General features: G+C 42.8%; 1 protein-coding gene, 1 long non-coding RNA gene and 2 other non-coding genes across 17 annotated transcripts; 3 read left to right on the top strand and 1 right to left on the bottom strand.

The window, feature by feature from the left end:
* Positions 1 to 5,392: 5,392 nt before the first annotated feature.
* On the bottom strand, positions 5,393 to 19,069 carry LOC144381660 (uncharacterized). Of its 7 annotated transcripts, none has more exons than XR_013447396.1 (4): positions 18,964 to 19,069; positions 10,302 to 10,402; positions 6,417 to 6,528; positions 5,393 to 5,572 (listed from the first exon to the last, which is right to left on the bottom strand). It is a non-coding gene; the product is annotated as an uncharacterized LOC144381660 (long non-coding RNA). The 7 variants fall into 7 exon arrangements; XR_013447392.1 differs by lacking the exons at positions 6,417 to 6,528; positions 18,964 to 19,069 and adding exons at positions 6,586 to 6,605; positions 11,920 to 12,043 and having other exon boundaries at positions 10,311 to 10,402; XR_013447391.1 differs by lacking the exons at positions 6,417 to 6,528; positions 18,964 to 19,069 and adding exons at positions 6,586 to 6,605; positions 11,102 to 11,669 and having other exon boundaries at positions 10,311 to 10,402.
* LOC118539852 (protein FAM124B) lies at positions 10,652 to 58,596 on the top strand. 8 transcript variants are annotated; one of them, XR_013447389.1, is made up of 3 exons: positions 10,652 to 10,743; positions 13,507 to 13,635; positions 20,854 to 21,999. XR_013447389.1 is itself a non-coding variant. In XM_036098718.2 (2 exons), exons 1-2 carry the CDS (start codon positions 40,627 to 40,629, stop codon positions 56,045 to 56,047), a joined length of 1,380 nt encoding a protein of 459 aa, XP_035954611.1. In that variant the 5' UTR covers positions 40,323 to 40,626; the 3' UTR covers positions 56,048 to 58,596. The 8 variants fall into 8 exon arrangements, 1 of the variants encoding a protein (XP_035954611.1); XR_013447390.1 differs by lacking the exons at positions 10,652 to 10,743; positions 20,854 to 21,999 and adding exons at positions 10,922 to 11,069; positions 55,400 to 55,466; XR_013447387.1 differs by lacking the exon at positions 10,652 to 10,743 and adding an exon at positions 10,925 to 11,040.
* A 26,534-nt stretch (positions 58,597 to 85,130) lies between these two features.
* LOC118539858 (U12 minor spliceosomal RNA) lies at positions 85,131 to 85,280 on the top strand. The gene has a single exon (XR_004919365.1). It is a non-coding gene; the product is annotated as a U12 minor spliceosomal RNA (small nuclear RNA).
* Positions 85,281 to 98,649: 13,369 nt separating this feature from the next.
* TRNAF-GAA (transfer RNA phenylalanine (anticodon GAA)) lies at positions 98,650 to 98,722 on the top strand. The gene has a single exon. It is a non-coding gene; the product is annotated as a tRNA-Phe (tRNA).
* Positions 98,723 to 127,025: the final 28,303 nt, after the last annotated feature.

The raw sequence follows: 127,025 nt of genomic DNA, 5'->3' as shown, positions 1-127,025 counted from the left end.
ATTTTCCAAAATAGATACAAAGTATAGTTTGCCTGCAAAGGAAAGAGAATCAGACTCGCATCAGAATTCTCACTTGCAATACCAAATGCCAGATGCAGCACAGAGCAACGTTGGAAGCGTTTTCTGAGAGCTCCATATCTGACAACCGATCGGCCCTCGTCCCTTCCAGCTGAGCTCAGCAATCCACCCCCAGCCTGCCCCTTGTCTGCTCCTTCTCAGCTCTGCACCCCCCACCCCTTGACGTGTGAACAGGGGTGAAGGCCACAGATTTAGACCCTCCTGTTGTGTAACCACATGGCCATCCCTCCCTAGAGCAGAGCCACTCTGCACCTCAGTCAGGCTTCTTCTATGGCCCTGGGGGCGGGGGTGGCGGGGGGAGAGGCCCCATCATCATCTTAGCATGATTCCCTCACCAAGCCAAGGCTCCAAGCAAAATCAGACACCCATTTGACTCCCTCCTCCTATGTCCCAATCCCCCCTGGCCTCTTTGTCTCGCTTTTCCAACTGTTCCCCCCTGCCCCAGGACCAGAACAGACAAACTCCTCTTTCACTTCCTCTGCTTAACATCAGCCACCTTGCTGGTTCCAATTTCTTGGCTAATCCCTCCTGGTGGACAAAACTATTTTCTATGAACTTTGGGAGAATTACTGCTTTGTGGTCCCAGTCTAGCATTTGATATATCAAGTAGAAGCAAAGGAATTTAGACACGTCTTTGTTTTCAACAGACTTTCAAGCATATTTGCCTATTGTCTTCTTGCAAAATGCCATTTAAATGTCAGAAACTGAAAACTCTTTGTTCATCATTACATTTCTTCTCCACAAATGAATCTTAATAATTCTCATTTTCCAACATCTCTTGGTGGCAGATGAACACCTTGGGCTTACATGTGCGGAAAGGCAGAAGACAAAGCAGGTACGTATTTTTAAAAACATTATCTCCATTATGCTACATAAACTTTACAGTTAAACTTACAGAATTTTCATAAGGGAGTTATGAAGTTTAAAGGCAAAAAATAATTTTCTTAAATAGGAGAAGCATAACATAAAAATAATTTTAGTAAAATTTTATAGTTCTACTTTCTCTCATGTTCAGTGAAGCAAGGTTAAGCATTAATAAGTAAAAAGCTAACAAAATTAATCCCATTTGGAAACTTAAGACTGCTCTTCTAAATAAGTCCTGTCAGTAAGAAAATCAAAATTGAAATTACAAGCTCCTTAAAATCGAACAGCAATGGGAATATTAGATATTAACAACTACAGAATTTGGCCACAGTCATACACTGAAGAAAATTCAGGATTCAATGCCTCTATTATTTAATAAGAGACAAAGCATTCAATTCAAGCTCATAATAAAAATAACCAGAAAACAAATCAAAAGGAAAGGAAAGAAAATAATAAATATAAAACTAGAAATTAATTGATAAACAAACCGAAGTAGAAGTAATGGATAAAATGAAGAGTTTGACCTTTGGTGGGAGTGAGTGGGTTAATGACAGATATGTTTTTAGCAAAACAAACCGGTTCTCAGGTTCATCTGAAAGAATAAATGAAGACCACCATTAAAGATACCAGATTGGACACACATATCTAACGTCCACTCCCTCCTGAAATCCTACAAAAATGAGAGTAAAGGTGTTTTTCTTTGTTTGATTTTTGCAGAGTTCCTCAAGACCAGAGGGCAGAAAAAGCAATAGCCAATGTTAGGATCGCAAAGCAGATGGATAATGGCAGCTGACTGAGCAGCTCCTCGAAATCCTAACCTGGCAGAGGAGAAAATCAAGAAGCAATCTGATTTACACTACAAACCTCTCAAAGTCTGAGGAACTGGACATATCAGGAACCTATAAAAGTGGATGAAAAAGTGAAGCTAAAAGCCAGAGAGAATTGGTTCCTAGTCTGTTTAAGAAATTAGAACTCCAATATGCCCTCCCCAGTCTCCACAGAGCCTTTTTACTGCTTTCTCCCCGCCCCACCCCCACCCCCAAACTGGACTAGAGTTGTTTGTTTTCCTGCAGAGAACAAAACAGAAGGTACCAGAACAAGTTGAATGTGGGGATATTTTGCTGAGAAGAGGGGAGGTAAATGCAAGTTGACACAACGGGTATGAGACTTTCAGCTTTCTTCTCCAGATGAGCAGCCAGAATGCTGGCAGCCAGACAGACATTCTGAAGGCAAGATAGACCGGACTCCTCCAGGCAGGGAAATGTACCGACCAAGAGAAGAGACAAAGATATTGATGTCAGGGAGTTTCCTAAAGAAATGGTCAGAGTTTCTCAAAGTGAAGACCATGGTTGACAAGTCTCACACAGGCATTCAGAGCTTCCAATCTGCTTTTTGATTTCATATTCTAACAGCCAAAGAGCAAAGTATATAATATTAGAAACCAAGACAAACAGGAAAAAGCTACTTGGAAGGCCCAGGGAAAAGATAATTTCAAAAGAGCCATCAGTATCTTCAGAGGGCTAAGAGAAGATGCAGTGTTAACAGAGTAAGAACAGGTTGCTCTAAGAAAAAGAGCATTTAGAGAGTAAAGAGGATTTCTTAGAAATTAAAAATACCATCACCGAGTTGAAAGACCCAATGGAAGAAGGATTGGAAGATACAGTGGAGGAAATTTACCAGGAAATAGGGAGAAAACAGGAGAGAGAGATGATATGTAGACTGGTCCAGGAAGGGGATCTAAACAAGAGGAGTTCCAGAATGCGAGGCAGAAACGAACAAAGACAAGGGAAGACTATCAAAGAAATAATTCAGAGAAACTTTCCTACCACTGAATGATACAAGTTTTCAGATGGGATGGCCTTAACCAATTGCTCAAAATAGAGCCTACCCAAAATACATAATCATGAAATGAAATTTCAGAATGCTGGGAATGAAGAAAAGAGCATACAAGTCTCCAGTCAAAGACAGAAAGGTTTCACACAGAGATCAAACATGAGGATGAATAGTATTTCTGAACAGTAGCATTGAAAGATAGAACACAATGAAGAAGTACGTTCCGAATTGACAGAAGAAAGACTGTTTCCCAATAAATATGAGAAAAGTTGCTCAATATCAGTAATTAAAAAAGAAAAATTAGGGGCGCCTGGGTGGCTCAGTGGTTGGGCATCTGCCTTCGGCTCAGGTCATGATCCCAGGGTCCTGGGATCGAGCCCTGCACTGAGCCCTGCATCAGGATCCCTGCTCAGCAGGAAGCCCGCTTCTCCCTCTCACACTCCCCCTTGCTTGTGTTCCCTCTCTCTGTGTCAAATAAATAAATAAAATCTTAAAAAAAAAAAAAGAAAAATTAAAACAGCAATGCCTTTTGTTCATTTTTTAAAAATCCTGTTCCTGTTCAGTGTTGCTACAGATAATAGGAAAACAGACACAATGTGCGGTTGTCTGGAACAACTGAAATACCCCAGGGTCCACATTCACCTGTTGGAAGGACCAAAGGTCACTCTGGTGTCAAATTGTCTCATTCTGGATCTGGTATTGGATGTGGGAGCTAGAAAATCCAACAGTCATTTAATTAGTTCACCATTCACCCTCACAAACTTGATGTATTTAATATTTTTGACGTCCCAAGGATTATGCCCAGGCTTGTGATGATGTGATGATAAGACTCAATCTTACCCTCAAGAAGATCTTGAGGTTCCTGTGAGTTCGGGCTTCACTTACATGATCTGTAAGATGAAGGCATTGGGGCTTTAGAGAATTAGTTGGTTTCTAGAGTGTCTTATGGCCCTACAATATGACATTCTTCAATAGCTAATGTATGTTTTGTGAGCACTACGGCACCTAGCAAACTTTGCATTACTGTAGGGTGAGGATGCCACGTGTATAGTAGTCTTAGTCATAGTCAGTAGGCTCCAGGTGGTGCAGTGGACTTCAAGTGATTCATGATATCCCATCTCTCTCTACTTTTCCAACAGAAGGTCGGCCTTGCTGAGCCTTCTGTGATTGGGAAATACTCTACGGAGAGAAAGTTTGTGTCAAAATTCTGGCATCCATTGTTTGAGGAAAAAAAGTAGTCTTCCCTAAAGTCCATATAATATTGACCTCCAAAGTATCATGGGGTATATCCAATGAGAATTCCAGAATCAGGTAATTCCTGTATCTCATTACCTATTCTCAATCCAATGGAAATATACCAAGGAGGTGGCTGGGTGGCTCAGTCGGTTAGGCGTCTGCCTTTGTTTCAAGTCATGATCTCAGGGTCCTGGGATCCGGCCTAGTGCAGCTCCCCACTCAATGGGAGGTCTGCTTATCCCTCTCCCTGTGCCCCTCCCCTAGTTGTGCTCTCTCAGGCACACACGTGCTCTCTCTCAAATAAATAAATAAAATCTTAAAAAAAATAAATATACCAAGGAAAATGAATGGTAAACTTTTTTCATAAGTTCAGAAATGTTCCTTATTGGCATATTTTTGAAAGAGATTCTAGCATTCAGGCTAAAATATTTCTGGTAATTAAATAAATGAAAAAAATCCGCTAGGTCTTTTAATAAATGACAAGGCTATAAATGAAAACCTATTTAAGAGAATTTTAAGTGGCATTTTAAAAATTGCAAACATTATATTTAAAAAATCCAAAACTTGGTAAAACTGAAGATTTTGAAATTTATGTTTTATATTTTCATAATTTTGGTTATGGAATAAGCACATCATTTAAAAAATATAGAAACAGGAAAGGTGTTGTCTTATTTGGGGAAAGAATATTCCTTTCAGCAGTGTTTCTCAGAGTTTCTCGGAATTACCTGTGATGCTTGCTAAAAAGCCCTGCTCCCTAGACTTCTCCTCATATGACCGAATCAGAATCTCTGCAGGGTGGGGCTGGGGATTTTCACTTTTAACAATAGCCACAAGGTTTTCTACTGTACACAAAAATGTGAAGCCACCTTCTTAAAACACCATGGGTGTCTGGCATTTGTACATATTAGAGTTTGTATGTCCATGTCTTTTTTTTTAAAATGGAGATACTTTTGAATCACTGTATAAAATTTGCGTATTTTATTTTACATTTAATAATTTCTCTTAGGCAATTATTTTAAGCCATCAAAAATATCTGCATGTATTTGCATATATGTGTATGTATATGTGCATGTGTATATTTTTATGTCTGTACGTGTGTGTATAAGTATATACTATACAAATATACACACACACCACACACACACACACCAAACTATTTGTGAAATTTCTTATTCTGCCATAAAATTTTGTTGGGAGCTTGAGTGGCTGTGAGTGAGACTCTCAACAGAGAGCAATGGCATATCAAGGGAAGAGCGTGTGAGGCAAGGATCAGAACCAAGAGCCCCATCTTGGCTGGCACTGAGGACTGAACTGGGGATTTGCCCTAGGGGATTTGCACTCCCTTTTTTCACACTCATATGAAGCATGGGGAAGGCTCAGGTTGAGAATATGAAACCCTTTATGAGAGTAGCAGGCAGATTTTCTCGAATGGCACAGTGAATATCAGAAATATGGTGGTTAAGACAGAGGGAATCCTGGTGGGGCCTGGCGCGCTGAAAATCTGTGATTTAACATTGTAGATAAGAAGCCACTGACGTTTTGAGGAGGTACATGACAGATCCTGGAAAAGAATTGGATAAGTAAGTTGAAATCAATAAGAAAAAAACAATAGAATTAAAATTAATCAAAAAAAATATTCTTTTTTTTTCAAAATATTCTTTATAGAAATGTAATTTGGATTTTTCCAAAGTATTTGGATAAAGTATTTGGTTCTAGAACATCACAACTCTTGCCACTCTTACATGATTCACTCTTATTCTCTCTAATTATGCTCTCCAGTTAAAAATGTAGCAACTTGAGACTAGTTTCTGATTTTAAATTCTTAAGCTTCAAGTTGACTGCATAAAAAAGCAGAAAAATTTAAATTTGTATAACATTTAATGTTTTAAAATAACAAGTTTCTCTGTACAGTGTCTCAACTAATATATGCACACATGGTTTTTACTTAAACACAGAAATGAACATGAAATTCACTTAAAGAGGAATATTCTTCCTCATTGGGTCTTGTCAACAAATGTCTAACTTGATTTAACATAAATAGCCCATTGTAGCATTGTTGAGTACTTGCTGCATTTTTGGGAAGTAAGAGTGGAGCATGGGAAGAGCATTTGTTATTAATTTATAAACCAAGTTTTAATGTGATTTCCCCCAAGACAGAGGCTTAACCTGTGCTAACTTAAATATGGAAGGTTGGGCCATACTGATTGGCCCAATCAAGCTCTCACTCTGAGTTTCTTTCGTGAGTGTGTGTGTGTGTGTGTATGTGTGTGTGTTACCAACATTTTTTAAAAATTGAGTTTATATGCCTTTGGTGGAGCCTGAATTTTCCAGTTTTACTGTATTTTGGCACCATGATCTATCGTCATATATAGGGTTACTTGATACATTTATATAACATGACTGACCTCTGAAGGTGTTTGAGTTTGTGACTCCTGAAATAAGATCTATTCCAGCTCCAAAAATTGTAGTAAATAGGCACTTGCTGAATCCACCAGGGGTCAGCACACAGCATTATCACTCCAATATCAGTATGAGTTAAACCAAAAAAAAAAAAAAGTTAGAAAAGCCAAATACCTTTTGAAACTTGCATATGCCTATAAGAAAAAACAAAAAACAGAAAGAAAAGAAAAAAATTCTTTTCAGTCAATTTGCTGTAATTGCTTGCTTTTTTTTTTTTTTTTATTATTTATTTGACAGAGAGACACAGCGAGAGAGGGAACACAAGCAGGGGGAGTGGGAGAGGGAGAAGCAGGCTCCCCACAGAGCAGGGAGCCCGATGTGGGACTCGATCCCAGGACCCTGGGATCATGACCTGAGCCGAAGGCAGTCGCTTAACCAACTGAGCCACCCAGGCGCCCTGTAATTGCTTGCTTTGAACTGCTTTGATCCTTCCCTCTGAAGACCAGGAACTCAGTAGCCATTAACTGATTTCTAGTCAAGATAACTCCATAAATTAACCTCTTAACTCATCCCCTTTGCTCCAAACCCATAGCAAAGACAGGCCATAAAAAAAAAAAAAAAAAAAAAACCATTAAGATGGATCAAAAACAAAATACATTATTTCATGGACCAGAAATGGATCAGAAATGCAATGCTATGAATAGAGTGAAAACCACACAAAGACCCTCACTGAAATAATTATTACAGAATATACTTCATTCAGTAGGAAGAAAAAGGAGCCTAGAGGAAAAGTATGGAATACAAAAAATGGGGGAAGCAGGGAAATTGATAAATTGTAAGCAAATGTTTATTAACTGTAAAAAAATTCTTAAGTTTTGTTCGTTTTGTTTCAAAAATGAAAAATTAATATTCTAGATAACAATAATTGAAGAGAAAATGTCCAAGACAGTTAAAATGTGCTAAAGGCTTTTTTGGTGTTGCTTTTCAGAAAAAAAAACAATTACTGAGCATTTCAGATTATTTAGAAAAATGTATGGTCTAATATGTATGTTAAAAAAAATAAAGATAAGCGGTCAAAAAATGAAAACACCATCACTACTTTCCTAATCATTAAGGGGGGGCGAGTATAGAAAGCTTTCCTGGTTCAAGAGAATGCAGGAAAGGGGGGAAGAAAAGAAACAAAGACAAAGGACAGTGAACAGAAAATCAAAAACCAAGAGATAAGTAATTTTAAATCAATCAATAATCCAAAAATTTGAACCTGGAATAAATTCACTGTAAAAAATAAGAGATTACATGATGAAATTAGAACGTAAAAATCTAGTCATAGTCTTATAGAATATACGCACAAAATAAAACCACCCAGATAAGCTAAAACTAAAGAGGTGGAAAAACTTGACCCATACAAATAATAAAAAGAATAACCCTGGGGTGCCTGGCTGGCTCAGTTGGTGGATCATGAGACCGTTGATTTGGGGTTTTAAGTTCGAGCCCCATGATGGGTGTAGAGATTACTTAAAAATTAAATCTTAAAAAAAAAATAACCCCAGGAATGGCAGTAATCAATTTCATACAAAATATAAATTATGGCAAATTATATGGATAAAGAAGGAAAGAACTCAGTAATAAAAGGAATATATGGTACTTATATATACCTTAAAAATAGCTTTGAAATCCAGGAGGCAAAAATTAATTGAAATAAGGAAAGTGGAAAAACCTATCATCATATTGGAGGATTTTAGCACATTCCTACAAGATACTGATTGGTTACATTTTTTTTAAGTGTCAGGATGTAGAAATAAAGAATAAATTAAGTTTGATATAACAGATTATCTTCAAAAATATCTTCAACAATTGATAATACAATAGGTAGTAAAGTCTAAACAAATTTTTTAAAAATATATAACACAGTCCACATTCAATCTCTGGCTACACTGAAATTAGACGAGAGCTCACAAATAAAAGATAGCAAAAATAAATAAGTAATAAATAGAAGTACAAATAAATCATGTGCACTCACATTTGGAAGCTCTAGAATGCTCTCCTGAATAATTTGTGAATTAATTTAAAAATAGGTCATAATGAAAACTGTAGCATATTTAAAACCAGAATGATAATAAATTTGCTATGTATCAAAATCGGTAGGATGCTGCAAAAACAGGTATTAGGAACACATTTTGTAGCCGTATGTTAAATGTGTGTTTTGGAGAAGAAATTTTGAAAACAAATGAGTAAAGCCCTCATCTCAAGAAGTTGGCAAAAGAACAGTAAATATAAAGAGAGTAGAAGGCAGGAATTTTAAAGAACAGGAGCAGAAAGTAATAAGGTATAAAAGAAAGAAATGATATCAAAATCAAAGCCTAGTTTTTTCACTAAATTAAGACAATAGAAAATGATAAAAGAGTAAAAGCATACACACACATAGACAGAAACACTGTTAGGAATAATAAAAAAAGAAGGACAGAGCTGTAGTTTCACTGGGAATTTTGAAAACCACACGTGAACATTTAAAACTTTGATAAAATATTTTCTTCTCTAAAAAAAATATAAATTTCAAAAACTGACCCAAGAAGACATGAGCCAATAGCTATGTCAGAAATTAAGTTAGTAATCAAAAGATTCTCCTGGCACTCTCTTTTACCCTTTCAAAAAAAACCCCACCAGGCCAGATGATTTTCCATAGGCGGGAGGAGTCTTACCAAACTTTCAAGGAGCATTTATTCTATCTTAAACTATTTCAGAAAGAGAGGGACAGAGACAGAGAAACAGAGAGAAGCTAGCCAACTAATTTTATGAGGCTAATATAACCTTGGTTGCAAGACAGGATAAGGATAGTACAAGAAAAAAAAGTCATAAGCAAATTACATGTATGATTTGGATGCAAAAATCCTAATTAAAATACTAGCCAACCAAATTCAGAATTATATATATCTAAGAGGCCAAAGTAGAAACTTGAATGCTTTTTTTGACCTGGCCTCAGAAGTCACACAGGGCAGTTTTCTCTTGGTTTTGCATGCCAGCCCTGATTTAATGCAAGAGATGCTTGCACCAGGGGTCTAACTTCTCCATTACAGCAGGAAGCAAGAACCACTGGGGACCACCTTGGGGGCTGGCTGCCACAACCAAGTCCAGTCCCCCCATAAGACTTTAAAGGGCTGCATAGTGTATTAGCGTCTCTAAGGAGTGCCACTGTAAACTGTTTAATTTTTTTAAGTCCAGTATTTGTTTAATCCACATCTGTTTGACCATTGGAACCCTTTTATTCACCTAACACCTACTAATTCCTGCACAGTACACTTTGGAAAAAGCTGCTTTCGGCTGTTTAGTTAAAGGGAGTATCATGAGAGGACACTCTGTAAAAACTTGTGAACTTTTTGAGTGTTCCACATATAATAGAACCTCTAATTTGTTTCTTAAGGCTTATTCGTGAAAGCCCAACCGTTAAGTGATCTGGCTTCCCTTTCTGTTCAGGTTGTAAGTCGTTCATCTCTTTTAAAGCCAACCCTGGGTAAGATTCTCTAGCCTCCAGGTCTAGAGGGAGTGCTGGGGGGTGGGAGGAAGCCTTACCAGAGGCTTCTGGAACTGGGTGGGAAGTAGAGTCAGAAACTGCTAGGATCCCATGATTCCAACTTCATTAATGCCTTTGGGTTCTCCCTTCCCATCCTCCTCTCTTGCATCTGCTTTAAATGTATCAACACTTCGAAGGACAAGCTGGGTGGTCCTCCCTTTACCACATGATGTCACTCTAAGAAAATTAATAACCCCCAGTGAGGCTGGCCGTGCCTTTCATATGTGTAGCATACCTAAGACTTATCCTCATGAAACAAGTAACCCCTAAAGTTAGCTCTCTCCAATTCAGTGCACATTGGACTTGAGATCATCTCAGGAACCACACCTACCGGGCTCTGACTGAGACCCAACCCCTCCTGGAAAGATTGCCGGCATGAGGGCGAGAACAGCCGAAGGTTTAGGGGATATCTCTGGGTCCAACCTGCAAGACAGCATACGGAAGGAAGGCCTGAAACCCGAAACTTCTAAAATGGATTTTTTAATATTGTCATGATTAAAAAAATAAAATAACTTTTTTGGAATAATTTTTCTCTTGGAAAACCCTAGCCTGCCTCAACTGCTAAGGGAAAACAATGGGAATGCTGGTGTCTGCCCAGTACCTGGGTGGGAAGAGGAGCCTGACACGATGGTATCTGCGGGACAGACTCTAAGGAGGGAAGGAGGAAGGAGCCCAGCCTCACCAGAACAAGTGTGCAACTCGGGCGGGTCCCTGCGGCGCTCTGAGAGTTCGTGCTGTGTGCCCTGAAGCTAGCCCGCCGCAATGTCCTTACCGGCTACGGAGGCTCGGGGAGGAAGGGGAGAAAGGGAAAAAACGAAACTGGAGCTCTTTAATGTGGCATTGGCTTTCGTGTTTGGGGGGGGGGGGGGAGGCGGTGAACTGCCGGAGAGTTCAGGGGAGGGGGCTCGCAGCGAGGCGGGCAGCGACGCCGGGTACTCCCCGTGCTACTCGCGGGCTGCGGGGTCGCCCTGAAGCCTGCGGTACTCGCGCTCGCGGCCGGCGGAGGCGGGGACAAGAAGTCCGAAAGGCAGGCACCGGAGCGGGACCCGAGGGCTTCGGGGGTAATTGTGCCGGCTACCAGGAGCCACAGGTTGTTGTGCAGGAGAGGGGAAGGGATGATACCTGCGGTTAGTAAGAAATTCATCATTATAAAAAGGAGAAGAGCGGGCCTACTGAACAGGCTAAACTCCAAATGGACGGAGAGCTGGTGTCGCCCTTCGGGCTCCGCGCCTCCAGGAAGCCCTCCGAGATGGAGCCCCTTCGCCACGGGCTGATCCGGGCCTGGGTGAATCGGGTGCCCAGGCGGCCTCGGCTCAGCGGGGCCCCGGCTCTCGGTCTTGCTCGGGGCGGGGTCTCGGCAGCCTCGGGAGGTGACCGCGAACGGGCGCTGGGACCTGGGCGCGGCGCGGCGGCGCGGTGCCAGTGCGGGGGGCACCGGGCGGCACGGCCCGAGGGGCCGAGGACAGCGCCGAGCGACCGCGGCCGCCGCCCCAGCGGAGCCGGCCTAGGGGCGCACCCCGCCGGTCCTGTGCGGGGGCCCGGGCGGGGACGCGGAGGGCACGGCCGGAGCTGGCCGGGGCGGGCAGCCGGAACCTGGTCCCGCCTTGCAGCGCCCCCGCCGCGCCGCCAGTTCCCCGTCGGGGCGTCGGGGCGTCGGGACGCGCGTCCGCGGGAGAGGCGGGCTGGAGACGGGCTGGGGCGACTGGACCCCCCGCGTGCGGGATGCCGGCGCGTCCGCGCCTTTGTCCTTCTCTGTCGCTGGCGCTGCATCCGGGATCTCGGGCTTTGTCTCACCGCCCATGTTATTCTGGTTTCTGAATCCCGACGCCCTGTCTTTGGCGCCCCTGATACCCATCTCGCCCCAGCCTGCCCCGTCTTTCACCGCCCAAGGCGGCCACTTTGCGCCTTACGCGGACACAGAGCCCAGCCCCCGCCCTGACCTCTCTGCACAACCGTCATGAAAAGATCCAGCAGCAGAGTTAGACGCCAGGTTCTCTAAGTGGTTCTCAAACTGGGTCCCTGAGCCCCATCCGTCTTCTTTGGACTGGAGTTTGTACAAAGCCATTCTTTGGCCCATCCCTATTTTTTCCCCTTGCAGTTACGACTTTTCTCTGAAAAGCTTTTTCCTTCTTTCCTCTCTTTGTACCAAAAGGTGAGTGGTGATGTCAGCTCTCTTGGAGAGTAAAAGTTAAAGAGGCAGCGAGGGTGGGTGGCTGGGGTGAAGGCCTCAGGCATCTGAACAAAGGGCCTGTGGCGGCAGGTGCAGCACCCGGGCTGGAATAGAACCTGCCTCTGGAGTGACTGCAGTACAAGGGTGGTGCTTCTCCCCTTCCCTTTCTGACTGGGCTTGTTCAGGTTTTCTTTATCCAGGCCACATTGCTACAGCTTACTTATGTAATGCTGAGGCAATGAAAAGAAAAAACCAAATGGTGACTTTGCCATTTGCTGCCCAGAGTAACACTTCAGAGAATCCAGGCTGAAGGTAGAGGCCCCCGATGCCCACCATGACTTTTGGGTAAGAAGTAAACTGTAGGAGTGAGGAATGCTCATCCTTCGAATCTTGACACTAATCAACAACGATTAAGTTCAAATGAGCTGGGGAATGTCAAGTGCAGCAGGCCCTTGACAAGCAAACATAATGCGGAAGTGTCATTATGTCACAGCCTGAAGCTGGAGATTATTGGGCAAAAGAAAAAGAGAAATAAGGAGGGGGGGGTACTCAAAAGCATCAAGAGTTGAACCCAGAAGTGAAGAAAGGCAATTTGGGGTAAACCTAATTCAAGAATTATTGCTTCAATGGCTTGGGTAGTTCTTTACAAGCTAAAGATCGGAAATGTTTGTGGCTTTAATACTGAAACATACAAAAATATTTTCTAGACTGAGGATATTGATACTCTTTCTTCTCTGGGCTACAGCCTTGCAGGAGAACATGACAGTTGGGGTTAAAAAAAAACCCCACTTTGAATCCTAATCATGCCTTTCCAAGCTGCGTGGGAAGCAGGGAGAGTATTGACCTCACAGAGCCTCTGCTTTTGGTCTGCTAAATAGGATTGTGTGAGAATTAAAGGAGACACAGGGCCCATGCACACCTGGCGGGTGCTATTAATACATAGGATTGTTACTAAAATTAGTCTTCATCACAATAAACTATTTTTGTAGAAATCGTGCTGTGGCTTTAATAGGCACCCAATAAATAATAATAAAAAAATAAATGAATGACCCTAATTCATAAGTACTACCATGTCTTATGTTTAGTCCCAGACTTCCTGTTTTATCCTCAAGATAATAGTACACAGACTAATATATTGGCATTTTCTTAGTTTTGACTTGTTCTATTGAAGAACAATAGAAAAGTTTACAGACCACGGCGTAAACAAGCTGGCGACTCCGTCATCAAACATATAGTAAACTAACCCAAACAAAAGAATGAGAAGGGGGCATAGTCAGGACTGGGCAAGAGCCACAGCTGCTCCTGCGAAGTCTGTTTTGATTTAGAGTGCTTCCCAATTTTTCTTGTCATTCTCAAGGTCAGCGTCGAGCCTTCCTAGGATGCAAAAGTGCTTTGGAATGTTAGAAAGAAGCGGAGGATATTCTTCCAGTCCCTGGAAACCCCACCTCCCAGGGGGTGTTGAAGGGGAAGAGAGAATAATTAAATAGTAAGTAAATTAATATTGCTCTCATTCTGCTTGCAGGGGTCAGATGGCGGGATTTACATTACAAAGGTTTCATTTCCATTATAAAGAAGCCCGTTAGGTATTTTATAACCAAATCCTCTTAGGCAAAGACTCGTAAAGACTTGCCTTGACTAAATGTTCTTTACAAAGCATCCCAGTTCCACATAAAACGAAGTGAACGGTGATAGGGTGGATGCTGTTTTGGAGTGAAATCTCCAAGGATTTGGTGGCTGAGGGGGAGGCACGTGGAGAGGGTTGTGCTATGAGTGACAGCAGTGACTTCTCTATTTAGGAGACTGCTCCCATAGAGCTGGCCGATGGAAGGGTCTGCACTGGGGATCAAAGTCAGCTCCCAAGCCCAAAGTGGGCAGGGGGGAAAGGAACGGGTGGCTGGGAAGGAAACTTCAAGCCTTGGACAGGATTTTGGTGTAATGCAAGGAGCAAAAGCTGGGGGAAGAAAGACGGGGGTCCAAAGGGAGTCAGTGTGTCTTCGGGGGCAGCGGCAGAATTTCCAGCGTGGGGGGCGATTTGGGGCAGCCACCTCTTTCGACACCTAAGGGGATTTGTCTGGAAGATCTCTGCGGGGCAAATGCTGATTTGACTTAGACTGCACATTCATTTGGAGTCGGCTGGTCTGGATGAAAGAGATGGGAGTAACCGACGCACTATCCCTCTCAACCACTGCTTGTGCTCTTTATGTAGTTTTGATTGCCAAAAAAAAAGGTTATTGCAAAAATGGGGTTTTATGGCAAAGATATTAGGGAAATGAGGGCCCCTGGTTACCTCCCACAGAAACCCAGCAGCTTTCATGGGGACCATAAAAGAATTAAGGTCGCTGGCAGAGAACAAAAAGACCCAGGAACCAGGTTTCCGCAGGAATCTTGTGTTATCTGCCATTGTGGGGACTTGGGGTCTTTTTGCTCTGTTCCCATGATGGCTGCTCACCAAGGCCATCCATCTTCTTTCTGGGGTCTCCTTGACATCCACTGTCTGTCCCTGCGTTGCCCATTTACACCTCCCTAGAAAGAATACCCAACTGGTCCAATGTAGTCTCCGTGAGGCCAGGAGAGGAGCTTTGCTCCTCAAAAGTGGCAGGAGAGGGAGTCACTCTGGAAGAACTGTCTGGGGCTGCTTCTCCAAGCGGGTGTCTCTAGGAGATACCTCCATAGAAGGGGCTGTGATCTCCCAGGACATTCGCTGTTTTCTACTCCGGGTGCCCTCAGATCAGGAGCATGAGGCATGCTCACATTACCTTCGTCTCAGGACTCACCGAATAGGTGGCCAGGAAAAGGGCCTCAGAGGGTGTGTGAAACAAACTCTTCTTCAAGAACAATCTCCCTTTACCGCATCACTGGTGAGTCACTCAGTCTCTGACAATGACAGGAGCAGCCTCCACTCCTACGGAGTGCTCGGGACCCGCAGGTGCTGGGACAGTGCTGAGCACTTGCCCGCTCGCAGAAACACGCGTATTCACTGCACCTCACCGGTACGAGCAGGCGGGAGCCCTTCGCAGAACCGGCCACACTTTACGGATGAATCACCTATTTTCTAGGTAACAGGCTACTCCAAAACTTAGTGGAATTAATCATCATTGTATTTGTTCAGATCTTGTGGGCTAGAGATTGAAGTGTGGTTCAGCAGCCAGCATCTCTCTGCTCTGTGATGTTAGGGGCCTCAGCTGAGTGGCTGGGAGGGCCGTGACTGGCCGGGAATCTCTCTTCTTACGATGCTGGGGCCGCTCACCTGTGGCTGGAAAATCCAAGATGGCCTTACTCACTCGTCTAGGGCCTCGGTGTGGGATGTTGGCCAGGGGACTTGGGTTCCCCTTTGGGTGGGCGCCCTCTGTTTCTCTCTCTCTCTCTCTCTCTGGCCTCATCATTCAGTAGCCTCGCCTGACCTTCTGTACATGGCGGCTGGCTTCTAAAAGGGCAAATGTGCAAGCTGCAAAGCCTCCTAAGGGAGAGGCTTGAAAGTCACATAATACCAACCTGTGCAGCATCCGTCGGGCAAAACAAGTCACAGAGACAGCCCAGATGCAAGGAGAGGGAGATGAGGCTGCCTGTGCATGGTGGTGGTGGGGGGGGAATGTTGGTGGCCATCTTTGTAGATCGTTATTTTTCCTTTTCAAGGATTAGCTGATGATAGTTTAGACCGAAGAGCTCAGGAGAAAAGGACTTACACACTTTTCTGCTGTAAAGTGGTTCAGGCTGGGGTGGTCACTGGAAAGAAGAGAATGTCACAAAGATTCTCCGTGAAAGCCCTTCGAAGACCCTCTGTCCATAGATCCATCTCACATAAAAATGGTGATGTTCACAACACCAGTTATTTTTCTTCTTATCTCTCACCCTTTCAATAATATACCCCATTCCAACTATTTACCTTTTTTCTACCTGGATTCAGTTGATGATCTATCATCCAAAAAAAAAATTTCACAGAGTTAATGCCTTTCTCATTTTTGTAGAGTATTTCTCATTTTTGAGAAGCATCTGGAAAGTCTTGAGCCACTGGAATGCTTAGCAGTGGGCTCCTGGAGCTTGCGATTTTCTGGTTAACTGAATATTTAGCTCTAGTCATTTCAGCTCCTGTTGGGAGATCTTAGAAAATGTATTAATTTAATTTACCGCCTTTGTAACTAGCATATGAAACACATTTGAATTTTTGGCTCACAAGGGAAAACCTCTAGGCCCAGAGTCAGCTTTCTGATCCTTGTTTTCTGAGCTGCTGTAGCAGGATCAAGTGGCTAAGCTGGATATGGAGTTCCAACGAAGTGACTGCTGACCAAGGTTGATTGTTTTAGTATAACTTTCTGCTTCCTCAAAAAAATTAAAGACAACCCCTCTTTTCAAAAAATGCTACCTATGTGGAGATTTTTACCATAAACTTAAACAGCCACTTTTTCAACCAGATGAAGGGGAACTCTTTTGTTATTTAATCATGGAGAGTGTTACTCTTGATTCTTCTGGCTCTTCAAGAGGAAATCAGTAATTAGTAAAGGATCGTGTACGTCAGCATGGGACCCAGTTCTTCCTAAGAGGAAGGCCTGAACAATAGGGGATGTGATGTTTCATTGGACTATTCTTGTAGAAATCAGACATGTCCATCCAGACATATTCTTTTTTGGACTTTGATTTCTGTTAGACCTTTGACCCCTCACACACAGTTCCCAGTCACACTCTTAATGGTCTCTGCAAGATAAGATTTTGCATTTAAACTATGAAAGTGGTTCTAGGGCTGGCTGATATTTGTATTTGATTGAAAAAAGCTTAACTTGGAAGAAGAGTTATTTGATTTTGATTTTATAAAGGAGCCTCTCCCAACCTAATGACATCATTTGTCTAATCAAGGATGGTTGAGAGAATAAAGACTCCATGGGCAGTTTCCAGCTTCAGGATGTAATGAGGAAGTATGATGAATAGAGATGGTCTGTAGTTATAAAGGTTAGAATTCTGTGTTAAAACAATACATATATATAATGGATGTTTTGAAAGCAGCTCTGTTGCTTTCTTTGCACTTGCCCTTCAAAGTTCCTCTATCTGTTTTTCATTTATTTATGTATTCACCAACGTTTGAAAAACCTAGCAGGTGTCAGGCACTGGGGTTCTAAAGACGAACAGAGCTCTGACCCTGCCCCCTGGGGACGGATGCGTAAGGGAAGTGCCAAGTGCTGTCATATGGACGTGGGCATGGATAAGCCTGGGGAGGTCAGGGAAGGCTTCTCAGGGAAGAGATGCTAAGGCTGAAACTCTAAGCGAGCTCGGGAATTCACCAGGTACAACGCGAGGGTTGGAGGTTGTTTAAGATGGCCCTTACAGGTGAAGGGGCAGGAAGGGGGCAGCTTGAGGAGGAAGCTGCTGGGGGCCCTTCCCTTTGGGAAGAGTAACAGCCTCAGTGCAGAGGCTGTTAGGGACGGGCTTGTGCAGCCCCATGGGGCCAAGCCCAGGAGTTGGGGCTCTCTCCTGCAGGGTAGACAGTGGGAACCCTGAAAGAGTGTAAGTCTCTGTGAAGGAAAAGTGAAGAGCGGGTACAGGTGGGAGAGGGTAGAGGCGAAGCAGAGGCAAATAATACAGTGGCCAGAAGCTGGTTAAGACTCTCTAGGTTCTACCTGCTCTTTCTTACTAGCCGTGTGCACCTGCAACACGTTACTTGACCTCTGTATTTCCATTTTGCTCATCTGAAAATGAGGATAATTGCAGAGCCTACCTTGTCACATTATTGGGATGCCTAAGTGATTAAAGCTATGTAGAGCATTTAGAACAGTGACCAGCCCGTCATAATAAACAGTAGTTGTTATTAGTAGTGGTCAGCGATGTGATCAAATATGGACCCAGAAAGCTTGCTTTGGTGGCATGGTAGAGGGAGGAGCTGATGGGAAGGTGTTTGAAATTCACCAGAGGAGAGACCAGCAGTGAAATCAATCAGAGGACTGATTCACAAGATAATGCGAAATAAATCCTTCAGTACTGGGCAACTGGTAGGACATGCAGGGGATGGGGCGAAGGGCTGCTGGCTTGGGAGTCTGACTGAGGGGTGAGGTGCTCATAACAAGGATAGGAGGCAGGGAGGAGGGGACTGGGGACAGGTTTGACATGCTGTGTTTGAGGTGCTTGTGCGGCATCAGAGTAGGGTACTTGGCTGAATGTATGGATCAGGACCAGGAATCTGGATTTGGGACTCATCATGATATAGGCAGTAGGAGAAGCCATGGTGTGGGTGAGCAGGCCCCAGCCACGTGTTCAGGGAGAGAGAGAAAGGGACACAGGACGGAGACCTGAGCAGGACCCTGTGGAGACCTGGGTCTGGAGCACTCTAGACATTTCTCTTCCAGGGTGCTGGTAATGTTTTAATGAGTCTGAAGTTAATGAGTCTGACCCATTAGGAAGCCAGCACGTCGGAGGGGCAGTGGCTCCTGGGGACTGTGAGGAAGGAAGAAAGACCTCAGAGGTGACCGGAAGGGCTGGTCAAGGATGAAAATCAGTTTTGAGAAGTTAGCAGAGGACCACCCCCTCCCCCCGCCCACCGTGTCCATGTTCCCAGGCAGAAGGGGGCAATGGCGGGATGGTAACTGATTGGCAGTGTTGGACGGATGAGGATGAGTAGCAGAGGACGGTGGTGCTGGTGGGGACTAGGTCCAGGCTGGAGTGCAGCTGTTTCTGAAGAGAACTGCTCTTTCTGAGCATTTACTATGCACGCTACGTTGTGCGAAGCCTCTCGGGTGCGTGTTTATCCTCATGGCAACCTTCAGCAGTGGGTGCTGGTGTCATCTGCATCTCACCGAGTGAGAAACAGTTTTAAGGAGATTAAGTTGTTTACCTAGGGTCACGCTGTAGTAAATGGCGGTGACGGTCTGGGAAGAACCCACATGTGTCTGCCTCCCGAGGCTGCAGGTGTTCTCGGAGCCTAGCGGTCAAGGCTTCATCATCAGGAAACAGATGGTGCCTTCAAAGTGGGTGAGTGGAGGTCAAATTAAGAAAGGGAGTGTTTTTAAAGGTGTGGGCAGGGCTTAAGGAAACCACAGGGATGGTGCGGGACCTCTGGGCAAGGAAGCAGGAGGCTTGAAGGGGTGAGGGCAGAGGGCAGCGACGGGCTCTAGGAAGGGGCCGTGACTAGGAGCCCTGAACGTCCCAGGTGGCCAGCCTACGAGGACCCTGCAGGGAGGAGCCTGGGGACTGATATCCTACTCTTGCAGTCCTGCAGTGCTCAGATCCCCTCACGGGCTGAACAACCAGACGCTGAAGGACAAGAGGTCAGTCTCAGGACACAGGCAGAGTGGAGAAGGGTGGACAGGGGATCTGAAGAAACAGGTAGAAGCTTCCAGTACAGTCAGGCCACGGGAGCTGGAGAGAAGATGAGGAGCAAGGCCAGGCTGGGCTCATGGTCCAGCAAGCCTGGTTGTACGGCCAGGGCCAGCCAACCGGAACTGGTGACATTAGGACCATCCCCGGAGACCCAGCCCTGGGCATCTTTGTGGCTCCTTTGGCACCACAAACCCCTTAGGCTTCTCCTCTCGATTCCAGGCCTCAGAGGACTGACAGTGAAACAAAACCCACCCTTGGCAGATCAGTGAGGCTCCCCTCTCCAAGAAGCTCAGCCACCACTCCAAACCACACTCCTCCCCCCCCCCCCCCCCGCCCACACCCCCTGCTGTCCCCGCAGGGTACTTCCTGACACTTGTCAAAGGAATGCTGCCAAATTTCCCCGGCTGTTCCCAGGAGTCAAGTGCACTTGGATGAGGTGAACCTGGGCTATGACCTGTAGACCATTTAGAAAGGCCCCTGTCTTCTAACGTCAGGGTAAAGAGAGATGTGTATGTGCGTGTTGATGAGTGCATGTATGCAGGTGTGTGCATGGGCACACGGGGGGAGAGAATACGGACGGACGGATGGACAGATGGACGGATGGATACGGATGCGCTGGAAGTGAGATAGGATAAACTGAGTTCAGGGACGGAGCACACGGGGGGAGAGAATACAGATGGACGGATGGATGGATGGATGGATGGATGGATGGATATGGATGGGCTGGAAGTGAGATAGGATAAACTGAGTTCAGGGACAGACTGCACTCCTAAGCAAAATGCCCACATAGTGTGTTTCTTCTCAGCACCCCCAGCTCCTTATACACTGTGACCTTGTCCTCGACCCCTGGTTGAGGGCAGGACCATTTGGGGGACACGCTGTAGAATAAGAGTAGAGACGGTGGCTGGGACTCCAGATTCGTCATGAGGGTCTCGTGATAGTGACCATGGCAGTCTTTGGGTGACAGCCTTTTGGGGTACCCTCTGTGCAATTGTATTATGCCTGCTACCTGCTGCCTGGAGCCCCTGAAGAAGTAGTATTTCTGAATTCTGATCTGGGTGGCTGTGAAATTACATTGATTCATGTGTGAAAATTAACGTAAGAGAGGAGTGTTCACTCATGTCTTACAACGAACAGGCAGCTAAATTAGCAAATGGGAACTATCACTGCAGATTTTGGGAGGGGGTGAGATCTGTGATGAATAGTTTCCATTTGCTGACCACCAGTCATGTCCTTGCTGACCCGCACAGAGCACTAATGACATGTGGCATCTATGCTCCCAGACTGGTTCTGGGATGGTAAACTGGGTTTTCAATTTCCTTGAGTTTTGCCCTGGGCGCCAGGAGGCTCAACAGCAATTTTTCATGATTTTGGTTTCTCTCTCTCTCTCTCTTTTTTTTTTTAGAGAGAGAGCACGTGTGTGTGCATAAACAGGAGGATGGTGCAGAGGGAGAGGGAGAGAGAGAATCAAGCAGGGTCTATGCCCAGCGCAAGCCCAGGGCTCGATCTGACGACCCTGAGATCACGACCTGAGCTGAAATCAAGAGTTGGCCACTTCATGGACTGCGCCACCCAGGAGCCCCTGGTTTCTCCTTTGACTCCAGTGTTGTCATCATTTCAGTTTATCCCTTTTATAGTAAGGACACTCAAACTTGTGTGGATGGAGGTGGAGGATAAACAGATATAAATGGAATAGGAAGAAGAATTTAATTTGAGATGCAAATAACATACTGATTTTTTTTTTCAAATTAGGCTTGATTGGTCTAATATTACCCATCAAATAAAATCATAAAACCAAATCATCAAAGATGACTTCTCAAGGATCCTTACATCAAGTCGTGGTCCCAGCTTTGTCTGGCTTGCTCAACAGACTGGGTTTGTGCTGGATCCCAGAGCGTGGGACATGCTTTGGCTCTGGTCTATAGCACATCACAACTATTTATCCCTTTTCTCCATTCAGATTTCATTTCTGAATTCCTTCATGAGTCGCATTCTGTTTATTGTCTGAGGACCTCCCTGGAGTGGGTGAGGGACAAGAATTTTTGTCTGTTTCATCCACATCTATAGCTTCATCACCTAGATCAGAATCTGGCACTTAGTAGGAGCCCAATAAATCCTGAATGTAGAAGGACCCCCCAAAATAATCACTGAATGAATGATGGTATGGATTTTTAAGTGAAAAGGGGGAAATCTGAAATTTCTGGAGACAGAATTTTCTCTTTTCAAAAGAAATTTTGCAGGTTCATAGCAAACAGCCATTCACACCGTCCTCATACCACCTTGCTGTGGATTCAGTTTCAAGCTAGCCATCCAGCTGTGCACGGAGCCCATGAAATCAGATGTAAGAGTCAAAGGGCATTCTATGGAATAGAAAATATGTTTTTCTTGTTCCTGATACCTCAGATGATTTCTCACTGGGGTGATGCTTGAGCCTCACATAATAGAAATAGTTTCTATGACACTTGAAATATCCTATTAATTTACAAGCTGTTTGCTTCCATTATCATGTAGGAATTTGTAGAGTTTTGACAACCTGTTTTTAATAGTTTCCAAAATCTCAGAAGTATCTCGTAAACGATAGTTTTTTTTTGGCAAATTTATTGAGCATTCCTAGTGTTCATTCCACCACGCCAGGCACTGTAAGGAGCAGAGCAAGATTTTAAGAGAGCATCTTCTCCCGGGAGGGGCTGGGGGAAGCAGGTGAAGGGGTTGTAGACTACGCTTATCTCGATGAGCACTGAGTGATGGATGGAAGTGTTGAATCACTATATTGTACACCTGAAACTAATAGAACACGGTATGTTAGCTACACTGATACTGAAATTTTTTTGTAAAAGACAGCATCTCTGCCACTTGGAGGTTTACAGTCTCTCTAAGAGACATTACTCCCAACGAAATGACCCATAAATGGTGGAGTAGAACAAGCGTGTACTAACTAGGGTATTGAGTTGTTAGAGGCTACCTCCTTACACTCACTCCCTTGGTGATGTCACCCAGGGCTTCTTTTCTTAAAGTAGAATGATTGTATCTTATTATAATAATTAGTTATATCGCACATCTTTGTAACTAAAAAAAAGTCATCAAATTTCACGCGGGGCTTTTAATGGCTTTGGATTCTGTGTAAGTGCTGCTGATTCTCAAATGTGTGTCCTCTAACCGAAGCAGAGGTAGATTGCAGCTCCTACTCACATGCTCGGAGCAGCTGTGACCCACCCTGCTCCTTGACCGGACGTCTTCCTCCGGGTAAATGACAGTGCTGACCACCTGGCTGTTCAAGCCAGAAACCTGGAGTATTTTATCTCGCCCCTCATCCCCTACATCTAGTTTACCCCAAGCCTGGTTGGCCCCGCCACTTCCTTCTACAGAATTCGATTGTTTTGTCACTCTCTCTGCTGCCTCCACACTAGTTGGAACCCCCACTGGCTCTCAGGAGAGCAGCAGCCTCCTAACTGCTGTGACCCAACTCATTCTCCTCACAGCCCCTGGTGTCCAAAGCAGAAACCAGATTAGATCGCGCATTTAAAATCCTTCACTAGAATCAATGCATGGGATAAAAGTGCATAGAATGAAACTATACACACACACAAAAGCTGTAAAGCTGAACAAGATCTGTGGTCTAGAGAACAGTGTTGTACCAACGTCAACCTCCTGATTTTGATTTTATACTCTGCCCATAGAAGATGCCTCCATGGGGGGGAAGCTGGCGGAAGTACAGGGAAATCAATGGATTATTTTTTGCAACTTCCTGTGAGTCTATAATTAGTTAAGAATGAGGTTAAAAAAGACTTGAGTAAGAATGAAGAAAATTATTGGCTTCCCATGGCAACCAATCCAACTCTTTACCACAGCCTGTGGAAATCATTGACTGCTGTGATTCTTGCCAACCCCCTTGCCAATCCTCCCCAACGTCATGCTTTCAATCAGTTACTCTTCCTCAGCCACACTGGATTCCTGGCAGTTGCTTAAACATAGTACACACATTTCTGCCCCAGGACATTTGCTGTTCCATACGCCCAGAATGCTCTGTGCATGGCTGGTTTTCCCTCATCCATCAGAGAAGTCTTTCCTGATGCCTGACACCTATATTGGACTTCCCATTTGACTCTTTTCCTTAATAGAACTGGTTGTCATCTGTTATGAATGTTTGCCTAATACCCACCAGAATGGAGAGCTTAGTGAGAGAACACAAACAGATCATGTCTGTTTTATTTACTACAATATCTTGAGTCCCTAGCATGGTGCCTGACCTATACTTGGTGTCCGATAAATATTTATTGTCAAAAAGAAAGAGCAAACGGGTGCCTGGGTGGCTCAGTCGTTAAGCGTCTGCCTTCGGCTCAGGTCATGATCCCAGGGTCCTGGGATCGAGCCCCGCATCGGGCTCCCTGCTCCGCGGGAAGCCTGCTTCTCCCTCTCCCACTCCCCCTGCTTGTGTTCCCTCTCTGGCTGTGTCTCTCTCTGTCAAATAAATAAATAAAATCTTTGAAAAAATAAAAATAAAAAGAAAGAGCAAACAAACATGGTTAGGGTCCCCCAAACTGGGAATGCCCTTGCCAAAAGAAGCTTGAAGAAAAACTTTCATACAAGAGCTCATTAAAATTTGAATTAACCAAGAGTATCTGGTTTGATAAATGTTGTCAGTATGTGTGTGCACAATTAAGATTCTGTCCTCAAAATACAAATGTACATAATGGATATGTATAATTCCATTTATTTACTTTGAACCTTTGCAATCTATTTTAAAACCAACTGCAGGAACTACTCTAAGTTCTAATATTTTAAGCCTCCCCCAACATCTTTGAATTTATTTTAATTCATTTTACTTGATATTTCTGTGCAGGATAATAAAGGGAGATGCTGCATTTAAGTTACTTTGTTGAAAAATATATGTATTCATTGTTTTCTTCTTATTAAAGTTCGAAATGCACATTTCAGGTAATTTGGAAAATACAGAAAGATGAAAATGAAAAGAGATAGCACATTTAACCCACTATCTGGAGATTACTATTATTCACACTTGTGCTTTCTTACTGTTCTTTTGATGAATGGTTCTTTACCATCAAGAAACAATACAAATGGAATAGTACACCTTGGCTTTTAAAATGTAACATTAACATAAGCAGTTTTACATCAGTAGGTATTATTTGAAAGAAGCTTTTCAAATGAGTGCCGTGATTTATTTCACTCTGCTCCTATTGTGTGGATACGCTCCAGCTTGTTAGTCTATTTGAAATTTAGGCTGTTTTTCCCCTACTTTCACATACCTGCAATGTTGTGATTATCTCTGTCCACAAATGTTTGTCAAAGTTTTTAATATTTACTTAGAATCGCTTTTTAGAAGGAGAATCACTGAGTCAGAAGATATTCACTATTTTTTTTTTGAGAGAGAGAGAGCGCGCAAGAACATGAGCGGAGGAGGGGCAGAGGGAGAGGGAGAAAGAGAATCTTAAGCAGGCTCCACTCCCAGCATGGAGCCCAACGCAGGGCTCAATCTCATGATCCTGAGATCACCACCTGAGCCAAATTCAAGAGTCATATGCTTAACCGACTGAGCTACCCAGGCGCCCTGGTAGTCACCTTTTTAAAGCTCTTGGTAATGTATGGGCCAATTGTTTCCCAGAAAAACTGCATTCCTGTGGCTATTACTTTATTTCAGAGCCACTTTGGCATTCCACTTTACACTCGACCAAAGCAGGTATGACTCAGGCCCATGTTGGATCCCTTCCAAGAGGTAGGTGTATTACCGGGGGCCAGCCTGGTTTCCCTCTGGGGCGGTCTTGCATAAAAAATGGTCCAAATGCATGGATAGCCCAAGACCCAAGGACGATCCTGAGCCTCCTGCTTATTTACTTCCTCATTATTCTAGGGAGAAATGTTAGTATTCAGGTCTGGTTTCCTGAGCTTTAATCTGGAAGGAAAGTGGAGGAAGTGGGTTAGTTTAAATTCCCAGAGCATTCCTTTGCATCAGTGAGAAGTTACAATTTTTGAATAGATACCTGTATTCCAGCTGGTCCCAGGGTGCCCGAAGAATTTAGGGCATGATTAAAAGAGTTGAAAGGAAACAGTGTCAAAAGACCCAGAAAATCGAGTGTGTCGAGTCTGAAAACAGGATTTCAAGCTTTTGAATTTCACCAACTCATTCACAGCTGCACATCCTGTCAGATTTGGGCGACTGGGTAAACATCTTTAGAAGAGAGCCTTTGACATTTAAGATAAAAATATTTTGAACCTGAAGGAAAATGAACAATTGCCCTGACAAGGGGGCTGACACATTTTCTGGAAAATAGTTCTTTTTATTCTTAATGAGGTAAAACATGATTGCTCTGAGTAAATGGAGTTATTTTTGGCTCTTCCATCTGCATCTCAGGTATTTAGTTTCGAAATTGTGTTGACTGAACACAGTGAGGATTTTTTTCAGAGTTTTGATTGTGGCGATTAATAGCAAGGAAACAACATCTTTGTGTGTGCGTACGTGCGTGTGCATGTACGTCTCTACAGGGAGAGAGGGCTGACTAGACTCACACGTTCTGTAGATCATGGAATCCAATATATCCATGTAGGTTGGAAGTTTCTGGTTAGACCTCATAAGCCTGAGTAGCTCCAGAGCAACAAAGCTTGGCGTAAACATTCCTATCTTCAAAGCAGCAGTTCCAGTGAGGTTAAAAGTCCTTTAACTCTGAATTTCCTTTGTTCCGGAGCTTAAGGTTGCTAACAGATAGAGATCACAGTGCATGTGTCACGCTCTCCTTTGAAGGTATGCTAGGGTGTTAACGAATTACTAGGCAAATGAACAATTATTTTAAAGAGGTTTCTTTTCTTTAAAACATGTTTGTTGATCCTCTGATGAGGCTATTTATAGTAATCTTTCACGCAGCTTCTGAGTCTCTGTAAAAGCAAACAGATAAAGTTAATAGAGATGGTAGAGTGGGGAGCAGTGATGTTAGCTCTTTTTGTAAGAACCTGGTGCGAATGAGGGCATGATTTCCCAAACGCCAGAAAAACAATTCCATCGGTGCCAGCAGAGAATTCTCACCTCCAGCTCTCTCAAACTTGGGTGATTTATCGTGAGAGGAAATGGGTCAATGAGAGAAGATGGGTTAGCACCAACCTCCTAGGTTCCCCTCCCCCCGGGCTGACTTAATCATCATTACCATCCTTGACTATGATGACTTTCTTCTTAGTTAACAGAGAATTGAAAATATGCCTCGTGATTTATCTGGGGCTTTCTCTTGCAAATGCCGGCCGTCAACTGCCAAAACTCCTCCTTCCCCAGGGCAATACAAAGAGGGCATTGATGTGCTCCTGGGAGGGGGGAAGTGCAAGGTGTCCCGAGGGCCCACGGGAGGGCCCGCGTGTCTGCTTCAAACACACCTCCTGTCCGGCAGTCAGGGGCCAGCTCTGGGCATGGCTCTCACCACATCACAAGCACTCAGTAAATATTCATGGATGAAATCAAGAATGATGAAGGAACTGGGGCGCCTGGGTGGCTCAGTCGTTTAGATGTCTGCCTTCGGCTCAGGTCATGATCCCAGGGTCCTGGGATCGAGCCCCACATCGGGCAACCTGCTCAGCGGGAAGCCTGCTTCTCCCTCTGCCCCTCCCCCTGCTCATGCTCTCTCTCTCTCTCTCTCTCTCTCTCTCTCTCAAATAAATAAATTTTAAAATCTTAAAAAAGGGCGCCTGGGTGGCTCAGTCGTTAAGCGTCTGCCTTCGGCTCAGGTCATGATCCTGGGGTCCTGGGATCGAGCCCCACATCGGGCTCCCTGCTCGGCAGGAAACCTGCTTCTCCCTCTCCCACTCCCCCTGCTTGTGTTCCTGCTCTCGCTATCTCTCTGTCAAATAAATAAATAAAATCTTAAAAAATAAATAAATAAATAAATAAAATAAAAAAATAAAAATCTTAAAAAAAATAAAAGAATGCTGAAGGCTGCCCTTTCAAAACCACATCAGACCATCCCTTACCTTCCAGCACCATCCCCCCCAGCATATAATCCATAACTGGCCTAACATAGGAATGGAATAACGGGGGCTAACGAAGGATTTTTCTGATCATTTCTTAACACTTTAGAGATATATTGTCTAATTTATTGGAAGTTAACTACTGCCGTGTTCCCCTACCCTTTTTTCCATTCTGTGTATTATTACTGCTTGGAACTCTATTATCTCGGACTATCACACGGCTAGAGCCAAGTGCTGCTAAAGACATTTTAAAATTAAAATTAATGTATATTATAAAGATACAAAGATTATAAAGATAAAGTTCTATCTTTATAAAGTTAGTGATCTTTACCTTTCAAAGGATCCTAATATCCAAATGTAACGTGTTCCCTTTCTTTTAAGGAATATAAAAGAAATACAACTTCCGTGGTACCAGATAGAAATAGATGGACATGACCAGGGAGATCATAAAGGATGGCTATTATTTCCCCTAAGGAAATCTCAAGGTCTCTTAGCTAATTCATTTCATCTATTACTTTTACTTAAATATTTAAAAATTATTATAGTACCATGGCATTTTTCCTGTAAATAAGGCCTGTGGATCTCTAAAAACTAAAGACATTTTCCTACCTAACCACAATACCATTATCACACCTAAAAAAATTACTAGTAATTCCCTAGTTGTATTTATATTTTTTTATTTTTTTAAAAGATTTTATTTATTTATTTGACAGAGAGAGACACAGCCAGAGAGGGAACACAAACAGGGGGAGTGGGAGAGGGAGAAGCAGGCTTCCCCACGGAGCAGGGAGCCTGATGCGGGGCTCGATCCCAGGACCCTGGGATCATGACCTGAGCCTAAGGCAGACACTTAATGGCTGATCCACCCAGGCACCCCTCCCTAGATGGATTTAATACTCACCTCCCCCTCCTCCAATTTCCCCAGTTGTCCCTAAATGTCATTTACAGTTGGTTTACCTGAATCAGTCAAGGTCCACACATTGAACTGGTTATGTTTCCTAAGTCTCTCTTAATCTAGAACAGTCCCTCCCACTCCTTCCACCTCATTGACTTGGTGAAGAAATAGCCCACTGTTTTGTAACAATTAGTCTCATTTTATTAATTGCTAAACAAGAAGCCAACCACAGGGGCAAAATAATCTTGCCAACCTGATGAAACCCGGTGTCTTCATTCCATAACTGATATTTTTGATCTGGTGTTTACTGACATTCAACCACAAGAACAAGGAAAACAAAACCAAGACCAAAACCAAATCCTGACTTGGACTTGAGTGTGACTCGACATACAGTTGTCCCGTGGCTGAATGAATCTGTGTGATCGAGTTCCATGAGTTTGAGTCAGTGGCTGTTTTTCATGACTTGGTGCCTAGTTTCTGTGAATGCCTGCCGGGATTTCTTTCTACCTCCCCTGATTCTCAGGTCAGTTTTCAGACAGCCAATGATTTCTGCCTGCGGGTCGCCTTCCGTATGGTACGCCATCCCCTGCCAGCTCTATCTTCCTTCCCACTGTATGAAGTGGAAAGATGTTGACTGGATTTCCCTTTCACTTGGTTACATCTGGCTTTCTTCTTTACCCTTTGCTGGGACGCTAGCAATCCCTCCAGGAACCAGGAACCCTAAACCTTACTGTGCACATGTACTAGGGGTATGGGGAAAGGGTTCTTCCTTTATTCACAATGAAAGGAAATTGCCATTTTTTAAAAATTTTATTTTATTATGTTATGTTAATCACTATACATTACATCATTAGTTTTTGATGTAGTGTTCCATGATTCATTGTTTGTGCATAACACCCAGTGCTCCATGCAGAATGTGCCCTCTCTAATACCCATCACCAGGTTAACCCATCCCCCCACCCCCCCTCCCCTCTAATACCCTCAGTTTGTTTCTCAGAGTCCATAGTCTCTCATGGTTCGTCTCTCCCTCCGATTCCCCCCCTTCATTTTTCCCTTCCTTCTCCTAATGTCCTCTATGCTATTCCTTATGTTCCACAAACAAGTGAAACCATATGATAATTGACTTTTTCTGCTTGACTTATTTCACTTAGCATAATCTCCTCCAGTCCCATCCATGTTGATGTAAAAGTTGGGTATTCATCCTTTCTGATGGCTGAGTAATATTCCATTGTATATATGGACCACATCTTCTTTATCCATTCATCTGTTGAAGGGCATCTCGGCTCTTTCCACAGTTTGGCTATTGCAGACATTGCTGCTATGAACATTGGGGTGCATATGGCCCTTCTTTTCACTACATCTGTGTCTTTGGGGTAAATACCCAGGAGTGCAATTGCTGGGTCATAGGGTAGCTCTATTTTTAAATTTTTGAGGAACCTCCACACTGTTTTCCAAAGTGGCTGTACCAACTTGCATTCCCACCAACAGTGTAGGAGGGTTCCCCTTTCTCCACACCCTCCCCAACATTTGTTGTTTCTTTCCCTGTCCATTTTTGCCATTCTAACTGGTGTAAGATGGTATCTCAATATGGTTTTGATTTGAATTTCCCTGATGGCTAATGATGATGCACATTTTTTCATGTGTCTGTTAGCCATTTGTATGTCTTCTTCAGAGAAGTGTCTGTTCATGTCTTCTGCCCACTTTTTGACTTGATTATTTGTTTTTTGGTTGTTGAGTTTAAGAAGTTCTTTTAAAAATTATGACTCCAACAGGAAGTATTTAGAAATGGCACCCACTGGTTAACTAGTATGGGTTAGAGGTTATCCTTTTTTACACTTGTGAACCGAAATGCATCCATCAGGCCACATTCTTTTTTTAAATTATATTTATTTATCTGTCAGAGAAAGAGAGAGAGAGAGCACAAGCAGGGGTAGCAGCACGCAGAGGAAAAGGGAGAGGCAGGCTCCCCGCTGAGTAAGGAGCCTGACGTGGGACTTGATCCCAGGACCCTGAGGTCATGACCTTACCCAACTGAGCCACCCAGGTGTCCCTCAGACCATGTTCTAATTCCAGTTGAACCATATTAAACTTGGTGACCTGAGGCAACCCAGCCATCTTCCTTAGCTGAATATTTTCAATCTAAAAGGTCAAGAGGAGTGGACTAGACATCTAAGGTTCCATCCAGGAATTGAGCTTGATGACTTAATTGTGGTAATAGCTACCTCAGTGTTCTCATTTTGTCTGTTCTCTCCTCCCACAAATAACCTCTCCTGACAGGTACCTGCCTTTGTGTGTGTTGGGAACCTCTGTAATTGTTGGGCAGCCATGAGTCAGAAGGTTCCTGTTTTGTTTTTTTTTTTTTAAAGACTTTGTTTATTCATTTGACAGAGAGACACAGTGAGAGAGGGAACACAAGCAGGGGGAGTGGGAGAGGGAGAAGCAGGCTTCCCGCAGAGCAGGGAGCCCAATGCAGGACTTGATCCCATGATCCTGGGATCATGACCTGAGCCGAAGGCAGACATTTAATGACTGAGCCACCCAGGCGCCCCAGAAGGTTCCTGTTTTTAAACTTTAAGTATGACTTTGCTAAACAGGTAATTTTATGCACTGTAGGTTTCTCTCATATTGGACAGACTCACCTTTCAAATAAAGACCAGTGAATCCAAACACATTGATGTTAAAAACAAATAATCAAGTCAAAAAATGGACTGAAGATATGAAAAGACACTTGTCTGAAGAAGACATACAAATGGCTAACAGACACATGAAAAAATGTGCATCATCATTAGCCATCAGGTAAATTCAAATCAAAACCACGTTGAGATACCACCTTACACCAGTTAGAATGGCAAAAATGGACAGGGAAAGAAACAACAAATGTTGGAGAGGTTGTGGAGAAAGGGGAACCCTCTTACACTGTTGGTGGGAATGCAAGTTGGTATAGCCACTTTGGAAAACAGTGTGGAGGTTCCTCAAAAATTTAAAAATAGAGCTACCCTATGACCCAGCAATTGCACTCCTGGGTATTTACCCCAAAGACACAGATGTAGTGAAAAGAAGGGCCATATGCACCCCAATGTTCATAGCAGCAATGTCTGCAATAGCCAAACTCTGGAAAGAGCCAAGATGCCCTTCAACAGATGAATGGATAAAGAAGATGTGGTCCATATATACAATGGAATATTACTCAGCCATCAGAAAGGATGAATACCCAACTTTTGCATCAACATGGATGGGACTGGAGGAGATTATGCTAAGTGAAATAAGTCAAGCAGAAAAAGTCAATTATCATATGGTTTCACTTGTTTGTGGAACATAAGGAATAGCATAGAGGACATTAGGAGAAGGAAGGGAAAAATAAAGGGGGGGGGAATCGGAGGGAGAGATGAACCATGAGAGACTATGGACTCTGAGAAACAAACTGAGGGTATTAGAGGGGAGGGGGGGAGGGGAGATTGGTTAGCCCGGTGATGGGTATTAAGGAGGGCACGTACTGCATGGAGCACTGGGTGTTATATGAAAACAATGGATGGTGGATCACCACATCAAAAACTAATGATGTATTGTATGGTGACTAACATAACATAATAAAATTAAAAAAAAAAAAAGAAGTGATTTGTCTAGGGAGCCCCTGGGTGGCTCAGTCGGTTAAGCATCTGCCTTCGGCTCAGGTCATGATCTCAGGGTCCTGGGATCAAGCCCCATAACGGGCTCCCTGCTCAGCAAGGAGTCTGCTTCTGCCCCTTCCCCTACTCATGCTCCTCTCAAATAAATGAATAAAAGCCTTAAAAAAAAAATGTCTGTCATCGTAGGGGTGCCTAGATCTGGTTGGATTCAAAAAAATATGGAGCGAGAAATATGCTAGTACTGAATAGAATTGTTGAAAATGCACTGCACTCAGTGCCGGCACTAACAAAAAAAAATACATTATTGGCATCGACCCTGCGCCAGGCACACACAGGCTCCTTATCTCCATAATCCCCACAGGGACCAAGGATGGAGCCAGCCCATTTGGGGAAAGAGCAAAGAAACTTATCCTTTCCCATAATAGAGCAAGATTCCAACTCAAGTCTTCTCCCTCCTCAAACTAATTCTCTTCCTCGTGTTGCAACTCGACTTTTAAAGTCGGGTATTTGAGCAATATTATTGTTTATGCTCTGATCGTGTGCAATTCAAGAGCTGCCCTTATTTTTCTCTTGTGTCATCCCACAGAATGGATACCGCAGACAGATTTGGAAACCTTTTCAGAATGATTCATGTTGGGGGGAAAAAACTCAACCACAAGACATTTGTACCAGGTAGCCATAGAAACCGCAACCTGAGTTTGGGTCTTCTAAAAGTTCTTTTAGAAGAACTTCTTCTAAAGTTGAACAGACCAAAAATCCTGCTTCGTGGTTTCAAAACAGATTTGTTATTCATGTGTATGGTTATTTCCCCGTCTCTTCTATTTTTGCTGTCTGGTCGGTGCAGCCGTGGCCCTTTGCAGCAGCTGGGAAATAAATATCAAGTGGGAATTGAGGCACATTAGAAGCGAGGAACAGCTGAGGAGCACAACAAAGCCCCAAGCTTTGCAGGGCCTGTGGGCCAGTCCAGGCATGTGGGTTTCGGTCTGATTGCCTTGCCAGCTTGGCGCTGAGTGAGCTTTAATGATTTAAAGGTTGGCATGGGAAGCGGTGTTTCTTGTCATGAGAGAGAATATCCATCTCTATTTGTAACCTACATAGTAATTAAGGCCAGACTTTTTGATGGAGCATCATCTCTGGGAGAATTTGAGGCTCAGGATTACATTATCTGCCCGTTTCTAGATTATTCTTAGATGCGTACATTATATGTTAGTAAAATGTTTAAAAATGATTGATGGTTCAGAGTGAGTTGTCATCCTTACCAATTTATATGTCACTTCGTGAATGTGAGTCCTTCTGGAAAGAGACTTGTCTAAAACCAAGGTGAGAGTTTCTAACAACAGTCATGATCCCTTTTTTTTTTTTTTTTTTTTTGCAGATGCTGGTTGTTTTGTTTTGTTTGTTTGTTTTGCTTTGTTTGGGGTCATTTCTTAAACTTCTAATGAGGAAAGACCACTTTGGCATATCAATTACAGTTGGCCTACCACCCAAATTGTTGGCAAATAGCGATCATTTCTCTATCAGAGGAGTAGAAATGGTGTGTGTGTATCAGGTAGAAACTTCGCCATATACGTTCAGTCAACAGCTAATGCTAGCAAACACTTGTGAAGTACCCGCTAGGTGTCGGGCATTGCGCTGGGCACAGTGGAAGGTCATAGAGATGTGATCTCAGTCCCTCGGGGCATAGAGCTATTTTCTCCAGTTCAGTGAACCCCATATTTTTTGTGCAATTTTTATATACATATAAAAATATAGGTTTTTTTTTTCTATCACTATTGTAGCCACAACAACAACAAAATGCCAAATAATTAAAGGTTGCTTTGGTTTTACATATCTAGATGTCATGTGACAGAAAGTGCTCAATAAGTATTAGGAATTGTTGTCATCTGTCCAGTGACTGTCTGCATCTGCTTCTTCTCTGGGTTGCTAGGAACATTCTGAATCATATGACATTTTTCCAGAACTCATATATCAAAAACCTTCTAGCCACATCCCAGCCAAACTTGCTCTTTTCCAGAATTTTCTACATTAGCACATGGTGTCACCAGCCACATAAGCCAGTCCTTCACACCACCATGCTCCTACCTACCACAGGGCCTTTGCATGTGCAAGTCCTTGTCCTAGAATGTCCTTCCCACTTCTCCTGTTCAAACATCAGAGCAACTTTCTGCTGAGGTCGCCTGTCTGACCTCCCTGAGCAGCTCCAATCCTATGCACCACTTGTCTGTAACATTTAACCCAGGTGCCACTTTATATTTCATTGGGTGATTATTTGATTAATATCTGTCTCTCCCACCAGGATATAAGCTCCCTGAGAACAAGGGCTAGTATTAATTTGTGTTAGTCATGGATCCCCACCATCTAGCCCAGTGCCTGAATTACATAATAGATGCTTAATAAACATCTGTTGAAGGAATGGATTAGAAGGCTGTAGTTCATGTGTTATTTGAATTGGTTCATGCATGATTTATTACTTAACTATAAATGCGGTACATGGTATTCGTAATAAATACAAATAATACAGAAATATATAAAGAAGTGAAACTGTTTCTAAGCCCTGTAACCCCATCTCCCAGAGGTGTCCACTATTGATACACTCTTGATGCAAGCTTGATGAATCCTTCTAGACTTTTTTTCTGTGTTTATCAATCATACACCCAAACATAGGCACATATATGGTTCTTATAGGAAAATAGAATCATCTGCTCCATACGCTTCTGTTTTGTTGAACACTAGACTGGAGCTACCTTTCTGGGTCAGTATATAATTGATCTCTCTCATTAAGATGATTATGAATTACTTCAGAAAGTTCTAAAAATAATACAATGAGCACTCATGCACCCACCACCCAGCTTATTAAATAAAGATTATGAAGACATTGATCACATTCCCCTCCTTCCCTACCACAAGATGAGCAGTCACCATCTTGAGTTTGGTGTTTCTCATTCTCATGTGTTTCTCTGTTCTTTGAGTACCTCGGTCTATATCTGTAACCACTGGAGTGTCTTTGCATATTTCCAGATTTTGTGTAAAAGGTGTAATTCTGTGTGCATGTTCTTGCAATTTTATGTTTGTGAGATTCATTCAGATTGAAATGTGTAGTTCAGGTTCATTCATTTCCCTTGATGTAGTATATTCTACTGCAAGAATATGGTAGAGTTAATTATCCATTCTTTTACTGATATGCATTTAGGTGGTTCCCCACTTTTTGTGGGTTTTTTTTTTGCTATTTCAAGCAATGCAGCTATAAGACATTCTTGAATTTGCCTTCTTTTGCGCATATGTGAGACAGTTTCTCCAGAGATTATACCTGGAAGGGGACATGCTGAAGTGGAGGTTATGTATTTCTTCAACCTTACTAGAGAGTGCCAACATGCTTCTCTAAAGTTCTCTCATTGTTTATTACAACTTTGCTACACAGTATTTCATTAAAATAATGTACGCTTATTTATTTACCCCTTCTCTACTACATTTGCTGAGTATTATTTGGGGAGGGGGGGCGGTTAAAACAAATATTAAATATAAAATCTTTCACGTTGGGATGGTTACTCTGATAGAGCATTTGAGAACTCTATAACCTCGGGTATTTTAGCTCATTTGATCTGTGGAGAGAATCAAGTCAGTTACTACCATTGCTACTTTTTATTTTCAGTGGAGATGATGAGACCAAACCTGAGGGATTCGAAATCTCCGGTCCTGGTAGGGCGAGCGGCAGACAGGTGCAGCCGCCCGGTCTCTGGCACATGGCTCCTCCCCTCAGCTTCTCTATCTCCTTACCCAGTTTCTGAGTTGGTTCAGCCATGAACCAGTATTAACTGGTCAGAGCACGGGAAATGATGTCACAGCCACAGACCACAACAAAGAACAAGGAGGAAACACGCCTTCTTTACTGCACCTGTGAAAATGCAGGGTGTCAGCTCACAGGCTGCTGCGGGGCTGCGTTGTCCTGGAAAAGGGGGGAAACAGATGGCAATTTAATAAGAACCTGATAGCATTGTTCTGGGTTGGACAAGCGGGTAGCCTCTGGGGAACTAGGAAAGAGGCTCTCAGCTATGGGGCACAACAGTTTGGAGAAGGGGCTTGCTGTGGCCACTTCCTCCCTCCTCCTCTGCCCTAGGGGGGGCCAGAGGGGGTGGGAGTGCATAGACCTCTGTTGTTTGCCTGCCGTGTGTATGCATGTCTGTGTGCGTGGTGTGTGCGCACATGTGCGCACGCATGTCCATCTGTGTATGTGCTTGTGTGTGCGCATGCACGCGTGTGCATCTGTGTGCATGCACGTGTGTGCATGTGTGTGCACGCATGCCCATCTCTGTGCACGTGCTTGTGTGTGCATGTGTGTGTGTATGCATGTGTGTGCATGGGTGTGTGCGAGTGCATGTGTGTGCATGCCCATCTGTGTGTGTGCATCTCTGTGTACATGCGTGTGTGTGTGTGTGTGTGTGTGTGTGTGTTGGGAGAAGGGCCAGGATGGTGAAGGCCAACTACAGGAATGGCACTGGGGCAGGAATGTCTATGATGGGGAAACACGTGTAACCAGTAATGTTCATTCCTCCCGCCTTCCTTTGCCCTTGTTTTGTGCCAGCTGTGTGGCGTGAACTTGAATGGCCCTTCTCTGAATAGACACAGGTGATGAATGCTGCTGTGCATGGCTCCTCTTAGGAGTGGTGGGGAAGCGTAGTTTAAAAACCAGAAATCTGGGCTCTGCCACTAACCAGCTGAACAGTCCCTTAAGCTCCCTGGGATTCTTATTCCTTCAGAGACGCCAAATTCCTTCTTCACTTCAGATCTATCCAGTGCCTTCCCCTCTGCAGGAACAGGGCTGTAGGTTGCCATCAGGGGTTAAAGGGTGAGCGTGGCACAGCCCTTGGCCCTTCATCAGCACCTGTCTCCATTTACTGCCTCGGGCTCTGCAATGCTGGCCTCTGGTTAGCAGCTGAGTATCACACAAGGAATCAGAGTTAAGGTTGTTTGGGGAACAAGGGAAACAGGTTTGAATGGCTCTGAGGTCTGCTTGGTGCTTCTTCGGAATTTGCTTAGTCCAGAAGGGAGCATGATTCTGAAACTTGGAGTTATGGTGTTTTTCTAGCTGGTGCCATTCCCTGAAATCCTGCAACCTCAGACACCCACACAGGGTTCAGACAACACACTCGCTCTCCACTTCTCCCTGGATGCCACAGACATGCTACTCGTTCCTGACACTGGACACCCCGGAGTCCCATCTTCTTACCTTTCCTCTCCTCATCACGTGTTCTCCACTGGGTCATCACTTGCCTCCCCATGTTACCCAAAGACCAATGGTCCCCAACCCATCTTCTCTGGTCTGCTGCCCTGCAGGCTGTCTGGCCACTCACATCTCCACTCTGATGTCCCACAGGCATGTACACCCACCATGTCCCATCTGCACTCCCCATCCTCCCTCCCAACTGCTCTCTTTCTCTGGGGTCCCTTATCTGGGGACGAGTAGCCTCACCTCAGCACCGTGGGAGGCCTCCTGGACCCGTCCCTGCCACTTTCTGCCCATAGCCAACCAACATGCCGTTCATTGACTTTGACTTTCTATCTATCGCTCCTGTCCATGTTTTCCTCAAAGCACTGCCTCCTTTTTCAAGTCAACTTCCCCGTGGTTCTGTTCCCATCAGAAAAACCCCAAATCCTTTGGGGTGACCCGTGAGGTCTGGCTGCCTTTCTAGCCTCTTGCCACCTTCCCCCTTCTCTGTCCCCATCCTCCAGCTGTCTTGAACTGCTTGCCCTTTGGCCAGTGGGTCACTGTTGGTCACGATCCCTACACTCTTCTCCAGGAATAGCCTGTCCCCATCAGCTTCCTCTCCTTGGAACCCCTCCCCCTCCCCCAACCGAGTCTCCTCAGCTGCCTGGCTCCTTCCTTCCAGAAGCATCTCCTCCTCTCCCTGGAGGCCGATGCCATTAGTTTAGGTGCTCCTCCAAAGTGGGACCCGGTGATGCTCTCTTCTCTGCTCCTGGCGCAGTGCCTGGCTCTCAATATGTGGGATAAATAAACACGTTTTCTAAGTTAAAGAGAGAAAGAAACTTTCTCAAAGCTTTCTCAGAGTGGCAGTGGGGTGTCAGAGTTTTAATGTATCCCATATATTTATGCGGCTTACAGCAGGTACAAATCCCGGTGGCTGTCCCTGGGCTCCAACAAGTCCTCATAACTAGCTGATTTCTCACCTTTCCTTGCACTCCCTGTCACCAGTTCCTCCACTTTGCCAGGAGGAGTTGACCACCTGGCTGCCGTCCAGGGGCTGGTGACTGACAGATACCCGGGCTTCTTTGCCAAGTTTAAGAAAAGTAAGGTAGAGAGCCGAGTGTCAGCTGTCCAGGTACTGGGAGTCAAAGCTGATGATTTCCCCTCGTATATTCATCTGTGCCTTCCGCAGAGGCAGCTTGCAAAAAGAAAGAGCACAGTGGAATAGAGCCGAGCTGAGAATCTGGCCATTACGGTGGGTGGCAGGCAGTGAGGAGGAGGGAGGCAGTTACTCTGAGGGTCAGTATTTCAGGTTGTTCCCGGAAAAATAATTGCAAAGGCAACCAGTCAGAAAGGAGACTCATGGTACCCCCTCCCACTCCCACACCTGTATTTCTTGGCACTTTGGCTGCCTTCAGATTAATGAAATCTTTCCAGTCCTGACAGAAATGACAACCTCAAGAGGGAAAAAGTATGTTTTCGCACTGGTTAAAAGATTAAAACAACACGAAGAAGCAAACCCGTTCCTATATATGGGCTTCAATACTTGCCTTGTGCAAAATGTTGTGAGTTAATATCTTTGTCTCATGGGTGTGTTTTTCCTCCTTGAATCTTTAGAGTTATTTCCAGAATTGCAAAGGATATTTCAAAAACCATGTCTGAAGTCTAAAGTGCCGAGTGCAGTCAGCTCCCTGAGTGGAAGGACAGAGAAAAGGGGAGGGTGTCCTACTGAGAGATGAGAAATTTATTGCCGGCAAATGCTACTGTGTAACGTGAATTAAGAGTTGTTATTTATTTATTTTTTTAAAGATTGAGCACTATAATGCCTTAAAAAAAAAAAACTAATGATTTTTGGAAAGTGGAAGCCAAATGAATTTAATTACTATGATAATTAAAAAACAATTCATTTGTTATCAACTATATTTATATATTTTTCCAATGCAAAAAGTATAGGATTTATGAACCTCGAATGATTGGAAGTGTAGGTTTGATTTAGAAAAGGAATCTGAATAGAAATGATTCCTTTTCATAGATAACAATATTTGACTTCAAATTTGGTTATTAAACTTTTAAGGGAATCTGCCTACATAAAGCAGAAGTTAAGGTAAGTTATATTTAAAATCACAAAAGTGCTTTCTAAATTATAAAAGATTGTCACAACATGTTCCATTTATAAGCGTTCATAAGTAGCTTATTTTAAGAATTCTGTTTAGAAAAATGTGCTTGTCCACACCTTTTCAGGAGCACAGCTCTCCGAATAGCAAATGATTTTCAAAAGGATACTCAGAACACATTAGGGTGGGTGTTATGTTTAGAGCTTGAATATTCTTATTGAAGATTATTCATTTTAAGATTCAACAGCACGCCGAGTCTCTAGGATAAATACATGTCCTCAACGAGAATTTGCTTTGGTGTCCTTTCCCTATCCCAAGGAAGAAAATCCAGACTTCCAGGTCCTTGAGAGGCACCTCATCTTTACTTCTCTGGGGCACCTCTCAGTTCCTGGGTGCAAATCTTCCTCAGCCACTTTTTCGCTGTGAGACCTTAGGCAAGTTACTTAGCTTTTCTGTTACTTAGCCCTAGGTCATTCATCAGTCATCTGGGGATAAATAGTCTTTTCTTCATAGGTTTGCTGCAGGATTAAATTTATGTAAAGTTTTAGAACTTTAGAACTGCCTAGTAGATCCTTAATAGATCTGAGAAATCATACTGTCCCTATTGGGAAGCTCTCACTCTTCCTATAGAATCAGCATGAATAAAGGGGGACTTTTTTTTTGCAACATCTTTAATTTTTTTGCAACATTTCAGTACATACACTCAGTCTTTGCATCAGAGCAAATCATTTTCAGTGAACACTCAGTATTATTTAGATACGGTATCTTCTCTCCAATGCCCTAGCATCAGTTGTCTGGTAACAAAATAAAAAGACAAAGGGGGAAAAAAATCCTGGCAAGGGGACAAGTTTCGAGAATTGTTTGAAAGCAGTCATTGTATTCAGGTGGCCTGGCAGGCTACTGTAAACAGGGAGAGATGTAAGGAGGAAATCAGAACCCATTGTGGGCCCATAAAATGGATGTCTTTTCAACTAAACAGATTGCTATCAGCCTAACAGAGCCGACTCATGTTCCTCTTTGCCTGGTCATTTCCTTTACTGAGTGTCCGTAAGAACCACCCACTTGGGTGTTTCTCAGGATTATAGGTTTTTAGGTCAAACAGAAACCCGGGGGAGTGCCTGGACAAGCCCAAGGCGCAGTTACATTGTGCACGAGCTGGATGACATTGACCCCACGGCTGTTGTGCCCCAGTTTGTGTGGATGGTCAGGCTGTGCGGCTGCGGCAGGTAGGGGCCCAGGTTAGGAGCTTTGCTTTGAAGTGGCTGCAGGTTTCCTGGTGGGCTGAAGACTCCACGGGAGAACCGCCCGCTTCTTCCTTCACTGCAGAAGCTTGACCGGTGGACCCTCCACGCCTGCTTCCTTTGTCCTCCTCGGGCAGTCCGGAATGGACGGGACACCGGAGCCTCTGGCCATGACCGTCCACCTGCTCGCCAACTCTGGGCATGGCTCGCTTCTGCAGCAAACTCTGGATCAGCTCCTGGACTGCGTTTGCCCAGACGTGCGTCCCTTTCTGGTGTCAGAACGGGTCAGTCCAGTGAAATACTATGACAAGTGCCACTCCAAGCGCTCACGGTTCCCGGGGATGTCTGTGTTGCTCTTCCTGCACGAGAGCCTGGGAGAGGAGCGGCTCTTTCGGGTTCTTGACTCCCTCCAGCGCTGGCCGTGGCACTGCTACCCCGCCCCGAACGCTCAGGGGGGGCCGTGTCCCTACATCCTTGCCAACCAGGAGTTCTACAGTGTGGACAGCCAGATGCCCGTCTGGGGTGTGAGGCAGGTGCACTGCGGCTCCGAGGTCCTGAGGGTGACACTCTACTGCAGTTTTGATAACTACGAGGATGCCATCAGACTCTATGAGTTGATCCTGCAGAAGGAAGCCACCGTGCAGAAAAGCAACTTCTGTGTCTTCGTGCTCCATGCCACTGAGAGCTTCGCTCTGCAGTTCTCCCTGGCGCAGCTGCCCCTTGGAATGTCAGTGGACCCCAAAGAATCTTCTGTGCTGCAGTTCAAGGTTCAAGAGATAGGCCAGTTAGTACCTCTCCTACCCCATCCGTGCGTCCCCATCAGCCGCACCAGGTGGCAGACACAGGACTACGATGGCAATAAGATCCTGCTTCAGGTATTCCGGTTTTGCCTCTGATCTTTGTAGACACACATGGAACTGTGTGATTGTACCTCTGCGATGGGCCTTCGTGATGATTTAATGCAGTGGTTCTCAGCCTTGCTTGCACATCAGAATCCCTGGGGAGCTTGCAAAAATTCCCATGCCACGCTTGCACCCCGGGCCAGTTAGGCCAGCGTCTCCAGGGGTGCCTTGGATGACTCAAATAAGTAGTGTCAGGGTCGAGAGTCACTGACCTAATAAAATCCCCTCATCTGACAGATAATGGAGTTCATGCTCCATGAGCTTGTAGCTTATGCAAGTGGTTTGAGGTAGAATCCGACGACACCCCATTTCTCAGATTGTCCTTTAAAACTGTATGCAAATACTTTGCCCACACTTTGGGGTTTGGGAATAATTAAGCTCTTTCCATCTGACCTAAGGAAGCTGAAGTTGTAATTATGGTTGGGATTGTTAATTCTGTAGTCCTGTTGACTTCATTTTTTTTTTCCTGTTGACTTAATGTTTAAGCAGCTTGGATCACTGTCAATTTTTCCCCAAATCAAGTTAGATGGTTAGAACGCCTTTAAAAAGAAAACCTGGATATGAAAGCCTTCTTCTGTAAGCATCCCATTTAAGCCACGCACAATCATGATCGCTACCGTGATGTGTCGTCTCCCGTGGAGTGTTCTGTGGCCGTTGAGCCTTGTACCCAGTAGCTGCCTGGCTTAGCCTTGATTCCTTCATTAGCACAATGGAGGTAATATTAACATCTTCCTAAAGTGTGGGTTGTTATCCACACGAAATGATGTAATGCTTCAAGTGCTTAAGGCAGTGCCCAGAATGCAATTTTAGCTATTATTATCTCTTATGGCCTAGACTAAGTGTTATTACATTGATTACTTTATTTAATTCTTCCAACAACCTAGGAAGTTTCTGTGCCTTTTACTTAACTCAGCAATTACCAAGGCATCTAAAGTTTCTCCTTCAGCCTTGGTTAATCTCCCGCATTTAAAATCAACCTCACTGTCAAACAAACATTGAGTATGTGTGTGCAGCAGGGGGCACATTTTTAACTGTTCCTGTTTTTAAGATCAACCCGACCAACTTGGATCAGATGCTCTTCTCTAAACCAATTGCTGCATCCAAGGGAATGGGATTCGTGTGGGTTGGTGTAGTTCTGAGGCAAAGGCTCTGCTCTCCACACTTGGATTGTCTGTGGAATCAGACCCTCCTGGGACTCCCAGGGGAGAGTAAGGACCCCCAGTGAAGATCAGTAGGGGAACAAATGCGGGGTGGCCCAGATGACGGATGTTGACCAAAAGAAAGAAAATAATACCTATTCAAGGGAAAACCATAACCACCGATTAACCTCTCCACAAATAACCTTTCCTCAGGGCTGGAACGGACACACGTGTGGGCGTGCTAGACATGGTGAGGGCGCGCGATGGACAAAGCTTCCTGAGGAGCGATACCTGGGCCTGCTGAGGCTGGACAGCCCAGAAGGAAGTAGCCAGATGGAGAAGGGAGGAAGGTGTTCCAAAGAGGAGAGACAGTGGGTGACCTTGTGTGGTGTGACATTTTCTTAGCGGGGCATGTTCAGAAAACTGCCTGAGGTTCTATGTGGCTGGGGTGGAAAGCGGGGGTCAGGGGAAGAAGAGGAGCAGGTGGGTGGAGACCACATCATCAGGAATATGGTCAATCACTGGAAGGTAAGCACCATGAGGGCAGGCAGCTCTTTGCCCACTTTTGTATTCCTGGTCCCTAGAACAGTGTCTGGCGCACAGGAGGCAAATACATTCTTTTTTTTTTTTTTTTTTTTTAAAGATTTTATTTATTTATTTGACAGAGAGAGAGATAGCAAGAGCAGGAACACAAGCAGGGGGAGTGGGAGAGGGAGAAGCAGGCTTCCCGCCGAACAGGGAGCCCGATGTGGGACTCGATCCCAGGACCCTGGGATCATGACCTGAGCCGAAGGCAGACGCTTAACGACTGAGCCACCCAGGCGCCCGAGGCAAATACATTCTTGTGTGAATGAACCAGACCCTTGCTAAGAGCTTCTCTTTTATCCTTACTGCAATCAGCAGTCACTGATGGGGCCTGTGAGTGGTACTGACATGTATAATTTGTTATGAGGCTCAAAAAAGAGAATATAAATGAGGTGCTCTGTAAAGTAGAAGCTGTAGGAGATCACGCAGAAGCAATGTGATTATTGTCTATGTAAGAAGCCACTGGCTGTCTCGCCAGATGCACACAGTGAACAGTTCCTTCCCCACATGACCTCCTGTCCATGCAGACAGTCTGATGCTTCTCAGAGTCTCAGAGTTTTGAGTAAGAAAACCCATAATGGAAGTGTGAGGTTAAATATGAACTATAGTTCAGGGGTAGACTTAACAGATTTGGAAATGAATTAGATGTAGGGGTCAAAAAGAGGGAGGTGATGATAAGTCTGGACACATTGGGTTTGAGATGCTTGCAGGTCATTTGGGTGAAGATACTCCCGATCAGGTGGCCTCTGAGAGCTGGAGCTTAGACTAGGGACATAGGCTGGGGTGATGGTTGAAGCCCTGGGAAGAAGTGTTGTTATCAAGGAAGAGAGCGTAGAAAGAGAAGAGATGAAGGCAGAATGTACAAAATGTGATGAGAGTGATAGTAGGGTACATAGTAGATGCTCAGTAAATGAATGAATGTGTCAATAAATGATCAAATATGTCCATGTTTGTTCGTTCACAAAATATTCTTCCTGAGTGCCTACCCTGCACCAGGCCCTGTTCTAGGCCCTGTTCTCCCTTTAGTCTTAGTTCTGGATGGCTGCAAAAGTACGGTTGGATATTCTTCCCTTCCCCTCTAGCAGTGCTCCTTTGTCCCTGCATTTTTCCCGCAGTTGCCCTGTGGGAGATGAGACGGCCAACCCTCTGTGACCCTTTGGTTAGGTGTTCGGTGTGATGTCATGCTGCCTTCTGTGTTAGGCGTTCTGTGTGACGTTGGGCTGATGGGGGGCCCAACTCTCCCATAAGGGCCTGGAATACCAAGTGGCCTATGGTAAATGCCCTGTCCCCACCTTGAGTGTAGGGACGGGAAGAGTTAATTTGACCAAGTTTGGAAAAGTTGTGTGGAGGATGTATAACTTGGAGGATGACTGTACCAGGCGGTAGAAGGGTGTAGGGCTGGAGAGTTCAAATGAGTTTAGGAGAACGATTTTTGGCCCACTGAGTATGGGTGCAGGGGGATATACAACAGGCATTAGTTGTTTTTAGAGGAGGGGCAGACGTGATAGTCTATAGTATACACTTTAGGATGCTAGCCCTGGCACCTTCACATAGGGTAGATTGGATGAGTACTAGACTGACTGATCCAAAGGTGACCTCAGTCATCCACTCAGGGGCCAGCAAAGTTTTGAGTAAGAAAACCCATAATGGAAGTGTGAGGTTAAATATGAACTATAGTTCAGGGGTAGACTTAACAGATTTGGAAATGAATTAGATGTAGGGGTCAAAAAGAGGGAGGTGACGATAAGTCTGGACACATTGGGTTTGAGATGCAGGTCATTTGGGTGAAGATACTCCCGATCAGGTGGCCTCTGAGAGCTGGAGCTTGGACTAGGGACATAGGCTGGGGTGATGGTTGAAGCCCTGGGAAGAAGTGTTGTTATCAAGGAAGAGAGTGTAGAAAGAGAAGAGATGAAGGCAAAACCTACAAAATGTCCACACTCCAGGAGTGGGGAAAGAGAAGAAGAATGAGTGCAGCAATGGGAGAAGGAGCAGCCAGAAAGCAGGCGAAGATCATGATGTCATGACCAGTAATGCACTTGGTGGCATGCCATAGTCCCTAAGATGCGATTTCTCAGGTACGCTAGAACACGCCCCTAAGGCTCTTTCACCCTGCTCTCCTCACTAGGCCATTGGTCTCTGGTGGTGTTGCCAATAACTCCCAGGAGATTGGCTAATGCTGCGGGCCAGCTTGCCTTGGTATATTCACTGGTAACCATGGCCACCACCACCCTGCACTTATGGGCATGTCCTTGCCAACGTCTCCACAACGCTACCGAAACCAGGCTGTAATTTTCAGCAAGATCTTTCTGAAAATTTGAGGATAAAGGGGAAAACAAGAAACGTTCTTTACAGGGAAGGTAACTTATAAGACTTCTGGGTCTGGGTGTCACCATTCAGAGCTCCTTGGCCGGGACGTGACCTTGAGATCCTTCCCCAGGTCTCCTCCTTGTGTTCTCCACACCCGTCACCAGGAGGTGCTCCAGGCCAAGGATACAGCAAGAACGGGGAGGTTCTCTCTTAGCCCCTTGAGGGCCCACCTTCCAGGTCTTTCTTGACAAGGGTTGACTGCTTCCCAAGATGAATGAAATGGGAAAGTTCACACGCATCTCCACCTCCTGTCCCACAGTGGTGGTGTCTTGTTCATAGACCTGGACGGGGGGCTCAGTTGCACTAGTATATGAACCCAACATCAGTACAACCCAGGATGCTGAGTCTCAACAACACACTCTGGTCATCAGCCATCCTTTCTGGCAGCTCTTCCCAGTTTATTCTGCTGAATGCGCTGGAACTCATGCCTGCATACCCTTCCTCCAGTCTGCGGGCTCACCTCTGAATCCTTTACAATTAGTACTTGAGTTAGAATCCACATAGCTCTCCAAGAACCAGCTTTTGATTTCATTGATTTTCTCTACCGATTTCCTGTTTTCAATTTCCTTGATTTCTGCTCTAATTCTGATATCTTTTCTTCTGCTTACTTCAGATTTTTTTAAAAGATTTTATTTATTTATTTGAGAGAGAGAGACTGCGCATGCGAGTGGGGGGAGGAGCAGAGAGAGAGGGACAAGCAGACTCTGAGCTGAGTGGAGAGCCTGACGCGGGGCTCGATCTCATGACCCTCATATCATGACCTGAGCCGAAATCAAGAGTCCAATGCTCAACTGACTAAGCCACCCAGGTGCCCCACTCTTGTCTTTTTTTTTTCTGGTGTCTTTTAGGATTTTTTCTTTATCTTTGATTTTCGTAGTTTGGAAAACGATGTGTCTAGGTGAAGCTTTTGCAGAATTTTTGTGCTTGGTGTTCTCTGAGCTTCCTGGATTTGTGGTTTGGTTTCTGACATTAATTTGGGGAACATTTTCAGTCATTGTTATTTCAAATATTTCTTCTGTTCTTTTCTCTCTTTCTTGCCTTCTGGTCTGCCTACTATGCATCTGTTACACTTTTGGTAGCTGTCTCACAGTCCTTGGATATTCCGTTCTAGTTTTTTGTCTTTGTTCTCTTCGATTTTTAGTTTTGAAAATTTCTTCTGAGGTGCTCTCAAGCTCAGGATTCTTTCCTCAGCTATGTCCAGTCTACTAGTAAGCCCATCAAAGGCATTCTTGATTTCTATTACAGCATGTGTGTTTTTTTTAAAATCTCTAGTGTTTCTTTCTGTTCTTTCTTAGTGTTTCTATCTCTGTTAATATTGCCCATCTGTTCTTGCATGCTGTTTACTTTATCCATTAGAGCTCTTAGTACATTAATCATAGCTGTTTCAAATTCCTGGCATGATAATTCCAACAACTCGGCCATGCCTGGTTCTGATGCTTACTCTGTCTCTTCGAATTGTGTTTTTTTACCTTTTAGTATGCCTTGTGTTTTGTTTTGTTTTCGTTTTTGTTAGCTAGACATGATGTAGCATGTTAAAGGAACTGCTGAAAATAGGCCTTTTGTAATGTGGTGGTGAGGAGTTGGGGAAGGGGAAGCATTATATGATTAGATTGCACACAGTCTTTTAGTGAGTCTATGCCTAGGACTGTGAATTCACAAGTATTTTTAATTTTTTTCTCCCTCCTTTGGCAGGAGAGGATGGCTAGAATGGGCTGGAATTGAATATTTCCCTTCCCCCAGGTCAGTCAGGCTCAGGTGAGCTTCTGCTTAACTAGTTTTCTCTGAGAGCAGGCCTTTTAATAACACAGTTTTCTAGCATGTTTAAAAGTGGTGCTTTTTCTCCTTCCCTTCCAGAAGCACAAAGAGATTTATCTCCGATATTTATTGTGAGCATCTGGTCAAGCTCCTGGAGGGAAATCTCACAAGCTTGCAGGGCCCCTCTATGACTGGGTCCCCCTGGAGTTTTTAACCCTCAGAGTTGTCTGCACTGAACCTTCCACCATTCCTCAGTCATAGTTGAGGTTTTCTTCACCTGGCACTGGTTCTTGCTGTGGCTTCCACTTAGGAGTCTCCTCTCCGAGAAGCTGTGATTCCCTGTATTTGTCTGTTGTCCCTCTAGTCTTGGAGGCTGCTGTTTGCCCTGCGTGCTCCCCTCTCATACAGATTCTGGAAGAATTTTTGCTCTAAGGCCACCAGCATCAGTAAATGTTGACCGCCCCTCCCTCGAAAGTCTCTCCTTTGTGGGCTTCCATAACCCAGCTCTTTAACTAAGCAGTTTGTCTTCTCTGGCTGTCCCTTTGCTGTTTTTTCCCAAGGACTCACCTCTTTCTTCTTGTCCCTGAATTAGGTTTGCTCACCCATGGTGGCATTGACATCTTGGCCTAGATGATTCTTTGTCGTGGAGGACTGTCCTGTGCATTGCTGATGTTGGCTGTATTGTGGGCTCTAGATGCCGGTAGCAACGACCCCTGTACCCCAGTTGTGACAACCAAAATGCCTCCAGACCTTGTCAAGTGCCTCTGGGGGGTGAAGTTTCCCCCAGTTGAGAACTGCTGTCCTTGACTAAAAGTTTCCCTAAGATTAAGAAATATAGATCATCCTGTGGATTTAATATCATCTTTGTTCTCCTTACTTGTATCTCTAGCTCTTGAGCTTTAGCTTATTTATTTATTTACTTATTTAGCTTATTTCCAGCTTCCTGTAAGACGATTTGAACATAATGTCTCATCCTCATCTTACATTCAGTCCAAGCAAAACCTAAGTCACCATCTCCCCCATCTTCTCCAGCTCTGGTCACTCTCTCTCCATTTGCTCTGGTTTTTGTCACTATTAAAGCCTCTTTTTCCAGAAGCTGCACATTCAATCACACCCAACTGTTGTAGTTTTCCTCTGGGGTCATTCCTCTTCTCCCTTCTTTAAGCCTGCATAGCTTTAAGTATGCATTATTATTATTATGACATTCTAGCTCTTCACTCTAGCTCCAGGCATCCTATTTTATCCAGCACATCACAGATGAATATATTTTTAAATGACTGCTACATTTATGGCTATCCCAGCTTTATTTCCAGAACTCTAGGCTCATTCCTGCACCCAGGTATTTTGTTTATTGTCATAAAATACACATAACATAAAATTTGTCACTTGAACCATTTTTAAGTGTTGGGTTCAGTGCCATTAAGTACATTTACAATGTTGCACAACCATCACCGTAGTCTATTTCCAGAATTTCTTCATCACACCAACTAGAAACTTTGTACCTATTACAACATAATCCACTATTCTCTCCTCTCCCCAGTCCCTGGTAACCTCTATTCTTCTTTCTGTCCCTATAAATTTTCCTATCCTAGGCACCTCCCATGTGTGAAATCATATAATATTTGCCCTTACGTCTGGCTTAGTTCACTCAGTATAATGTTTTCAAGGTTCATCCATGTAGCATGTGTCAGAATTTCATTCCTGTTTAGGTTGAAAATGTTGCATTTTATGGATATCTGCATCTATGTATTGCCTAAGCTGTTCCTTGTCCAGAGATGTCTTTCTCTTCCTCTTTACTTATCCATCCTTCAAGGCTCCACTCAAATAGCAATTTCTCTATGAAATCTGCCATGAAGCTCAAGTGCACATTCACTCCCATTTGGTGTATGTTTTACATGGAAATTTTTGTAACACGCGACTGATTACACATTTTCTTATTGTTGCACCATATAATTTTGGAGTTTATGACTCTCTACCTCTTTTCAGTATTTTGTTGTAAATGTCTATTTCCAGTAGACTAGTAGGTAGACAGCTGTTTCTGAAGCATGGATTGATTGACTGCTTGTTTTCAGGAAATAAGTCTGTCTCTTCCGAAAAGCTATATATTCCAGAAGCTAGTTTGGTGTAAGCAAGCGTGTGGTTCTTTTCATTTTATCAACAGACATTTACTAAGTTTGTCCTTATGTTCTTCATTAGCCATTGAAAAATGAAAGAACATAGTCTCTCATGAAGAAAGTAATTAATTTTCTTCTGTAGCATTTCTTGAGGGTCCTTTCTCATTTCCGAATCTCTCAGCTGTGCACACTTGGACTCTATTCCTCCCTCTTTGTTCCTTTCTTTGTTTCTTTTCCATTATCCATCCCCACCCTAATGTACCCCACAGAACCACACACATAGCCACACACACACACACACACACTCCAATCCCTGCTCTTCTTCTCACTCAATACTTGGGTTTATGCTGCCCTGAAAAAAAATACTTGGAGGCATTGCTTAGAAGGTTTTCACTCTTACAGAAAAGCAGGTTAACATCAGTGGCTTTGGTTAATCAGTTGAAGTAAGTACCTTTAATTTACAGATCAGTTAATTGGAAGGGACTGGTTTCAACTCTTAGGTAAGCAAGTTTGGCATTGTTTTTGGGTTTCTTATTATCTGTATAATTTGTTTCCATTTAATTTTTTTCTCAGTGCAGGAAAAATTCTCTTTTGCTATCTCTTGCAATCACTTCTAGTAAGAGACAATATTATTTTCCCTTCATGATGTGACTCTGTTCTTAAACAGCTTCATCATTTTTCAATGATGTATATTCTCTTGTTTCTCAGTGTTTAGAGTCAAATGAGTGACAAATGATCTTTCTATTCATCAAGATAACTGCTAACATTCCGTGAAACTTGAAAAAGCTAGCTCTCAATTTGTAACATTTTACAAATATTTCTTGGAAAGATGAGCTCTAAATGATCAGAATTCCTACAAAATGCATTTCATTCTATTTTTGGCAAGAAGCCTTCTTCTCCCTCAAGGGATTTCTCTCAATCACTCAGCATTATGTTTCTCCTAGAAATTTTTCACTCTAACTGCACACATCTGCATTTCTACATTAATAATGTTGAACTCATTTGTGCTATGTGATCTAAAGATCTTAGACCTCTCTTTAAGAAAGAAAAGTTGACATTTCATTCTCTTAAAAAGTTTGCAGAAATGGCCAACCATATAATGAAAGCCTTTTTAAATTTTTTCGATAAGACTTTATATCTACTTAATGTCAAATAATTAGGGGCCCAATACAGAGATTCTACATTTCCATACATTTCTACATGTAAAAATTTATATTTCTTTTTTTAAAGATTTTATTTATTTATTTATTTATTTATTTATTATTTATTTCCTTTATTTATTTGACAGAGAGAGATAGTGAGAGGAAGAACACGAGCAGGGGTAATGGGAGAGGGAGAAGCAGGCTTCCTGCCGAGCAGGACCCTGGGATCATGACCTGAGCCGAAGGCAGATGCTTAATGACTGAGCCACCCAGGCGCCCCAAAACTTATATTTTCTTAGGTGCTAAGCTTTACTTATGTATCCAAAAGACATGTAGTGATTACTTAGCACGTGCTAGGCACTATGTTAGGTATTGGAGATATAACAATGAAGAAGGTGAATATAATCCTTCTCCCAGATGGCAAGTTTAGAGGAAGATACAGATGAGTAAGTGTACCGGTGCATAACGGTGTGGTAACTACTATGATATGGTGGTACAGGCTGCTAGAAGAGCTAGTAACAATACTAATTACTATGATAATGACCAACTCATATTTAGCACTACTATGTCCCGGGCACTGTTATCATTTAATCCTTTCAACGGCTCTATGATGGTACTTATGATTATCTCCTTTTATAGATGAAGAAACTGAGGCATAGGAAGATTAGGTAACTTGTCTAAAGTGCAACAACTAATAAGTGGCAGAGCCAATATTTAGGGGACCTACCCCAGATTCAGTGATATCAAGAAAGCTTCCAAGAGGAAATGATGTAGAAGCTGCAGTTGGCCATGGGTTTTTAGGAAAAAGGGTTAGAAGAGACATATCCCAGATGGAGGAAATAATATCCACAAACACTGGCACCGGGAAAGAGCAAATAATATCCAAGAAGTTCAATTTTGGCAAGCAGAGGCTGAAGGGGAGGAAGTAGTGAATGACCAGGCTGGAGGAAGAAGGGGCAGACTGTGCGGGGCTGTGATAAGACATATTAAAGGACTTAGATTTTTACCTCAAGAAGAGTAGGGCGCCATCAGAAGCAGGAGGGTGACATGATGAAAATTGTTTTTGAAGCTCCCCTTGTAATGGAGTGGAGAAGGGACTAGAGGGAGGTAAGAGTGTCCACGGGGGGGCGCCTGGGTGGCTCAGTTGTTAAGCGTCTGCCTTCGGCTCAGGTCATGATCCCAGGGTCCTGGGATCGAGCCCCGCATCGGGCTCCCTGCTCAGCGGGAAGCCTGCTTCTCCCTCTCCCACTCCCCCTGCTTGTGTTCCCTCTCTCGCTGTCTCTCTCCCTCCGTCAAATAAATAAATAAAATCTTAAAAAAAAAAAAAAAGAGCGTCCATGGGGGCTCCATCACCATATGACCATTGCAATAATTCAGACAAGAGATGGAGAGAGTCTGACCTAGGGTTAATGGCATTGTACATGGAGAGACAGGAAGATCTGAGAGATCTCTAGGAGGCAGAGTCCATGAGAATGGATGACATACAGATGAAGAAGGGAAAGTGATGCTCTTGCTTGACTAACATGGGGCTAAAGTGTTCGAAGAAAGGAAAAAGACTAAACAGAATTAGCATGAGTAGGAAAATGAGTTCATTCTGGACATGTTGCGTTTGAGTAGTTGGTGCCTGGAAGACAGTTGGATAGATAAGTATGAGGCTTAAAAGACAGATATGAACTGTAGTTATGCTTTTGGGAGCCTTCATCATTTAGATAGTAATTGAAGGCATGGGTGTCCCTGAGATTGCCCTGGGAGGGTGTGTAAAGAGAAGAGGAACCAGGTCAGCACTGAAGAAACACAACATATAATGAACTGACAGGGGAAGAGGTTCCTTCAATGGAAACTGAGAAGGGGTGGATGGAAAGGGAGGAGAAAATCCAGAAGAATGTGTTGACATAGAAGCTTAAAAAGAAGAAGACTTCAAATGTAAAGGAGAAAGGTCAGCCTTGAAAACTCAACCAGAGCTTGGGTAACAATGCATGACAAGGAATCCGCAATCATGCGGATGATCTTGGCAAGAGCAATTTTAGTGGATTGGTAGGAGGGAGGGTCAGTGCCATGGGTAGGGGAAATAAGGGGGGGGAGGTTAGTGGGATAAATGAGTGTGGATGAATTTTATAGAGAGGGTTGGCTGTGAAGGAGAGGAGAGAGAGCGCTGGAGGGGAGAGAGGAGAAGGAATGCATTATTCAAGATAGATTGGAGCAGGTTGAATTGCTGTTGCAAAGGAGAAGGCAGAGCACCAGGAAGAGAGAAAGATTGGAGAAACAAGATAACCACATGGGAGAAAATGAATTATTGATAAGTTGGGGTGGCCAGGAAGGCAGGAGGCGATGGAATTCAGAGTGCAGATAGACTGGTCCCTTTCCTCGTGGAGAGGATGGTGACGTTGCAGGTGTGTTGGGTGGCAGGCTACTGAGGGTTGCTAGCTGATGATGGCTTTTGTTTTCTCTGTAATCTAGATGGTGATACCTTCTGCTGGGGGGTTGGGCGGAGGTTGTGCCACTGAAGGTTTGAGGACAGTTCAGAAGGTTTTAAACAGCTGCCTGTGGCGAAAGGACAGGTGGCTAAGGAAACAGGACTGTGGGGAGACTGGGCAAAGTTGGAAACCACACCGTTATGGTGATGTCACTCTGAACAGTTTGTGCGTTTCTTTGACAAGTTCAAGGCACAAGTTTAGGGGATGTGGGCATGCAGATGGACCTGGATCTGGGAGGTCTTGAGGGAGGCTTTGACAGAAAGGCAGTGGTAGAGGGGAGTCGGATGTATTGGGGAGGAAATGGCTGAAGTGATGATCTTTGGACTCCAGTTGATGTGGAAGGAGGTGTGGATGCTGAAAAGCTGATGTAACAGGAGAACTTGAGTGTTAGAGCAGGAAAGAGCACTCATTTTAACTTTAGTCCCCCAGAGGTGGAAGACCCTTGGGAGCTAAGAATAGTTTTTCCATTTTTAAATGGTTGCGGAAAAATTCTCATGACACACGAAAATTGTGCAAGATTGGGCGCCTGGGTGGCTCATTCAGTTAAACATCTGCCTTCGGCTCAGGTCATGATCCCAGGGTCCTGGGATCGGGCCCTCATCTGGCTCCATGCTCAGTGGGGAGCCTGCTTCTCCCTCTCCCTCTGCCACTCCTCCTGCTTGTGCTCTCTCTCTCTCTGTCAAATAAATAAAAATCTTTAAAAAGAATCACACAAGACTGAAACTCAGCCACACCCACTTACCACATTGTCCATGGCTGCTTTGCGGCAGAGTCGAGTCATGCTGAGAAAGACCATAGGTCCACAGGGCCTCAGATATTGACTGTATGGCCCTTTACAGAAAATATTTGCCAACTTCGATGCTAAAAGAATTGATGGAAGCAGCTTTTTTGCTTTTTGCAGTTTGGTAACAGTCACTCCACCATTTCTATCAGAGAGAAAATTGAGGTGGGGGGGAGGATCCCGTATATAAACACACCCCATAATTTACTCATTTCTAGAACTGCTTTCTTACTGTTCTGATCTCTTCCTTCTTGCCTGGTGAGGTAAATATGTACCATCTTTTTATTTGCTTTTAATAAATTAAAAAAAAAAATTAGAGCAGTGTTATGTTCACAGCAAAATGGAGCAGAAGTACAGCGTCCCACATGCTCCTGCCCCTCACAGACACAGCCTCCCCCACTGTCCGTATCCCACCAGAGTGCTGCCTTTGCTACAGCTGATGAAGCTGCATAGACACATCATTCTCACCCAAAGTCCATAGTTTATTTAGGGTTCACTCTTGGTGCTGTACACTTTAATGGTTTTGACAAGTGTGTAATGACTTGTATCCCCCGTTATAGTATCATACAGAGTAGTTTCACTGCCCTAAAAATCCTGGGCTCTGCCTGTTCATCCCTCCCTCCCCTCTAGCCCCTAGCAACCACTAGCCTTTTTATGGTCTCCAGTTTCGCCTTTTCCAGATGTCATATTGTTGGAATCATAGAGTATGTAGACTTTTTCAGATGGCCTTAGTAAATGCATTTAAGGTTCTGTTGTACATTCTTTTTGATATTTGGGCCAGGCAGGGGTGGACCCTGGATACCAATTTCTAAGAGCTACTGACAAGATAGAGAAAATTGTCTTTTCCAGAAATCTTCTTGGTGAGAGTGTTGTGTAAGGAGTAGGGGAGGAGGCTCCCAAGAGTCCAAGGATGGAACACGGGCCAGTGAACTCCATTGTGTGGAGGGAGAGAGCAGTTAACTCTAGGGTGGCAGTTCTGCTGAGTAGGGTCTATAAGTTTGAAACCAGCATGGAGCTGCTAGGGATGAAGACACCACAGCTCCCATATTAGGCAGTCCCCCTCCTTTCTTCGATGTTCTTCCACATGCCTCTACATATGGCCTGTACTATAAATAAATGGTCCCCCTAAATTTAAAGAATATTGACTTGAAAGGTGTCTAATTATTAGTCTGCCTGGAGTGCCTACATGTCTTGCAATAGCTCAAGATATATATCATTAGTATGATGTAAAAGGACTTTGGAAGATTGAATTCTTATTCCAATCTTTATCTTTTGGTGGCTTTTGATTTTTGTTCTTATTTTTGCATAGTTGGTAATACATCATTTGCAACCTCAGGTGAGGCCACCAAATAACACCTGTGAACATCTTGGCATCATTTGAACAACACGATCTACGAGAACTGTGTTGCATTTGATTCTCAGATTCTTCGCCTTGTCAAATGTTCTTTTAGGGAGTCTGAGAGAGAGAGATGTTTGGAGCTGATACTGATATATCTCATGATTAGATTGTACTTATTACTTCACTTCAACTGGCTTTATTGAAAGTCTGCTGTGGGCACTGGGTGGCAGAGGATGAATGGGACACAGTCTGTTCTTGGCATTTAGTTAATGGAAAACATCTGCTGAATTTGTTTCTTTTCCCCTTGTCCCTTAGGTCCAGTTGAATACAGGACTTGGTGTCAGGAATGGTGAGCTTTCCTTTCTGAATGGCACCTCGGGAGCTGACACACTTCTCCAGGGCTCCCGGCTGACCCCCGTCTCAACAAGGAGGACCCTGGAGCCACGGTGCCGAAGGAACCGGTCCAGGAGGCTCAAGGTGGGCTCTCTGGAGTGCACAGAGCCTGCTGAGAGCCCTGTGTCAGACAGCTTTAGTGGCACCTCGTGGAAAAGCCCTGGCTGCTTGTCCCAGGACAGGAGCTCCGCAATGGGCGTCCAGATGCATCTGCCTTCTCCCCACCTCCAACCTGGGGCCAGAAGAAAGGTCCTCAGCCTGCAAGACAGCTTTGGGAAGCTGGAGGCAGAAACGAATGTTGACACGGGGTGCACCGTGGTCAATTCTGGACCCCGACAGTCTTTTCTGAGCAGATTTTCAAGGGATGTCCGGACCAGCAACACACCACCCTGCTTGCCAGACTCCTCCTCGGGGGCAACTGCCTCCAAGAACAATAGAATCTTTAAGGCAAGTACCCATTCTTTGTCACTTGCTGGCCAAAGGGATCTTGGTGCAAGGAAGATAATCTCACAATGTCCCCTTCACCTGCCAGTCCAGGGTGAAGAAAAAGAAGAAGAATTCTTTATATAGCATAAAACAAATGTGGTTTCCTAAAACACAAGATCAGATACAGTGTTCTAGAAACAGAGCACTGACCTAGAATCAGATGGTTTCTTGGTCACGTGATGGGTCCTGAATGTTAGCCATGCACTGATCTGTATTGCTTTTATTTCAAATGTGTATAGTCTAATGGCGCTGTGAAGTATTGTTTATTTGCCATCATGGTCATGAAGGAACACAGCCAATGGATAGGGAGAAAGCCCAAGGCCCTGTGTCCCTGGAGACACACTAACCCAGCTGGGTGCGTTGATTTCAGCACCTATCAGGAATAATTGCTTTGTATGCCAGTGAGTTGGATGTGTTATGCAATGCTGATGAGTGGATGTAATTTAGTTTTAATTTTTACTTGGGTTGCATAGCTCATCCCCCTGGACAACATGGACTGTTTATTCTTTAGTGTTTTTTAATTTTTATGTGACCTCCTTTGGTAATGAGGCCCCGTACACCACGTAGCCTCTGGTGATTTTGCCTTTAAAGTTGTTTGCATCTAGAATGAGTTCACATGCGAGGGTTTTGAAAATTACAAACAATTAATTTTTTTTTCCTGTTTAATAAGCAGAAACCCTAGAAGTCAAAAGATAGGTGAAAAATGAAAGCGAGGCTCTAGGATTTCCCTGCTCCTCCATTTCTCATTTGTTTCCGCACTACTCCAAAGGGGCCAGTGGTTCCCGTTTCTAACCAGAGAGGAGTGTGACATGATTGGATGATTCCAGATCTCTACTTGACGTGGCAGGAAGATTAGATTGGATGGGTTGTGGGAGCAGGACTTGCGTTCTTCTGGCCAAGTTTGAATTCCTAAATTTCTTTGCAATACGTATTCATCCATTTATACATTCATTCATTCAGCAAATATTTATTGAGCACATACCTTTGAATAAGACGTTGATGTATGGTCCACATACAATCTGTGGCCATCAAACCCAAAAGATATATATGGTCTCCCAAGTAGAAATCCATTCTATCAACACTTGAGAATATGTTGAAATCTTAACTTAATTCCTCTGGGACCCTTTTCCACAGTTGATTTTCACACTTGCTGCACAAGGCTGTAGTAAGCAGGTGGAGACTGGGCATATTATGATTCTAATTATAACCATAATGGACAAACTCTCATTGCTCATGTGCTGTATTTTTCTCTTGGGTCTAAACGCACATTTTAAAAATATCTGAGGTCTCTGTGCTGTCATTACTTTATAAGGTTATTTGACTCCACGAACTTTATTCTCCAGGACAGATGTTACATAAAATTATAAATGCTGATTTAGCTGGGTCTTGTGGTGACCCTGATACTTAGTATACCCACTTGAGGAGAAGGATGAGTTCAGGCCCAAGGATGAGTCTTAGGGCAGGGACGCCCACTGAGTTTGGGTGCCCTTCTGAGCTTGAAGAACTGAAAAGAAGGAGAGTTGCAAATCGACAAAGACGAGACTTCTACATTGATTTTATTTTTTCTGGGCTCACGACCTCAGTACATTCCCATTCTCATTTTCTTTCTCCCTGCCCCCCAGACTAAAGTTAGATTTTAGGAAGTAGAATGAAGGATTTTGGTCTGATTTTCTAGAATAAGAGTTAAGAAAAATGAAGTCTTATTTAAATGGAACTATTGAGCTGCCTTGAAAAGCACAGCAGGGGGGCAGTTCTGAAATTTCTTTCCCACTTTTTTTGAGGTAACCTGAATTCTTTAACATAATACATGGGTGAGACTATAAGTACATGGAAATTATGAAGAATACTGGAAAATGTGAAGGAGTACCTTACAAAATTGACTTGTAAAATAATACACTCTTAAAATGGCACCAACTCTACCCCACTACACAGCAATCCAATTTACAACATGGTGGGATGGACGGTCCAATGGGCCAGGGTGCCAGAGGCCCCGCTTTTGGCCTCAGCCTTTAAATTTACTACTTATGGGACCTTGAACTGTCAGCGTCCTTGATCCTCTGTTGCCTTTCCTATTGTAACAAAATGTTGTTAAGAGAATCAAGATGATGCACATGAAAGCATTTGGATATTATTAAGCCTTATAAATATGTGAGATAGTATTATTATTATAAATGGTCCTTCAGACCCACGGTTTTTTTAAATGTCATGCCAACAGGAGGTTTTTTGGTTTTTGTTTTTTTGGTTTTTTTAGAAACAACTTTTAGTAAAATCAATGATTCAATTAAAAAAAAAACAGCTCTGTAAGAATTTTTGCTATGTGTGCCATTTATTTATGTTCACATATCTAGGAGGGAAATTATGGATGGAAAGAATCAAGTATATCCTACAGTTCAAAAGAGATTGTATGTAACAGGAATAAGCTATGAACTAGTTTAATCCAATTTATCAAGTTAGCCAGACTCTTTACTTACTTATGCTGTATTTTTTTTTTTAAGATTTTATTTATTTATTTGACAGAGAGAGACACAGCGAGATAGGGAACTCAAGCAGGGGAAGTGGGAGAGGGAGAAGCAGGCTTCCCGCTGAGCAGGGAGCCCGATGCGGGGCTCGATCCCAGGACCCTGGGACCATGACCTGGGCCGAAGGCAGACGCTTAACGACTGAGCTACCCCGGTGCCCCTTTATGCTGTATTTTTTTAAATATAAAACATATCACTTTTTAAATCAGAGGGACTCTTGATAGTCAGAGTACTTTATATTTCTTTATAGGTACACTAAAAATCAGTTGCATTGCAGTTGTTTGGCTATTTTTAACCTTATTAATAGTATATCATACTTTGCAAGTGTTATTTGGACATTGCTAAACATTGACAGAAATGATAGCATTTGGAAACTTTCAAATGTGTTTGTCTATTAGGGAAAGTAGAGCTGGGGGTTTGGGGTTGGGGAAGGGGAAGGGCGGGACACCCCTCGATTTACAAAAGGAGGTGGGACAGGAGCCTTGGCTGCTCCCCAATCCACCCTCTGCTCTGACGGGACTTTGTAGAGGCAGTCTGGTTCTTCCATGGCCCCAACACTCTGCTCACCCCTTTTCCTTCCTTCTGGAGAGAGTCGGGGAAAGGGGAAGGGAAGCCAAAGAAAGAGAATGGAGCCCATTTTCTGTTGATTAGAAACTCCTAAATTTCACCTCCATGTTATAAAACCTATTCAGAGATTCCTGAGTTAACTTAATACTGTCTAACTTTCTTGAATCTTCTCTAAGCCCTCATGCTTGGGCTTTCTCTCCCTTTTCCTTCCTTCTTTCCTTTCCTCTCCTTTCCCTGCCCCTTTTGTTCCTTCTTCCCTTCCCTTCCCCTCCCCTCCCCTTCCCCTCCCCTCCCCTTCCCCTCCCTTCCCCTCCCCTGCCCTCCCCTTCCCTCCCCTTCCCTCCCCTTCCCTCACCTTCCCTTCCCTTCCCTTCCCTTCCCTTCCCTTCCCCTCCCTCCCCTTCCCTCCCCTTCCCTCCCCTTCCCTCCCCTTCCCTTCCCTTCCCTTCCCTTCCCTTCCCTTCCCCTCCCTCCCCTTCCCTTCCCTTCCCCTCCCTCCCCTTCTCCTCCCCTCCCCTCCCTTCCCCTCCCCTCCCCTTCCCCTCCCTTCCCCTCCCCTCCCCTCCCCTCCCCTTCCCTCCCCTGCCCTCCCCTCCCCTTCCCTTCCCTTCCCTTCCCCTCCCTCCCCTCCCCTCCCCTTCTCCTCCCCTCCCCTCTCTTCCCCTCCCCTCCCCTTCCCCTCCCCTCCCTTCCCCTCCCTTCCCCTCCCCTCCCCTTCCCCTCCCCTCCCCTTCCCTTCCCTTCCCTTCCTTTTTTTCCTCCTTTGAATCCTCCCTCCACCCCCCAACCCCACCTGGTGCCCTGCACATGGATTTGATACTCTCTTCATTCTTTGTTCCAACCTCTTTTTTCCCCTCTACTTCACCCCAGGAGAGGACAAAGAGATAATTTTAAATTAACTTATGTTCAGGAAATTTCCCCAAAGGCGTCTCAGTTGGAGGCAAAACCACCAAAAACTTGACCCACGTTGTGTGGGAGTTTTGTTTGTTTTTGTTGTCATTTTTCATCTCCTTTTCCTGAAGGAAATAAAACTTGTACTGCAGAGTGGTACCTCGAAACATAACAAGGTAGCCAATGGATTTGACGTGACAGGTCACATTCTGGCCAGGAGTCCTATCATAGCCAGAGGACCAATACCACAAAGCTAGCGGGAGGTAGCAACTGTCCCTAACACCCAGTACAAGCACTTCCATATGCAGAGAGCTTGGCCATGCGTTGTAAAAACAGGGTCCCTTCACACCTGGCAGAGTGAGGGGACATGCCACATAGACCTGACCAATCGCGTGCTTTCCTCTGGAATTCTGAGGCTCCTAGCAGGGATGGGAAAGCTCCTTTAAGTGGGTGGTGGGGGAGGGGGAAGGTAGGCAGCAGAGTTCTGGTCCTGGGGAGAAGTGATGTTGGGTCTTTGGCTAAGCCCTTATCCCAGATTGGTTCTGGGGCCTGATTTTGGTTGTGATTCTGCCTGTTCACCTTCCTATTGTTCTTGTGCATTTTCTGAGCCCAGTTCCCCAGCGTTCTGATAAATGAATTCTCAGCTTAAGTCAGCCAGCATCCGTTCTGTTTATGCACCAAGTAACTGAGATTGATACAGAGTGAAGCGCTAATAGGGGTTAAGGCCAAGTACAAAACTGGGGCACTGTATTAGGGAACTGAATTTTCAAAGGGATAAACAAAGATGCTAAAAACTATTCATTTGGGGGTTCGGTGTCTCTTTGAAGTTTTCTTAACTTTGATTCTTTTGACTCTTTTCCTTTTGGATTGCTTCTTTTTTCTCCCTTATGGCTGTGGCAGTAAGACCTGCCCGCTCCCCTTTCCCACGCTAAGAAGGAAGAGGATGGGATCCACAGAAGGGGGGGCAGGGTCCCATCTGAGAAGTGCTCTGTCTCTAGACTTTTGTCCAGGCTAGACAAAAAGAATCCAACATGTAGTCAGGCATAGGTCAGCAGAACAGGGCCCCGAATTACAACCCTTTCATTCACATGCAAGAGAGACTGAGAACCCATTTAAACGAAAGGGGAAAAAAGGAAAGTCACGTGACTAAAAGACAGGCAACCACAGCGTCAGGGTCACATCCCACCAGCTAGCCACCTAGTGACTAGAGGGTCCTTTCCCCGCGCTTCAGAAGAAAATTCCCGGAGAGGCCTCTGATTGGCTTGGCCTGAGTCACATGCTCACCCCTGAACCAATCACTGCGCCTGGATGATGGAGTTCACTGATTGGTGAGCCCATGGTTCTGTGTCTATTTGTGGGAATGAGATTTGGGAGAGACAGGAGGAAAGGAGGCAGCCCCACCTGAACACCATGGAAAGGGTCCCCACAGGAAAGACTTTTTACTAATCGGAGGAAGTGAGAAGAGATGTCAGCAGACAACAAAAACAGGTGTCCACTCCTGGCCCAAACTGTAGCTGCTAACAAAGGAAAAGCATCCTCTGCATGGTCCCTCTGAGGAGGACCCCAGAAGCGGCTCCTGGTCACCTCTTTCTTACAAAGAACTTGCCTTTTGACAACGTGAGACCTTCCAGCATCTGGCCTCCGTCAGTCTGTTTTGTTTTCTTTAGAGTCTGTATTAGTTTCCTAGAGCTGTTGTACGAATGAGCACAAACGCCGTGGCTTAAAGCAACAGGAAGTTATACTATCACAGCTCTGGAGGCCATAAGTCTGAGATCAAGGTGTTGGCGGGGCCACACCACCTCTGGAGGCCCAAGTGGAGAATCCTTTATTGCCTCTTACAGCTTCTCCCGTGTTCCTTGGCTTGTGGCTGCAAAAGGCCAATCTTTGCCTCCACCTTCAGTCACTTTCTCCTCCTCTTTATGTCTCTCGCTGTATCTTACAATGACATCTGTCATTGGATTTAGGGATCACCAGAATAATCCAGAATGATCTCAAGATCCTTAATTACATTTCCAAGACCCCTTTTACAAATAAGGTCACATTTGCTATTTATGTTGTCTGTCACCCTTCCTTAGCCTACCCTACTTCTCTCTCTCTCTCTTTTACACACACACACACAAATATAACCTCCATAGAGTTAAAACCTGCCTGTCATTGTCATATTTGTATCCATAAGGCCTAAAACAGTGCTTGAACCAGAGTAGACACTCTGTGAATGTTAGTTGATTGAATAAAAGAAAAGAGTTGATTTCCTTGGATTGTGTCCCTTAGTGCTTCCTCCATACATTTAGTCCTGTTCCAAACCCGTTCCATTCTGTTGAGTATGCATGTATCTCTGTCCTTCGTTAAAATACACACTCTCTGAGCCTCTTTTTCCTGATTGTGGGTGATCATTTTTGCCCTTTAATTCAGAGCAAGGAAATTTAAGTGCCAAATATTGTGCTCGATGCACCCTAGGAATTAACAGGAGATGAAGACAAATGTAAACATATTTCATAGTTTGGGTTTTCCTTTCATTGCTTGTCCATCTGTAAATAATTTTGGCTTTCCCCCTCCTCCCAGTGTTTCTCGTCTCAAATTACAGGTGAAGCTCGCAGTCACTGTGTGCCCAGAGCCTTTGACTATTTTTTTGATCTGCCTCTCCTTTTTCAACTCAGTCACCTCCCCCAATTCTTATTTCCTTAACTTGACCCTGAGCAATTGAGGCGTGAAAAGGAAGCTTCAGACGGATGCTAAACAGATTTCCATAGGTTGAAAAGCGGGAGGCTAACCCTTGTTGACTGCCTTAAATCTAATTAAAAAAAAAAAAGTCATAATTAACATGCTCTGCTACCCGAGCAGCCGCCTTGTCAGTCTGAAACACCTACTGGGAAAGGAGTAGTAATGGAGTAATTTCTACTGAGACACTTCACAGCCACAAAGATAATTAAATGACAGCAGTGATGCCCCACAGCTTTGAGGGCTGGCGTGTGACCACCCATGTGTGCGTGGAAGCTTCCCGATCGTTCTGGACAAGGCGTTCTTGAGCCCCCAGCACCCAGCAGCACAGGGCTAGACACTTAGGGGACATGTGCCTGCTGTGGGGTCAGAGTCTTGTCACGAGAGCCCAGTTCTCACATTTTTGCAGCAAGGAGTCCGTGTAGACCAGAGAACCAGGTTTTAATTACTTTGCACATTGCTGAGTGAATGAGCGAGCTTTCCAAGGGCCCTGCAGACACCACAAAAATGTTCCCCAGAGCAAAAGCATAAAAACATAATGGTCTTGCTGTAGATGTTGCCCCACAAGCCCCCACGCAGGACTCCTCAGGAATGAAAACCAGATTGGGAGCCGAGCCACAAGATCCATTGTCGATGAGGCAGCTCCTCACTGCTTGTCACCACGTGGATGGGCTGGGGTCCGTGGCCAGCCACACCCACGGAGGTCTCGGGGAGGCGGAGTCATTTAACACCTAATTTGACTTGGGGAATATTTGCCGTTTGCATACAGACAGGAGATAGGCCGATGGGGTGATTGGAGTCGACTTCACAAGACAGGTTTTTCCCTCTCGTTGTGAGCGTAATTTAGGAAGGAGGCAAAAGCATGACTGTGTCCCGGGCAGTCTGCATGCAGTCTGCAATGTGTCTCTGTAAATTTCATAGGTTAAATTTAATATGTTGGACACCATGCAGTTATTCTCCAGGCATATTTCTGTCCTCCGTCGTGCTAAAATTAAGATGGTCTTTTCTGTTGCCTGCGTTAGGTTTTGTAAGGTTACTTCTGCAGAAAGCCTACAGAACTGGATGAAAATAGCAAGGTGCGTAGTGAAATAAACGAATATCCTCTCTGTTGTCACATGAGGCTGTGACCAGTTCCCTGGCTCCCAGTGGAGTGAAGAGGAGGGGTCCAGGAATAGGCAACGATAAGAGAGATTTTTAAATTCATTAAAACAGAGGCGCCAAAGCCCAGTCTTCACACAGAGGTGAAGGCTCTGCCTCTTTAAGTCGATGGCTCCGTAGTTTCTGCATCATTTTCCCTGGGTCACAATCACACGAAGATCCAGAGAGGTCTGCTGCCACAGGATGAGCGAGCACCTCTGGGAGCTGGAGTGATTGTGGGGACAGTTCTGTCCCAGGAGAATGCATGAAGGAAGAAAGGAGTGTGTGTCTCTGGTCAGTGACAGGGGACAGCCAGGGGAGAAGAAAGGGGTGAGTCTGCAGGGACAGAAGCCAGCAACAGGAGCACGAGTAAGGGCAGGAATGAGCCCAGGATCTTGCTCTCGGTGGCTAGTGGCCACGGTAACAGGACTGGACCTTTTATTTAGTGTGGCAAGAGCTGAACCAAGTTCCCTGATGCCCTGTGGATAAGTTGCCATGAGGAGAAGTGTAGGACCCTGAGCATCTTAGGTATGATGACTTAGCCAACATGGGATCAGGGCCAGAGCCCAGTGGCTTTGGGCCTGGAACTCAGGTAAGGCCCTTGAAGAGGAAATAGTGAGATCAGGATGTGTGTGTGTGTGTGTGTGTGTGTGTGCCCATGGGATGCTCAGGTCTTTAGAAAGATTAATAATAATCATCATGAGTGCGCAGTATGTCTAAGGCACTGTTCTATGATTTTCCTATTAAGTGTACAATTCACATGCTAAGATTTTTACATAGATTAACTCATTGACTCCTACGAGGGAGGTACTATTCTTATCTGCATTTAACAGATCAGGAAATGGAAGCAAACGGAGCATAACTAACTGGAGGTAGAGCCCAGGCCAGCTGACTCAAAGTCCTGGCCCCACGTTACCTCACTGTGTGTGGTCTGGCCCAACCATGTTCACTCCCCAATCCCTGGCATCAAGGAATGTTAGCTGGATGTGGTAAAAGGGACCGTATAGCTGTGAGTAAGGTGGGATCCTGAGATGGAGAGATGAGTCTGGATTGTCCAGGCGGGCCCTAAACATAATCACCAGCGTCCTTACAAGAAAGAGGCAGAGGGATCCTTGACCACAGGGGAGGCAGAGGATGACATGACACGGGAGGCCAGGTGATGTGAAGGGAGGAAGGAGTCAGGAGCCAAGGAGCACAGGCACCTTCCAGAAGGTGCAAAGGCAAAGAAACGGACTCTTCCTAGTGCCCCCAGGAGGGCCAGCCTGGCCAAAGCCTTGCTTTTAACCCTGTCATACCCATTTTAGATTCTGGTCACAGGAATTGTAAGATAATAAATTTGTGTTTAAGTCACTAAGTTTGTGAAAATTTGTTATAGCAGCTGCAGGAAACTAATACATCATGGTTCTCGACACTTTTCATAGAAACACATAGAGATGATGTCCTTGGTCAGGAGGCATGTGTCCACAGACATGCTCACATTTCAATACCATCAGCTCCCACCAAATTAAGTAGTGTGTGTGTGTGTGTGTGTGTGTGTGTGTTTGGCGAAGGCAAGGCATAATAAACATGTTATAATTATGTGAGTCAGAAAGTTAAGAAGATCTCAAAATTCACTGTTAAAAAGCTAATATTATAAACCTAACACATGGTTTTAAATCTTATTACTTTGACTCCACAAAGAATATGAACAAGTAAGTAGTGCTGAAGAATAAACCTATGTAAACCTTATCTGAGGGACGCCTAGGTGACTCAGTCAGTTAAGTGTCTGTATTCGACTCAGGGCATGATCTCAGAGTCCTGGGATTGAGCCCCACATGGCATCAGGCTCCCTGATCAGCGAGGAGTCTGCTTTTCCCTCTGCCTGCCGCTCCCCGCCCCCGTGCTCTCTGTCTCTCAAATAAATAAAATAAAATAAAATAAAAACTTTATTTGATTATTCGTAATGACATATGTTGTTATTTGCCTCATTAGTTTGGCTTGGCAATTGTTAACTGACAGCCCCAGGAATGTTCACAGTGTTATTCTACACTCCAAAAATGTAGATGCAAGTGCCCCTACTCATGCCTTTTCATCTTCCCTTGTCCCTTTCTTAATAAAAATACATCCACGGTTAGAAGGACAAGGAAAGGGATGTAAAAACCAAAATGAGCTCTCAGCACACAAATCCCAGCCCGCCATTAGGGGCTGAGGTCTGGGGATGTTTCCATTCTGCTAGCGGCAGGGTCCTCCTTTTTGCTCTTGTTCAGGAAGTTGGTCAGGATGTAAGTGATAGCAAGTGAGGTGATGATTGGAATAACCGGGAATCCTATTTAATAAAAAAAAATGCAAATCAGTCACTAACTTAGGTCCTATGTTACTAATTGCGGAATAGTCCTGGATACGGGCACCCAGTGTTCATTGAGAGGTGCAAGCAGGGTCTCATCATATGGGATACAAGTGTTACGTGTTTGTTAGGACAGATGCCCAGAGGCAGCCCTGAGAGTTGAGAGCAAAGGTACCACTTCTCATTCACACACGGCATGGGATGACTTAGCAGGGACCTCAGGAGCATTTGCATGGGCCCAGAAGGAAGGGGTCAGTGGATGGCAAGCCATGTCGTGTCAGGGTTATTTTGACCTCAAAGATGTGGCGGAGAGCAACAGGGACAGAGCAGGAAGGATACTTGCCATTGGGAGTGAGCCTCCAGCAGAAGTCTTCGCAGGCCACCTAGAAATTCTATACTGGGAATCTCTGCAGTCATCTTATGCAAGATGTTAAGACATCACGGGGACATGCAGATGCTTTATTGATATTAATGGTAAGTGAATCCTCACCTTTGTGTAAAACTTTATTCATCATAAACATCACCCTTCGGTGAAAAAAGAGACAATCCATGGAGGCAGTCAAATGATAAAATGGAAGGATTTTAAAAGATCTCTAAATGCTTCTCATGCTCATTGCCAGGTAAACTTGATGCTCAACAGACAGGCGGTCTACTAAATTGTCACCGGGCCAGGTGAGTTGGCAGCCAAATACATGTTGCCTGCCTATGTAATTGAGTGTTCCACATATAAACAAGTTCTGACACTTCATTTCTGTCTTAGAAGGAACTGTGTGCAGTGAAGATTCATAAGCTGCTTCACAGCGGCATCAGACTCTTGTCAGGTAGGCATGGTTGCCTTGAATTAATCGAGGAAGTGCTAGTCTTTTTTGAAAAGTGATTTTTAAGTCTATCCATCTCAACATTAACGCTGGAAAGGCTTAGTTGTATAGAATAAAGAAGGGCAGAATACGTAACAGAAAATGAAAATGTAGGAGTCCATCAGCAATGGCAACCTCGTCTTCGAATAGATCTTCACTTTTACTGCCCTCCGTGATGTTCTTGTACCTCTCTAACTGCTGTGATCGTGGTCTGTCCTGTGATTTCTGTTCTTTATGTCACACCTGTGTCGCCTTCCTTTAAGAGGTGGTGAAATCAGAAAAAGGGAAAGATCGTCTTAAATTATTCTATTCCCCAAATCACACAACAGGATGTTTGTTTCACAACAGACATAAAATAATAATTCTACACCTCGTATTGGCAATCGTGTTAGATTTTATTCTAACAACGTGGAAAATATCAATATTTCAAGGCTGCCTTGAACCTTGTTAAAATGTGTTTAATATAGGTTTTATTACTATTCAGGGGTGGTGAGGCCAACAGACCAGGAGACCCCTGCAACCGAACAGAGAGCTTGTTACTCACAGTCCCCAAGAGGAGGGGACATGCCACGCGATGCAGGGCCACGTGGGAAAGCCCCAGAGTTGGGCAGGGGGGCAGAGAGAAGAGGGGGGGAAATGTGGGCAAGAGCCTCTATTGTGGTTTCTGGGGGAAGAAACAGGCAAGGCAGGGTGTGCAGATTTAGGATTGGTTAGTTTGAAAGATTTGAGCAAGCTCTGAGTGTAGGGGCTGTATCTAGCTGTCTGGTCCCTATCTTCGGGGTATTAGGATGGGGTAATAGAGTCCCCCTGTAAGAGCCCTGTGTAAGCCAGGAAAGGAGGTAGTGGAGATGTGGGCTCTGGATTGGTTGGTTTGCATGTGGAAGGCGTGCTTTCAGGTGAGTCTTGAACCCTCTCTAGGAATTGGCCAGCCCTGAGAGGGGCAGTCTCTCCAGGGCCAGCAAGTCCCCCGATGTCAAGGCATCAGAATAAAAAGACATGCTTTATACATATGGAGAAACTCCCGCCAGACATACAGAACAGTAAGAACGTGAACTGTGAACACCTTGGCCTCTGCCATATGTATGAGCTCAGAACCTTTTGAGCTGGTGCTGTTGTAGCTCGGCTAGGTCACTTGCCTGAGAACATTCTGCTGGTAAATTTCTAACTTAGGATTACCAACTAGCGTGGCTCCAGAGAACCACAGGTGGCTGCTACTTTTTAAGGGAGGTAGCGTGGAACAGTTAAAAGAACATAGCTGTGCTAGAGAGAATGAGCTTGGTGAGAAGGAAGGTGGGTGCACAATGGTCTATATTTTCTTCTCATTGGAGGGAAAAATGAGAGATTATGTTCTGAATGAATGAAAAATACACACAAAATTTCATTGAGCTAAACAGACATGCAATCTACTAAGTTATCACTAGGCCAGGCGAGTTGAAGAAATATATATTCTTGGGGTGCCTGGGTGGCTCAGCTGGTTAAGCGGCTGCCTTCAGCTCAGGTCATGATCCCAGGGTCCTGAGATCGAGCCCCACATCGGGCTCCTTGCTCAGTGGGGAGCCTGCTTCTCCCTCTCCCTCTGCGTGCTGCTCCCCCTGCTTGTGCGCTCTCTCTCTCTCTGACAAATAAATAAATAAAATCTTCTTTAAAAAAGAAGAAATATATATTTTTAACGATACTCTATTCTGGTAGTTGTTGAAAAGGACTCAAGTTAATTGCTTCACATTGAAATGCACTTTAAAAAAATGTAAAAATTAAGGCTTGGCTTCAGCAAGTGGGTGGGCTTCCAGTGGCTATGCTATGCCAACGTCCCCATCTAACGAGCAGGCTGGGAGCAGAAAGACACAGCCCAGGGAGAGAGCATGAATGACATTAAGGCAAGTGGGTAAGGAGCTACGGCCCAGAGGGAAAAGGGCCGGCAGTTCCAAACCTTTTGTCAAAGCATCACAGCCACAAGTCAGGGAGGATATCGAGTCTGAGGGGTCAGAGTAGGGGCCACATGGAGGCAGTGTGATGGGTGGGAGGTCGGGGTTCAAGCCAGGCCAGCTGGAGTTCTGTTACTGTCTGCGAGAACAAGAGAGAATGAGGCTGGCTTGAAAGAACCCCTGCCATTGTGGTAATTTGCCACAAAGAGCCCATTTTAGACTATTCTTATCTGGGAAGCTTCCAAAACCACGCCTTGTTGGAGCTCTCCAAGCCAATTCAACCCCAGACGGTGTCAGGGCCCCACTCAAGTTTCCATCTTGAGATCTGAGAGATCCATCTGAGATCAAGAGAAGACTAGATAGACTGTGTGTTGAAGTAATGCTGGGAGGTTTACATTGAAGCCCAGACAGAATCCTCGGGTTTCCTTGAGAGTAACATGAAGTGAATATTCATCCAGTTTCATTCGATTTCATTGAAAAAATCTTGGCCTGAACAGGGAAAAGGTGTCATGCACCTGCAATATACACTCTCACCTTTGTAATGAGTGTTTGCAAGTTCCCCAGCATTGGGTTCATCTGTATTAAATGAGTAGGGTACTATTGCCACCTTGTGATTAGAGATAGAAGTGTTTTTATTCTGGGAGCTGATTATGTAATGCCTCATTTAAATAAGGATTAGCTTCCCTCATCTGCTTTTGGATCAATTCTTTCATTTTCTTTTGTTGCTTTACCTGTATTTACAAAAACTTGTGCTGAAATTTTTTAAAGATCTGCAGTAGCCTAAAGTGGGCAAGAAAACCCATCCCAAACCATTAGAAGCCGAGGAAGGGGGCCAGTGTTTCTAGAGTCTCTAGCCACACCTATTCTTAGGTAAACTGAATCCTGCAGCTTTGGGGCCAGATACTGAAAATATCTGGCCACCTGTTACATTAAATCATAGGAACTCCTAATTGTCCTAGGCATCCCTTCAAGGGAAATACTAAAAATCCACTCTGAGTTTCATTGTCAGAGATGATTGGAGCTGCCTCCTGGTTTGATTTAGCACATTTTTTTTTTTTTTTTTTTGGATGAGAGGATTATTATAAAATCAGGCTAAATATTTTGTAAATCTTACCCAGAGAGAACATTCCCAACCACCAGAAATTAAAATAAGCAAAATATTACTGGCAGGAAAAACTTCACATTGACTCTAAATGAACATGAACCATTTTTTATGCTTCAGAAACTAGCTTTCCCCCCCAAAATAGGAAGGTCATGGATTGAAATGCCATCCACCTCCTGTGCAATTTTCACTCATTTTTTTCTCATCAGTTGTCTCTGTAATTTGTGTGCTTCTCGAAGGCTGTCTGTGGGTGGCCATGACACTATTTTCGTGAAAGGCTGTTGTCCTTATAATAGTTCTTCCTGGTCTTTTACGAGCCCTGATTTAAGCCCTGTCCTCACCCTCTGTCCTTCATCTCTAGTACCCATAACTTCTCATGTTGTTAACTAACATTGAACAGAAACGTTCTTTGCCCAGCATGGAAGGGGTGTGTATTTGTAGGGGGCAAATCCAGGTCTTCTTGTTTTTGTTGGTTGGAAAGATGAATCTAGGCCTTATTCAGATATTCTGAGCAATAACTTAGATAAGTAAGGAATAAACCAGGATCCTAAAATGTATAAGCTGCCTGGCATTTAAAAGGAAGAACATCCTGCTCACATGAGGGCATCTGAACTGTTAGTTTGAATGGCATCCTAAGCAGCTATGTACTAGCCCTCCTCTTCTGGGGGGAAACAGTGGGGACTCAGGCCAGAAATTACATCCTGAGACTAATGTTAAAATGACTACTTCCTGTTTTAACATGGCTCATTGGAACTTATGTGGGAACAGAACTGGGAAGATGGGAACTCTTTGGTAGTTCTGTGATGATATTTGGGTAACAGCTTCATTAGGGCTTCCAGAGGACATGGCATCCATGTTCCTGTTCATCTGGCCTATCCCTCCATCAGAGCAAGGTTGATTTCTTGGGTATGGTTATTTATTTCTGGGTTAGTGCCGGGATAGTATGTCAGAGGCCCTCTCTGAAATCAAAGCCTCTTATTCTGTATAATTACAGCATTCCTTCTACCTTCTAGCTCTGAAAAAAATGCTAGCAATTGACTGGTCAAAAGGGAAGAAATTCTTGTGCCATTAAAAGCTTCCATGACCACCCTGTCTTTTGAGCCTTCTCAATGACCTTTCAACTTTCTTGAAGCCCTGGACTGAATTCTTACCTGGTCAGGAGGTGGACAAATCTCTCCGTCACTGTCCAGGGAGGCTCTAAATGCCCTAAGACTTGGGTATCACTCAGGGTTTGTATACAACTTTCACGTGATGCTCAGCACAGGTGCACGACATCTCATGGGGTTCTTATTCTCCCCAGTAAATTAGAAGCTCTTTCAGACGCAGGGAACCTGTCAACTGTCTCAACTTTCTGGGAAGCCTAGGAAATTTCTATGAACTCAGCATGTGTGTGTATGTGGTCGATAATCAGATAGATAATGAGGAATGAGAGAAGGAGGAAGGGGAGGAAGAAAAGGAGGCGGAGAAGTCAGAGAGAGAGATGGATATCAGTAGAACCAAAGGAATCTCAAGAGTGACACAAAAACCCAAGGTTCAAGAACCCTGGATTCAAGCAGGGCATGGCACCTATTGTAATCCTGGGTTAATGATGCCTTCGTTTGTATCTTGTCATTTTATGTTTGAGTCTTGGGGTATCTACCAGGAGGCGACAAGAAGTGAGGCCAGATTGTTCATGGGCTAAGGAAAAAGTCAAGGAGTTCAGTAGAGGGCGGTAGAGGACCCTCTCTTCCTCTTCCTTGCTCACCCTGGCTCCCACCCTGGAGGGCTCCCGCAGGCTGAGGCCCCTCCAGGCAGGACTAGGAGAGAGGTCGCTGTCAGCCACATCTGGCTCGTGCTGGTGGTCAAGTTCCAGAATTTTCTTTCCCACATTTGATGCTTTTTACTAGAACATCCCAAAGTCATAGGGGGTGGTCGAGACATCTTAGACTGCTCCCATCAGGAAGCCCCAGGGGCCAAGAACAAAGTGTCGCTGCCTGGGGGACCTGCCTCAGGGTGGCCGGTGGTGGTGGTGGCAGTAGGAATAGTAACTGGGTCAGCGCTATTCTGGGGGAACAACCGGGGCCAAGCTCCTGGGTGGCCGCTGCCCTGGGGGCTGCCTCCCTTCTGTTCTCCCTCACAGAGTTTCAGCTCTGGATGGCTAGGTCTGCTCCACCATCCACTGAGAAGAACGGAAATGACCAATGGTTCCAGCAAGAGCTTCACCATTTTAGCAATGGTAACAGGCAAGTCTGGAACGGGTAAAAAGCCATGAGCAGGGCAAGGAGTGACAGGTGTTGGCAGGTGAGGGATGACGTATGCCTGAGGCCTCCTGGAAGGTGCCACAGAAATCCAGGAAGCATGAAAGCATGGATAGGGAAAAGAACCAAAGTTTTCTGCATGGCTCTCCAGGCCAGGTTCTGAGCTCGGCATGTTGTATCTTATCACACTGACTTATTTTTACTTTTAACTATGCAATATTTTAAAGACACAAAAGAGTATAGGAAATTAACATCACGGATACTCATGTAAGTGCATCTAGCTAGAAGAGGTGTCAACATTTTGTCGAGTTTCTTCCCATCCCTTCTGAGGTCTTTCTCAGCGTCTGGGCCTTCAGTACTTGAAGGGGTTGCTTGGGGGCATGGGGCAGAAGACCAGCTATTATCATTTTAAAAACAAATAAGCAAGCAAGTAAAAAACCCATATTTGGTTTCCAAGAAGGCCAGTTGTGATGTGATTCTTGTTTTTATTTTTTTTATGTATATTTTTTAAAGTTTTAATTTATTTAAGGAACATCTGCACCCAACGTGGGGCTTGAACTCATGACCCTGAGATCAAGAGTCGCATGCCCTTCCGACTGAGCCAGCCAGGCGCCCCTGATTCTTGTTCTTAATATCTACTCATATATTGTGTTAGGTCTTATTTTCAAAAATATTTGAATGATTTTTTATTACAGGAAATTTTACTCCTCGTCTCCTCTCTTACACAACTGATTCTGTTTCCTTGTGCTCTCATGTATTTCTCTCCTTTTTATGTGGTGGCAATCTTAGTTTCTATGTAATTCCGAGTTCCATTTCCTCTCTGTCATGGCCACAAAATATTATTTCATAAACTTCCATTTTACTCCACGGTTAACATCCATGGTAAATTGTGGTGCTTGTTGGCTGTGCCGTTGAGCTTATACGCCCATATTTCCTTCGGGGGAAATATTAATTCCATTGGCTTTCAGTTTTTTCCTCTTTCAGTTTCAAATTATGATCATGAAGATCTATTAGGTGCATAGAATTGAGCCGATCATGCTCCTAATTTCATGGCATATCATCACCATCATTCTCTGCGCAGTCCCTCTTATATTATTTTAGTTTATTTTATTTTCCTCTCTTTTCCCACCTGGTCCCCAGTCTCATTCCCTTCCTTGTGTCTGGTGTATTTACTATATGCTTTCCCAAATGACTTTCAGTAAGTTTCTTTATATGTGGGTCTATGAGAAACATATAGTATTGCTTTCTGTTTTAGAAAATGTACTTAAAAGCTTTGTGCCCCAAATCAATTGTTTTGTACTTTCTTTTTCCAGGCAACCCATGGTTTTGAGATCTGTCCATGTTGCCCTATGTACAACCAATTTCTTCCTTCCCCTCTCTTTCTTTCTGCACAGCAATCTAATGTACGGATGATGCACATTTTACTTATCTTTACTTTCACATTTTTTGATGGACATCTTTGTGGTTTCTTTTTTTTTAAGAATTTTTATTTATTTGTTTGACAGAGAGAGAGAGAGAGGGAGAGAGAGAGAGCGTGCACAAGCAGGGGGAGATGCAGGTAGAGGGAGAGGAGAAGCAGGATCCCCACCAAGCAGAGAGCCCGATGAGGGGCTCGATTCCAGGACCCTGGAATCATGACCTGAGCCGAAGGCAGACGCTTAACCGACTGAGCCACCCAGGCGCCCCAGATATCTTTGTGGCTTCTAAATCCTGGAACTGCTAACACTGTTGTCAACCCCCTAGTGTATGGTCTCTTGGGCATCTGGGAGAGAACTGGGGGGGGGGGCTATAGACTCAGGAGTAGAAAAACTGTGTCTGAGGGCAATGATGTGCCCAATTTCACAAATCCTGCCAGATCCTTCTCCAAATGAACACTCAAGCCATAGTTCCACTAGCAATGTGCAAGGGCTCTTGTTTTCCCACATCCCCACCAACAAATGATTTTATCCAAGTTGTGCATTTTTGACAATCTGATGGGTTAATATAGTACTCAGGGTGGTTTACATTTGCCTTTCTCTGATACTAGTGCAGGGTCAGTTTTCTTCTGTGAATTGCATAGAATTCATCCACTTGTCCACGTGTGCATTTCCTTCTTGTCCATTTTCCTATCAGGTGTCCTGTCTTTTTTGCCCTCTTAGCTGTAGGAGTTCCACTGACATACAAAAAGCACTTAACTTGCCTGATTCTTTTCTAGTCTCATGAAAAATGAACTATGAACAATTTACCTCTGTCTGGATAAACTGACCCATATCAAAGATTTGTTGCCCTAAGGTCACCTGTCAATTTCAAAGCCGGGAGAGACGAGAAGGTCACAAAAGGGGAGATGCTCGGAGCTGCAAACACTTGAGCCTTTATTTGCAAGTGAGAAAAACTGAACTCAAATTAAGTTAAGCATAAAGGAGGACTGTATTGACTCACAAAAATTCAGGGCAGTCATACTTGAGACATGGTGGGATACAGAAGTTTAAAGAGATCATCGTTTCATCTCTTGGTGCCCTTTGCATCGATTGGCCTTTTTCCTGGGCAGAATTCCTCTCTAGTAGCAAATGGCCCTGGGGCTCCAGGCTAGTGGATCTTTGCTGCTCGTGATCTCCACGGGCAGAGTGTTTTGATGCCGTTAAGGGGGGTAGTTTGTACTCAAACAAGATTACTCAGAGACTAATTGGCATATACAAAATTAAAATGTGACTTTAGTAAAATTTGTAACTTTAATAAGTTATAAATTCCTTTCTAGTCACATTAGTGACAGTAGTAAGTTGTAAATGTAGAAGCTTAATTCTTCCTTATGCTTTACAAATAAAATTACAAATCTTATCATCTATTTATAAAGCTAGCAAATTTCAACAGTCACTTTTAAGAATGCTTGTATAATCTAATAAAATTCCCTTAAACATTTAAACTGCATTTATAAATTTAATATATTTAATTTTCTTTGAAGTCCTTCAAATGTCTGATTAACATACAAACCTTCCCAAGTTCTTAGATACTACTCTGATAAATCAAGTACATTAAAACTGTACATATGGGGAGAGTCATAAATTCTCCTAAATGGTCTTATACTGTTTACAACATTAGTCAACTTTTCTTGTTCCTTTCATCCTAAAAATGCAAGTCTAAATCAATTACCCAAATGCCTTTTTACTTTGGAGTAGCTATTAATCTGTTAAGTACTCAGATTCTCTTAAGCATTACCAATGCTTAAAATATCCAATGTGTACAGCTTGGTTTTATTTCCATATTTAATGAAGCTGCATACAACCTGAAGTCTTGCTCAGGGTATAAGATTTGGAGTAGCATGCTGGAACGGTATGTTTCTCACCATCCAGATGGGACAGACAAAGCCCTCTTTAATGGCTGCTAAACCAGGAGAGACTTTAGTCCATGCGTGTCAAATGGGAGGCCTTATAGCCCTCTTCAAATTACACATTATTTAATTATGAAATCAGATTAGAGATATAAGCCCCTGCCCAGATGCTTTCAACATTTGATTGGATTCACTTTGATTCTATTCTGAGTTTCATTCATATCCTCCTCCCCCTCCTTCTTTTTTTAAAAATTGTAACTATATGAGATGATGGATGTTTTTAAAAAAATATTTTATTTATTTATTTAATTGACAGAGAGAGAGAGACTGTGAGGGAGGGAACACAAGCAGGGGGAGTGGGAGAGGGAGAAGCAGGCTTCCCGCTGAGCAGGGAGCCCGATGCGGAGCTCGATCCCAGGACGCTGGGATCATGACCTGAGCCGAAGGCAGACGCTTAACCGACTGAGCCACTCAGGCGCCCCATCTTCTTCTTCTTCTTTTAAGAGGAAGTAGGGGGAAGGAGAGAGGGGAGAGAGATCGTGGGGGAATCGTAAGCAGGCTCCACACCCAGTGCAGGGCTTGATCGCACAACCCTGAGATCATAACTTGAGCCGAAATCAAGAGTTGAACACTTAACTGACTGAGCCACCCAGGGGCCCCTTTCATATCCTTATTTTGCAGGACCAAAACCCTAATAATTTTGTGAATACATCCCATGGGATTCTGTACACCTCTAAAGATTCGGTCAGGCTCTGAAGTCACAAATTTAGAGTCATACTAATGACAGAAAAAGCCTCTTTCCAAGTATAACCTGCAATTCTAGGTGAGAGCACTTACTTGGTTCTGTTTGAGTTGCATGCACACTTCTGAAATAATTTCTGTATCCTGGGCTATGAGATAATGGGAATAGTCTATCTTGGGAAAGAGGCTTTCTTTTCTTTATGTTCGCTATATGAAAAAACATATATTTAATACATATATTTATAACTATAACTATATATATACACACATGTATGTATATGTATCTCACAGAAAGTTTTATGGTACATAAAATCATGATATGAAAATATTTATATGTTCTTTTTTTTAAAGGACAGACTTGGAAGTTTTTTCAGATGTTGAATTTTAACAATTGCCTTTCAGAAATCATGAAGATGATCGTATTATTTTTCTGTGATTTATTAAAGTGGTAAATTATATTTTAAAATGGTAAATTATATTGGACTCCCTAATATTGAAACTTTCATCACCAATATGAATACCACCTGGAATCATGTGTTATTGATTTAAAGTACTAATAGAATCTTCTGGCTAATGAGAGACAATGGACTCTGAAAAACAAACTGAGGGTTCTAGAGGGAAGAGGGGTGGGGGGATGGGTTAGCCTGGTGATGGGTATTAAAGAGGGCGCGTTCTGCATGGAACACTGGGTGTTATGCACAAACAATGAATCATGGAACACTACATCAAAAACTAATGATCTAATGTATGGTGATTAACATAACAATAAAAAAATAAAAAAAGGAATCTTCTGGCTAATATTTTCTTTTAATACATTGATAATTATAATTGAGATTCTCCTATAATTTTCTTTTCCATGGGTTTTCTTTGTCAGGTTTTGGTATTAACTTGTTAACTCTGATTAAAAAAAAAAGGAGGATTTTTCCCCTTACTTTATGCTCTGGAACAATTCAAATTACATTGAAACAATCTGTTCCTTAAAAAGTTGATAGAATTCTCTCTCTAGTCTTTTCTACAAAAAGAAAAACTGTTTGTCTTTTCTTGTAACTTTCTCTATTTCTTCCATGATAATTTGGTTAGAACCTCTATGTTTTCTACAGTTTCTTTTGGTAATTCACATTTTCCGAGAAAATAATTTTTTTTTAATTTTATTTTAATTTATTATGTTATATTAGTCGCCATACAGTACATCATTAGTTTTTGATGTAGTGTTCCATGATTCATTGTTTGCATATAACACCCAGTGCTCCATGCAGTTCGTGCCCTCCTTAATACCCATCATCAGGCTAACTCATACCCCAACCCCCTCCCCTCTAAAACCCTCAGTTTGTTTCTCAGAGTCCATAGTCTCTCATGGTTCATCTCCCCTCCCCCCACCCGATTTCCCCCCTTCATTTTTCCCTTTTCTCCTAATGTCCTCCATGCTATTCCTTATGTTCCACAAATAAGTGAAACCATATGATAATTGACTTTCTCTGCTTGACTTATTTCACTTAGCATAATCTCCTCCAGTCCCACCTATGTTGATGTAAAAGTTGGGTATTCATCCTTTCTGATGGCTGAGTAATATTCCATTGTATATATGGACCACATCTTCTTTATCCATTCGTCTGTTGAAGGGCATCTCAGCTCTTTCCAGAGTTTGGCTATTGAGGACATTGCTGCTATGAACATTGGGGTGCATATGGCCCTTCTTTTCACTACATCTGTGTCTTTGGGGTAAATACCCAGGAGTGCAATTGCTGGGTCATAGGGTAGCTCTATTTTTAAATTTTTGAGGAAGTTCCATACTGTTTTCCAAAGTGACTGTACCATCTTGCATTCCCACCAACAGTGTGAGAGGTTTCCCCTTTCTCCACACCCTCCCCAACATTTGTTATTTCTTGCCTTGTCCATTTTTGCCATTCTAACTGGTATAAGGTGGTATCTCAATGTGGTTTTGATTTGAATTTCCCTGATGGCTAATGATGATGCACATGTTTTCATGTGTCTGTTAGCCATGTGTATGTCTTCTTTTGAAAAGTGTCTGTTCATGTCTTCTGCCCATTTTTGACTTGATTATTTGCTTTTTGGGTGTTGAGTTTGAGAAGTTCTTTACAGATCTTGGATATCAGCTGTTTGTCTGTAGTGTCATTTGCAAATATCTTCTCCCATTCTGTGGGTTGCCTCTTTGTTTTGTTGACTGTTTCCTTTGCTGTGCAGAAGCTTTTTATCTTGATGAAGTCCCAAAAGTTCATTTTTGCTTTTGTTTCACTTGCCTTTGGAGATGTATCTTGAAAGAAGTTGCTGTGGCCGATGTCGAAGGGGTTACTGCCTATGTTCTCCTCTAGGATTTTGATGGATTCCTGTCTCACATTAAGGTCTTTCATCCATTTTGTGTTTATCTTTGTGTATGGTGTCAGAGAATGGTGGAGTTTCATTCTTCTGTATATAGCTGTCCAATTTTCCCAGCACCATTTATTGAAGAGACTGTCTTTTTTCCCTTGCATATTTTTTCATGCTGTGTCGAAGATTATTTGACCATAGAGTTGAGGGTCCATATCTGGGCTCTCTATTCTGTTCCATTGGTCTATATGTCTGTTTTTATGCCAGTACCATGCTGTCTTCGTGATCACAGCTTTGTAATATAGCTTGAAATCAGGCAACGTGATGCCTCCAGCTTTGTTTTTCTTTTTCAACATTTCCTTGGCGATTCGGGGTCTTTTCTGATTCCATACAAATTTTAGGATTGTTTGTTCCAGCACTTTGAAAAATGTCACTGGGAGGCGCCTGGGTGGCTCAGTCGTTAAGCATCTGCTTTCGGCTCAGGTCATGATCCAAGGGTCCTGGGATCGAGCCCTGCATCGGGCTCCCTGCTCTATGGGAAGCCTGCTCCTCCCTCTCCCACTCCCCCTGCTTGTGTTCCCTCTCTCGCTGTATCTCTCTCTGTCAAATAAATAAATAAAATTTTCAAAAAAAAAAAAGAAAAATGTCACTGGAATTTTGATCAGGATGACATTGAAGATATAAATTGCTCTGGTCAGCATAGACAGTTTAACAATGTTTATTCTTCTGATCCATGAGCATGGAATGCTTTTCCATCTTTTTGTATCTTCTTCAATTTCTTTCATGAGTGTTCTGTAGTTCCTAGAGTATAGGTCCTTTAACTCTTTGGTTAGGTTTATTCCGAGGTATCTTACGGTTTTTGGTGCTATTGTAAATGGAATCGATTCTTTAATTTCTCTTTCTACAGTTGCATTGTTAGTGTATAAGAAAGCAACTGATTTCTGTGCATTGATTTTGTATCCTGCCATATTACTGAATTGCTGTATGAGTTCTAGTAATTTGGGGGTGCAGTCTTTTGGATTTTCCACTAAAGTATCATGTCATCTGCAAAGAGAGAGAGTTTGACTTCTTCTTTGCCAATTTGAATACCTTTTATTTATTTATTTTTTTAAAGATTTTATTTATTTATTTGACAGAGAGATAGAGAGAGAGAACAGGTAGGCAGAGAGGCAGGCAGAGGGAGAGGGAGAAACAGGATCCCCGCTGAGCAGGGAGCCCAATGCGGGGCTTGAACCCAGGACCCTGGGATCATGACCTGAGCTGAAGGCAGCCGCTTAACTGACTGAGGCACCCAGGCGCCCCTGAATACCTTTTATTTCTTTTTGTTGTCTGATTGCTGTTGCCAGGACTTCTAGTACTATGCTGAACAATAGTAGCAAGAGTGGGCATCCTTGTCATGTTCCTGATCTTAAGGGAAAGGCTCTCAGCTTTTCCCCATTGAGGATGATATTCGCTGTGGGTTTATCATAGATGGATTTTATGAACTTGAGGAATGTTCCCTCTATCCCTATACTCTGAAGAGTTTTAATCAGGAAAGGATGCTGTATTTTGTCAAATGCTTTTTCTGCATCAATTGAGAGGGTCATATGGTTCTTCTCTCACCTCTTATTAATGTGTTCTATCACATTGATTTGCGAATGTTGAACCACCCTTGCATCCCTGGGATAAATCCCACTTGGTCGTGGTGGATGATCTTTTTAATGTATTGTTGGATCCTGTAAGCTAGGATTTTGTTGAGAATTTTGGAATCCATATTCATCAGGGATATTGGTCTGAAATTCTCCTTTTTGATGGGGTCTTTGCCTGGTTTGGGGATTAAGGTAATGCTGGCCTCATAGAATGAGTCTGGAAGCTTTCCTTCTGCTTCTATTTTTTGATCAGGAGAATAGGTATTATTTCTTCTTTGAATGTTTGGTAGAATTCCCCAGGGAATCCATCAGGCCCTGGACTCTTGTTTTTTGGGAGGTTTTTGATCACTGCTTCAATCTCGTTACTGGTTATTGCCCTATTCAGGTTGTCAATTTCTTCCTGTTTCAATCTTGGTAGTTTATGGGTTTCTGGAAGGCATTCATTTCTTCCAGGTTGCTTAATTTATTGGCATATAGTTGTTGATAATAATTTCTAATAATTCTTTATTTCCTTGGTGTTAGTCGTGATCTCTCCCCTTTCATTCATAATTTTATTAATTTGGGTCCTTTCCCTTTTCTTTTGGATAAGTCTGGCCAGTGGTTTATCGATCTTATTAATTATTTCAAAGAACCAGCTTCTAGTTTCGTTGATATGATCTACTGTGTTTCTGGTTTCTAATTCATTGGTCTCTGCTCTAATCTTAATTATTTCTCTTCTAATGCATGGTTTAGGTATCGTTTGTTGCTTTTTCTCTAGTTCTTTAAGGTGTAAAGTTAGTTGGTGAGTTCGGGATTCTTCTTCTTTTTTTTTTTTTTGAGTGAGGCTTGGATGGCTATATATTTCCCCCTTAGGACCACCTTTGCAGTATCCCATAGGTTTTGGACCAATGTGTTTTTATTCTCATTGGTTTCCATGAATTGTTTAAGTTCTTTGATTTCCTGTTTGACCCAAACATTCTTGAACAAAGTGGTCTTTAGCTTCCAAGTGTTTGAGTTTCTTCCAAATTTTTTCTTGTGATTGAGTTCCAGTTTTAAAGCATTATGGTCTGAGAATATGCAGGGAATAATCTCAATCTTTTAGTATCAGTTGAGACCTGATTTGTGACCCAGTATGTGGTCTATTCTGGACAAATTTCCATGTGCGCTTGAGAAGAATGAGTATTCTGTTATTTTAGGGTGGAATGTTCTGTATATATCTATGAGGTCCATCTGGTTCAGTGTGTCATTCAAAGCTCTTATTTCTTTGTTGATTTTCTGCTTAGATAATCTGTCTATTGCTGAGAGTGGAGTATTGAGGTGTCCTACAATTAACATATTATTATTGATATGACTCTTTATTTTGGTTAACAGTTGGCTTATGTAGTTGTCTGCTCCCATGTTGGGGGCATAGATATTTACAATTGTTAGATCCTCTTGTTGGATAGACCCTTTAAGAATGATATAGTGTCCTTCTGTGTCTCTAACTACAGTCTTTAGCTTAAAATCTAATTTGTCTGATATAAGAATTGCTACCCCAGCTTTCTTTTGAAGTCTGTTGGCATGGAAGATGGATCTCCGTCCCTTCACTTTCAGTCTGAATGTATCTTTAGGTTCAAAATGAGTCTCTTGTAGACCACATATGGATGGGTCCTGTCTTTTTATCCAATCTGCAACCCTGTGCTGTTTTATGGGAGCATTTAGGCCATTCACATTGAGAATGATTATTGAAAGATAAGAATTTATTATCATCATATTGCCTGTGGAGTCCTTGTCTCTATAGATTGTCTCTGTAAATTTCTGTTCTATATCACTCTTGGGGTCTTCTTTTATAGAACCCCCCTTAATATTTCTTGCAGGGCCGGCTTAGGGGTCCCATATTCTTTCAGTTTCTGCCGGTGTTGGAAGCTCTGTGTCTCTCCATCCATTCTAAATGAAAGCCTTGCCGGATAAAGTATTCTTGGCTGCATGTTCTTCTCATTTAATACCCTGAATATGTCTTGCCAGCCCTTTCTGGCTTGCCAGGTCTCTGTGGATAGGGCTGACATTATTCTGATATTCCTCCCTCTGTACATAAGGAATCTCTTCCCCCTAACTACCCTTAAGATGGTTTCCTTGGTTCTAAGATTTGCGAGTTTTACTGTTACATGCCTGGTCTGTTTTCCTTGATCTTGGGAGGGGTTTTCTCTGCCTCTAGGACATGAATGTTTGTTTCATTCCCCAGATTAGGGAAGTTCTCAGCTACGATTTGTTCAAATATATCTTCTAGTCCTCTCTCTCTCCACCCCCTCAAGGATCCCAATAATTCTGACATTGAAACGTTTCATGGCGTCACTTATTTCTCTAATTCTGTTTTCATGGATTATAAGCTGTTTTTCCCAGGCCTCCTCTTTTTCGTTCTTTTCTATCAATTTGTTTTCTAATTCACTAATTCATTCTTCTGCCTCATTTACCCTAGGTGTTAGAATATCTAGATTAGATTGGATCTCATTGATAGCATTTTTAAGTTCTGCCAGTTCAGCTTTCATTTCTGCCCTTAGAGACTCTATGTTGCCATTAATCGATTTCTCCGTTCTAGCTATTGTCTTCATAACTGTTACCCTGAAGTCCATTTCCGACATTTTGGTTATATCTGTATCCATTTGTAAATCTGTGGCAAAAATCACAATCTCTGAGTCTTTCCTATTTTGGGTGTTCCTCCTCTTAGTCATTCTGTTGAGGGGCAGTTGAGGGAATGTACAGAGTCCAAATTATTGACCACAAGCCAAGCAAGATGCATCTGTTTTGTAGGGACGTTAGAGTTGTTGCCCTCTTGTTTTCCCAGCCTGTCTTCTGGGGGAGGGGCCTGCCACTCTGTCACTCAGGCAACTCTGTTTGGGCAGAGTTGCCCTGCACCCTGTGGGGGGTGGGATGGGCTCAGTGAAAACCTGTTTTTTTGGGCTTTTGTTTTCTGGCAGGTTTCCATGTCTCTTCCGAGAGTGAGAGCCGAAGAGACCATTTCCAACCCTCTGCCTCAGAGCAAAGGGATCGCAGTCTGTTCTTCAGTGAGCTCTCCAGGCCACACTGTCTCCGTTTCTGTCCATGCTGCTATATTTTATTTTTATTTTTATTTTTTTTAATTTTTTTATTGTTATGTTAATCCCCATACATTACATCATTAGTTTTAGATATAGTGTTCCATGATTCATTGTTTGTGCATAACACCCAGTGCTCCATGCAGAACGTGCCCTCCTCAATACCCATCACCAGGCTAACCCATCCTCCCAACCCCCTCCCCTCTAGAACCCTCAGTTTGTTTTTCCGAGTCCATTGTCTCTCATGGTTCTTCTCCCCCTCTGATTTCCCCCCCTTCATTCTTCCCCTCCTGCTACATTCTTCTTCTTCTTTTTTTCTTTCTTAACATATATTGCATTATTTGTTTCAGAGGTACAGATCTGAGATTCAACAGTCTTGCACAATTCACAGCGCTTACCAGAACACATACCCTCCCCAGTGTCCATCACCCAGTCACCCCATCCCTCCCACCCCACCCCTCACTCCAGCAACCCTCAGTTTGTTTCCTGAGATTAAGAATTCCTCATATCAGTGAGGTCATATGATACATGTCTTTCTCTGTTTGACTTATTTCGCTCAGCATAATACCCTCCAGTTCCATCCACGTCGTTGCAAATGGCAAGATCTTATTCCTTTTGATGGCTGCATAATATTCCATTATATATATATACCACATCTTCTTTATCCATTCATCTGTTGATTGTCCATGCTGCTATAAACTGCAGCGTCCTGGGTTGTGCGCCCCTCAGCAGCGCCCCCAGTCCTCGCCTCCAGGTCAGAGCACATCTCTGCCCTTTGTGCTTCTAAAACCGCCAGCCACCCCCAGTTCGTAGGTGCGCAGCCCCACCGCTCCAGGTTCCAGTCCGGGGGGCTGCCCTAAAGTCCTTTCCCCGCCGCTACCGGTCTGCGAGTCTGTGCCCAGTCCCCAGCGTGGGAGGCTATCGCTCACCAACAGTGCAGGATGCCGACCACTCCCTCCCCTTGCCATTTATCTTCGAATAGTGCCTGAGGAAGCACGGCTCCCCGCTTCATACCTTGAAACCAACTGCCTGTGATATTCTGTTTGTAGAGATCCAGATCTATCTTCTTACATCTCAGGCTGATTTCGTGGGTGTGCAGAGTGGTGTGGTAGATACCCAGCTCAATTCCGGGGACTGGTTGGAATAGGGTCCCCTACTCTTCCGCCATCTTTTTTTTCTGAGAAAATCATTAATTACATACAGATTCTCAAAGTGATTGGCTCAGATTTGAGTAACATGTTCTATAATTTTTCAAATGCCTTTGCATCAGATTACTTCTCCATCCTGATTCTTATTTATATGTAATTCCCATCCTTTTTCATGATCAGATCAGACCAGGGTTTATCAGCCTGGGCACTACTGATGTTTTGGGTGAAACAGTTCTTTGTTGTAGGGCCTGTCCTGACATGGCTGGCAACCTCCCTCCCTCTACCCACCAGATGCCAGTAGTGTCCATTTTTACCCAAATGTGACAACCAAAAATATCTCCAGACATTGCCAAATGTCCCCTGGGGGAAGGGGTGGGCAAAATCACCCATGTTGAAAACTACCAGATTAGATGGTTTTTCTAGATTTTTATTTTTATTTTTTTATTTTATTTTTTTAAAGATTTTATTTATTTATTTGACAGAGAGAGACACAGCGAGAGAGGGAACACAAGCAGGGGGAGTGGGAGAGGGAGAAGCAGGCTTCCCGCGGAGCAGGGAGCCCGATGCGGGGCTCGATCCCAGGACCCTGGGATCATGACCTGAGCCGAAGGCAGACGCTTAACGACTGAGCCACCCAGGCGCCCCAGTTTTTCTAGATTTTTAAAATTTTATTTTGTATTTAAAGAAACAACCACTGGATGCCTTAAACTTATGAGTAAGGAAAATGACGACTCGGGGTGATATCCGAATCCTCACTGCTAATGTGAGATGAATTTTTGAGTGGGTAAAGATTGCCTCTAAGGTGAGCTGTCTACTTTGTGGGATGCCTGGGAGTCACGATCTGCCCCTCCCCCTTTGACATTGAAGGAGTAGACTCGTATGAAGGCAATAAACGAGGATGAGAAAGAAAGAAAGAAAGAAAGAAAGAAAGAAAGAAAGAAAGAAAGAAGAAAGAAAAAAGGAAGAAAGAAGAAAGAAAGAAGAAAGAAAGAAAGAAAAAGAAAGAAAGAAGAAAGAAAAAAGGAAGAAAGAAGAAAGAAAGAAAAGTAAAGAGAAAGAAAGGGAAAGAAAGAAAAAGGAAGGAAGAAAGAACCATTAGATTCATTCTTTTAGTTCTATCATTCTTCAGTCTTCATTTTGTGTGTGTGCTTTCTTTGGATCCATTTTGTTTGTTTGTCTAAATGCCTGGGTTGGCTGCTTCATCTATACCTGACTGCTCTTACCTGTTGCCTGCCACTCCGTGGAGTTGAGTGGGACTCAAGGAGGCTTCTGTATCCCCCAACCTGGCCCATGCACATAGATCTTTTTGTTCCACACAAGAGGTCATTGGCTTTCCCATGGATGTTTCATCCTTTTGGAGACGTCTGTGCTTTGCCAGCTCTTCCCAAAGTTCCCAGCTCTCTCCATGATTTGGATATTTAGTGTTTTCTATTTTCCTCGAAGACTGAGTTGCCATTATCGTTTAGTTTCCTTTGTGTGTTTGGTTCATTTCAGAGTGGAAGAAAGGCTAGAGGCGCCTTTGATGTACCATGTCATCCAAAATCCAATGTACTAATTATGTAGGGTTTGAGTTGGGCAAACTATATTGCTGGCTGCTAATCTTCAACAAGTTTGTGCAACTTGTGGGAAAAGCCACTTGCCATGTCACTTGCTTAAACCAGTCCTCAGAACCATCATCCAAATCCTCATTTTTGACAAACTAAACTGCACTACCACTCTACCACTAGAAATAGCAAACAGGGGACGCCTGGGTGGCTCAGTCAGTTAAGCATCTGCCTTCGGCTCAGGTCATGATCCCAGGGTGCTGGGGTCGAGCCCCGCATCAGTCTCTTTGCTCGGTAGGGAGTCTGCTTCTCCCTCTGCCTGCCGCTCCCCTTGCTTGTGTGCTCTCTCTCTCTCTGACAAATAAATAAATAAAATCTTCAAAAAGAAAGAAAGAAAGAAAAAAAAGAAATAGCAAACAGACAATTCCAGTCTGTTGCATTAATCATTTAAAATAATGCTTTTCTCTCCACAGACACATTTCATTAGTGATGAGTTCTAGACACTTGGTGGCTCAGTGTTTCTGATGATTGGAGGTGTAAGTGCCACCAGCAAAACGTGGATGTCAAGGAGTGTTACCTGGAAAACATGAGAAATGAGAGCTCTCTGCTTCCCTGTGGAACACAGATTTTATGGACAAAGCCGGCCAACCTCACAGGCTTACGAGTTGTCCATACACTTTTCTAAATAAAATAAACTCTTCATGTCCTTAAACTACAAAATCATGTTCAGAATTTAAATTTGAAACGATATATACCCCTTCAGTCTCAAAATTTTCTCCTGTTAGGCTGAGAGGACTTGAAATTAATGAAATATAAACTCTGAAAATGACCTACCACTCGGAGGCAGCAGCGACCATTTTATTAAAAACAGTTTGTCATTGTTAAGTGAAATGTCAGATTTTGGCTTGCGGTGGCAACTCAGGGGCAGGATAAGGAGACTAGCTGTTCTTCAAGATCTTATTCTTCCCACTTAGTATTGTGTTTTGTGTGGTGGAAAAATGCAATTTTTTAAAATCTACTTATAATTAATATATATACAATCAGACAAAATGAATTATAAGGTGCTTCTAAAAGCTTTAAGAAGATCAAAAATTGGTGCAAAGAGTTTTACTCTCATTTTAAAAGGAACATGCAATGCTTTATACAACCCTGAGAATGCCATTAATGTCAGTGAAATGATATCTTTATGATATGAGTCATAATTCTTGGTACTGTTGAGCAGTGGGAAACTATTAATAACTTTAGGTTAATAGCATAGGTCTCTTCTTAGCTTCAAGAAAAGTAATTTTGGAATTCTAAGTCACCAACTATTTTATGATGTGGTGACAGTCCAGTAATTTCACTTGTTCTACCTTTCTTCATTAGAAATTGTGATTTGTGTGTGGGTGGTGTCAGAATTTTGTAATTCCTTAAAAAGTTTCAAGACTTAAGTTTCCTATAGTGTCCTGAGAATTTTTCAAAAATGGAAGGACTTGTATTGACCAAATTCACAGCTTGTATTGATGATGTTAGAAAAAGTGATTGACTAATACTCTCCATATAATTAATTTGTAACCCATCAAAGGGATCCAATCACTTGTTTTGGGGTGCAGTTGCTCGTTACTTGCTGGGACAAAACTCATTAGCCCTCAGTGTTTACAGTATTCTTCCCTTCCCCATATGCTACGGAAAATCCTTTATTAGCCAGGTCATTTTCTCCCCATTGTCTGCTCTACCTTCTAATTATGAAGGGGGAGAAGGCCATGTTTTCCAGGAAGGAGATTAAAAACACATAAAGAAAAAATTCTGGCAAGTGGGGAAAGAATGGTGCTTGAGTTGGTGCTAAGAAGAGAGTAAAGGTTTGGTGTATGAGAGTTTTCTCAACAGAATTAGGAAGCACAAGAAGGGATTCACCTGAGACCTTTAACCCTTTTGATGTGCTTTGAGGTGCACCTGCTAAGAATAGACTTCAATTTTCATTGCTCTTGGTTGTTGGATTGTGCTTCTTTTTTTATTTTTAAAGATTTTATTTATTTATTTGAGAGAGAGAGTACAAGGGCTGGGGTGGGGGTGTCAGGGAGGGGCAGAGGGAAAGGGAGAAGCAGACTCCCTGCTGGGCATGGAGCCCAACGTGGAGCTCAATCCCAAGACCCTGAGATCATGCCCTGAGCCGAAGGCAGACACTTAACTGACTGAGCCACCTGGGCGCCCCTGTGCTTCTTTAAACATGACCTTCTATAGTGGACCCTAAGCAATGTGAACCTCCCCCATAATTTATTCAGGGTGTGTCTCTATCTAGAATGGAAATTTTAAGCTGATAGTGATTAAGAAATCACTATTTACTTTTGAAACAGTAATTTTTAAATAAATATTTAAAGAGCAAAATGTTTAGCATGCGTTACTTTGTCCTGGACTACTATTTGTCATGCTGTTGGGGTCTATGACTATCATGTAATATGATAGGGATTCTTACTGTATTAACACTTGCATAACATTTGTGAATCATATAAGCCTCTATTTTTTAGTGGTATTTTTTTGATAAATTTTTTTCTGGTTTTAAAATTGGTATTTTGGGGGAAAGTACAGAAGATAAAGAAAGAAAAGAAAAAAAGAAAGAAAGAAAGAAAGAAAGAGAGAAAGAAAGAAAGAAAGAAAGAAAGAAAGAAAGAAAGAAAGAGAAAGAAAGAAAGAAAGAAAGAAAGAAAGAAAGAAAGAAAGAAAGAAAAAGAAAGAAAGAAATGTTACTCATAACTTTAAATTAGAGATACTTGTTGCTAAACTCTTGGCGTACATTTGTTTACTCTTTTCATGTGGCTAAATATGTAGAAATTTTTTCAAAACAAACTGTATTTAAGGTTTTTTTTCCTAATAACATTGTTGTGGCTGAGAAATGTAGTTTTAATTCTATGAATCTAGCAGAATTTTTTTTCTAAGAGAAAAAAGGGAGAATAGATATTTGGGGCCAGCTAGTTCTCTGTCACAGGTTCCTAGCAGTGAAATACTGGGTCAAAATCTCCTTTGCCTTCTAGAAGACCCTGATATAGGTAGCCAGTGTGCTCCTCCAAAATGTTCTACTCTATTCTCTCCAGTAGTACACAAGACTGTCTGCCTCATCTAGCTTGTGCCAACACTTAGTACTATCATTGGAACGAATTGTTCGACCGTTTGATAGGAAAAAAACCCAAATCATCACTATATTTGCATTTTTATGATTATTAGTAGGACTAATTTTTTTCATGTGTTCATTGGCCATGTGCATTTCTTCTTTGTGAGGTGCCTTTTTATGTCTTTAGCCCATTTTTGATGTCTGCATTCAGCCATTTGGGACATGATGCTGCTTTAAATTAGTATCTCCAGCAAGGAGAGACAGGGCATTTTTTGTGCGTGGCATTAAGGTTTAAAAACAACCTTAACACAAACAACAGACTTCCTTAGGCTTGTGGAAAAACCTTACTAGAAAAACAACAAAATGGTAAAGTGTTATTTGGCTCTCTTATAACTTAGGAAATTCAAGCTCATATTGGCTTTATCTGGATGCAGCAGGCAAACCAAAAAGACTGGAAAATATCCTCTACATTCCTCTAAATTCTCTAAATTCTCAGAAAGTAGTGAAGCAGTGCCATCTTACCTCTTTCCAATAAAAGCTACCCTTGGAGTCAGGCTGATAGCTAATTGCCCAGTGAGGTTTGCGGGCCCAGCGCCCAAGGGAAGGCTGTCTTGCAATGGGAGGGTGTCTGGAGCTCCCATCCAGTGCCCAGGATGGGAAGGACATACACAAATGAGACTTGAGAAATGGAAGTCCCTCCTCCTTCTGCTGCTTGCATTTATGTGTCACTGTTAACTGGAACGACCTTCTGCCCATTTTCATTCAAATGTTCCAAGTGGAAAGGGGGTAAACTTCTCAGTGTGCTTTCAACATTTGCTCAGAGTCAAGCATGTATTAAGTGGCATGTCATTGTGTTCTAATGGTTGTCATAAGAAAGTGTGGTTGTGTTTTAATTGCAGAGACCTAAGTACCCGCAGCCACCGCTACGTCCTCGCCAACTTCCCAACCATCATGGCGGGGAAAATGGGGCTCACCAACAATACGTGGGTCTTGTTTGGTGGCTCTTAGGCAGGACCCCTCATAGTATGGTTGAGAATAAAATACACCAATCTGTTTGCTGCAGCTGTGGGCAACAGTGCACCAATCCAAGCAAAAGTTGACATTTCTGGTGAGTATACATTTAATATAGAAAAATATTTCTGTAAGTGGGTGACTCACTTGATAAGTTGGTTGATCACTCACAGGGTCATCCAACTTAAGCTGTGTCTACCCCAACCCCACTGTGTGATACAACTTCATGAGAGATACCCAGGCTACACACAGTTGATAGTTGTTTGTCCATTTCTAAAGGCAACTGACTGGGTTGGCTTTAAAATGGGTGATCTCAATTGTGACTTGAATAGTGAAGTAAATCATCATCTAGAATTTCCAAATAAGTGAAAGTAAAGCTCTTATTTTTGATGGGTATAACTTTCTAATTTCAGAGTTGCCTTCTGATTCTTCTCTCTTCCATAACTTACAAGAATTAACTATGTGATGATAAATTACATAGAATTACTGTCTTGGGATTTGGGGCTGTATGTGACTAAACACCCATCATTCACATTAAACTGAGAAAGGCATTACACTTCTTCTAATCAGATAAATACTTCTGAAGCAGATCATCTCCGATTGCACTTTAGGTGGGATTTGCTATAATTTTGAAACGTTTCACTCATGAACAAGTATTGAATAGCAGGGTATTTTCAGTTTCTGTAGTCTTATTACATGTTTATTCTCTTCTAAGCCTAAAAAGCCCCCAAACTGAATCTTTTTTCTCCTGTCTCTTTTAGACAGCAGAGCTGTGTCCCAGTTGATTAATAGATCAAGACTTGCAGAATATGGCTGTACTTCTCTGCTCTATTATTGACTTTTTGTTCCATCCCAACAAAAGTCATTTAATTTTTCAATTTCTAGATCTCTCTATAAAAAGGAGGTCACAAAGCACTTAAAAGAATTGCATTATTCTGGTGTTCTGGTGCTCGAATTATCAAAATGAAATAATATTAAGTGACTTTGTGTAATTTTTTTTTCTACATCCTAGAATACCTTGAAACCATTCAAAATTCTCTGCCTGCACATAATAGGGAGCACCAAGAAATGGTGAGACAGGCTTCCAAGGTCATTGTGGAGAAATGGTGAGACAGGCTTCAAGGTCATGGTAGAGATGCTGGAAAGCCCAGAATCTGATTAAACTGATTAAAGTTTAATCAAGTTCAAGTTTTCAAGTAAGTCAAGGTTTGTGTATGCAAATAGAGTCTTGGTCATGAAAACTTGACATGAACTTGAATTTTTCACCATTACCAGCATTTCCCTTGGCTAAGACTTACTGCTTTGAGGCAACTTACTTAGGTGTAGCACCACCAAATAATTTTGATAGTTTATCACCATCATGTAAAGTCCCAGCCTTAATAGCTACTTTTGAGCTGGGTAGGGGGGTGAAGATCAGAGAAAGAGATGTTGGATTCCACGGTAGAAAGCTCAAGTAGGGCAGGTGAGAATAGATGCAGAGGGGCACTTGAAAGTCTCCTAGAGAAGGAGCAGGCACCAAGAGGGAAGGGGACAACCCTGATCACCAGTCCACACAAAATTTTCCTTATATTAACCGTGAGGATTTGGGGCTGTGGAAGCCATGATGTGGTTCCAGGAGTCTCTCAGGGGCTGAGCACAAAGATCTTTTCCACTGGAGATGGTTTTTCCTCTTGCACATGAAAGTCTTGTGGATGGTGGATTGCTTTTGAGTGTGGCTTTAAATGAGAGTAGAAGAGGTTTTCCTCAGAAAATAAGAGAATTCTATTGAAGAGAAGAATGTAGAAGAAGAAAATAAGATATAATCACAGGATAGAAAATGATGATTCTCAATGTGTCTTTGAAGAGTGATCACGTCTGTCTTGTGAGCTAGCCCCTGAAAGCCTACATGTCACTGTATACTTTAGTGGGTTGTAGGGTTAAGAAAAAAGGGGAGGGCCTAAGAAGCAGTTTGTTATTTCAAATGCTAAAGAAAGGTCAAGGGGCACGTCCGAAACTGTCTGAAGATCTACTTTGGAAAAGGAGAATTTTGCTAGTGAGGGAGGGCCCTGAGACATAGAAACCTTGTGTTCAGACTTAGTCAACCGTTAAAGTTTTGTCCCTCCCTTGGTGTCCCAATGATTAATTTTCATAATCAAATTCACTGGTGTGGAGGGGAAGGAAGTAGAGTCAGGGGACGTCATTTCCTTAAATATTGCTTTCAAGGGGGCAAAGGTCACCTGACAGTTAACCAAGGGTCAAATTGAAGGTTCTAGATGGTGGCAGAAAAGTGGGAAGTGGGGGCACCTGGGTGGCTCAAAGAGTTTGTCTGCCTTGGGCTCAGGTCATGATCCTAGGGTCCTGGGATGGAGCCCCATGTCATCTCATGGGGCTCCCTGCTCAGTGGGGAGCCTGCTTCCCCCTCTCCCCCCTGCTCGTGCTCTCTCTCTATTTCTCTCTCTCTCTCTCTCAAATACATTTGACAAAATACAGCATCATTTCCTGATTAAAACTCTTCAGAGTATAGGGATAGAGGGAACATTCCTCAAGTTCATAAAAGCCATCTATGAAAAACCCACAGCGAATATCATCCTCAATGGGGAAAAGCTGACCCTTAAGATCAGGAACACGTCAAGGATGCCCACTCTTGCCACTATTGTTCAACATAGTACTAGAAGTCCTAGCAACAGCAATCAGACAACAAAAAGAAATAAAAATACTCAAATTGGCAAAGAAGAAGTCAAACTCTCTCTCTTCACAGATGACATGATACTTTATGTGGAAAATCCAAAAGACTCCACCCCCAAATTACTAGAACTCATACAGCAAATCAGTAATGTGACAGGACACAAAATCAATGCACAGGAATCAGTTGCTTTCTTATACACTACCAATGCAACTGTAGGAAGAGAAATTAAATAAATAAAATCTTTAAAAAAAGTGAGAAGGGGATTGCTATGTTTTTTTGAGTCTCATGAAATAACCTGGCTCCTGTGGTCAGCTGTATTGTACAAGTTAGGGGTAACTAAAAATCTCACAAAGTTTAGGTAAGAAAGTCTACAGTGGGGGTGGGGGGAGGGGAAACCGCACTTTAGAAGATCATTCTCAAGGTACTTCACAGTTGTTCTAACCAGTCACTCTGGCACCTAACATGGCAAAATCGTGATGGACAGCCTTTTCTTGTAATCAGATGAAGTTCCTTGTTATTTTGTTTTAAGACTTTTATAAACTTTAAAATAGTATCATGACCAATTAAAACTCCCTAGGTGGAAGCAATTTTTAACTTAGGCTGGTATTTAAACCATAGTTTCTAGTTACATTTTTGGAATTCTTTAACACTTGACTTGATATATTAGAAACCAGGGTCCTATGGAGCGTGTTAGAGACTCATTCTAATGAGATTTAGAGCATGAGAGATGCTCTGTTTTGTGCCACAAAAGGACTTCTAGCTCCATCAACTGTAAATGCAATGGTGTAAATCTAGCACCTCTAATGAGAAGTTAGCTTAAAATACACAGCCTGTCAATGGTGAGTCAGCAGCCGCAGAGAAACATACCGGGAGAACACACTGCAGGGGGATGAAAGCTTTGGTAGAAGCTACAAGTCTTTCAGGTGCCGGGGTACCATCCTGAGTCCTGAGGGTCGCTCCCTGAAAGAACCACCCCCTCAGCCCCATGGTCTCTTCTGTCCCACCCATGGCTAATGACCCATGGTGTCCTAGAAGTCAGACCTGGCTGGGATCTGAATGACGGAGTTCAGAACTAAGGAAACTTAGTTTGACTGTAAGATTTGTTTGACTGTAAGATTTCAATATGGCCAATTGGAGGTAAGAATATAATTGGAGGTCAAGGGACACTGTTCCACTGTGTGAAAGACATGACATCAAGGCCATTAACTAGGTCATGTTCACCACAACCGAACCTGCATTTATTATGGACAATCCACAATGAGTAGAGACACCCATAATAGTAAACACGCTTCTAAAAGGTACTTCATCTGCTTTCGAGGAGTAAATTATATTCTGGGGAAATCTGGCATCTCCTAGTGTGAAGGATATATGGGCCTTGAATCAGATTCCTGCTCAGGTGGTGGAATGGTCACGTGGTTCAAACTTTGAAGCCCAGACAATTCTGGTCCATCCCACTGTTCTGCTCCTGGAGCTGGGGTCACAGCCTGACCACCTGGGTCAGGAGGGTCTGGGAGCCTGCAGGGTTATGAGGCGGCGCCCGGGCAGGGGAGCAAATGGGGCCATGGCAGCTGTGTCCCCAGCGTGAGCAGTCCCAACGAGCAAGGCTCAAGACCGCAGCAGATGGGGCCTTCCCTGTAGGTCTCAGCTCATACCCACACCGCTGCCTGGACTAGCCTGGAGCAAACTGGCCAGGTCTCCCAGGGGATCCCTACTATGGACTGATGCACTGGAAGAACACAAACAGGAATATGAAGCAGATGAAAGCAAGCTTTGTGTAGAGTACTTATTAATATGTGAACGTCAGAATTTCTAACACTTGATATGCCATGAATTAATTCCCTTGGCCGAGGGTGTGTCATAATTAATAAATTAGAGTCTCGGGTTTTTGCCTCCTAGAGCCAATGTTTCACTTGCTTTGGAATAAATGGAACGGCCAACCACATAGGGGGAGAAAGCTCTCTGGATGCATTTGTAAAGAAAGCCAATTTGGAAAAGAAATCCCAAACATCATGGTTGTTAAAAGTGTAACACCACTGTGACTAATCCCGAGGAAAACCACTTCTGGGAAACAGGCCGATAGGAGCAAAGCTGTTCAAGAGAAATGTCATAGACTTGAGGAGAAAGTTTGTTTTAAAGACTCTTAGTCCTTCATTCTGACTTTTTTGGGGGGTTTCATTTTGGTAAAAGCTGTTTTCCCACAACATTCAGAGGTTTTCTAAAAAATGTTTATCATTTTATTTTTCATTAAAAAATGTAGACCTCTCGAACTCTAATGTCTGGTATCCACAGCCTGAAGGTATCCTGATGTAGAATGCTTTAGTTTTATATTCCAAAGAAACATTTAGAAATGATCCTAGGCCTCACTAGGAGCTGAGGCAATGTTCTGTTATTAAAAAATATATTTTTCTACCAAACTGTTGTAGAAAGAAATTGTAACTACAGTGATTATCTGATTATCAGACCCCTAGTTTTGGACAAAAGACTTGGGCACTTTGGAAAATGTTTCATATCCTCAAAGTACCTGCAATATTAATCAGGAGGTTTGCCATTTGGGACAGAATTATGCTTCTAAATCTTCTATAAAAATATACTGGACAAAACAAAGGGATTAACAGAGTCAATCCTTGAAATTAAAAATAAAATCTGAAAAAAAAATTAGAATTTTGTCTTTGGCTTCACATCTTGTATTACTCCCAATACCATGATCACTGGATATTTATCTCTTACTTTTGACATATATGACCTTGCTTAATCTCCTTCTTTACTCTGCACTGGGTACTGTATTAGTTTACTGGGGCTGCCATAACAAAATAGCATAGGATGGATCTCTTAAGCGACGGAAATGGATTTTCTCACGGTTCTGGAAGCTGGAAGTCCTAGATCAAGGTGCAGGTGGGGTTGGCTCCCTCTGAGGGCCTCTCTCCTTGGCTTGCCAATGGCTGTGCTCTAGTCACTTTGTCGCTGGTCCTTCTTGCAGGAGCACTCTGGAGTCCCTTCTTATAAGGACACCAGTCAGAGAGGATTGGGGTCCCACCTTTTCAGCCTCATTTTAACTTAATCACCTCTTTAGCTGTCCTCTCTAAATAAAGTAACATGTTGAAGTACTGGGAGTTAAGATTTCAACATCTGAATTTTGGGGGCGTGGACAATTCAGCCCATGACAGGTGTCATCTCCATTTTATAGATGAGGAAACTGAGGCCCAGGGAGACGACTCGCCAGATTCTTACTACACTGATTCTACCTAAGTATCTAAGAAAAATGATGTTAGATTTAGTCTCTTATTTCAAATCACATAGAAACTATTTTAAACCAATAATGGAATTTAGCTACAACCCTACCTTCCCTATTTATTGAGTTTATAGGTTTTTAAATTATTTAGGGTAAAAGAATCTGAGACTTGAACTCATCAAAGATAACTTAGCTTCAAGCTGTAGAATTCATTGGAAGTATAATATAAAGCATTTAAGGTATCAGAATTTCTAATATTATATATTCCAATATTATACATTCTAATATTGTACAATCAGTTAGCTTTTTAGTAGATATATATTTTTTCTTGTTTCTTTTTTCTATGCTTATGAAGCCATAATGATTCTTGTTCTGCCACTTACTAGCCATGTGACTTGGGGCAAGTTATTTAATAGTGTGATGTGTTAGCTTCTTCATTCATTGAATAGTGATATTAATAATTTCTGCAGTTGAGGGTTGTTATAAAAAGCAAATGAGTTAATACATGCAAAATATCTAGAGTTGCTCCTGGAATGCAGAGTAAATACATAAGTGTGAACAAATATTATATTATCTATGTACATATATATGCACATATACCATCTTGTTTACAAAAGCAGGATCAATACACTCTACCGGTATCAATCAATGCATTGTTTTCCACTCTTCTTTGTTCTGCTTGGACATACTGTAGCTCCCCTATAACAATATCTCCTTTGCCAGGTGGCATAATTTTAGGCTTTGCTAATAGAGAGTACTGGAGAGACAGCACAGGCATGGTAGGGGAAGGGGTTTCTCTTTCATTGAAAAGCACAGCAAAACCAAAATAATCCAGTTTAAAAAATGGCAGAAGACATGAACAGACATTTTTCCAAAGAAAACATACAGATGGCCAACAGACGCATGAAAAGATGCTCAACATCCCTCATCATCAGGGAAATGCAAATCAAAACTACAATGAGATATCACCTCACACCTGTCAGAATGGCTGAAATTAACAACACAGAAAACAGCAGGTGTCAGCGAAGATGTGGAGAAAGGGGAACCCTCTTGCCCTGTTGGTGGGAATGCAAACTGGTGCAGCCACTCCGGAGAACAGTATGGCGGTTCCTCAAAAAGTAAATAGAACTACCCTATGATTTAGCAAGCACACTACTAAGTATTTACCCAAACCATACAAAAATACTAATTTGAAGGGACACATGCACCCCGATAGTTATAGCAGGATTATCAACAATAGCTAAATTATAGAATGAGCCCAAATGTCCATGGACAGATGAATGGATAAAGAAGACAGGGCATATCTATATACAATGGAATATTACTCAGTGACAAAAGGGAATAAAATCTTGCCATTTGCGGGGCACCTGGGTGGCTCAGTCGTTAAGCATCTGCCTTTGGCTCAGGTCATGATCTCGGGGTCCTGGGATCGAGCCCTGCATCGGGCTCCTGGCTCCGCGGGAGGCCTGCTTCTCCCTCTCTCACTCGCCCTGCTTGTGTTCCCTCTCTTGCTGTGTCTCTCTCCGTCAAATAAATAAATAATAAAAAAAAATCTAAAAAAAAAAAAATCTTGCCATTTGCAATGACGTGGATGGAATTAGAGGGTATTATGCTAAGTGAAATAAGTCAGTCAGAGAAAGACAAATACCATATGATTTCACTCATATGTAGAATTTAAGAAACAGAACAAACGAACATAAGGGGGAAAAAAGAGAGGCAAGCCAAGAAACGGACTCTTAACTATAGAGAACAAACAGATGGTTACTGAAGGGGAGGTGGGCGGGGGGGGTGGGTTGAATAGGTGATGGGGATTAAGGAGGGCACTTCTATGTAAGTGATGAATCACTAAATTCTATACCTGAAACTGATATTACACTGAATGTTAACTAACTGGAATTTAAATAAAAACCTGGGGGAAAGAAAGGAGAAAAGCACAGCCGCCAGGCGCTTGCAGAAGACCCACTGGGGCTTACTCTCCAGGGAATTTTGTGGGCACCCCAGTGGCCAGCCTCCTGCTCAGCAGCCCCCACTTGCTGACTGCAGATGAGCTCTGGCTTCTGACGCCCCAGAGAACTTCTCTACCATCAGTGCCAGCTACCCCAACGTACTGTGTTTTCTGGGGCTTGGTTAGGACATGGGCATCCTTGGAAGCCCATTACTCTGCTACCACATCTTTTTAGTTTACTTCATCCATCCTGTTCCCTTGGTTTGTGTCTGCCATCTCCCCTTCGTGGTCTCCTCGGAGCTGTCGTCCTCAGCTGGTTTCTAATCCTGGCTATATCTACATGTCTATGGGAACATGGCTTTTATGGAGGTTGATACTTCATTAAATATTTAAGTGGACCATGCTGCCATTTTTCTAGAAATTAATCATATATTAGATGGAAATGCCAACTAAAGACGTTTTGTTTTTGTTTTTGTTTTTTGCTTTTTGACACGAGAAGAGCTCATGATACATTTTTAAATGGGAAACACAGATTGCAGGGCAGTTAAGAACATAACCGAGAAAAGTGAAATTATTTATTACTTCAAGCTTAGGAATAGGGACCTTGCTTCATCATCTCTGTACTATTTGTTAAATGTCTACCTCCGGCTGAACCTGAATATTGACATTTTTTTTTTTTTACTGTTGTAAAACAGATATTATTCCATTATAGTTATACAGGAAAAGCTGCCGGAACAAGCTGAAATAGCTCAGTTGGGAGAGCGTTAGACTGAAGATCTAAAGGTCCCTGGTTCAATCCCGGGTTTCAGCAGTGTTTTTGATGCTTATGCTAAATGTACTTTTTGGCAGTCTTAACCGAAATATAAGCTGTAAAGGGAATATTAGGCTCTCATGTGGATCTCTGGGGCGAATCGTAGGCTTTTCAGGGACGGGTGGTATCAGGAGTCTTGGGGGCCCTTTTTATATAAACCCACTAGCACTGTTTTACTTCCTGACTGTAATAGTAATAGCTGACTTTTCTAGAGTACTTGTTAATGTCAAGCTTTCTTCTAAACTCTATGTAGTAACTTATTTAAAATGGTCACTAATGGGCACCTGGGTGGCTCAGTCAGTTGAGCCTCAGACCCTTGGTTTGCTTAGGTCTTGATCTCTGAGGTCAAGCCCTATGTCAGGGTCCATGCTGGGGTGTGCGGCCTGCTTAAGTGTCTCTCTCCCTCTGTCCCAGTCCCCGCCACCTCTTAAAAACATGGCCCCTAAAAGTCTCAGTAACTACTTGCTAAATAAACAAAGTTTGTTCCTGATGCCTGGAATGTAGTAGGTATACAGTTAATGATTTTTACTTTGACCATCATTATTATTTCTATTAGCTAGGAACTTCAAAAGCTAGAACTAAGAGATGTGAGTTATTTCTTCTTTTTTGGGGGTGGGGTCAGTGGCTCACACATCACTTGCAATTGATATGAGTATTTCTAAGGACCTTCACCCTGCCATCTGATAAGGTAGTATTAAAGGTCATCATTTTCCTCCTGATTATTTTTAAATTCTGTATTAACAATTCCTTGCTTTTATATGGTCAATGTGAAAGGATATTTTCCCACTGGGCTTTAACTTTGCAGAATGGGATTTAGCTTCTATTCCAAAAGAATTCCCTGAGTTTACAAGCAGCAGAGGGTGGAGGCGTGTCTTTGAAGTCTCTGAAACTGAATGCAACCTTGTGTGTTCATGTACACATTTCCCTGGGAAGAATGTCAACAGGTATCAGATTCTAGGTTTGTGACCTAGAAAAGGTTTAGAAAAGTGATGCAAAAGATTTCCTCATCGCAACTACTTGCTGATAATTTGTGACCTGACCTTTGAATTTTACCAAGGTGCTGAGTGATAGGACTTTTCTTGATTATTGTGTTTGCCCCTTACTCAACACTGTATCTAGTGTGCGGTGGATTTCAGGAGGGAGCCCAGATTGCCAACAAACTTCCCTTCTGTCTGGGTGGTGGTCTTGGAGGCAAATTTCCCATAGTGAAGCAGACTTGACCATTTTTGGAGGGCCCCCTGCTACTTTGGGGTACCGTCCATGACCCACCCCCTCACTGGGTTTAACCTACTGAGGTGGATCTCACTCCTCCTAATTGTCTCTTTTCTGGGGGAGGTTAAGGATGAAATCCCCATATTACCTTTATTATTTGACTTTTTAAAAATCTTTCATTCTTCTGGATGCCATTTATAGACAATCTGGATGTCCAAAAGCAACACTGGGCAATGACTACCTATTCTTCCATCTTCATATGATTTAATTTCTATCACCTAAATGACATCACCATGACTTGGCTGTGCTTTGGTCAAGAGGTAATGTTTCCAGTTAAAGCCAGGCATTCTCTAGGCTTTGGGGATTTACATAAAGTACAAGAGCTGCAGGTTATTGTTTTTCAATTCCTCTTTTTCCCCAAGAATTTAACCACACTTCCAGAAAATCTGCCCCCTGAAGAATGAATTAGTTCAGGAATCGAGTTCCAATGATGAGGCTGGAGCAAAGGATAGGGTTCCCATAGAAGTCTGACAGCTGAAGGAGTGAGTCAAGTTCATAGAGAAACATCTAGGGTCCAACATCAGAGTCCACTTCCAAACACAAAGTCCATTGAGATAGAGGCAGGATCTGGGCCAAAATGATGAAACCAAGTGTTATAGGCCAAGGTAGGTGGGAGTCTCAGGAAAGAGGATGGGGAGCAAGCCTTAATGGACAACAGGGTTAGAGTGGTATAAAGGGCTCTAAACAAGATGGAAAACACTTGTAATTCTTCCCAGTAATCTCTGCACCATTATTACTTGGGATTTGGGTTCTGTACTATTTGTACATATATACAACACATACACACACAGTAGTGTTGGTATCTAAAGGGAATGTGGATTGTATTTACCAATATAATTGGAAAGAGAATCAAGTATTTAAAAAAATTATATTGTTTTTATGATTATAAGAAAGTATAAACTACTGAAACATTAAAATTTTTATGGAACTATATTGCTTAAAAAGTAAAGATAGGTCTACTCCAATCCCAACCCTGGAGATAACCACTGTTAAGAAGCTAGTATCTATTCCTTTTCTAGACTTTTTACTATGCACTGCTAATATAAAATGAATGTTTATACACATAAATGCACTTATATTTTAAACAGAATTAAACCATTAGGTCATAATATTTTTCCATAATTTCCAACCAGCAAGACTGAATGCATAAAATAATAATGGAAGTTTATTTTCTTTGGTATGTTTTCTTTTCAAGTTTCTTTTAATGGAAATTAAATAAAATATTAAAGGAGGCAAAGACATGAAAACTCAAGCCCTAACTATAGCATAATCCAAATTAAAAAAAATCATACTTCTACAAAATCTTAAGTGAGGGGGACAAATGAGTCTCATTAGTAACAATGATGATAATAGTAAGTGGAAACATTTATTGAATTTTTGTTCTGTGTCAGACCCCATTTTGAGCAATTTACAGGTATTAGTTCATTTAATCAGTGATGAAGAAATATAAAAAGTAAGCAGCAAATTGGCATTTATAGCAATTTTAGAGTTTTGTAGAGGGATCAGTCTATGTTCTATGATGTTCTATGGAGGAGTAGGAAGTTAACAATGTCACAAAGTCCAAGCAAGAACTAGTGGGGACTGGCAGTGTGCACAGCATTTAGAGAAAATGCTGCCATTATCTTTTTAAGGCCAGAGACCATAAATCATCTGCATGAGTACAATCTATATATATATATATAATTAGATAAGTGGTGATAGCTTATATCTGTCATTTAACTCATATTGATCACAAAAATACCAAATTGTTCTTTTAATTTCTCATTCTTAGTGTGGTGTTTAATTCACAATGATATAAATCACTTTTACAATCTTTATTATTATTAATTATAATTTGCATGAAATCACCTTAAAAACTCCAAAAGCACCTAGAGTCAGCTGGAATTACATTTACAAATCATTCTCTTGGAAAATGTAAAATATTGGCTAGAACTGATACCTTGGCCAATCTAAACCTGTCGGAAACAGTATAAACTGTTTAAAGTCTAGTAATTCTTCCAGCACGAGTTCATTTTGTTTTTACATTTGGGATCTGTAATCAGCAGAGTGGAAATGAAAATTGTGTTCATGCTTTTCTTTCCCTCAGAGTCTGTGAAACTCCCCAAATTAACTCCAAAATGGATTCAACCTATTTCCTGGAAAGTCTGGTGGGTAATTTTATGGCGGTTTTCAGTGTCATAGAGACAACAGAGCTTTTCAGGTAAAAGCTAATGGAGGAAGAGAAGGACTGCGAGATAGAGAACGAACAGGAAAGAAAAAGAGGGTATCCTCTTTTTTTTGTTTTAAGATTTATTTATTTATCCCAGAGAGAGAAAAAGAGAGAGAGAGAGCATGTGCGCATGAGTGGAGGAAGGGGCAGAGGGAGAGAATCTTCAAGCAGACTCTTTGCTGAGTGGGGAGCCTGATGCGGGCGGGGCTCAATCTCACAACCCTGAGATCATGGCCTGAGCCGAAACCAAGAGTCAGATGCTTAACCAACTGAGCCACCCAGGCGCCACATGAAAAAGTGGGTATCCTCTTAGGAAAGGGCTCAGAAATTAGGAGTAGTTTAGCAAAATTCGGCTGAAGAGTCTACTTTCTCAGGTACAAGGGTGTGGGCTTCTCCTTAGAAAGGAAACAAGGGAACACAGATCTCCAGTCTTGAGAAACTCTAATGGTTTAGTGTAGAATTGGCGCAAATTCAAGGATGAGCACCTCTTTTACTACGTTATTTTAAAATTCTACATGTCCACGTTTTAATCATCTTTTGTATTAAAATCTAAAAGCTAAGGGAGCCTGGATGGCTCAGTTGGTAGAGCATGCTCTTGATCTCGAGGTTGTGAGTTTGAACCCCATGTTGGATGTAGAGATTACTTAAAAAATAAAATCTTTTTTAAAAAATTTAAAAACGGTAAAAGCTATTTCAAAACCTACAACAATGATTACTGTGTTGGGCGCCTGGGTGGCTCAGTTGGTTAAGCGACTGCCTTCGGCTCAGGTCATGATCCTGGAGTCCTGGGATCGAGTCCCGCATCGGGCTCCCTGCTCAGCAGGGAGTCTGCTTCTCCCTCTGACCCTCCTCCCTCTCATGCTCTCTGTCTCTCATTCTCTCTCTCTCAAATAAATAAATAAAATCTTTAAAGAAAAAAAAAAAAACAAAAAAAAAAAACAATGATTACTGTGTTCCAAAATGCAGCCACTTCTTGGTTTACAAAACTTTAGAAAGTGGTCCTGACTAAATGTGAAACCACAAACTTACTCTAATTTTTTTTTTCTTCCAGGGTTGTCTCTTATTCTGCCTTTTAAATAATTTCTGAAAAAATAAAACAAGATGAAACCAGAGAGGGAGACAAACCATAAGAGACTCTTAATCATAGGAAACAAACTGAGGGCTGCTGGAGGGGAGGGAGGTGGGGGGATGGGATAATTGTGTGATGGACATTAAGAAGGGCTCGTGATGTAATGAGGACTGGGTGTTATACAAAACTGATGAATCACTGACCTCTACCTCTGAAACCAATAATACATTACATGTTAATTAATTGAATTTAAATTTAAAAAAACATCAAAAAAACCCCATAATTTCCATGTTTGGGTTCCTTCCAGGAGAAAGTTCATAGGAATAATTAGATATAGCCAATGGAAAAGAATTGTGCCCTGTACCCAACCCTCTCAAGAACCTCACTCTAAAAATATAGTTTTAAAAGCTCTAAAATGTGTGAAAACATCTATGTCTACTTTCGTTCCAAATGAAATACACCTGGATAATTTTGTGTAACTGATGAAGATCACAATTATTCTCTTTTTTCTTTTAGAAGTAGCCTTGATCTTTTTCCCCTAGGATAATTAAGGGTAGATTTGACAAATGCTATATAATTTGCATACTCTTCACTTAGTCTGCATGCTGGGCCTGAGTTTTCCTCTCAGTTTAGAGAACTGAGTTGACTGAATATGCCTTTTTATGGCTTTATGGATATGTAAGATCCATATCTACCATCAGCACCTTTCCCTGTCAGTTACACGAGGGAGGATTCTTAGCTTCTTTTACCCACATATCACTAATTTTATGCCCATCAATCTTGCCTTCTGATGAAAAGGAAGGGGGGGTCGCTTCCTTTATTTCTGGGACATTACATCTCCTGTTCACCTGGCAGCAACTCTCTGCAAAGATGACAATCAATCCGGGACTTACCGGCTAGCCTACAGTGATCTGGAAAAGCTTTCAGAGGTTATTTTGCAGAGCTGACAAAATTGTTCTACCAGAAGACCAAGAATATGCACCTTGATCTTTTGCCAATTTATCGGACTTGTAAAAAGGTAAATTTGCCCAGAAATGAACATTTATGCTCCCTGAATAGTTCCACATAGTTAATGAATAACACCTTCCATAAACCAGGGCTTAGCTAGCTTCAGCCCTATCCTAAGTAGTTTCTGTTCTTTCTCCTATGTAATCCTCACAACATCCCCATGTCAGCCCCATTTTACAGAGGAGGAACCCAGATGTAAGGAGTTTTAGTGCCTTGCCCAATGTCTCACAGACAATGGATCAGGTCAGCATTTAAACTTGTCTGACCTCCAAACCCTGGCTTACTTGCTCTGCGATGTCTCTTCCTGGATAAGTGGTCTGTTCATCAATTCCACATGTCATCGGATTAGATTAAAGGGTCTGTATTAATTGCATAATTTCATCCTTACCTTCTTTTCCTAAATTAAATGTTCACACTGTCATGGAGACAGCTTTGATTTACTGGTACTGATTATGTACCAGGCACTCAGCTGGACAGCTTCACATACTTTCATTTCCTTGTAATGACAGCTCTGGAGGCAAGCATTATTATCCGCAACTCTAGGTATAGGACATTGATGTGCAGAGAAGTAATCCATCTGTGGTCACACAGTGAACTAGGGACAGGGCCAGGATTCAGCCCATCCCTCTGGAGGCAAGCATTATTATCCTCAACTCTAGGTATAGGACATTGATGTGCAGAGAGGTAATCCATCCGTGGTCACACAGTGAACTAGGGACAGAGCCAGGATTCAGCCCATCCCTGCTGATGCCACAATAAAGTCTTCTTGGAGCTGATAGTGTCCTGATGAACCAATGTTCTAATTCACATTTACACCTTGCCCTTGACCAACCAACCAGCACACGTTAGCTTGTTTTTTTGTTTTGTTTTGTTTTGTTTTGTTTTTAACAAACCCACACTCCATGATTCTGGGTGGAGTCTTACAGAAAATAACTAAAAGTGACATTTGGAAGGACTAGACTTTTCTCTTTGATCCTTATTTTTTTTTTTCTAACTTGCCAAGTCATCGTCTTCTTCTTCTTCTTCTTCCCTCCTTCTCCTCCTCCTCCTCCTCCTCCTTCTTCATAAATATACCTTTTGCTTTAGGACATAGAACTCAGAACAGTCTTGAACATGAGTGGGTCAGTAACCGCAAATTTCAAACCTTCCATTTAAAAAAAATAAAAAGTAATCTTTCATCTGAGAACCCACTCAAGTTAAATATGAAAGTTCCTCTTGCACTAAAGGGTAGAAAGTAGTTTGAACATCTTACGGTTTTCTTTATCTTGACCTGAACGTGTATTTCTACTCTGAAAATTACCATTTGTGTTTGGAGAGCCCCAGAGAACTGAGGAAATGCCACTTACTCCGGGACACCTCATATAATGTCATTTATACATTATGTACTCAACAAATACGTTTTTGAGACTTCTTCCCCCTGTTCAATCCAAAACATCTTATCCTGTGCCTTGTAATAACGGGTGTCAGTCATACCTTGTCAACCAACTCTATGGAGATCCCCGGATGTGTGAGTTCTGTGGTGGGTGTGAACTTGGCTGGAGTTAGGTTTGGCAGCTGAACCCTCTTGAATGTAAGCAAGCCAAGCGTAGTTTTCAGGGTGTGCCAGACCCTCTAAAACCAGGTTTACCCCATAGCTGAAAAGACACTACCCTATTCTGAGAGGAAACGCAATTTTGGTGCCAGGTCGTTTCCTACCTTCCTTCCTTTTGACTGCCTTTAGAACACTGGTTATTCCCGCTGCCAGAAATGTCCTCTTGTATGGTCTCTGCACAAACTTCCAGATTTAGCTCAGTTCCTAGCTCCTCCCGAAGCCTCCAATAATTATTCAACCCCTCATCGATCTCCTACGTGCAAAGTCCTGTCAGCAGCTAATTTTCATGTATTATTTGTTATGTGATGTCCTGTCATTTCATCTAGACTGGCTTTCCCTGAGACACGCATGCTACCTTACACTTCTATTATGTGCCACCGTCTTGAGGATGTAGCAAATGACAATCCAAGTCTTATGACTTTAGAATATCTTGCAAATACATTATTTACTCACAGGCTAAAAAGCCCAGGGATCCTGTGCTATTGCCAAAGCAAATGAGCAGTTGTACGAAAATCACACAAGGGGATTTTAAATTTGCTTTTAATACCCCTGGCAGCCCTCTTAGATGAGTTGGGACTTTTGGGGGGCATCTTTGACAACGGAAAAACCGAATCAGTGGTAGTCTTGCAGAGTCATCTTCTAGGCCAGTGATCTGGTCATCTTCTAGTGAACCTGAAATCCCATCCTATAGACTTTGTATTTTGTATTTTTAAAAAATTCTATTTACTTATTTGAGAGAGAGAGAAAGTGAGAGAGAAAGAGCACGAGCACGGGGTAGGGGGGGCAGAGGGAGAAGCAGACTCCCCGCTGAGCAGGGAACCCAATGTGGGGCTCAATCCCAGGACCCTGGATCATGACCTGAGCTGAAGGCAGATGCTTAACCCACTGAGCCACCCAGGTGCCCCTAGACTTTGTATTTTTTAAATTTATATCTTCCTTGAGCAACAGAAATCACTTTAGACATTTACAAGTAAGTTTCAAATTTAAATTTGGTTTAGACCTGAGACTAGTCCCATGCATATTCTTTAAAAAATGTTTTAAAGTTGAGGTAGAATTTAATACAGTAAACTCATATTTTTTCATTTACTATTTTGAGTTTGACAAACAGGAAATCATGTAACCACCAGCACAACTAAGATACAGAACCCTTCCATCACCACTCCACCAAATTCTCCCAGTTCTTTAGAGTTAACCCCTTCTCCCATGTCCAGGCAACCACTCATCGGTTTTCTGTCCCCATAGTGTTGCCTTTTCCAGAATGTTCTAAATGGAATCAGGCAGTGTGTAGACTTTTAAATTTGCCTTCTTTCACTTAACATAATGCATTTGAGATTCATCTATGTCGTTGTGTGTATGGATAGGTTACTCCTTTCTATTGCTAAGCGTGCATATTCTTTTATGGATTTTTAGAATCTTGGTTTTAAACAAGTGTGGGGATCTGAGATCACTATTAATGACATACGTACAACCATGGCCAATGCCTCCCTTGTTTCACCCTGTGTATGATAGATAGGCAACGGCTGCATGTCTAATGTTTAACAAGTACAACCATCCATGCCAGGACCCAAGTTATAAGAAATACATGGAGACATCAGCTGATCCTTCTTGGGAAGGCCGAGGTGCAGGAGAGGTAAAGTTTTGCCTGGGGACAAATGCCTGGGGACAAAAAGACTACATTTGGGAGTTGAGAAATGTGAGCCTAGGTCACCATGCTCCACATTAATTAATCCCTGTGTGCCTGTGGGGTGGGTATAGCCTTTAAAAAAAACAACAACAAAACACTGCATTACTGTAGTTTGATTGCATATCCCTGTCAAATTGTACAAATGTAAATATAAAAAGATAATTACAGAGAAGGACATTGACAGGAAAACAAGAGATGCTATAGTGTTCTTAATATACTTGCCACACATCAGTTTCCAAATATGTTGTCTAAGTTAGAGCTGGCGACTTTCTCAAAACTCTGTTCCAAGATTATTTGACCATAGAGTTGAGGGTCCATATTCGAGCTCTCTATTCTGTTCCATTGGTCTATATGTCTGTTTTTGTGCCAGTACCATGCTGTCTTGGTGATCACAGCTTTGTAATATAGCTTGAAATCGGGCAACGTGATGCCCCCAGCTTTGTTTTTCTTTTTCAGCATTTCCTTGGCGATTCGGGGTCTTTTCTGATTCCATACAAATTTTAGGATTGTTTGTTCCAACACTTTGAAGAATATCATTGGAATTTTGATTGGGATGGCATTGAAGGTATAGACATTTTAACACTGTTTATTCTTCCGATCCGTGAGCATGGAATGTTCTTCCATCTTTTTGTGTCTTCTTCAATTTCTTTCATGAGTGTTCTGTAGTTCCTAGAGTATAGATCCTTTACCTCTTTGGTTAGGTTTATTCTAAGGTATCTTATGGTTTTTGGTGCTATTGTAAATGGAATCGATTCTCTAATTTCTCTTTCTACAGTTGCATTGTTAGTGTATAAGAAAGCAACTGATTTCTGTGCATTGATTTTATATCCTGCCACATTAGTGAATTACTGTATGACTTCTGGTAATTTGGGGGTGGAGTCTTTTGGATTTTCCACTAAAGTATCATGTCTAAAAGAGAGAGTTTGACTTCTTCTTTGCCAATTTGAATACCTTTTATTTCTTTTTGTTGTCTGATTGCTGTTGCTAGGACTTCTAGTATTATGCTGAACAATAGTAGCGAGAGTGAGCATCCTTGTATTCCTGATCTTAAGGGAAAGGCTCTCAGCTTTTCCCCATTGAGGATGATATTCGCTGTGGGTTTATCATAGATGGATTTTATGAACTTGAGGAATGTTCCCTCTATCCCTATACTCTGAAGAGTTTTAATCAGGAAAGGATGCTGTATTTTGTCAAATGCTTTTTCTGCATCAATTGAGAGGGTCATATGGTTCTTCTCTCGCCTCTTATTAATGTGTTCTATCACATTGATTGATTTGTGAATGTTGAACCACGCTTGTATCCCTGGGATAAATTCCACTTGGTCGTGGTGGATGACCCTTTTAATGTATTGTTGGATCCTGTTAGCTAGGATTTTGTTGAGAATTTTGGAATCCATATTCATCAGGGATATTGGCCTGAAATTCTCCTTTTTGATGGGGTCTTTGCCTGGTTTGGGAATTAAGGTAATGCTTGCCTCATAGAATGAGTCAAATAATCTTCAACAAAGCAGGAAAAAAATATGCAATGGAAAAAAGACAGTTTCTTCAATAAATGGTGCTGGGAAAATTGGGCAGCTATATACAGAAGAATGAAACTCCACCATTCTCTGACACCATACACAAAGATAAACTCAAAATGGATGAAAGACCTCAATGTGAGACAGGAATTCATCAAAATCCTAGAGAACATAGGCAGTAACCTCTTCAACATTGGCCACAGCAGCTTCTTTCAAGATACATCTCCAAAGGCAAGTGAAATAAAAGCAAAAATGAACTTTTGGGACTTCATCAAGATAAAAAGCTTCTGCGCAGCAAAGGAAATAGTCAACAAAACAAAGAGGCAACCCACAGAATGGGAGAAGATATTTGCAAATGACACTACAGACAAACGGCTGATATCCACGATCTATAAAGAACTTCTCAAACTCAACACCCAAAAAGCAAATAATGAAGTCAAAAATGGGCAGAAGACATGAACAGACACTTCTCCAAAGAAGACGTACAAATGGCTAACAGACACATGAAAAAATGTTCATCATCATTAGCCATCAGGGAAATTCAAATCAAAACCACATTGAGATACCACCTTACACCAGTTAGAATGGCAAAAATGGACAAGACAAGAAACAACAAATGTTGGGGAGGGTGTGGAGAAAGGGGAACCCTCTCACACTGTTGGTGGGAATGTAAGCTGGTACAGTCACTTTGGAAAACAGTGTGGAGGTTCCTCAAAAATTTAAAAATAGAGCTACCCTATGACCCAGCAATTGCACTACTGAGTATTTACCCCAAAGACACAGATGTAGTGAAAAGAAGGGCCATATGCACCCCAATGTTCATAGCAGCAATGCCCGCAATAGCCAAACTGTGGAAAGACCCGAGATGCCCTTCAACAAATGAATGGATAAAGAAGATGTGGTCCATATATACAATGGAATATTACTCAGCCATCAGAAAGGATGAATACCCAACTTTTACATCAATATGGGTGGGATTGGAGGAGATTATGCTAAGTGAAATAAGTCAAGCAGAGAAAGTCAATTATCATATGGTTTCACTTATTTGTGGAACATAAGGAATAGCATGGAGGACATTAGGAGAAGGAAGGGAAAAATGGGGGGGAAATCGGGCGGGGGGGTAGATGAACCATGAGAGACTATGGACTCTGAGAAACAAACTGAGGGTTTTAGAGGGGAGGGGGTTGGGGGATGAGTTAGCCTGATGATGGGTATTAAGGAGGGCACGAACTGCATGGAGTACTGGGTGTTACATGCAAACAATGAATCATGGAACACTACATCAAAAACTAATGATGTACTGAATGGTGACTAACATAACATAATAAAATAAAATAAAATAAAATAAAATAAAATAAAATAAAATAAAATAAAAAAAAAAAAAGACTATGCTCCAAGGACGTACGTGCTTGGAAAATCCCAAATCTCTTTCCAAGACTATTTTTCATCTTTCGGAGCCAGGATTTCCCAGACTCCAGCTCTTCCCTGATCAACCTCTGTGGCTGCACCTCTTGTCGGGTGGGTTATTAGAACAGCCTCCTACCCTGTCTCTGAGCCTCTGCCCTGGCCCTTACACTTATTCTAACCCAGCAGCTGCAGCGATCCCTCAGGAACAAAGCAGATCTCTCATTCCTCTGCTCAAAACCATCCAATGATGGCCATTTCCCTTAGAGGAAAGCCATTGTCCTTACAGTGGCATGCAGGGTCCCCCCGCCCCCCAGTCTGACACCACTCTCACTACCTTCACCCCACGAGCTCTGAGGCAGGCACACTGGCACTGCGCTAGTCCACGACATGCTCTTCCTTCCTTCCTCATCTCCTTCAAATCTCCGCTTATGTGACCTTCTCAGTGATGCCCCTTCCATCTTCCCCACAAAAATTATAATCTGTCCTTCACCCCATCCAGCCCTCTAGATCACCCTTACCGTATTTTTTCTCTACCTCCCAAGAGCTATAAACTCTTATAATGCCTAGATTCCTGATACAGCTGCTAGACTTTAGATGAGTCACATTTCTAAACTGTTACTTATAACTCTGATTATTTGGTGTAATTTCAGCCAGGCACTGTTGTGGATGCTGGGGAAGAATGCTTTAATAGAAACATGTGTAAGGATGTAAGGGTAGCTCTGAAAATAAAGCAGGAAGACAATAGGGAAAGATTAAGGAAAAATTCAGAAGAAGCAATCTCTGAGTTCAGGCAGAAAGATGAGCAGAAGTTTGCAAATCAGATGAGGAGAGGGGCATTGTTCTATGTAGATGAGGACAGAAGGGAAAGGCATAAAGCTGTGGAGCCACCCTGGAGCTAGACTTGAGAGGTGAGCGGAATGGGGGTGGTATCACAGGGGCAGGAGAAAAGGTTGGACCTGTGGGTGGGGCCAGATCATTAAAGGCTTTTACACCCTACCAAGGAGTCTGCACTTGATCATCCAGTGTCACTAATGCAACTTAATTTAGAAAGTTTAGCATTTCCCAAATGCTGACTTGTTCAATATTAGGAATCTATCTCAGCTTGACTGTGACTTCTTGGGTTAAGAAATGTTTAATTTTCTCTGTTTATTCTGAATCCAACAGCTGATATGTACACAGGAAGTTGAAGGTCCAGAGAACAGGGTCTCTCAGTGCATGCTTTTAGCTGACGAAGAAAGAATATTATGTATATAAACATTCTTGTGTAAATATACCTACCAGTCAAGTGAAAAGCTATTTTAATATATCATACTATCTTTAGGTGTGTGGCAAAGAAATTATAATTTAGCACATTGAAGAGATTTCTCCATGAGAAATAACTGTACTGAGGTCATTGGGTTTTCTTTTCTTTTTATTTTTTTTAAGAGATTTTTATTTATGAGAGAGAGAGAGTGCGTGCTCACACACAAACTGGTTGGCGGGGAGGGCAGAGGGAAGGGGAGAGAGAGTCCTAGCAAGGAGCTGGACACAGGACTTGATCTCAAGACAGGACTCGATCTCAACACCCTGAGCTGAAACCAAGAGTCAGTCGCTTAAGTGACTGCACCACCCAGGTGCCTCAAGGTCATTGGGTTTTCAATAATTTCTTTCTTAAATTGCAGAGGTTCCTTCAGCCATTTCAATCAATCAAGATTTGCAGAATAAAACAAAGCAAAAAAAAAAAAAAGGAAAAGAAAAGAAAAAATCAATCCTTGCAATCTTTCTTTTTATACTTCCTCATTTCTGCTCCCTGAGATCTAAAATTCAATCTCTCCCCAGCCCCCATACTTTTCTTTCCTTGCAGTTTTTAAATTCAACAATGTTCAGGTATCTTTGGCTCTGAGTTTCAGTAGCTCAGATTGTTTTGGACACAAATGAGTTTGGTGGGGGCCTAAATGAGACAGGAAGCAAGACTGTCTTTCCCCATGATTCCATTGATCCTTGGAGTCATAAAAGATGTCAGTGAAGATTTGCCCGCTCTTTACATTGAAGGTGACATAGTCACGAATATCCAAAGAGATACAAAATGAACCATCTGGTTAACTATTGGGCTTAAAAGTTTCCTTACAAGTGCTTTCCCTAATCAAGCGACATGAGGTTACTTTCCTTCAGGAATCTTATTACTTGTTCAAATGAGCTGTTTTGTTTAAATGAATTTGGATGCTAGGCAAAAGGCAAATTAGGTGTCCAATGATTGATGGCCAGTGATGTGTCTGCTTAGTTCTTAGTGCAATAAATTCAGGAGGGATGCAAGGATCCATTGACCAAAAATTAACTTTTGCTTGTTGGAAATTACTGGTGAGCTTTATAATAATCTAAATAATCCATTTATAATAATCTAAATAATCTAAATTGGATGAGATGTTCAAGTTTCCTCTTGCAAAATCAAAATTTGCTGCTTGTTATGTGAATGTGGTATTTGCAAAGCTGTCATGGTGATTTCCAGCTCAAAGATCCCTCCCCACCCTGCAATGCTTGCAGATCAATCAAAGAAGAGTCAGGTATTCAATATTTGTGGGAGAGGGGCCCCATATCTCTAGATCACTGTCAAGTCAAGACAGATAAGACACTGAGGCCTGATGAACTAGGCTCTAGTTCAGGCTTCATCAACAACTGCTTTTACAAGCCAAGGAAACTATCTGAGTCTCCTTTGTTTCCTTTTTAAATCTGTAAAATAAAGGAACTAAATATGCCTTATTTAATAAAATTAAATATCTTAAAATTCCACAAAACTATAAATCATTCTTTTGTTCTTATTCCCCATAGCTGATAATTTTTTGCCTGTAACTTCCAGGGAATAAACTCATAGCTGGGGGTCTTAAGTCATATTACACTCCTGAGTTAAAGAATGAGATTAATTAAAAACGTTAATCTCTAAATTGATAAGCTTAGATATTTTTCTATAGCTTTCATTCATTTGTACCACTTAGTAATTAACAAAAAGTAATAAGTATTTTTAGGGGCGCCTGGGTGGCTCAGTCGGTTAAGCACCTGCCTTCGGCTCAGGTCATGATCCCAGGGTCCTGGGATCGAGCCTCGTGTCGGACTCCCTGCTCCACGGAGAGTCTGCTTCTCCCTCTGCCTCTCCCCTTGCTTGTGCTTGCTCGCTCTCTCTCTCTCAAATTAAAAAAAAAAAAATCCTACAAAAAAAGAATAAGAAGTATTATTAATAAATATCAGACAATTAAATGAGAATCTCTAGGAATTGGTTTGGGCATAAATAATTTTGAAATATGTTGGGGCGCCTGGGTGGCTCAGTCGTTAAGAGTCTGCCTTCGGCTCAGGTCATGATCCTGGGGTCCTGGGATCGAGCCCCACATCAGGCTCCCTGCTCGGTGGGAAACCTGCTTCTCCCTCTCCCACTCCCCCTGCTTGTGTTCCTGCTCTCGCTCTCTCTCTGTGAAATAAATAAATAAATAAAAATCTGTTAAAAAAAAAAAAAAGAAATATGTTAATATGCAGCCAAGGTTAAGAATACTTACTTTATAGGTATCCTGATCTTTCTTTTTCACATTTAGGTGAAGCCCACTGTGCAAAAATGTATCCAGACCAAAATAATGATTCACCTGAACTAACTCATGCACTAGAAAAAATCTTTGAGTTTCTGCAAAAGTAACTAATGAACATAAGAGAACTTTGAGAAGGAAAACCTCTACTACATGTGCAATCTGCCCTCCCATTTTCTGCTAAAACACAGAGCTGCAAGGATGAAGGAGAACAAATGGAAGGATAATTGTTTTAGATTTAGATAGAGTGTGTGCATGTATTATATATATTTTCAGTGTACGTGTTTTATATTTTAAAGAGATTTCATCAGTTTCTTAGGGATGCTTAGAAACATTGAATCATCCCAACACGTAAGAAATTCCTTATACTGGAGAATCAGGGCCATAGCCTGTTTGTTGGTTGCCATAGAAACAGACCGTATATACCCTGGTTTTCCTAGGATGGTATCAATTTCATGTAATTTCATTGTTTTTAATAAAATCCATTCATGAAATGTACATGTGGGATTTGATTGATTCATTTTGTTAGCTGTTTACGTGTGTGTGTGTGTGTGTGTGTGTTTGGGTAGGAAAACACTCTGGGCCCAGGTGTTCCTTTCTACAGTCCTTATACCCGGGGTCTTTGCCATAGATGTCCTGTGACCACATCAGTTGTTCAGAAAATGATGCATAAAGCATACCAGAATCTCCGAGAAACACTGGATCCCAGTCCTCTCAGAGCTTAGGGAATGAACGGCATACATGTCTGTCACACACCCTCAATGATTACAGTGGGAACACTTCATTAACATTCTGTCCAGACTAGCTTATTTTCAGTTCTTCTGAAAATACACTCAGTTAACCGAAATGCTATGAATTTTTCAATTTGTAAAAAAGTTGAATTGTTATAACACATAGCCTTCTACAAAGAGCAATATTTACTGTTAAGTTACATTTATTCAAAATTCAAGATTTAAGAGCAACCCTTCCAAAACAATATGTTTGAACATGTTATTTGATTATTCTGCATCTTTCCTTGAAGATGCATTTTATCCAAGTTAATTTGTACCCTGAAAATAAATGGTCTCTAACCTCCCTGTGAGCTGAGGCCCTCATTCCATGGCTTGCCACTGTTTCTGGGATGAAGGTGGACTTTGCTCATCTGGTTTACAGGACCTTGAACACTCATCTCTCTACCGGCCTCTCTTTCCTCTCTGTACACCAGTTTCCCTTTATTTCTTCCTTCCAGTCACACTGTGGGTCTGTCCCTCATGCCCTCCAAGCTACATGGGTCGCAGGACTTCTGCCTACACTATTATTCCACCTGGATGGTTTCTCCTGGCTTTTGTGGCCTCATTAACTCCTATTTACCTTGAGATTCCAGCTCAACTGTGACTTGCTCAGGTAAGCCTTACCTGACTAACCTCACTAGATACAATCCCCTCTCAGATACTCCAGGATCCTTAATTCTATTAACAACCTTAATTCCCTTTTGCAAGTAACCTAATATATTCACAGGTTCTGGGAATTAGGATGTGGACATCTTCAGGGTTCATAATTTTGCTTGTCTACCACAGGTTCCTAGTGTAAGTGGGGTCCTGCGCACAGAGGCTCTCCTGGAGATGTGCTATTTTCATGTCTATTTCTGCATCTTTCACTTTATTGCCAGGTTGGATAACAGGACTACTTACAGGCCTATCTGATTTATTATATGCCAACATGTATTCTGAGAAGCAAATCTTAGATGGACAATGAAAGAGAAAGGTGCAGCTTTACCTAAACCAGTTGGCTCTTTGGACCTCGATTTTATTATTTCTGAATGTAAGGATGGAATAAGATATTTTATAAAATACTTTGAGGTCTAAATCCTAGGAATCTTCAAACATAACATAAGAACAAGATTTATAAGGATTGTGAGTTAGTCACCTTAAGAGTTCTAAATTGCATTGTTCCCGAGACTTGGGAACTTAAAAAATGCTGAATGTCTTTCTGACAGAATTCTGTTTTTGTCTTACCCATTTTGCAAATTGATTCATGGAGAAACTTGGTAAAATAAATGAGCGTACTTGGAACCTAATTTTTAAAGATTTATTTATTTTAGAGAGAGCGAGAGCGTGCATGTGGGCCAGCAGGGGGAGGGGCAGAGGGAGAGGGAGAGAATCTCAAGCTGACTCTACTGAGCAGGGAGCCCGATCCTGAGATCATGACCTAAGGCAAAATCAAGAGTCAGATGCTTAACTGACTGAGCCACCCAGGTGCCCCTGGAATCTAATTTTTAAAACATGCTTAGATAAGCTTCTAAATTAAGGAAGAATTTGGAAAACTTATGATACACAGGATACTGAATTTTCTATTAAGATTTTTTTAAGCCTGACATTAATTGGTTCTCTGACATAGAGGGATTCTTGATCAGCTCCCAGAACCTCCCACCACTAAACCTTCAATAAAAGGGATTCTACCCCAGCTAGACATGCAAGGCTAGATTTTGTACTCTTGTAGCAGTCATCAAATTCTCAAGGTTGAGTACTTTTTGCCCACTGTTAGATTTCAAAGAACCTGGAGGTTTTATTCCTCAATGTTTCTCCTATAGACTTTGAACATAAGAGGTGCTTAAGCAAGATTTGTTGAATGAACACATTTATTCCAAATGGTATTTTAGGGAAAGCTGGAGGTAACAAAGAGGCACTTGATCTCAACTGGTAGTTAATAGAGGTCACAGCTAGTGACCAACAGCCCATCAGTGCTCTCCAGTGGACAAAGTAAATGAAAATACCCATCAGGGGTTGATCAAGCCTGTAACTTAGTAGATTAAATAGTTCCTACTTTAAGGTCAAAGAGAGGAAGCGTTTCTTCAGTGAAATATCATGAGTCATGGTCATTACTTGGTGAAACTATTCCTGCTCACACGTCACTGTTAAACCTCTGTTGGTTAAGCTTTTTCTCCCCTGCAAGCTTTGTTCCTTCTGTCTGCAATAAATACTACTCCCCCACCCCCCAGATCTTTCAGGCTGGCTTCAATTCGGATGCTACTTTGTGTTTGGATCAAATATCATTTTTTAAGGGACACTGGCCCTCACCACACTATGTAAAGAAGCTCCTGGCCCCAACCCCGTATGTGGCACACCGTAATTGCTTTTTGACGTTTTGTTTAATTAATGCACAACGCAGGGTGGGAAAAGGAAAAGGCTCCCACACCGTGGATGCCGAAGGCAAGCTGTGAACCATTTCTACAACTGTCTGGGTGCTGGAGCTCCACCTGCCCTGCCTGCCAGCTCTCTTCCGCTGCTCGTTCTCTGTTGACCTGGCTAGCCCGTCCCTTGCTTGCCTATCAGCTCTAAATGGAGCCAGATACACAGCTTGCCTGGTGCCGGGCAAAGTGGAAATGTGGGGGTTTTGCTTCAAAAGAAAGGGAAAGAGATTTTTCCTTTCTCCCGTGGTCATTCTCCACTGGTCGTGGCGGTTTTGATTTTCTAGTTACATTTGTGATCTCTCAGTACCAGGATACTTGAGGGGTGAGTGTGGACCTCGCAGGATCCCAGGGCGCATGCTCAACCCTGACCCTGTGGTGCTTGGTTGTCAGCCCGAGCTCAGGTCCCGAAAGGGCAAGGGCAGCAGAGAGATGGCCCCAACACCTGTTCCTGGGAGGTGGGATGCACCTAAATGGAGGCCCTGGCCCTTGTGGCCACACCTGTTGGACTTCCACAAACGCAAAGATAAGGTTATTTAAGTATTTCAAGGAAGTGACTGCAGAGCATCACACCCCAGGCTCAGAGGTCTACTACTGAGCACAGAGCCCCAAGTCCACCAAGCTGGCCCAGACTCTATACTTAACCCAGCTATAAAATCTCCCCATTCTTTCTTTTGTTCCCCCCCTTCCCCCGCTTTGTGCTTAATGGTACACTGCATTCAAGGCTGACAGTGAAAATCACTTTCATGGCTTGCATTTCTCATTCCTCCAAATCACACCTCCTGACTCTTAAGGGAAAAAAAAAGAAGAAGAAGCAGCTTGCAGTCTGGCAGATCCGCGATCCTCACTCTGATGCTCACAGAGAAGAGCTGCCTGGCCCAGGGGGCTGCGGGGAGCCAGGCTTTCCTTGGCCAGGAGATACAGCCGTCCCCTGTCACGTCACTGAGAAAGAGGCTGTTGGAATTCCCGGAACGCACACCATGGCTGATTCAAGTTTGCAGACCCAATGGAAACTATTTTTTATATTCCTATCCGAGAGCTTGCGTCTTATTTTCTCTTGCTTCCTGCAGTGGTCTATGAATATCTGTCTTGTTTTGCCCATTACCATAAGACTAACACTGATGGGCATGGTTGGCGGCGCATTGGTAGGTAAATTCAAGATGACTTCGTTCCCCTGCCCCTCCGCTAGAGAGGGGAATTGGGTGTTATTTATTATTGTTCCTGGACCTCCTTTTCTCTCCTTTCTCATGCACAAGGAATGGCTCCGAAAGAGCAAGAGTGAAAGGAAGGCAGAGCCTTACTTCCTGCTGCAAAAGCTAAAAATTTGAGATGCTTGTTTCCCCCTTCCCTGGCATGGAGGACTGGGGACACATCCCAAACTTGGTGGAACACATCTACCCACTGGAAGAGTGAATGTGGAGCTAATAATGGAAGACTCTGAACCAGAGCAGAGTTCTCCCCCGAAGCTGGTCATAATGGTGTGGGTGCCCGTCCGGAGTGCAGGGCAGGGAGGGAAGCAGACCTGGGCAAGACCCATGTGCAGCCAGGATGGGGTCTCTCCAGCTTGACTCTGTCTGTGGTCCCTGCTGTTTATCCTTGCGTGTTTCGCTGCCTTTTCAAAGGCTTGTTTCCTGCCTTATGTTCTGTGAACTCCTTAACATCTTTTTTAAAAAAAATTTTCGGCTTCTGCCCACACTGGACTTCTTACTATTCCTTTAGCAGGTGAGGCACACTCGTTCCTTAGGGCCTTAACCCTGCTCTGTCCTCTGCCTGGAAGGTTCTCTCTCCCCATCCCCCACAGATCCACATGGCCCACTCCCTCACTCCTTTGAATTTGCTTCACGTCCGTGTCTCAAAGAAATCGACGCTGGCCACACTACACCCTCTTTAAAATTTGCAAACTGTGCCTCTGCCTGGAAATTCTGATCGCTTCACCCTGCCTTTCTTTTCATTTCCGCATAGCACTTACCAGTTTCTACTGTGGCCTTGACATATATTAGGTCACGTCACATGAAATTGACAATGTTTTTTGTTTTTTGCCTATAAAATCGGCAATTTCCAATGGTTCAACTTAATAAAATACACTTACCTTTTATTGTACCCACTTGCACGTAAACTACAGAGAAGCAGAGAGATCTGCCTATCTTAACAACCTTATTGAGGTGTAACTGGTACCATAAACTACATTTAATTAAAAGGTGTAATTGGACAAGCTTCGACATGTGAAACCATCGTCATCATCAAGATAACGAGCATGCTATTACCCCTGAAGGGTTTCTTGTGCTCTTGTCCTAGTCCCTCTTCCTGCCTTTCTCCAAACCATGACCCTCTCCTGCCCCAAGGCAGCCACTGAGGAGCTTTCTGTCACTACAGATGCTTGCATTTTCTAAAATTTTATATAAACGGACTCGTTTGGTATACACACTCTTGTCTGTCTTTTTTCACTCAGCAGAATTATCTTGAGAACCGTTCATGTTGTTCTATGTACCAGCAGCTCACTGTTTCTCACTGTTGGCTGGCCGTCCATTGTAGGGATATGCCAGTTTATCTACCCAACCCTTTGTTGATGGGGGTTTGCATTGCTTCTGGTTTCTGCCCATTGCAGATAAAGCTGCTAGGAACATTCATGGGAAAGTCTTTGTATGGATATATGCTTTCGTTTGTCTTAGGGAAAATACGTAGAAGTGGGGACGGCTGGAGCATCTGGTAGGCAGATGTTAACTTTTTACTAGAAATTGCCAAACTGATTTTCCATCGTGGTTGAACCATTTTTCATTCTCACCAGCAGTGAGTCAGTGTTCCGGTTGCTCTACATCTTCGCCAACACTTGATAGGGCCAGTCTATTCTGTAAGTAGTGATGAAGCCCGAGAGCGAGGTTCTTGTCTCACAGAGTCGAAGAATGAATCTCACAGGCAAAGGGGCGTGAGTAAAGCGATAGAATTTTATTAAGCAAGAATGCAGAAAAAGCTCTCAGGAGCAAGAGGGGTCCCAATGGGGTTGCTAACATGGGCCTCCACTGACAGTCTTTTATTTAGAACTGACCAGGGAGGGGCGCCTGGGTGGCTCAGTGGGTTAAGCGTCTGCATTCGGCTCAGGTCATAATCCCAGGGTCCTGGGATCGAGCCCCATGTTGGGCTCCCTGCTCAGCAGAGAATCTGCTTCTCTCTCTCTCTCTCTCTCTCTCTCTCTCTCTCTCTCTCAAATAAATAAATAAAATCTTTAACAACAACAACAACAAAAGAACTGGCCAGGCAGCTTGTGACCTTATCATTTTTGTGATGTCTTGGTTTGAGTAAGGACTGGTGATAACATCCTTAATGGCTTACTTCTTCTTTGGGGTCTGGCTATTCTTTGTTGGTCACAATGTGACTGCCATAAAAAGACCCCACCTCTGACCCCCAGGCAGGGTGGTCTGGTTTCGTTATGCCTCAGCGTTTCTGGGATTTCTGTGAGCCTGATCACATGGTCCCCTACCTATCTCTCCTTACCTAGCTCTGCCTGTCTGTTACTCAATGAGACCCTTCAGATGTATATCAGTGAGTCATATACTTGGGGGCAAGATACATGATTGTCAACATGTATCTTGGGGGGCAGGGTAGAGATGAAAGAAGTTTCCAAAGGAATTTTTATATGTTAAAGTAGACTTACAGGATCCTGGGGGTCAGGCTAAGATTGCTTTCTGCCTTTAGCAAATGTCAACATCCAGGCAGTTGAGTCCCTAGAGAAATGTCCCTCTGCCTGTCTCAAGGACTTGTCAGTGGGCTGTAAGTAGTAAGGAAATTTAATAATTTTTCTTCTGCCTTTGCTTCCCACATCAGTGACACTTCTAGTTTGTATGTAGTAGTCTCTCACTGTGGTTTTAATTTGTATATCCCTAATGACTAGTGATGCTGAGCATCTGTTAATGTACTCATTTGCCAACCATGTATCTTCTTTAGTATCTATTCAAATCTTAAGCCCATTTGTTTTATTAGGCTTGTTTTCATATTAGAATTTATTACAGTTTATATATGTTCTACATTCAAATTTTATATGTTTTTTAAATTTTTATTATATTTATACATTTTATATATAATTATATTTATATTGATATTTATATATTTTACATAGAATTTCTATTTATAATATGTTTATATGTGTTTCATATTTATAATTATAATTATAGACATATAATTTCTATTTATAATATATATGTTATTTATAATACATATATGTATAATTATAATTTATATTGTATTTTTATATATTATATATTATATGTTCTACATTCAGGTAGGAGATTTGCAAGTACTTTCTCCCAGACTGTGGCTTGTTTTTTTATTTTATTAATAGTGTCTTTCAAAGAATAGAAGTTCTTCATTTTGATGAAATCCAATTTTTTCTTTCATGGCTCGTGGCTTTGGTCATCTCTGAGAAATCTTTCCCTAACCAAGGTCATAAAGATTTTTCTCTTAATGTTTCTTCTAGAAGTTTTACAGAGTTGGGTTCTGCATTTAGGTCTACGATCCATTTTGGATTTAGTTGTGTGTATAAGACACCACTTGAAGTTCTACACAGGGAACAAGAGCCCTGGACATGGTAACTATTAAAAATACTTTTATCATTATTTAAAGTTCTTGTTGAAAGCAAAAATATTAACAATGCAGTATGGTGTTTAAAACAATAGTAGAAGTAAAATTTATGACAACAATAGGATAGAGCCTGGGAGTGAGGATAGAAATGAAAGTACATTGTTTTGAAGTTCTTATCCCATCCAGGAAATCTACTAGAAGATAGATGCATAAATAAGTGAAAGAGGATACTATGGAAGCCAAAAGGAGTGGTTCAATAATGATATACAAAGAGATACAGCTAATACCCCAGCGAGAGATCCAAAGGCAGACAGGAAAAGAGGAAAAAGAGAACAAAGAACAGATGGAACAAATGGAAAGCAAACAAGATGGTAACTTTCAACTACATCAGTCATCACATTAAATATAAGCCACGGCGTCTTTTATAACCTGATGTCGAATATTCATCGTTAACAAGAGGGATGTGGGTAGGTGCGTAGATATGGTCTCTTGGAGGTGGTAGAAGTTTTCTTTTGATTCCTTAAATTTTTTCGGTAAAGTTGGATGTGAGACCATTAGCCGAGAAACTGTCATCTAACTTATTTATTTATTTATTTATTTATTTATTTATTTTTAAAGATTTTATTTATTTATTTGACAGAGAGAGACACAATGAGAGAGGAAACACAAGCAGGGGGAGTGGGAGAAGGAGAAGCAGGCTTCCCACCGAGCAGGGAGCCCGATGCGGGGCTCGATCCCAGGACTCTGGGATCATGACCTGAGCCGAAGGCAGACGCTTAACGACTGAGCCACCCAGGCGCCCCAACTGTCGTCTAATTTAGCTCTCTATCTTCAAGCCAAGCATCATCCTGAATTTATTTTTATTTTCTTAATTTGGCTCCGAGCAGGTGAGGCATAAAAACAAAATTCCAGATAAACATGAAACTGATTTTAATTAAACAGAAAAACAGGAAGCTAAATATTTTTTTCCAACTGCCTTCAATCTAAGAGATAAAAAAAATTAATAATTAACACACAGCTAGGAATCTCACCTGGTGCAACTGCCTCATTCGTTTAGAATGCTGGCTGGGAATTAATATTAACGGAGTAGTTTTCATTTAGACTTTTACAGCAGCAAAGACAATTACACCACAGCGGCAGTGCCCCCAGCGGCTTGGAGACTTGCGTGTGTGTGTGTCCTTGGGCGGTATTTTGTTTCCAAATCAGCCCATCAGCAAGTACTTCTGGAGCTCTGGCCATGCACGCAACACAGTGCTAGGCACTTTTAATATTCCCCTAGTTCCAGATCAGGGGGTGTTAAATGAATTGCTACAGCTTCCTTCGAAGAGAGTATCTGTCACAGAGTCGAAAGTGGTACGTAAACACTGGAGAGGTCTGTTTGGGTTACACCGTACACCCGTCTTTATGAGTCCTAATGTGGCACTCTTAAAGAATAAAACATAGCAATGGGATCAGAACTCTGAGGAAGGGTGTACAGTTAGTGAGCCAGCCACTTACTTGAGTTGACTCTTGTCAGCTGTGATGGGCCAAATTTGCTTTTCACTTACACCCGAGAGGGTTTCAGTGCATTTGGAGCGAAAGTAATTGGAACACATCACTTAGCCACAGGAATATTTGCACTTTGCAAATGGAAAGGAGGTTTTCCAACGTGGGTGATGAAGTCTGCTTCTTAAGACCAATTTGCCCTTCATTATGATCCCATAATTTAGGAAAGAAACAAAAGTATAGATGTCTCCTGAATTGCCTCTGTTCGTTTTCGCAATGCCCTGTCTACCACCTCTTGGTCTAAGTAGAGGGGACACAACTCCGTTAGCCTCGAATCTGCACTGCTCTATCCCACTGTGCACCAAAATTAAGCTCATAAATATCTTAGGCTTTAGGCAGTAGTGGTGTCCATGTGTCTTCTCCTCTGTGTGTGTGTGCATGATTCCTTCTTAGGGAACACAGGCATGAAGAATTTAATAAACAAGTGTTTTTCTCTGTGATAGGAAGCCCACTGATGCTAATGGAAAGGGTCCAGCAATCAGGGAGAGCCAGGCTGTAAGCAATGGGTTGCAGCCTCTCTCCGTTTTTATCTTGTCAAAGTGACTGCTTCCAGGGCGCCTGGGTGGCTCAGTCTGTTAAGCGCCTGCCTTCCGCTCAGGTCATGATCTCAGCGCCCTGGGATCGAGCCCCGCATCGGCAGGCTCATTGTTCAGCGGGAAGCCTGCTCCTCCCTCTCCCTCGGCCCTCCCCCCTGCTTGTGCGCGTTCTCTCTGTCAAATAAATAAATAAAATCCTTAAAAAAATAATAAAAGAAAGTGACTGCTTCATGACAGTCTCAAGAGGGTCCCAGGGTGAGTGACTGAGAAGCTGGCTGGCCATGGTGCTGTTTGGGTCAATTCTCTCCCCCGGGAAAGATGTAATGGGGAGAAGCGCTGAGTCTCTGGCCTGGCGAGTTTCTTACGTGGGGGAGGAATGAGTAATTCTGTGACTCTTTCTCGGAGAAGAGCAGCTGGGGGCTGAGGAGGAAGCTCGTAGCCAGGCCCTGCCTGGAAGTGGCCCGTGGCTGAGGAGCCGTGTTTTCCATATGTGGAGAAACTCCCTTTCACAGATGTGGAACTGAGGCCCCGAGAGGTCAGATTGCTCGCACGAGGTCACGCAGCTGCAAGAGGGAAAGCCAGGTTTCGAACCCAGGATCACAGGACACACAAGACAGGTGGCATTCACATGAGGAACACGGCCGACCATAACGCCGACACTAATGCGACCTGCATTTTCCACAAGTGGGGCTCCACTCCAGCTTTACAGATTTTGTCCCCGCAGGTTAAACTGTACTAGTGTTTTCATGAGTCATATCACCTCAACCAAATGGCCATTATCGACAAGGCTAACAAAAGTGTATTAAAATAAACTTAAACAAAGGCTTTCTTTGATTATTAAATAACACATTGTTATTTGTAATTTTAAGAATATTTTAATGTGAGGAATGACAGTATTGCAAATCTTTTTTACCTCATGGGGCTGCACAGAAAACCTCAGGAGGGTGCTGTGGTAGAGAGTGGCTATTGTAGGCTGGGCATCAGAGAAGACTTCCCGGAGGAGGTGACCTTTTGAGCTATAGTCTATAGTCTGACTATCAAACAACCATGGATCCTGCTGAGGTCAGGAGGAAGGGTAATGTCAAAGGGATCGGCTTGTGCACACAAAATCTTTAGCAAATAAATAAACAAGATACTTACAGAGGGTGACAAATCTTTAACAAGTAAAATATGTAAATAAACAAGATACTTTTGAAGTATCAACCACAGCCAGTTGGTTAATAGAACACCATAATAAAACATTTTTCATGTGTCTCCCCCACTATCCTTTTTAAAAATGTTTCCACACTTGGCTTCTTTTCTCAGCTCTCTGCTTTGTTTACAGATATTAACTAACTTCCCAGCAGGGTGCCATCCTTCTGCTCTTCTCAGAGGAGGATCTTTTGTGCAGGGTATGCATTTTTTAAAATAAGGACTCTAGCCGTGAGTGTCACTCATTAAATCTTTGTGACACCTATGAGACTTTTATCTGTTTATTTTATTGTGAAAAACCTTTGATTTCTTTTGCATTACTAGCTGCATTGTCTTCAACTAATATAAGTAGGTGGGGAAGAGAGGAGGGTGGGTGGGGTCACGGCAGGAAAGCTAAGTATTCCAGGAGATCAAGGAGCTCAGTTTGGAGGCTTGGCTTGGTGCACTTTGAGAAGGGGAAAGGGCCGGCGTTTGATGGGTGTTTGATGGCCCCAGAGCAGGAAGGGACTAGTGGATCATGGAAAGGGGCCGGATTTTGTTCCAGGAGAAAATGGATTTGTTAAGAAGATTAAGTGTACAAAAAACCCCCCACGTATTCTTCTTTGTGGAGAGGAAAATGAAACAGTGTATTTAATCAAAGGAAAACTATATAGCATAAAATTTTCATCTAGACAAAAAAAAAAAAGAATTTTTTTCTATGCTGTTTATTCTAGTCTATCCTACTGTATTTTGTTTCTTCAGCTGGACTCCAATTAATTACTTTACTTTAGATCCATTTTTTTAAAGGGAAGTGGTGTGAAGGCTCAGCTGAGGTTTGCTAAGCTGGTTGTCCAAGCTCCAGAACGTGCTGGAAAAAAGGAGTAGTAAGTAAGCTCAGAAAGAAACTGGAGGTCATTACGACTTACATGCAGAGCTGTGATTGGAAGCATGAATTGGGTGGAAAGGGACAAGCAAATCCCAAACCAAATCCCTGAACAGGCACCGCTAATACCCCACAGGTGCAGCCTCCTAGATTTGAGGGGACAGTCTCTGAAGATGACAACTGAGCAGCACGGAAGCAGTGAGGCTGTGGAAACTTGGCCACGGTGAGAGCAGCAAAGCTGCAGCTAGTCCCTTAGGACAGCGTTGTCCAACGAAATATAACACAAGACACACGTGTAATTTAAAATTCTCTAATATCCACAGTAAAAGATAAGAAGGAGACACAGGTGAAATTAAATTTAGAAATCTATTTCATTTAACCTACTCTATCCCGAAGAGGATCATCTCAACATATAATTGATATCATGGGATCTTTGACATCCTTTCTATCCCTACAAAGTCCTCCAAACCCAGCGTATTTATCGCACACTTCAATTTGCCCCAGCCATATTTCAAGGGCTCAAGAGCCACCGTGTTGCCTGAGGAATTCGGGGCTGGGTTACCCAGCCTGTTGGGGTAGGAGGCCAGACTTCTCTCCGGAGAATGCCGCAGCAGAGACTTTCCCACCACACTGTGGTTTGCAAGAGAGGTAGCCTGTCAGGAAAAAAGAAAAGGTCACTTCTAGACGGCATGCATCAGAAAAATCCCCAGGTCGTGCCTATTACGGAGCTCTAAGCCACTTCTGCTGTTAACTATGCCAGGGGCCTTCTGCAGATCTGACCTCGTTCTAGGATCCACAATCCTGTGTCCGGAGAGTTGAGGGCAAGTGTGAAAGGACCACATCCCCGAATCTCCCTCGCCTTCCAGTCAAAATTCATTCCACTAATTCGATTACATTGAAAAACATAAGCTTCAGCGAGAAGATGTCATATATTTATAATGACTCTGTGTATTATAATAAGCACTCTCAGTTCATTTTTGTAGTATTTAACCTTTGCAAATTCCCTTTGAATTGAGTTCATCTGCATCGAGAGAGAGAGAGCCGCGTCGTTATGAACCGGGGAAAGGTCATCATGTAATACCTGCCAAAATGCACATTATCCTGTCTCCTTAGGTTTCTTTTCTTCGTTT

The sequence above is a fragment of the Halichoerus grypus genome, chromosome 4 (genome assembly GCF_964656455.1).
Source record: "Halichoerus grypus chromosome 4, mHalGry1.hap1.1, whole genome shotgun sequence".
In the NCBI taxonomy this organism is placed as follows: Eukaryota; Metazoa; Chordata; class Mammalia; order Carnivora; family Phocidae; genus Halichoerus; species Halichoerus grypus.
This window is presented reverse-complemented; position numbering and strand designations above follow the sequence as displayed.

Excerpts from the sequence above, each read along its gene's own strand:
- LOC118539852 (XM_036098718.2), top strand. The coding sequence starts at position 40,627 with ATGGACGGGACACCGGAGCCTCTGGCCATGACCGTCCACCTGCTCGCC. Across the intron at positions 41,359-55,399 it reads GCAATAAGATCCTGCTTCAG|GTCCAGTTGAATACAGGACT; the intron begins GTATTCCGGTTT and ends CTTGTCCCTTAG.